Below are 135,084 nucleotides of genomic sequence, written 5' to 3' on the forward strand. Positions count from 1 at the left end.
GTAGCAAGGCAGCCTGGTGTCTGTAGCATGGTGACGCTAGCATGGTGTATGTAGCACGGTGATGGTAGCACGGCAGCCTGGTGTCTGTAGCATGGTGACGCCTGCATGGTGTACGTAGCACGATGATGGTAGCATGGCAGCCTGGTGTCTGTGGCATGGTGACGCCTGCATGGTGTACGTAGCACGGTGATGGTAGCACGGCAGCCTGGTGTCTGTAGCATGGTGACGCTAGCATGGTGTACGTAGCACGGCAGCCTGGTGTCTGTAGCATGGTGACGCTAGCATGGTGTACGTAGCACGGTGATGGTAGCACGGTAGCCTGGTGACGCTAGCATGGTGTATGTAGCACGCTGATGGTAGCACGGCAGCCTGGTGGCTGTAGAAGGGTGTCTGTAGTACGGTGACGGTAGCACTGTGACGTAGCAATGGTGTCATTGGAGAACTGACCCTACTCCCCCGGCAGAATAATATAGCAGCCTAAAACCTTGGGGCTGAGACAGGGGGGTCCAGTGACACTGTGGCCCAATATGAGGGTAACCCCGGACAGGGCCCAACAAGCAGGAAGTCAATCCACCCACATTGCCAAGCACCAACCAATGGGACACCAAACATCCGCAACCACCCTGAAAGAGCGTCGAGTATCATCCACAGGGGTCATGCATACAAACGCACATCTCTCTACACCATGAAGTCCTGTACTGTTACCTTTCTTGCTTCAGACACGGGGGGGGGGGGGGGCACTGCTTCTCCTCAGACTGCAACCAGCTGTGGATGAGGTGTGGACGACTCCACTCGTCATTGTGCAGATTAGAGGCGTGGACGACTCCAATCGCTATCGTCCGCTGGCCTGCTCCACATCAGGTGACTGGCTTGCAGCTGGCGCGTTGCTCTTCACTGTGGCGGCCCTTGCCTTTTGGGGGCCCCCTAGCGGTCAGGGGGCCTTAAGCGACCGCTTATGTCCCTTATGCCTACATCCAGCCCTGGCCCTACATGTATGTGATGTCAGTTGTAGCAGCGAGACACAATAACCGTTACGTTACCCAACCCAATACCTGAGGGATTTTCCCTTTTGCCAGCGTGGCACAGCGGCACTCTGAGTGGCTACGCGGCCGTCCAACTAGGAGGGTACATTTGCATCCAGCTCCCCCTCTTCTGCAGGGTTGGTGCTGATGGCCGGCAATGTTCATTACGATGCATGGATTTACCTCAGACGCATTGGATTCCGTCGGACACAGTGATTTACTGGGACAAGTTTTCACGGATACATAGGCATTTCAACGAGACACCAATCTCTCAGACACACACAACTCTCAGGTAAGCCTGCATATATCCCTGAACAGACAGAGCTGAGACAGACGGGGTCGTCTTGATCTCGCAAGGCTCTTTTGCCCTCATTGTCTTCAAAGGAGACACCTGAACACAAAGAGAGTGGTGTCAGTCATCAGTTCTCCTGGCATTGGATGTCCTTGGCCTCGGCTCTCTCCCTTTCTCCCACTACCCACCCCCCACCACCCCCCCCCCCCCCCCGCATACGAGAAAGAGCGTGCTGACAAGACCACATTTACATTCAACCCAAGTTCTCTCATCCCCGCGGTTTTTACACCAAAGACTCTTCTACATAAATCACCCAACATCGCCATTAACACACTCCTACCTGGATCACTGTTCCCTGCCAAAAGATTGTCTTAATGTGATCCTATTTCAATACTGCCTTCCTCTGTCTTGCTGGGGAGGCATGTATGAATGGTTGAGAGTGGTGTGTGCGTTCGTGTGTGTGTGTGTCGATTGCTGTTCGTTCGCTTAACGTAGCATGTATGTCGTACGCCCGTATGCATCAGCTGAATGTGCGAGTGAGTGCGCGCCGGGACGTCAGGGAGTAGGGAGACTTCCTCTTTTTTTTTTTCCCATGCTGCACCAGGGCGATAGCTCGCGCACCAGCCAGCCAACAGCAGCTCAGCTCAGGGGGAACCTGAGACTTAATAAGTTGGAGTGACTTCAAGGAGAAAGCCATGTATTATTCATTGGCACACATCTCCTGAATTCACTCAAATCAAATTCGCCTGCCTTTGTTTGAGAGATCAAGCCTGTGGTTTGACACATATAGAATTGATTGAATTTATTTGATGGAGGGAAGGGAGTAAAGGGAAACCTGCGTTGTGTGAATATATGGAGGGAGAGGAGGAGTTGGTGAGCTGAGGGATAATTTATGAACCAACTGAAAAGGCTGTCTGCCTCTCTCTCCTCTCCTCTCCTCTCTAAACCCAATACTACACCGCTCCTCTCTAAACCCAATACTACACCGCTCCTCTCTAAACCCAATACTACACCGCTCCTCTCTAAACCCAATACTACACCTCTCCTCTCTAAACCCAATACTACACCGCTCCTCTCTAAACCCAATACTACACCGCTCCTCTCTAAACCCAATACTACACCTCTCCTCTCTAAACCCATTACTACACCTCTCCTCTCTAAACCCATTACTACACCTCTCCTCTCTAAACCCATTACTACACCGCTCCTCTCTAAACCCATTAGTACACCTCTCCTCTCTAAACCCATTACTACACCTCTCCTCTCTAAACCCATTACTACACCGCTCCTCTCTAAACCCATTAGTACACCTCTCCTCTCTAAACCCATTACTACACCTCTCCTCTCTAAACCCATTACTACACCGCTCCTCTCTAAACCCATTAGTACACCGCTCCTCTCTAAACCCATTACTACACCTCTCCTCTCTAAACCCATTACTACACCTCTCCTCTCTAAACCCATTACTACACCGCTCCTCTCTAAACCCATTACTACACCGCTCCTCTCTAAACCCATTACTACACCGCTCCTCTCTAAACCCATTAGTACACCTCTCCTCTCTAAACCCATTACTACACCTCTCCTCTCTATATATCACTATTCCACCTTTCCTCTCTGTTCATTACTCCACCTCTTCTCTTTCTTCACTAGGCTACGTCTTCCATCACAGCCTCATAGGTGTCACCGCCGTAACCACGTCATGTGTCATCACCATAACATTACATTATCCAGGAAGGAGGAAAGAAGGAGGAAAGCGGCAAAACATTTCAGACTTCACCAGGTTCACCTTAAAAAATTATTCCAAGAAAATAAATAAAGAAACAGCAGCACTGGGGAAAAAGTTTTGCTGAAAGTTTAAAGAGAAAGTTTTGCTCATTAAACTCATTGGAGCTACAGTCAGTCAGGGAGGTGTCACGTCCATTTAACCCCGCCACGCGTCACTCCAAGAAGGCAAAGGGGAGAGCGCTAGCTCCCTAGCCTTGGCTGGTTCTCTCATACAGCACCATTTCCCCCTAGTGCCTCCCCAAACTGAAGGCTAATGATGATGACATCAAGGTAATAGTGCATGTAATGAACTCTCAGTGTATGAAAATACCCCTGTTTCCTCTCGCTGATGTTATTTGTTTTGGCAGGCGGAAGGCTTGTGGTGGGACTGTGTTGCCTGCTAGTGAAATACCACTCTAACTCAACGAGATAGAGTTCTCTACATTCGTCAGGCGCTCATTGTGATGAAGACACACTGTTTTTACTGGGGAAACGGTCAACGATCAAGGACCAGGGCTGTCTGGTTAAGCATGTCAGCCATCTTGGCCGTCAGACCTTGAAGACAGACAACTGTCGGTCGTCAACCTGTCACTCAGCTCATTACGAGGACCATCATTCAGCGGCCTGTCATTTCAGAGCATGGAGACGGGTAAAATGTCATTCAGAAGCACTGTCAGTCAAAACGCTGTCATTCAACCGCCATTCAGGAGGCGGCTGGGTTAAGACAGTCCTGCTGCTGAAGAGTCGAGGCGACGGAGGCTAAACCCGGAGCCGACTGAGGCTGCATTTAAATCAGCGTGACCCGTGAGGTTCTAGCGTGACTCTCCCTCCAGGCCCGACGAGGGATAACCGATGAGTGGAGTGAACTCTCCAACCGATCGATGGCTCCAATCAATCAAATCTAGTACCAGCAACAGTAAACCAGCGATATCGCAGACCTAGATGTCAGACACCCACACAACCAGCGGCTCAATCTAACCAAAGCAGGTCTTCGGTAATAATGAGAAAACTATGTACACTACTACAACAAACACCCCCCCCCCCCCCCCACATAAAAATTAAATAAAAAAACAACAACATTGCTGTGGCTGATTAATGCACGCCGGGTGTGTTACCCCCCCCCCAGCTGTGATGGAAACAGGACTTTGATTTAATATCCTAGGCAGTCCTCAAGTAGCCAACTCTCCACCAATCAGTGTCCGACTGCATTTCCGCGGCATGAAGCCAGACCAGTCATGAAGACAACAGCCGTACAGCTGGGGCGAATCTCTGTTTGCACCAGGTCAGCCCCTGCCAAGGCTGAGTTGGTCTGGTCACGCGCGGGTAAAAGCATCGCCGCTAATCGGCCTTGGCTGATCCTGACTATTTGCAATGGGCTTGCCAGAGGAGGGAAAGCCACTTGGAAAAGGCCCCCCCCCCCGTCGTCTCGTCCCGACATGTGTTTAGTGGCTGAGTACCACTGTGGGCTTCCCTTGTAGGTAATCAATTTCCAGCCTCATCCTTTTACAACCCCCCCCCCCCGGCACGTGAGCAGTAGAGTCACAGAGAGGGGGAGAGAGACGAGGGAGGGGGGGAACAGAGAAAAGAGAGAGAGAAGAGGGAGGGAAGAACAGAGAAGTGAGAGTCCACCAGTGTCAGGGTGCATTAACCACATTAAGAAACCCATTATAATGAGAGACACACACACACACACACACGTCATCTACCCTAGATGCATTTAGGTCCACTATTCATTACCCTTTACAGGGAATGTGACACTGTGAAAGCCTACCGTTTCTACATCACCTCTACGCTCATAGATGCTCTCCTCCTGGGGGGGCATTGGGGCAACATATTGCAACTAATTAGTGTGCTTCTCAGGGCCATTAATATCCTAAACAGGTCCGTAACCCACTGGCCCCGAGAGAACAGAGTGAGTTAATAGTGCTGTGTGGGTTAGAGTCAACCCGTCCTTCTCTTTCACGCAGCCAAGAATGGTTGAGCTCAAGCTAGTGTTGACTCACGGAATTGTGTATTTTACAGAGTGCCATTTGCTTTCTAAGCTGTAACAATTGCATACTTATCCTTTATTGTTCATATTTTGAGTTTGTTTGGGATTTAAGATGTTATGTGTTGTTAGTATAATTAATGTCAGGTGAATGACTTCTGAAATAACGCAGTAAAATAAAGCACAACCGATGTCGTATTTGCAAATGCTAGCACTCCTACAAACAGCAGTGAAGGGCGGTTGGCTATTTGGCTATGAAAAATAGAATATATTCACCCCAAATTAAATAAGATGTCCTTTACTATGTATAGAAGAGGCATGAATCAGCTTATTTTCTAGCCCACATATGTTCGTACTGAGGATATCAGTCTCATGCATTTACTGTAACTAGAACTACAGCCGCAAAAACATGATGGACTACATTAGGGAGTGTCGCCTATTACACATGACTTGTCTTATACACTACTGCCACCCAGTGGTCGCCTTTTAAACTGCGCCGTGAGTGGGCCGTGCCAACGGTGTTTGTGTGGATAGGAGGTAGTCTGCAGTGGCAGACAACACATTCATCACGAAGCCAGACGTCCCCAGTCCCATTCCTGCTGTGTGTGGAATTGATGAACCATCAGCGAAATGTTATTCACATTCACTTCATATTGATAAAGCAATCATGCACGCTTTCTTCTGTGTCTCACAGTTCCGTCATTCTCAAGACAAATGGCGGTGTCAAATAATATTTTACCCTCTGCTGTTTAGACTCCCCAGGGAAGAAATTGTAGAAACCAAAAGAGAATAAGAATCGTTTTTTAAACCTGCCATTTTAGACTGTATGTGTGACGTGTTGTATAACGGGTATAAGTAAATAACTGAAGTCCGACTGGTATGCCTCCATTTTTTTATTAATTTGTCTACGGTATACAAATATTCACACAACAAATGTTCAAAAATCCCCTAACATCTCGTAAACATTCATATTTCTGCTCAACAACTTTGGCCCCCCCCCCCCCCCCCCCCCCCCCCACGCCGCGTGTTGTAACTGCACGCGCACGGTGCCCCGCTTTAGGAACGCCGCCACCTACAACCTTTTCCGCGTCACTGCATTCGTGTCACTGGCCGAGTTACGGGGAGCGGCGAAACGGTAATGGCGGCTTGTCCGGGATGAAGGGATGAGAGCAGTATATCACAGTGAAGAAGAGGTGGGGGAAGCGTATCACAGTAAGAACAGAGAGAGCCCTTGAAACAGAGCACCCAGTCTATAACGCCCAGGAGGTGGGCAAACGAAAGGAGAGGACGGGAAGGTTCTTGATCGTGGAAGGAGAGGGTGTCTTTAGTGTACGGGAATAAGGGTAGGAAATGGGTTCACGGTGAAACGATGGAGGTACGGATGTAGGAAAACAAATGTTTCATTTGTCGACATCTTGTCATATCTGGAGGTTTGTGATTTCACAAGTGCATACTGTAAAACAGCACCCGCTAACATTCCTCTTCGTCTTAGCTTCTGTCCTGCAATGTACGCCGCTAGTGACCAGTCCATTTCATAGCATATAAATTAACGATGGAGAAGAACATCGTGACGAGTAAATGTGAACTGAAAGGTCCAGGGAAAGCGTAGGTAAAGTGACAGTTAACTTAAGGGTACTGGTAATATCTGCATATATATTTTTTATCTTTGTCTTTAGTAAAAACCACAATTAATCCTTGTGAACCCCGCTATCAGAAATCACATTTCTATTTTTAAAACGTCTATAAGAACATAATGTAATAACATTATACAATGGCTCTCAAGTGTTGACCCTCCTTGTAATATTCCACATTTAATTGTTTTACAACTTGACATCCAAATGGATATAATCAGGAGTTTCTGACACCAATCAACACAAAGAAATCCAATAATGGCAAAGTGAAAAATAAAAGTTTCAAATCATTCTAAATGAATAACGTTCTAAATGAATTACTGTTATGTCCATTATTAAGAAATTGAGAGAATTTGGCACAACTGTGAATCTGCCTGGAACAAGCCACCCTCAAAAACAGTGTTTGGGCAAGACTGTCACTAGTCAGGATGGCCACCAAGAGCCCTATGACAAATCTAAAGGAGTTATTCTTCCGCTGAGCTCGGAGATGCTGCATACTGCTACAACAGACAGGGTGCCTGACAAAAAATAAAATCCAATATACATCCACTTTTAGAGTTTTCCAGAAGGCATGTGGCGAAAGATTCTACGGTCTGATGAGACCAACACTGAGCACTAACCACTGTGTTTGGCCCAAGTCCGCAAAGAAGAAAATGGCAAAAATGTCTGTGTCCAGATGGGCAAAGCTGGTAGAGGCTCGTCCAAATAAACTCACTGCTGCCACCAAACGTGTCCCTAACAAATACCAACTAAAAGGGGTGAATACTTATGCAATTTAGTATTTGCCGTCTTATACATGTAATTAATTTAGAACAACTTTTCACACTGACATTATAGAGATTTATTTTGTGTTGATCAGTGGCAAAAACGTTGAGCTTGAATCCATTTTAATTTCATGGCGCCACACATTAAAATGTGGAAAAGTACAGGGGGGGGGGGGGGGGGGGGGGGGTGAACACTTTGGAGAGCCACTGTATCCATAGTGACATGGGATACGCATCGAGTGGTTTTAGCTGCAATAAGCTACCAGTTGTTGCATCTCCAATGCCTCTCCGGTCATTGTTCATCTACACATCGATATTTACTCCGCAAGCTGCGGTGGTCCTTTCCCAGAAAACAGGAAAGCAGTAGTGCAACAAACTTCAGCAGGATTTTTTTTATTTCTCAAAGGAAATTTGTCAAGTACATAAGCCTCTGTACGACATGTGACGTGACATCGAGCTAGCAAGCCCACGATTTAAGCCCGTGATTTAAACCCCCTTCAGTCCCCCGGCTAGAACACAAGTGATGTTCCTTTTTGGGTTCCTTGACTCAAAAAGAGTAACAGAACACTGAGTGAGCAGCCCCATGCTGTTCACAGTTGCAACAGCAGCTGGCATGACCCTTGACCTTTCTGTGACCTTTGAAGGCTTAACTGTGAGGCTGTGAGTGAGCAAAAGAAAAAGGCGTTGAGAAATAAGGCTACCGACCTGGGAGAGGTCATCGTGGAGGCGCCCAGACAGAGCTACATTCCATCTTTGGGAAAACACCAAAAGGAAAAATATGAACGAAGGAGCAATGGAAATGTGTTAGCTTCAATTGAACACGGCCCTTTTTCATTAAGGCTAAAACCACTTTCTTGTGATCCCTTTTTCCTTTTCGTTCCCCTACACCTCTCACATCTCTCAGGCTACTTTTTCTTCTTGAACAGGCTCTTGATCTTTGACGACGACCTCTTGACCCTGTCCCCGTTGTCACAGGAGTCCTGGGAGGAGGTGCTCTGTAGCTTCTGCTCCTTTGGCCCCGCCCCCTTGCCGTCATTGTTCAGCGAGGTGAGGGAGGGGTGGCGGCCCTCCGCCGCACCGCCCGCCCCCGTCATGCCCGCGGGCAGCTGGCCCATGCTGTAGGACTTCTCCAGGACGCCGTTGTACAGCGCCTTGCCGCCCGAGCCGAGGGTGAAGGTCACGCTTTGGGACTCGGGCAGGGATCCGCGGGTGAGGTCGGGGGAGTCCTTCCGTTTGTGCGAGCGGGTGTGCGTGTGTTGCTCCAGGGCCGGGGAGGGGCTGGCCGAGGGGGGGGGCGGAGGGGGACCCGGCTCCTCCTTGGGGAGGGGGCGAGTCCCGGACGTAGGGCTGGGGCTCCTGCTGGCTCAGCAGCATCAGCTCCTCGCGGGAGATCTTGCGGTACGGGGTCTCCTGGCCCGGCGTGCAGGGGTTGGCGTAGGACTGTTTCCTCCCTATGGACGAGTTGAGAGAGTCCGTGTCCGAACTGGTGTCCTGGTTGTCTCGTTCTTTATCTCTGAGGGGGGAGGGGGGGGGGGGGACAGCACAACGGTCAGTTGTTAGTCAAAGTCTCTGGGTCTAAATGCACTTTAACTGCTCCGCTCTGAAACCGGTCACGTACCCCTTCCTCTCCATCATGAAGATCTGCTCCTCCTCCGCCTCGGGGTGGTACGACAGGGCTGAACTGGCCATGGAGAGGAGGTCCGGGTCCGAAGACATCATGGAAGACTGCTGGGTGCTGTACAGGCTCCGGCGGGACCGACACAGGCTGCTGTTCCGCGTCAGGGGGGGCCTCATCATGGAGGCAGCTGGGAAAAGCCCAGAGAGAGGGAGGGAGTTGGGAGGGAGGTGTAAAGTTACGCCGCCGCAAAATCTAATGTTAATAACCATGCAACCCTCTGACTGAACACAACCTGCTTCGGTCAAAGGACCAAAACGTTCCAGGTCCTCCTTTAAAGGAGAGTGACCCCGCAGGCTGGCACCTAAAGCACAGGCTCACCGACCCCGACAATTGTGACCGGGAGTGTTTTCGTCCCTCCACGATCCGACCCCTCGCACGCTTACAGCTGAACTGCGGGATAATGGGAGGTGCGTCCTCGTCCAGGTCGTCTACGCCGCCGGCGATGGGGTAGGGCGGCACGGAGACGCGCGGCATCACCACCCAGCTGTGGTCCGAGTACAGGGCGGCGGTCAGGCTCGGCAGGCCGGAGTTGTGGACGACCGGGAAGCCGCACAGCTTCTCGATCTGCTGCCAGCGGTGGAGCCGTTCCCTCAGGCAGGCCGTGACCTCTGACAGGGACTTTCTGGAGCAAACAATCCGATGGTTTGGGTTTTTAATGAACAGAAAGAGCGAGCCCGACGACAGAGGCACACTTGCAAGGGGACAACTCCTTAGGAGAGAACTACAGAGGGAGCATGTTTAGGGGGCAGGCCTATCGTCTTCTGGCAATACCGTGTTGAACCCACACGTGACTCTGTGCTCATTTTAGGTACCGTGGATACCATGCACAGACCGCAGAATACAGAAATACAGTACTAGCAGCTAATAGGAGGACTTTGAAATATGTGCTGTTTCTCCTTGCCTCGATGAATGGTCAAAAGCTGTTAAAGCTCTGCCGTAAATCCCCAGCCCAGTGACAAACTAAGGTACAATTCAAAACAGTGTGTGTGTGTGTGTTCACCTACTTGGCCTCTAGGATCTTATGGTCCACTTCGTCCAGCGATGAACTGTGAGCGACATGAAGCGTACCGAACACAGAACTCCTCTTCTTTTTTATTTTATCTGCCTGGAACCAAGACATACACGCCGTTTGACTTCTCAGTGTCAACAGCACATCACTGATTGCATGTCTTCCATACTCTGCTTCATTGTTTTAGTACATCTTTTTGGGGGGGAATTGTTAAGACGTGCTGAAATAGCAATTGGTTTTAATCCATTCTGCAGTGATGTATTAGACCAGTTGACCACCCAGGGCTTGAATATGGGCTTTCTACAATGTTCATCAGTGAGTAGTCTGTCCCATCTTGTTTTAAAATATATATATATATATATATATATTTGTGCTGCTCATAAACACACTTCACCAAGCTACTTCTCGCAAGACCACAGATCCGTTGGCCGCAGCCGAAACAGAATGCTAGTCAGGGGCAGTGTTGAGTGCTTGAGGTCAGCCAACAGGTCAGATCGCCTTTTAATGACAGCCATAGATCGCTGTGTTTCAGGGTTTGTGTCATTACAGCCCCAGAGGTCATTTAGTTCTGGAATTGCCTGATGAGTCACACTTGCTGCAAGTTAGAAAGGCTTAAAAAAAGCCCAATGCAATTAAAAAGTAATTTAGTTGTGTCATTAAAAAGCAAATTAGGGGGAAAAAAAGCTTTAATTGCGTATGTGTGTCCGTGTTTGTATTCAGACACATCTCCCGTTAAACATTGGTAAAATGCTTATTTTCCCAGTTGCATCTCACATCAAGCAACTCAACCTATTCACAGAAATAATTCAACACCAGAGCCAATGACGCTTCACCTAAATCGGGTTACATCCTCAGAAACCCTCCAAAATCTGCTCATACGTGGCAATGGCTGCGTACCTCTTCCTTAGCAACAGTCAGCTGCAGCTCTGCACTCTGTTTCTTGATGTTGTAGTATTGGACCTCCACCTCGTGGGTGAGTTGTAGCCACATCTGTAGAGCCTCCGGCAATGACCACTCCGTCTGCATTTCCTTCTCCGCCCGCTTCAGGGCCATGCGCACCTGAGGACCGAGGATACAGGGGTCAGGACCAGGGATACGGGGGTGAGGATGAGGGGTCAGGACCGGGGATACGGGGGTGAGGATAAGGGGTCAGGACCGGGGATACAGGACCAGGGATACGGGGGTCAGGACCGGGGATACAGGACTGAGGATACGGGGGTCAGGACTGGGAATACAGGACTGAGGATACGGGGGTCAGGACTGGGAATACAGGACTGAGGATACGGGGGTCAGGACCAGGGATACGGGGGTGAGGATGAGGGGTCAGGACCGGGGATACAGGACCAGGGATACAGGGGTCAGGACCGGGGATACAGGACTGAGGATACGGGGGTCAGGACTGGGAATACAGGACTGAGGATACGGGGGTCAGGACCGGGAATACAGGACTGAGGATACAGGGGTCAGGACCAGGGATACGGGGGTGAGGATGAGGGGTCAGGACCGGGGATACAGGACTGAGGATACGGGGGTCAGGACTGGGAATACAGGACTGAGGATACGGGGGTCAGGACCGGGAATACAGGACTGAGGATACGGGGTCAGGACTGGGAATACAGGACTGAGGATACGGGGGTCAGGACCGGGAATACAAGACTGAGGATACGGGGTCAGGACCAGGGATACGGGGGTCAGGACTGGGAATACAGGACTGAGGATACGGGGTCAGGACCAGGGATACGGGGGTCAAGACTGGGAATACAGGACCGGGGAATACAGGACCGGGGATATGGGCAGTACACAGCCAATATTACATTATATATTGGGAATACTTCATTATATATTGGGAATACTGGATTATACTGTTCTGGAGAATAGTACAGTATATAGGTTGGAATACTAGTATGCTGTAGTATAAAAAGGAAAATACTGCATTAGACTTGGAAATACTGGATTATATAATATATACTGGAGAATATTGCAGTATATTTCCTGTGAAATACTGCAGTATGGGCTGATAAATGGTATTCTGTGCGGTGGGAAATCCTCATTGTCTGATGACAAATGCTCCACAATTCTCATTGCCATGGTTGAACACTGTGAGCAATAACTCTGTTCAACGTGGTCTGGAAACATAATGACTCCTGCCAGGTGTGTATACTGGAGATGACAGGTATTCGTCTGACTGCCACGGCAGAATGCATGTGTGTGGTTTGAATGCACACTATCTTCGTTCTACACTGCATTCCTCTCCACTGTGAATGGGGAACGCAGTGTCCTACATGCGCCACCAGGGGTCGGTGTTTCCAGGCATACAGGAGACAGCTGGAAGGTCCCACACTGGCCCCCTTAGGCCCGGCAACCCTATGCTCTTGTGGCAACCTGAGAGCATTTTATTGGTCCAAGTAATATGGTGAATGTCGCAGTTAGCCTATCAGAGTGCCAGGTGGGGCTGTTTGCTCGCACCTGTCAAACCCTCTTAGGTCGGGTGATGTGCCTAACAGGTGTGGGTTTCAGGGGTCGATTTGCGGCGCCCCTTTGTGGTTTCTACCTGGACCAGCTCCTCCTCCGCATATTTGAGGCGGCTGAGCTCGCATTCGGCCCCTTGGCGCAGCTCTCTTAGGCGGTACGCTTCCTTCTTGGCTCCGTTTATCTCGTCCCTCATCTTCTGCTCCAGGTTCTGCTTCTCCACCGCCACCGTGCGGTTCTCCTCCTGGGCCTTCTCAAGACTACAGGGCGTGACCAAGAGAGAAGAGGGGGGGGAGAGAGAGAGAGAGTGACGGGCCGTGGTCAGGTAGAGAAGGAGCAGTACACTAGGGTTTGTTTAACCCGGGAGGGGAGGGGGGGGGGGGGGCACCAAGCTCGTCGGGTCTGTAAATAATCAATAGAACACCTGTTGCTAATCACCTGTAAGAACAATAGTGTGTCATTTAAAAGCCATCTCCAAACCAAACTGTAAGCCAAACTGTACAAATCTGCAGCGACCGTACCGTTCCTGGAGCTCCGTGAGGCTCTGCTCGGCGCTCTGTAGGCTCTCCAGATCCTTCATCATCTGACCCATGTGCACCTTGGAAGACTTGTTCTGGACGTAGGCAAACCAGCAGCCCCCCAGTCCAACCAGGATGGACACCATCAACACAAAGTCCTTCAGCCAGTTGTGTTGCAGACCTGGGGAAACGGGAGGCCAACGTTTATGGACCGGTTCAATCATTCCTGGATGTTTGATGAAAACCACTGGCAGCAGTTGTTGCCTTCACACACACACACACACACACACACACACACACAGACAGACACAGACACAGACACACACACTTACTTAATGGGGGACCAAAGAGCACAGCATCTAGTGCTTTCAGGTTTATTTTCTGCTTGTGTCGCTGGTCTAATATCTTCAGCTGACCAGACATGAAGGACGGTTCGTTCGCCGCTAACCTGAAAAGGAGAGATAACAGTTAATACGTTGTGTTCTTCACATATTAGCATGAAAACCCAGAAAGTGTGGGGACTTGTTGATCCAACTCCCCATGCATGTGTGTGTGTGTGTGTGTGTGTGTTTGTGTCAGGACATTAACTCTGACTCATGCCACCACCACAACCACCATCTTAAACTGGATAAGACAACATGGCAGCCAATGACACCCGACCTACTGCTGTGACATCATCTTCTGAGTCAGCACTGTTGAGGATGGGTTGTAACAGAACCACCCACCCAAACCCCACCCCCCCCAGCCGCCAATTTATTCTACTCATGTACTCATTCCATACACGCACGTCCAGCTAGCAGTGCGTCTCACTCCCAGTCACTTTAATATCACCCCTATAACTCTCGGGCTCATGTCACGGAGACAGCCTCACCCAGGCCATATTTAAAGGTGAAACCTTCATATAGCCTAACACTGATTCTAATTTCATGGGTCGTGATATAACCTGGGGCGAATGTAAGCGAGCAGGCCGCTCTACTGTGGCTGTCTGTCGACAGGGGAGTATCGTGTGTTTCTCCTCGGCATCATTTGGTGGATTGGTTCCCGTTTTGAGGTCCACTACCTAACGTATCCAGCAGGAGGCAGCATTGGTCTGGTGAACAAGCCCACCGCCGCGTCTCGACGTGGAGTTCAGAAGAACCCTGAAGAACCCGTTTTGAAACCCAATTAGAATTCCAACTGATGAAAAGACGTGCCACCGACGCGGGCCAAATCGTCTCTGTCCGCGCGTAACACAGGGCTGTTCTGTTCAGCGGTCTAACGGCTGTTCCTGGGCTCTTGAGAGGCGGTGTGTTGTAATGTGCTCACCGAGGCGGTGTGTTGTAATGTGCTCACCGAGGCGGTGTGTTGTAATGTGCTCACCGAGGCGGTGTGTTGTAATGTGCTCACCGAGGCAGTGTGTTGTAATGTGCTCACCGAGGCAGTGTGTTGTAATGTGCTCACCGAGGCAGTGTGTTGTAATGTGCTCACCGAGGCAGTGTGTTGTAATGTGCTCACCGAGGCAGTGTGTTGTAATGTGCTCACCGAGGCAGTGTGTTGTAATGTGCTCACCGAGGCAGTGTGTTGTAATGTGCTCACAGAGGCAGTGTGTTGTAATGTGCTCACAGAGGCAGTGTGTTGTAATGTGCTCACAGAGGCAGTGTGTTGTAATGTGCTCACCGAGGCAGCGTGTTGCCGTTGATCCGGAAGTCTCTGAAGTTCCTCTCGTACTGAGGCAGCTCCACCGATTCCTTCAGCCACCGGACGGTGTCATCTGTCGTCCAGTTATGAACTACACAGAGGGAAAGAGAAAATTCATATTTGAACATATTTATTCTATCCGCCTTTTTAGCCCTTCCCCCTTCCTTCTGAGGCTTTCCAGCCCCCCCGCCCCACCTCCCTCTATCCCTTTTCCATCCCTCTTTTCCTCCATCCCTCAGTCTCTCCCGCCGTCCTGCTCTGTACCTTCTGAGGCCTTCCATCCTTTCCACAGCTCCTCCACAGTGATGTGTTGGTCTTCTCTATGTAGGTTACTGTGTTTGTTGGTTTGCTGCTGCTTCATATCTTCTCGAATAAACTGCAGAAAGAAAACATACATATATTATTGGTTACCATGTGCATCCATGTCAGCATTGTACTGTCAGAGACTGCAGTCGGACCGCCACTGTTTAGTTCAAATAGATGAACAAGATAAATACAGGTACAGAGTTATCACATTGTAGAGAAACAGGAGTAGCACCAAATCCAGTCTCAGCCCCCAGGGCAAGCTACAGAAACACAAAACACTTTTCTTCCTTTTTAGGCACTTTTGTTGTGTGTGTGTGTGTGTGTGTGTGTGTGTGTGTGTGTGTGTGTGTGTGTGTGTGTGTGTGTATGTGTGATAGAGAGAGTTAGAGAGAGAGAGAAAGAACACAAACAGACCTCACAGGGCCCCAGGACAGCAAAACAATTAGAACCAACCAAATCATTAGAAAACAAAAATAGAACTATTTGTATGGAAGGCAAAGAATGATCCAAAAAAAAAAGGAAAATTGTTCACAGTGGCAGAATACCTGATTCAGCCTCCCTCTGGTACTATAAAAACCACACCACCCTAACCGTTCTAACATCACAGAACCATACCCTAACCGTTCTAACATCACAGAACCATACCCTAACCGTTCTATAACATCATAGTGTGGTATGGTTGTGTGATGTTAGGGTGGTATGGTTCTAACTGTTAACATCACAGAACCATACCACCCTAACATCACAGAACCATACCCTAACCGTTCTATAACATCACAGAACCATACCCTAACCGTTCTATGACATCACAGAACCATACCCTAACCGTTCTATAACATCACACAACCATTCCACCCTAAGCATTCTAACATCACAGAACCATACCACCCTAACTGTTCTAACATTACAGAACCATACCACCCTAACTGTTCTAACATCACAAAACCATACCACCCTAACTGTTCTAACATCACAAAACCATACCACCCTAACATTACAGAACCATACCAACCTAACATCACAGAACCATACCACCCTAACATCACAGAACCATACCAACCTAACATCACAGAACCATACCACCCTAACATCACAGAACCATACCACCCTAACATCACAGAACCATACCACCCTAACTGTTGTAACAGCACAGAACCATACCACCCTAACTGTTGTAACAGTACAGAACCATACCACCCTAACAGTTGTAACATCACAGAACCATACCACCCTAACATCACAGAACCATACCACCCTAACATCACAGAACCATACCACCCTAACTGTTGTAACAGCACAGAACCATACCACCCTAACAGTTGTAACATCACAGAACCATACCACCCTAACATCACAGAACCATACCACCCTAACATCACAGAACCATACCACCCTAACATCACAGAACCATACCACCCTAACAGTTGTAACATCACAGAACCATACCACCCTATCGTCAATGTGGTTATGAAGCTAAGAGGCTATCGTCAATGTGGTTATGAAGCTAAGAGGCTATCGTCAATGTGGTTATGAAGCTAAGAGGCTATCGTCAATGTGGTTATAAAGCTAAGAGGCTATCGTCAATGTGGTTATGAAGCTAAGAGGCTATCGTCAATGTGGTTATAAAGGTAAGAGGCTATCGTCAATGTGGTTATAAAGGTAAGAGGCTATCGTCAATGTGGTTATAAAGCTAAGAGGCTATCGTCAATGTGGTTATAAAGCTAAGAGGCTATCGTCAATGTGTTTATAAAGCTAAGAGGCTATCGTCAATGTGTTTATAAAGCTAAGAGGCTATCGTCAATGTGTTTATAAAGCTAAGAGGCTATCGTCAATGTGTTTATAAAGCTAAGAGGCTATTGTCAATGTGGTTATAAAGCTAAGAGGCTATTGTCAATGTGGTTATAAAGCTAAGAGGCTATCGTCAATGTGGTTATAAAGCTAAGAGGCTATTGTCAATGTGTTTATAAAGCTAAGAGGCTATCATCAATGTGTTTATAAAGCTAAGAGGCTATCATCAATGTGTTTATAAAGCTAAGAGGCTATCGTCAATGTGGTTATAAAGCTAAGAGGCTATCGTCAATGTGGTTCTCTATGTGGGCACTGCAGCTTTCACTGTCAATGGTATTAACAGTTTTGTGCACAAACACACAGAAAAATGGGAGTAGTTTGAGTCAATTCAATGTTTGTTTGCTAACAAACACTCATAGTTGGTGAACACATACATTTTACAAGTGGACAAAAATTTGGAAACAAGCACAGCGACATGTTACATATGTTTTTTCTTTCCTATTGATCTTATCCCATTGCCATTTTTTTTAACAGGTCGTTTGGGAGCTGAGTCACCATGACATATAGCCAGGAAATTATCTCAAATGGACAACACACACACACACACAGAAAGAAACAGAAAGGGCTGGTTGTCTGAGGCAGATTCCAGATGGATGGAAGCCTCTTCCCATAAACCTCTCCTGGCCATTAAACACTTCCCAGTGTAGTTCATTGCTGACAGCTATGGAGTCTTCTCATGCAACCGTTTATTTTAGAAGCAACACTAGAAAGCAGGCTGAGTACCTTATCAGTTTTTCAGAAAGAAACTCTGACCAAAGCACATAGTCAAGGGTGAGAGTCAACACACGTGTTCATACTGTCCCCCACGGGAACCGAACCCACAACCCTGATGTAGCAGGTGCCACAATCTACAATCTGAAGTACACAGGACTTCCATCCAGGCGTTCAATACGATACACCGCAGCAATCCTCCGAAGGGCTTCCAATCTGATCTGAAGACAGTTTATCTTGGCACCATGTGCAACCACTTTTGGCTCCATCTAAACAGCTCCCTGGTCCCCCTGGTGACTCCAGAAACAAAATGGGCTACATCACAGCTGAACTGGGATGTGTCATCCCTCATGTGTTCAGAACTGTGGCTCTCTCCCTCTGTCCCTCTGACAGGATTGCAAATTCACATCTGCATTTGGCAGGGACTGACCGAGGCCACAGCGGCCGGCTGTAATCAGACGTCGACAAGGGGACAGCACAGGACCTAGCGCCTGAGGAAACCACCATCACATCTATTCTGGCCACCTCCCATTAAGCCTCTCTGATTATACCACAATCCTACTCTTGATCAAGTCATTCACAATTGTAATTGAAGCCCACATTTCACCCTATTACAACTAGGGGGACTAAACAGAGGTTAGGAGGATATGATTCTTAATTAAGAATTAGGATATTGTTCGAAGCCCCCCCCCCAACCCCCCAAAAAAAAGAAAATCTGTTCAGCTAATGTACCTATCTAGCCATCACCAGTAAATTGACTGATATCTTCAAAAGAAAGTGATAACACAGACACACACAAGCATGCATTGCACACACACACACACACACACACACCATACTGACAATTTAAAACCCAGGAACACACACACACAAGAAAAAATGTGCAGTGGTCTGAAAGAAGACACCCGGACCGTGGGCTCTGATTCCAAGTGATGGGGGTAAATGTTTGGACTGTGTACGCATTGCACAGCGCCTCTCTCACCCCACCTCACACTGGGACAGTGGAACGCTGTAAACCTTCTGGAACATTCCAAGGCTTTCACTTATCTATAGATAGGGCGTCCACTCCCCTCAAGACATGTTTATATAAAGACACACATATATATACACACACACACACACCTGTGTTTTATTAGAAAGTAATCAAGTGTGGTAATCGAGTACTGCAACTCTCTCATTTGCGCACACACATACACACACACACCATTTGTGACGTGGATTCTGTTCATGATGTCTCGAAGACATGGAACCTAACCCTACAGTGTCTTGTTGGCAGACAGGAGACCCAGAACCAGGGAGGGCTGCCCAGCTGCCATCGCAGACGACTGAGACCGGAGCGTTTCCTCAGCAACGGGCCCCAGAACGCCCCTGGCTATTCATATTCGGGGCTATTTCATTACACTCTTAAAACGTTGGGCTGTATCTACGACCCACCTGACGGGTTGTCGTCTTAGATACCGCCGGGCTGATGATGCTGGGTTATTGACGTGAGACCCAATGGGTCAGATCAGGGAATGGCTTCCGTTTATTTGGCCACCCGAGAGAGTAGACATAACGCTGGTTAATCAGTTCACTTGTATTGTTATCACATGTTTGGGCACTGATATTGTTGGAGCGTTGCCAAAGCTTAGTCTATGTGGTCCCCAAGTAAGTAGGGCTGTCAAACTATTTTAAACCACTATCTTGTTTAATCTTTATGCTATTTTGTTATCAAATTTGGCCCTAAATTAAGATTATTCCCTCAACAAAACAGTGCACTGAGTAACAGCCACACTTGGACTGCTCGAGATACGAACACAAAATGATTGTCTTGCCGACCGACAAACAGCAGCATTGGTGGCGGACAGAAATGTATGGGGGGAGGGGCTACAGCACACCTACTTCCCACAGCGATGGGTGAAAAGGAGAACCACTGTCTTCCAAGGCTGAGAGAGTGATCTCTGTGTAAAATACAACAGGTGTAGTGGGGAACCAGTGTGTAGTACCCATGGTGAAGGGAGAGACTGCTGTTATATAAAGGGGCTGTCAGAGGTTGTGACAAAGGGGCTGGGTGTGTTAGGGTATGCGTGCATGTGTGTGTGTGTGTGTGTGTGTGTGCGTGCGTGCAAAGGTCTGAAAATCTACCCACGGATTCTAGGCTTGTGACTACATTTCGGCAACTTGCCAAGCTGTCCTTCCCTTAATAAATTATACCCATGTGTGTGTGTGCACGCGCTCACGCTGGAGGTTGTAGCCTCATCCAGGGACATTTCAGCCTATTTGAAGGGCTGCAGTGTGGAGTCCCCCTTCTGGGCTTTTTAATAAAAAATGCTGTAATCTGTAAGTCTCACACAGGCCTTCCCGGCGTGGCCCACGGACAGCAGCCAGACGTCAGGGTGTGGAGTGGAGAGAGCAGAAACCAGGGCTACTGTTAAAGGCACAATCAACCAGTTACACACCGCTCATTCAGAAAGCACAGTTACACTGACGCATTATAAAAGTACATACGTTTGTAAGGAAATGCCTAAAAGAAGTCTGTTAATTCAATACTTATTTTTTCTAACTGAGGCTCAAGTACCAACAACTAAACTCTAGAATCACTGGTGAAATAGGTTCTGGGTCTAAAGGTGTGAAGAAAAAAAGATCTGAACCAGAAGACAAAGAGCTCCATCCTCTGTCTTGGCCAATCATGTACAAATCAATGGGCCACAAGTTCCCACCCCATCCTGAATGCTAAAGATAGAGAAACCTGTGAAAACCGTGGTTTGTACGAAGCGCCAGAACTCATTTAGCATTTCCGCTGTTTCACGATACGCCTACGCTACCATCAACATTTATTCAGTGTGTCCATGACATCAAGGTTAAAAGCTGCACTGTACATAACCCACCTCACTCTCACCACGGCTGTCACAGTCACTGTACACCTCCCTTATCCCTCTGATAAAACAAGACCGTGTGGCATCGTTAAATAGCAGAAACAGTCATAGAAATCTTCATTAGGAAAAAGACCATACTGCTCAGAGCTACACAAGAACAACCCCTGGACCATCATCACAGGTTGTGATTTGGGTGAAATGCGTGCGGGTGCGTGTGAAGGAGGAGAAGCATGGAAGCAGTCTTGCTTTCACTAACAGCTCCAGCCCAGGACACTGCACTGAAGCACCAATGTTAGTGACCCCAAGAAATAAAGGAATGTTCTACATCCAAGTCTAAATACTTCTCTCTCTCTCTCTCTCTCTCTGTCAAAGTCTCTGACTACCCAGCGGGCCGGCGTGTCTTTTCAATCAGGGGATTTGATTAATTTAGCCCTGGCACACAGACAGACGCATTTCACACCAGCCAAAAGGTGACTGCATTTGTTTTGGAAGCGTCTCAGGTCGTGAGCTAGGGACCTGTAGAAAGCCCGAAGGGGAAGGTTAAACACAAGTGACATATTTAGGACTAATGGAAGACACTGTATTCACATGCCAAAGCCATTGGTTTATTTATTTTAGTTTTTGAAGAATGCTATATCTGCCTAGCAGTGACAACTAGCCTGGAAATGCTAAACATTTTATGGAAAAGGCTGGAGATGAATGTTTCCAGATGTTTCGAGACATTCAAGGTGGATATGGTTACAGAAATTAGCCCCTGTTGACAAATGTGTACCAGAAGTAGCTTCAAAGGAGGATCCCTTCCAGCTAGGTGAGAGAACTATTCTTAGGATGAGGTCAAGTGTATTTGGCTAGCAAAACAGGTTCCACGGGTCATAATTGTAGTTGGAGGGGTGACAGGGGGTTGAGGATGAACCTGAAGTGACCTCGTTGCGTAAACTCTCATCACTTCAGCTGTCCTGCTTCCCTCACCCGTCACGGTCAACCCCGTCACGGTCAACCCCGTCACCTCATCACCGCCAGGAAGATAGACAGAGGTTACGGTCATGAGCAGTTACAGTCAAGCTCAAAAAAACATGGTCGTCAAGCTCAAATTGCGGGCATACACAGATCTCGGGGCCGTGAAGACGTTCGGGACTTGAGGGGTGCGGTTCAGGGTCATCAAAAAAAATATACACAAGAAATAGCATTTGACTGACTGTATTATTTTGGAGAAACTCAATTGATTACGAGTTTGGGCCAGAAAACTAAGATGCTTACTACCAGATGTTCTGTTCTCACATTTGTAAATAATTGGTGCTATGAAGCCCACAATATAGTGGACTAAGTGTTATACTAGATGGTGATAGGCCGAGAAATCAGCCAATTAAAACCAGCAATTGTTTAATCAAATCTCTCATCAGAAATATCTAATCAAAATCCGAACCTCAGTAATATTAGTCACCTGACAAATCTCACAATAGGGCAATTAACTTCAGCACTTCACTCAATTAAAAAGGCAGTTTGTACTCTTTACACAGCATGCTGAAAGAATAGACTATCAACTACAGTTAAGCCCAAAAGTATTCATACCCATGCCAAGTTTTGAGCTATAGTGAATAGGTTTCTTCTGGCTGGAAATGACACAAACAAGTGACAAAACACGGCAAGACATTGTGCTGGAGATACAAATGAATAAACGTAACATTATTATTTTTTATTTTTCTTAAATAAAATAAAAATACCCCATGAAATTGTTGCACATTTTTGAGAAAAAGCAAGTTTCTGTATCATTTACAATGGTCTTGTAATTTCCACCATGAGAGAGCATTCTAATCACCTATGAATTGAGAACAGTTCAACAGCAGTAGTTCTCTTATCAGTTACTAGTCAACTGCAAGTCATGGCTAAAAACAGAAATAGTTACGTTATTCATTTGTGTCTCCAGCACAATGTCTTACCATGTTTTGTCACTTGTTCATTTCCAGCCAAAATTCACTATAGCTCAAAATTTGGCATGGGTATGAATACTTTTTGCCTTAACTGTATGTGCTTTATTTGGTAAATCTAGTACGTTGAGGTTCCCCTGGGCACAGATCTACGATCAGCTTCTTTTCCAGTAACCCAAACCATAACTATCCGAAATCGTTAAACTGACCTGAGCATATTGCCAAGGCTGGACACATTGGAGTAATACAGCAGACATTAATCCATAGCAAACTGTGGAAATCAGACCCCAACACCCTGGTGCTGCTTCATAAACTGAGCGTCTACAACCAGACCCCCCACCAACACATTGACTAAAACATCCTTCTTCTAACCTAGTGCCCTCCACCATCCTGTGTAGCTCCCCCCAAGCCTCTCAAAACGACTTATTTCCAACAAATACACACACCGCCTTGCCAATAACCCTTTTTCTTCGTCTAACTGCTAATCTGTGAAGTGAAATCGTTCCTTGAGAAAAGCTTAACCAAGCCCCTTGTATCACTATTACATTGTTATTACCATGAAAGGGTCTTACAGGGTGAATGACAACAGCCCTTTTAAGGTATTTTTTCTGAGTGGATCCAGGCAGAACGGGAGAGACATCGCCTCCTCGCATTTTGAGGAGAGAGAAGCTCCTGGATCCTCCTGGTGACTCCGGGTGACTCCGGGCGCCAGAAACAACATGGGTTTCATCCCAGCTCAACTTCGCCTTTGATCTGTCATCCCTCCTAGCGTGCGCAAACACACACAGACATATACGCGCGCAAATACACACTGATACCATGCTCTGTTTCTCACTCACTCACACACCTTCTCGATGGGAGGGCAGCTACAATTCTTCAGCCCTTTGGGGGCCTTAAAAGGTCTGACTCTTCTTAATGCCCGCTGGGCCAAAACCTTGGGTCAGATTCTGTGTATGTGCGTTTGCCGGTCATACCTACAAAAGGCTAACATCTCTCACTGACAGTGCAATCATTTATTCTTTACTGAATGGGAGAACTACTGGTCTAGCCTGTTCCCATTCTCCCTCACCTTCGCTCTACTAGCTTCCGCCTGAGCTGATAATGTCCTGCAAATACTTCAATGTGTGTTTATGGCCTTGTTTATGAGGCCGTTTTAAGGCTCTGAAGACCAGTTCATGTTGGTGCTAAGCCACAAAGCAATCACACTTTAACAAAGCATTCTCAAAAGAAAACCGTCCAAAAAACTGAAATAACTTGGTCGAATCTCTACTGTGTTCGGTTATCTTGGAAACACCACCGGTCAACAGAAATTATTTTCCGGCCACTCACCTCCACGCTCTCGTTGACCTCAATGCCCCCATCGTTGTCGTCGTCTAGTTGTTTGTGGATGACGCGAAGGGCCTCAAGGCTGAACCGGTCGGCGTCGCCCATGCATGGCGGCATCACCGTCAGACAGGGATCTGAGAGAAGAGAGTTCAAAGGGGAAATATTCAATGTCAAACATTGGTTAATGGTCACAGATGTCAGGTCAAGTGTTTTAATCTATTAACACATTTGCGAGCAGCCAAATCATGCTGCAGGGATCCTGAAAGAACGAAATAATATCCCCCTAGTATAAAAAGCATTAATAAGTAGTATTACACATCATCAACATCATGAAAAATAATGACAAACAATGTACATCCAGACACAATTGATACTTTACATTTAATTGATTTGTGATACGAAAATAAAGTACATGAATATTGCTTTGCCACAAGAACCATCTGAGATATGACAATTTTCTAAATAAATTCGACAAAGATTCTTTTGAACCCTGAACATTCAATGGCTGGGAGCACAGACACTAATTTAAATTCACCACAGTAAAATAATTGCATCCTGTAAAAAAAAAAAAGATGCCTAGGACACCATCATCCAACAGTGTTTCTAGAAACCTCCGGCTGCCTGGTGTGTTGTATCAATTTACCCCACGACCCAAGAGAGCAGACTTTTCATTTGTTGTCCTGAGAATCCCCAAGGAAATGAGTCCATCAGTACTGCCTTTCAAAAGGACATTGTGAGCTGGGCCAAGCTGTCTGTAGGAGCACAGCACTTGGTAAACTCCAGCGGAGAAGACACACACGCACACACACACGCACGCACGCACACACCTATTCGAGATCCGGGGAACTCACTCCAAAACTCCAGCATTTATTTTGGAAAAAAACAGATTTGGACATTACAGAAATCAGGAGGGCTAAGCCGGAAAACTAATTTCGGGGGAAACGACCCTAATGTTGCTACCCTAAATGTGTAGACAGAGCTCGGTGGTTACTGTCAACCTATACTGTGTCCACAAACCCCGGCCTCAGTATTGACAGGACACATAAGCACCAATGCAAAGACACGCAGGCATGTAGGATTGCGATTTAAAGCAGTCCCCCACTGACCAAACCCCCGTGGAAAGTGTCAAACAGTAACTATGGACAGTGTTTAAAAAAAAAAAGTTGGATGAACATGAAACGATTACGTCCGTCATGCTATGCAGCCGAGATGCCAATAACAGCGACTGTTTGTACAGACTCGCACAAACACTGGGCCCATCCCATTGTCAGTTAGCGGTCTGTTTCTTACACACACTATTTTCTTTTTAACAACCCGATTAGTTACATACTGCTTAGGTGAAACAGTTACACTATTGACTGAACAGGCAGGGTCATTTGATTGTTTACTGAAAGGATATTTTCTCAGTAAACACAGCCTCCCCCACACCCATTTGTAGCCTCCTACAACTACTGCTGCTGACTAGCGCGGCCCCAGGCCAGCTATAGCAAACATTTAGGACATCTTGTCACTGAATTACAACACTTCATCGGCCACACCACATTTCCAGTATAGATTCTCATGGCCAGACTTTTCACAGAGGCAACACCCCTCTACAGGGCTACAGTACGCTAGATGCTATATGCTCCTTGATCCTAAGTAAGCTAGTGATTCAAATGGCCAGATCGTTATCAAGGAGTGGTGTCGGGCGTGGGGCCAGGTTGTCAGTGGAATGAGGTAAACTGTTAGCAGACAGCACGTTGATGTCGGATACAGTGGTGCCATGTCCCGGATCGTAAGCAGGTCTCAGCTCGATAGCCCAGGGCAGCTCACTGTGTAGTGGGTTTAGAAGGGGTGAGCGTAACAGAGTTAAGGACGTGCTGTAAGCTCACTCCACAGCCATCTTGATATGTCTCTACAGTTTTTGGTTTGTTTAGCGCTAATGGTTGGAATGTCAAAGAGGGCAGTCAGGTGCATTGGGAAGCAGAGGACAACGGGTTCAGACCTGATTCAGGGGGCAATAGTTTAGTGGATGAAGTTAAACTGTTTGCGGTCAGCTTGAGTGCAACATGAACTTTGGCAATCAATAAAACCTCCTTCCCTTTTTGGGAAAGTAATCAACTTGTGTAGATTGCATAAAACAATCAAAAGACACAGTAAAGCACCTTTCTGTCTGTGTCTGGATTATCAGACACAGCTCAGCAGGCAGAGCTATAATATGGACATCACTACAGATGATGGCCCATGATATAGGTTTAACTAGTTTGATCAAAGCTAAGCAATGCTTTCCAAAGTAGCAGATCAAATGCAAAAAATATTTAGGTCAAATTACAAATGGTTTTAACTTTGTACTGATAGGTATTATGGCCTTGAACCCAATTACTAACATGTTGACAACACTACGATGATTTACTATGGCAAATTCATGGTATTTTAAAATATGGGGACACTACAGGCAAATAACCATTACCACGCTTAGCATGCAGTTAGCATGTTTGCTAATGCTAATAAAATGTATTTACTTGTGAACACTTCATCCTGCTCACCTATTGAGTTCCGTATGTAAATCAACTAAATATACGTGAGCAAGTTTAAAGAAAGGGGTTTACATCTCGGTTGTTGATCCTTGTGGGCTGTATGTGTAGGAAACTGGTTCATGACTGCACCGCAGGTATTCTGTTAACTGTAATGTTCTGACGTTTATTGTATTTGTGACATTTGGCCTAATACGCAGCGTACTAAAGGACCAGCCAGTAGCAACCCTTAGAAAATGATGTTACCGTACTAAAGTCTTCCACTCCTTAAACATGTTTTTTATTGCAATCAAAGTACAAATGAATATATTGCAATGTATACCGATACCATCTGAAAATGTCAAGTACACCAGGAAATTATTTTCAGGCCATATCGCCTTGCCCTGGACTCAATGTTTGTTTAAACAATCTCTATTTGCGGAGTGTGCATCCTAACCTCACAGCAATTTACATGCCGTAGTTCCGCATTTAAAGTGCCATCTTTATGGCTACCTGGTGATCTTAAGGACAACTTCCAGCTAGGAGCATTCCCTACAGTACCAGTATGACAGCAATCATTGGTCCCTTCTCATGTCCTACTGCTTCACCACATCACCCAACAGCACTTCCATTTCCACAAAGACACGCCACGCTGTCAATCAGAGGGAACAGATGTGGGGGGATAAAGCTCATTTTTTCGAAAACCGCACAAAGCCTTTTTCAATACTACTGTTTTGTTTTAGTTAAGGGAAATCAGCTTCAAAAGCTTTAAAAAAAATAAAAAAGAACAAGGGACCACTCAAACTGACACCTCACTGGGTTTTCAGAAAAACAACAGAAAAAATCACATCCAACCCCCCTTATTTGGTGTGAGTATGTTTCTTGCATGCATGCAAGCTTGCTTGCTTTGCTTGCCTGTTTTCCTACTACAATCGAGACATGTGACAGGAAGTGAAGTGACCCAGAGTGACACTGTTCCGGGACACACGCGTTAAGTAAAAACACCCTTCAGAATACTACCGAAAGGGGCTCACATCACAGCACTGTGAGCTAAAAATAAATCTTGGAAAACAGTTGTCAGGATGTGGCTTATGTTGTAAAACCTCAACAATGACAGAGGTCCCCCATTCACATTGTCTGTACACAGATGCACGCGCACACACACACACACACACACACACACACACACACACACACACACACGCGGAATCCCTCTGAAGTCCTGTCCCTTTGTTGCAACAAAAGATCTGCTGTTAATATGCAAGTATGCAAAGAAATAATTGGAAGTAATTGGAAGTAAAATGTCCTATCTGCACTTCTGGCTACATATGAAAACATCTGAATAAATTAAGTCCTGCAGAGTAAATATATAAATCTAGTATTAGTTGCAATATGGGTGAAACATAGTGAAATTTGAATGTGAGTTACTGGGTTTATGAGGAAACACTGTAAACTTCCTGTGTGTTGGGGGGGATCGCGTGATGACATCTTCTCTGACTTCACAGGAAAAACAATAAGCTTGGCGCTCACCAAGACAGCCACAGCGCATTGTGGTTGAGTGGGCGAAAATAATAACCCCCAAAAAAACACAGGAAGGAAGAAAGACGATTATTTAGAGATGGAAACTTCGGTCTGATTTCAGGAGAGATCTGTTTAGTTGCTTTTGCTGTCCCAGGTATTGCAGTGTTCTTTTGAAACATATCCACAACGTTCTGCCTGTCTAGACCACTATAAGAATTTATACAGTATTAAAAAGCACATTCCAATTCCCCTCCCCTTTTTCACTGCACCTAAAAGGTCCAACACAGAGGGTACAAATGTACAGGACATCCAAAAACAATACACTAACATAAATAAATGACTGTGTTACGTGAAAGAAATGCGAAGAGGAACACCAATGTGAAATGACCATCAAGGCTGTGAAGCAACGCTCTGGGGACTCCCCGGTCACTTCGGCCTCTGAACTCCTGCAGGCCGCTCAGGAGTTGGGCAAAGCTTACGAAGGTCGTTGGGACACTGAAAGCGTCACACGCGCTGACCCATGGGACTTTGACTGAAAGAGCAGTGTGGGCTGGGGGGGGGGGTGGGGGGGGTGGGGGGGGGGTGGAACAGAATAGCCTCTCGCGGAAGCCCCTCGAGAACCGCTCGCCACGATGTTCTTGAACCGTCCCGATGCAAATGACTTCCAGTGGACGCCTCCCCCCCTAATGTTGTACTTCCGACCAAATTAAGAGGAACACGGAGAGAACACGACTGCTCCGGAACCCTGGGAACGTTCTCCTATGGGGCCTCAGTGGAAGCCTCCACAGACACGTCACGCGGCAGCCTTGCTGACCCGCTGAGAGGGAGCACACGGTCTGGACATACACGCTAGCGCCCCGACCCCCGACCCCCCGCCCCATTCTCTCTTCAACCTCTGGTGCGTAAAGTAGGGCTAAATGTCCGAGAGGGAGAGGATGACAGACAACTTACCAGACTGGAGTGTTCCGACGGGAGTTGGGAGGGGGCTGAATTCCGTGAGGCACACACACATACACACACACACACACACACACACACACACTGCCCGGCACAAGAACATGTGGTCTCTAGCACTCATACAGAACTCACGACCCCGGGGGGGCACTACATGGGGTCTATATGGCCAGGGGAACTACAGCCGTGCGTGGTTGTGCGTGCCAAGACTCGGTGTGGATTATCAAGAGAGGATACGTCGAGGGAGGGGATCAAAACGCCATGTGCCCCGAAACGTGAAAATAACCTTGCATGCACGCATGGGAGACAGGCCTTCTGTTATTTGAGAGACACGATAAGGCTTATTTGGTCTTGTGGGAGTGTCTTTAGAAAAGCACTAAAATGAGTCAATAGAACAAACACACACAGGCAAAAGCTGGCCACACATAAAAACAGAGAGCCTATGGCACACAAGCGTCCTTCCACAAACCACGGCCAACTTTAAACCTTTTACCGAAGAATCCAATTGGAGTCAGTTTCACACGGCAATGTAACGGCACCAATGGATGCCCGCATAGACTTCCCTGTTTGTCTGCTGACACAGCGCTTGTAATTCCTCTACCTGCAATCTCAGGTTTAGCAAACTTCTGGAGAGATGGAGCTCTGGATCTAAATCAAACAGATGCTCAGGACGATAACAGTGTGGGAACGCACTGACACAAGAGGCCTGACGGCGACTCAGGACAAACTAGTTCTCTGTCAACCATAACCATATGGCAGAATCATAAGTCAACCAGAGAGGCCAGACACTAAAGACAAGCAAATAAAGATTCTCAAGGGTCTACTATTTCAGTTCCTCAGCACAGCTATTAAGATGCAAATATCATTAGCCAGCTAGCTTCAATCCCCTGGGCAGGCCAGAGTTACCAAGAAAGGGGGGGGGGGGGGGGGGGGGGATGTAGAATGAACAAATGCATTCCAGTCACTTCCAATTTGTCTTAAAATCCAGCTGAAAACTCACCACTAGTCTTCCCCTCAGCACTTCTGTTTACAAACCGGAAGAGTTCACGTTTTTGTTGGACATTTCCAAATAAATGTTGGGCCGATCTGCCTCCAAAACATTCGCAAGCAAATGAAACACCTTTGCTTTCAAGATGTTTATGTTCTTTCGTGTTCACTTCCTAATTTCTTAAGGGAGAGAGGACTGAAATGACTGAAATGTTGTCTCTTAACGTGTTCTGATGACTTGAACACTATAATTACTTTTAAGCGGCCTCGATACAACGAACTGGAATAACCTGTGTTGGGGTTAACATACAAGCTAAGCTAAGTGAGTTTTTAAGTTTTTGGAATGAGAGTAAAGGGGAAAACCATCCTTTTGGATCTAACCCCAACCCAGCGCCCCCCCCCCCCCTCCATCGCTATACCAGAACCAATAGAGTCCCGCTAATCCGATGCTTAGATGGGCAAAAACAAAAGAGCGAGACAGAGGATGGAATTAAGCAAAACGCAACGAGGCAGCGCACGGGGGGGGCCTCCCGTTATCCCAAAACTTCCAGAAAAGGAGACACTTCTCGCGGCCCGGCGTCTGAGGAATGCTTGCATCAACGACGGAACAGGAGATGTGATGTGTGCGGCTGACCTGCCGGCAGAAAAGACGAGACAAAGGAGAGGGAAAAGAGAAAGGGGGGGGGGGAACTCTACATTCTAATTAGCTCCATGAACCTCTTCCAGAAATGCCTGGTTAAAAGGTGACCGGTCAGAGGTCATCTCCCTGCCAGGAGTTACAGGTAAACCTTTGATCCTACAGATTAGTCGAGGAAGATACACAGTCAGACAGAGAGCGAGAGAAAGAGAAAAACTTAAAGAGAGAAAGAACGAACGATTGCTACTTTGCCTTCTAAGGACCATAGGACATAAACCATGAGATAATCATCATCATCTAATACATGATAAATGTACATCTAACAAATGATAATATAGTATATATAGTACACCATATGTAGATCTCAACTGTTTGCGGAAGTGCCTTTCACAAGAACTAACACAAATAAGTGTAATGGAGTGAGATGAATGACTAACGTTCAGGCTACACTACATTCAAGCTAAAAGTACACTCACCGGGGGTGTGGTCGCCCATCGAGGTACACAGATTCCACACAGTACACAGTGGACTCACAATGAGCGCTGGCCCTAACGGATCCTCACGTTTCATCACCCAGGTTGGGAACATGAATACCTCTCTTGGGGACCCCATAATGTCTCAACTTCGCCTGCAGCTCACCTGAATCCAGCAACAAAGGGCTTCATAATTAGTCGACGAGTGGATTCGGGTGTGCCCGCGCTGGCATATATCTAACACACGGAACGTTTGGATTCGCCAGGAGAGGTTTGAGAACCACACCCGTGGACAACCCTCTCTCTCTTTCACTATTCTGTGAAACATGATTACTCAATGATACCCCTGTGTAAAACACAATGGCATGTGTTTGCCAATCCTAACAGGCCCAATGGCTCAACCACACACATCTAATACAACTTAAAATATATTACTACAACACCTGCATGTTATAATATTCTTTATAATGGTATGTTGTAATGACAAAAAGATATCCAAAGATGTTTGTCGACACCTAAATGTCTCCTGTTCCCATCACAAGCTTGTTCCAGGAGGGAACTGAAAATGAGCATGGCACACCTCCACAGTGACCTCTAAAAGGGAAAACAATGAGAAAAAAAAATAAAGAACAAACAGTTCTGAAAAAGTAATTAACCAATGATGAAGGGTTCCACAAACTGTCCAGTAACCCCCCACCCCCCCTGCCCCGGTAGCCAAAACAAACCAGTATATAATTACGGTGAAAAGCCATTCAATAACCAATACTATAATTACATGTGTTCCTGAAATACTGACTGGTTATCTTGCCCTGTCATCAGCATTAGGCTGAACGGCAGCAGGGTTAATTGTTCCAGTGTTGTTTCAGCTCTTCCCTGGATTTACGATGGAAACATGCAGGATTCCGCGTCCGGAAAAAAAGAGCAGAGCATTCCGGCCACATCAGCCAGGAGGAGAACGGAACGGGACAAAGGATTTTGTGAACCCGTTCGCCGCATTTCCATCAGACAGGATGAATATCCTGCACAGATACTGACTTGAGATGCTGTTCCACCCCTATAGGCGGCGCGGGCTGGGGCGTCCTGAGGCCTGGCCGCCCGGGACCATAGCCCCGGATCTTTTATGAAGCCCCGAATGTCTTGTGATCCTAGCAACACCCTCTGGTTGCCAAAGTGCACCGAAATGACAAACAGTTTAATGATTTCCCACCCTTTTTCCCCCCAGAGAATTGAAAATCGGAGGACTCCCGGCATTCTGCGGCTGAAGCGTGAAGGCCTCGGCTACATGCCCCTTATCCACCAGGGGAGCCGGGTCGAGGACAGACAGAGACGTCTCCCGCAACACAGGCGGAAGCCAAGACAATACACACAGAGTTACAATTACATGCCACTTTGGCTTTAGCGTCCCGCACTTCTGAAGGTTATCAGGCCTGTATCTGTGCATGACTGAAACGGACAGCAGGAGGGCAGCAGCTCGCAAGTGAAATTGAGCTCTAACAAATGAGGTGCGGACGGAAGAACTTAACCTCTGTAATGTACATAGGCCTTACGTGACCCGGTTCCCTTTCGAAAGAGACAGAAAACGCCAAAGGAAGGTCATTCTTTCTCCTTCGATGTGTAATCCAAGCCTCAGTCCATTTTGGATTTTGATCAAGGGGGCGGTTAAGTGGCTCTTGAACGCACCTGTTTGGCCCGGACACACAGGGCTGTTAGTCGCCCCGAATTGGATTACCACCCTTGTCCCCGATGGCCGCCCACTTTACCCAGAATGCCCAGTGTTGAAATGCAATTGAGTGACCTTCCAGTTGCTTTAGAACTGGTCAATTTGCTCCTACCTCTTACATGACAACACAGGAGAGGTTAACAAGGCAAGACACAATGGTTGGCGTTAGTCAACGTGTGTGTCAAGTCTTTTGTCAGGTCATTAAACCTTAATGTTAATCCTCCTACTTCAGCCTGCCAGGTGGCACAGCACACAAAGTGGCAACTGAACAACTTCTGGTGTTTCTCATATAAACACTTCTAAGTTTTACAGTGAGCAATTTAAATGCCTGAGTTTGTCTGCAGGTCTCCAGCTTGACACCGTGGCCAGGTTAAACCGGTACAGAAAACCTCCAACCGAATGCCTCAAATGTACTGCCTGACGTTTGGGTATTCTGTTGAGCCCCTCCCTGCAGGTGAACTAATTGCTTATAATTGATCCAGGCCACGCCCCTTCCTAATACACTGGGTCCGACACCTGTTGTCACTCTCCAATCAGGCTTTTTCTTGGGTCCACCCCGGCTGATTTTAACACAGTACTTCCATCTTGAGTTCAGTGAACAGCATCTTTCTTTCGCCACGTTATTCTCATCCTCGGGTTAGCATCAACACCACGAAATTGTCTTCATTCACTTCCTGGAACGTCATGTGTTCTTGACAACGGGGACTTGGACAACATGGAACACAGAAACCAAAAGGCTACAGTATAAATGACTGCAAGCATTCCATGCAATCACAGGTAAATATTATGACAGTGTGTGTGTGTGTTTTTATCAAGTTAATACTTCAAGAGTTAAAAGGCTTTACGGGTGCTGGCGTGAAACTAGAAGTTGCTCTCAGATTTGAACCGGAGAACTCTATTCCTACAACCGAAGGCGAAGGAGTTAGCGTATATTGGTCATTTGATGTGAGTTCAATCGGTTCTCCGTTTTTTCCACAATTGTTTTCTTTTTTAAATGTCAGTGAGGGGTTCCTGGCTTTGTCCATTGACCTTCCCTCTGATCGTTATCACAGTGTTCAGTCAGTGCTCCTTAAATGAACCAAACCAGCACACCACAATAAAAGCTGAGACAGATTCTTAAGCGAATGTGTTACATGCCCGGGGGGATTGATTCGTTTACATAAAACTGCTTTCTACATTTGTGTCGAAAGAACGGGCGTGGTTGACGTTGAGTGAATGTGTTGATGGTTTATTTTGGACCAATTCACTCAGAAGTGTCAAACAATCTCGTCTAGCTACCGTCTCGTAACTCAAATGCATTAACCGCGGACGATCTGCTAAACTACAAAGACGGCATGGAGGGCAAGGACAAGTAGCAAAACACGCCTCCGGTCTCCCTCCTCCTCACCGTATTGATGCATGTGTCTGCGTGTGGAGCTGAGCTGCCCTAGAGAAGACGTGGCCGAGAGAGCATTCCGGAGAAATCCACACCGTCCCCAAACGCCCTCCCCACAACCCCTAAACGCTGATCCCCGCCACGTCGTCTGCCCCCCCCCTGCCAAGGGAAAGTCCCTGAAATCAGAGGGCACCATTAACGCCATCCAAAAGAAAAAAAGAATCCACCTCACTGCCGCCCGTGAGCACGGCTTGTACCGGCAGCTCTTCTCCTGTCACCAGAACCACCGCTCCCTAGGGACATCCATAACCCTATCCATTTGACTGCATTTGCATGGGGAGCTGGTGGAAGTCAAAACATTTTGCCCTTGTAGGGTTCCTTTAATAGAACATCACGAGAGCGGCGTTTGTGCAGGTGGTTATGGGTAGCCTGTCAGGTCTGTTTTGGCAGTGGCTTCCTGCCCCTTGCGTGTATTAGCCCCACAGCCGAACGGAGACTGGAAGGACAAATCTCACCGCATCATGGTACCTGCAAAAACACACAACTGCTGCACTATAAATGCACTCACAGCGTCCAGATATAATGATCCGCTAAAAGTGCCGTCTGTGTCGTCTGTCTTTATGTTGCCCAGGCAAGTTATTTTGTATTGTGCTTCACATTATTAGGCCTAATAAAACCCTTACACCACGTACAGGTCAGAGTGTAAATTTACTTCTGTCTCTAAAAATACAAATGTCACCGGAGCTGCTCAACCAGGTTAGTCTCATCGAGACGCACAGTAAAGGGGCCCGGCCCACGGCCGGCGTTGGACGGGCCCGGTACGTCTGCAATGGATCAGTGACTCAGCTGGAGGTCCGGGAGCTAATAGGAGAAGGACGGGTCACCGTGAGCCCCTTGTCCAGCAGCCGACCGGATCCACGGCAGCGCCGAGTTAACTGGAGAATTAAGAGGCCGACAGTCCACTCCTTATTTTAGTACCTCCATGATCTATCGCGTGCGTGTGCGTTAATGCGTTTTGTCAATCGGCGCGTGTCCTTCAGGGACCCCGGGCTGGATCATAAAAGCAAAGGAGTCTGTCGGACGCCGACTCGGGGATCAACGCCCGCGGCGAACGGGGAGATCGAAAGCCCTGTGGGTCGGGGCTGGGGGCTGAGATGCCGCTCTCCTCTCTTCTGACCGCTGCTAATAGGCCGCTCACAGCAGGAAGTAGAGAACAGCTGGTGACCTACATCCACTGTGTGTGTGTGTGTGTGTGGGGGGGGGGGGGGGGGTTTGTCTGGTGTTTTGTGCTTGCCACTGTACAGTCAGGAGTTACAAATCAGCGTTCACTCCCTATCTATGGCCCTTCCATATGGACAGTCAGAAAACCACAGGACAGATGAACAGAGGCGGTGTGAAAAACCAAACTGACTCAGTGGCATGACATGGGCCATTTTCACAAGAGAAATAACTCCACGGCACATCTCCTGAGCTGAAGCCATGACAATAAATGGAATGTGTAAAACACCTAAGGGGTGAAAGGAGAAGGTCTATTGCCATTTTCAGTGATATTCTCTATCAGACAAACACCCCTTATCTCTTGAGGCAAAGCTGCTTAATAATTATGCTGAAAAATGACACGTAGGTTGCATGATAGAAACATGTCCAAGCACATTCTTACGTATCATTTAAACCCTTTCGTCCAAGTAAAAAGACCCAGAGGAGGGGCCAAAGTAAGCCATTAAAGTCCAATTATTTATCTGGCTGGCGAGCAAGGCTGAAAGCCGAGTAGGCCCTGTGGCTGTGACGAGGAGCCCAGCTATGAGGAACACTACGCTGGCGGGTCATCCAACATCAGAGGTCCGACCCACTTAGATGGACCAGGGAAAGGAAAAACGCCAGGCTGCTCTCATCGGAAAACATTAGCAGTCTTTATTAATACGCCGTAGTTCCATTCAGACTGGAGACTGAGTCTAATAGGGGACCACCCGCTAACCCAAAGCTCCTGATGGAGACACGAAGCAGCTGTCAGAGGGCAGCGTAGCAGACAGTATGGCGGCGTGGTGTCAAACGTCTGGCCTACGCCACTGTCCCGCCAACCTTACCTCAGGACTCTGTGGACAGGACAGGTATGGGGTTACAACATGTAATTCTTTAGTTTAGCAGATGCCCCTAACCAAAGTCCCCGTAATAAGTGCAGTCAGTATGGAAAGTGAGACATGGGGTTCGATTCACTAGTTTGAGAGGGTGTCTCTGGGGAAACGGGAGTTCTTTAGCAGGATTTTGGAAGGATTTGATGCCAAATGTTCTAAGTCAGTTTGAAGTTCGTTTTCTTTTGGATGGATCAGTTGAGAACCACATTCTGTGTTGCCCCAGATAAAAGCTCTTAAAACAAATCTTTGAATATGTTGTTGACATGTTGAATCATGTCACAGCCTACACAAAAAAAAATGCCCTACAACGTGTCCTGAAATTCCGCTCGAGCCCAGTAAATGCCAGGTTTTCCTCAAACGTACTGTGTAGATTTTGGTTGATGCTGTACGCAAAAAAAAGTATCGTGTCCCAAAAACGCCCCGAAATGCAAATGCTGAGTTCCCAGTCCTTCAGCTATACAGTACTTGAAATTAGAGCCAACAAGCACCTTGGGGAGTATAAATGTTTACCTTTTAAAACAAACTATCTTGTGCCGAACACTCATTTCAGACATACAACAGTATGCATGCTTTTTTGGATGTTGGGCACTTAACTAAAATACATAGTAACAGAGAGAGTGGGGCTTCTCCAAACGCTCAGGCTTTTAGTGGACCGTGTTGTGGGACCATAAAGAGGCATTTCAGCCCTCATCGAAAATCAACAAAAATCCATCTTTAAGTAACTCAGGAAAGCCGTTTTAGGAGTCCAATATACGTAGCAGGAAGACAAAGGAACAGTTCCCATCCCCGGTACAGTCAACGCCCAGACACATCAAATCAGAACTTGTGTTTCTCTTTCGGAGACAGAAAGAAGGGCTTTGTTTGGACAAACGCTAAACAAGATAAATACACAACAGCGTAGAAACGCGAGGAAGGCCACGTTCACACTGTCACTCAAGCAGGCCCCCGCCACAAACCGCCCAGAGATTCACAATACGCCCCGCTCCCTTCCTTAGCCAAATATTAGGTGAAACACTGTACTTCTGGTTCCCAATCACGCTTTCAAACATGGATGAAGTATATACTTTGGCATCTTTGTGGCAGTTGCATCCATGTAAACATTTGCTGAGTTACACCGTTTCAGGTATAACAAGCTATTACAATTAGTGAGTTGTTTGACTTCTGACATCGGAAATAGATCCTACAACAGGGATACACAAATAGAATCGGTTGTGTTATTTATTATCAGAGTGGACAGCCAGAACAAATGTATAATGATAAGTAATTTTTTGGGTTCAACCAGAACCAACAAAAACCATGACAAGATCAAGTTAACCGAATGTCAGCCCTGTGACAACAACCCCTTTCCATCTTCCTCCTTTCCCCTGAAGGGAGTCTACATCAGAACAGTCCCTGGACCCAGAGTAGTTGTGTGGATGGGTTTCAGAGCTCAGTTGTGACGCCTGCACCACCACCACCAGACCCCCACCAGCCCAGAGAGCTTTCCCTTACAGCCACGACCAGATAGTCATCTGCTGGACAACAGGAAATGCCTTCATTATTAAGTTTGTGGCCAGAGGCCTTTTCAGACCAAGGACATGCTCTCACACAGTAGCAGACAGACACGCACAAACACGCCGACATTGCCACATGTGCACACACCTGAAAACCTGAATATGGTGTTTTTACTCATTAACGCGCGTGCACACACACACACACACAAACATAAAAAGATGGTACAAAGGAGGAGAGACATCCATCACACTACGCGGGTTCCAACCAGAAGGAAAAGAGCCATTACACTCTGCAGTTTCAAACGGAAGGAGAAGAACCAGGAGGAGGAGACAGCCATCACACACCGGGGTTTCAACCAGAAGGAGAAAAACTAAGAGGAGACAGCCATCACATCACAGTTGGTGTTACAGAAAAGTGCAAGCATGCTTTTCATGTTTTTAATCAATTTAGATCTCTGTTTCTAAGCGCCTGGTTTTGTCATTGTGAACGGACAGGCAAAAGTGCCGTCTAAATTAACTATTTATTGCTCTCACAAATAGCTTTAACAGATGTTACGGAAGACAGATGTGTCAAAAACTTTTCAACATGCACATTGCACTGCCTTGTTTCTCATTCAAAACTATTCTTAACCACCAATATTTCAACCGTGACACGTAGCTCAGCGGAAACAAGTGATCATTTATGATCTCTTTTCATCGTTCACCATAACCGACTAAAAGCCAAAAGGGCTAAATCAAAAAAATAAAAAAACAGCGGACGACAGGAACATTTATTGTACATCCGGACACAGCCCAGGTCTCCTCCCATACGTCAGTAAATACCCAGCTGAGCACACAGTCTCTGTATGTACTTATGAGCAATGCAAGTCACCCCAGGTTAGTTCACGAAGGCCTTGTCCTCTGGAGAAGGAGAACTCACTCTTGAGAAGACGCAGGCTTGTAAAGGACCACCACCGAATGTTCAATCAAACGAGATCTGGGAGTGATGAAGACCCGCCAGAGCAACGTTTGTGTCGTAGGATCTAATCATCCAAGAACCACACTATTAATGAGATTTTAATAAGCGTTCACCACCCCCACCCCCTTTAATGGCAGGGTAGGCTAAGCACGGGACTAATAGTAGATGTAGGTTCTAGATCGTGGAATAGTAGATGTCGGTTTTATATGTAGCAGTAGATGTAGCTTTTAGATGCAGGAGTAGTACATGTAGCTTTTAGATGTAGTAGTAAATGTAGCTTTTAGATGTAGTAGTAAATGTAGGATTACTAGAGGCAGGTTTTAGACGTAGCGTTTATCTGCAGGAGTAGTAGATGTAGGATTAGTAGAGGCAGGTTTTAGATGCAGGACTAGTAGATGTAGGATTAGTAGAGGCAGGTTTTAGATGCAGGACTAGTAGATGTAGGATTAGTAGAGGCAGGTTTTAGATGTAGGTTTTATATGCAGGACTAGTAGATGTAGGATTACTAGAGGCAGGTTTTAGATGTAGGTTTTATATGCAGGACTAGTAGATGTAGGATTACTAGAGGCAGGTTTTAGATGTAGGTTTTATATGCAGGAGTAGTAGATGTAGGATTAGTAAAGGCAGATTTTAGATGTAGGTTTTATATGCAGGATTAGTAGTTGTAGGATTACTAGAGGCAGGTTTTAGATGTAGGTTTTATATGCAGGACTAGTAGATGTAGGATTACTAGAGGCAGGTTTTAGATGTAGGTTTTATATGCAGGATTAGTAGTTGTAGGATTAGTAGAGGCAGGTTTTAGATGTAGGTTTTATATGCAGGATTAGTAGTTGTAGGATTAGTAGAGGCAGGTTTTAGATGTAGGTTTTTATATAGTACCTATGAGCTCTCTCGGTTTATTTGCCACACAATGAAAGAAAACAACCGTTGAGTGGGACTGAACTGAGCCCTATTTCTGTGTTTTAGGTCTGTTTCATTTCCCTGCTTATTCCAACCTGCAATATTTCACAGGGGCCTGAACACTTTTAACCAAATATTTACTTTGATTTTTGGGGAGCTGAAGGACAATCCGCTGTACTTTCAGTAGGACCTGACAACCTTCTTTCTATTCTGTGGAAAATATAATCTGAATGCTTCAAGGACAATGTATTTATTCTGGTATTGTTGTTTTGTTTTTGTTTTTGCGATTGTAAAAACACCTGGTCTCATCCTAGGTTTCCCCGTTGATTCTGTTATGAGTATCCTTAATTCATTTGAGTGTCTTCTTCCACAGTTAACTCTTACAATTAAATAAAAAGGCTACGTTCATATAAAGCCGTTATTACATCTTCCTTGTCATTTCTGGAGTCGACGGGGCCCTCCATCACTCACGCAGGTTTCTGAATCTAGAGGGCCATGTCAACCTCGGGAGCAAGGCCTTTCATCATGCTGTCGTGTCTGCCCTGAACCTCTAGGCCATGGTTCCCTAATCCTTCTCAGCCGGAGAACCACACTAGAACTGTACCTTCCTCCTCCAAAAAAAAAAAACTAAAACTAAGAAGAAACAGTGCTATTAAACATTTGGCTTTGTTTCATACCCCCAACACTGCTCTGATGATTAGCTGACAAGGTAAATAATGTGTGCTTGTTATGGGCTTAAACACAAATGTGTACCGTGAAGCGGTTACGGAAAACACTGCCCCTAAACTGAAACCTGAATATTCACATTGGGACCACAAGAGACCCAACTGGCAGTACTATATTGTAATAATATTATAGTCCTCTAGAATCTTTGTCTCACCGGTCAGATGAAACTGGGATGAAGTCAGCGGATTGACTGACACATATGAAAATCCGAAGCTAATACAAATTAGCATCAGATTCGCAGTGGAGAAAAACGTTGCTCATTACATAACACCATTAACTAGTTCCCACTCGGATAAACCACATGTTGTTCATTGTATCAGGTCTTCATTTTAGCTTACCTACTTAATCTGCCTTTCCATCCTGTAATAGTGGGGCTTAAGAGAAGACTTCAACAAATCTATAGCCAGATCATAGAGGCTCATTTGAGATGGCCCAGTACCATTAACACGCTTGGTTCAGGTGCCGACTTAGAAGAGCCCCCGCGTAATGGCAGGGTGGGCTAAACTTTAGACTCGGAGCAGCACGACTCTGTGGGCAGAACATGGTTCTTGCAACGACAGCATTGCGGGTTCGATTCCCGGGGCAGCCCTCACACAAAACGTGGACATGCCAGAGATTCCGGAGAAAAGCATCTGCTAAACATATGTCCATTCATCAGAGCCACAGCACAGGAGTCAGCCTGTGTAATAAATAAGTGTTTCATTTATTTATCTTTCTGACTCCTACGTCTGGAAACCCTCTGCGGACAGTGCAAGACACCGACTGTCCTTTCTACTGTCTCCGCATAGTTTTTTTTTTTTAAGCAAACAAACCTGAGGGAACTCAGGTTTTAGCTTGAAAGGTCACTCGCTCTGCAACATCAAAGCTGACCGTCTGACATTACATCTCAGTCCATTGAAATCTCTCCCAGGAAAGCGAATCTGAGATTTCAGCGAAAAAACGCACCTCAAAAACTCTGTTTATTTTTTCAGTTCAAGACAGAAGTGGGTTTTAGGATGATACATGTGAGACGGCATTCCGTTGTGTAACGCCAGAACGCGTTGAGCCTTGAGGGAACCGACCATGAAGACGTGTGGGAAAACGGTTATTCGGTTTCAGTGTCAACGGTCTCAAATGACACCTTTTGCCACATTCAGTCGTTCACTAGCTACACGGGACTCAACACTACAGTACTCGGTAACAGTGGGTAGAACGGAGCTCCCGAAAGCTGATCTCCACACCGTTGTCTTGGAAAATAAAGCCAAAGAACAGTCCGAGGCGTCAACGCTCCTGGAACAAAATCTTGCTGGAGACAATGTAGCATTGACAGGCCTACCAAGGACCCGCGGTCATCCGCGTCTAGCCTGCCGCGTATTTCCGTTGAAAACCAGTAGGCCTGAATGTCTGTTTACACACCAGTTTATACACGTCATACGCCGAGGAGTTCAACCCAACAAGTGCAGCGACAGGGTAGGTGACAAGACACTAACGTAGAATCTTGAGGAGACCGCGTGATCCAAATGGCTACAAATGAGCTTCTTATGTCCATTTATGTATGCGTGCTGCATAATGACATTAGGCTTCATTGGTGCTGTCAAGTCAACTGTTGTGGCCACTGAAGAACTGAGCCTGTGCTCTGAAGGCTTCGCCCGAGGAGCAAAATTTAAGTCATAAGGTCACTGGCATGAGGCAATATTTGACTGTGCAAATAAGACCACAACAGCCGGGGGGGGAAATGATTCTCCGAAACGCAGCGGGGTGTAAATCAACCAGGCGCACGTAACAGGACAGCACACTTCTTTCCGACCCAGGAATGAAGGAAACGAGGCCCAGTGGTGAGATTGAGAGATCCTTGCACAGCCTTAAACGTTTAATGTATTGCACGTTCATACACACCCAGGGCCCCTCTGCTGGTCAGGGCCCCTGCTGGTCAGGGCCCCGCAACCACACTACAGACATCGGCAAACAACAATTCTCAGAGACAAGGGACAACACCGGGAACGTTGTTGTTGGTTTGCCATATGACTCTCAGATCAGGAGACGGCTAGCCTCGACTGAGACCTGTCGCCGCAGGCCGGTGTTGGCCCAAGATCAGTTTTGCCCTTTGGATCTGTGCTTTCCAGCTCCAGTCCGACGTCGTCCAGTCGCGTCCTCATATACAGGCAACTGTTATTGCAACAAGTGGAGTCCTGGGCGACAGGGTTCAAGAAACCCTGGTTGAAATAATAATAATTGTGCTTGCCACGGTCATCAGCACTCCTTCCAGGACACACCTGATGCCGTCGCCTCAGTTTCTACAGGCATGGCAACATTGCAGTTATGAGTCACTAGGGTTGCCCAGGTTCTGGTGGGCTAACCTGAGGAGTCACCCTGCGACTGTGAGTCATGAGGCCGACGTTTCCCTGGTATTCTCCAATCTCCATTAGAGAAAGATTACAGTCATGATCAATTGTTTTGGAACCGAGTTGATGTATGTGACTCATCTGATTAGTCTGCCTGCAGTATATTGCTGGGGCAGGCTCTGTGAACAAGCACATGGACATAGCCAATAACAATAGCTTGGTAACCCCCCCCCACACACCCCCACCACCCTCCCGCCCCTTCACCCTAATCACAACATCAGTCCGTCAACAATAGCAGTAAAATACACTTGAACCACGAGCCTTACAATCACATCCTCTCCAATAATTTGACCGTGACGGTGTGAAGTGTAAGGTTACACAATTACAGTAAGGGATTTTCTCCCGTCCGCCAGGCCTTCCCTACGGAGACATCAAGCATTCCAGTCATGCCGGAATTCCTCGGCAAAACACACGAAAAAAAGGTAACTGCCGACGTAGGCACGACTGCCGCTTCGTATCACTTTCCCAGAAGAACTGTGCGTGGCATTCCTCCGGCATTAACTGAGAAGGCGAAGCGGTAAACATTCGTGAATGATAGACAAATGGGAATCTCGAATAAGCACGCTTACCTGTAGCTACAATTGCGGCATCAGATGCACGGGTCGACAGATCGTTTGAATAGCTGCTTTCCAATCCCAGTACTGCAGAGATGACGAGTCCACGTAGCAATAGAAGCACGGCTTGGTAGAAGAAACTCATCGTGAGGGAAGCCACTAATTATTTTCCGCGTGACGAGAGAATAAATCAGACAATAATGGCTATCCCGAAATAGAAGGCTTTATCCGAGGTATCCGCCGGGCGCCAAGACTACGTTGAGAATTGCGTTTTGGGCAGAAATATTCGAATGTGTTGAGTCACAAGAATGGAACGTCAGAGACACAACAATTATTAGATAAAAATGCACCAACTTTAAAACCCGCAGTGTTTAGATAAATATCACGTCATATAAATAGAATACATTATCCAATGGGTATATGGGTGTAATAAAGATAATGAATAGGCTAGACCTGTCTAAAAAAAAAATATCTAATTCAAGTGTTCGAAACGTGAAATTTGGATAGGCCTACAGGACTTAAAAACTCCATCCGAAAATGATACTCCAGTGCGTGGCATTGCAAGAAGTAGCTCAAGCTAGACGTCAAGCGATTTCCTTCAAACGCTAGCCAGGCTTTGGATTTCAGACCTTATAAAACGACTGAAATGTTGGTTAAATTAGATAAACCGGTAGCATAGCATACTTCGTTAAAGTGAACTTTAAATGAAAAAAGTGCAAATCGCTAGAAGTATGGAATCTTCCTTGTGAACAAAAAAACACGACCAAATGAATACACTTATAGCCCTCTGCCAGGAAAACAAGCTGTTAATCCAACGCGGTTTAAAGTGCAATGTAGAAGATATTCATCACTGAATAAATACAAAAGTCTCTGTACTTCCACATACAGTATGCACACATTGGGCTTTCTTTCAGCATATTGAACACGCAGTCAGAGGTCCGCCTCCTCAAATTAAAGTAGCAAATCCACTCAGCAAAAAAAAGGAATTCATCTCATTTATGTCTCTATTCTTTCAAGTTCCTCTACCGCGTCAGCTCGACAGACGTCCACTACCACGTTCGCCTACTTTTATATAGGCTATTGAAAAGTTAATGTCAGGTTTTCATATCCTTGTTTGACAGCTTCTGAGAGCCTCCTTCCCTCGGCGTCTCAACTGCTTGCCGGCAGATGTAGAACTAAAACCATGGGGCGGAAGTCGGTATGCAAATCACTTGACATCAGCAAATGTATTTTCTGTCTCCCGCGTGGGGGGACGTCTGCGGGAAGGTGATACATTGTAACAACTTGTTTGTTTGGCGGGAGGTAGAGTGTGGCAGTAACACTGAAACGTGTAAACTGAAAAGTGTGCATCAAGCAGACACAGGAAAATGTGCTTTAACAATTAAACTTCCCTGTCGAATTGTTGAGCCTTAATCCGAAGCAAAGGAATTCTCCTCAGAAACTTCGAGGGTGTTTTTAGTCTCCACGGTGTGACGCGGATGCTTTTCGCTCTATTGTTCTCCACTTCCCCCTTGCTCTACACCTCCAGAATCATTCAAGTTTTCTTCCGTGCGGAGTCTTGCTATTGGTCAGCCTTTCCCAACATGGCAGAACGTGATTGGACGATCCAGTCAGTCCTGTGTCACTTTCGAACGTGCGTTGCGCGGGGAAATCAATGGGCAGCATTTCTCAGGCTGCTGGACATCAAAATGTTTGAAGAATGTAGATGTGCCGCTGCTGTAAAACAACCCATCTACTTGTTTATTTACGATAAAATGGCAGGGTAGCCCGTGGTACCTGGGTTGGGCTATTTATTTATTTTAATGTTTATTTCACGTTCTGCCATGTTGGGCCAATAATTGACAACTCGCTGGTTCTGATCCCAGAGCCAACGAGGTGAAAAGCCACGCCGTTGTGTCCCTGAGCAACACAGTTAACCGTAACAGTTGACAGGTTCTTGTCGTAAATAATAATGTGTTCTTGGCATTCTTACCTGGTAAAACAACGGTCAAAAAAACGGTATTCATCATGGAACATGTTAGCTACATATCCTAGGCTAATCTTATTTGTCCACTTATCCCCATTGAGTTGTTGCTGTTTATTTATTTGTAATCACCACTACACATGTCTGCGTATAGGCTTCTGTAATTCGGAATAATTGCACATTGAATCCTAATTACATGTTACGGTTTAAAACAAAAAAGTTAAGCCAGGTAATTTTCTTTATAAAACGCAAGGACCCATGTGGTACACGGACAATCAAAGGAATACATTTTGGGCCAGTAGGCTGATACAGTATCAGTACAATTACAATAAACTGTGCTCGCCAATGTTATATTAACACTTAGCGTGCCAGAGAGTGAGACCGACAACCTGATGAGTGTGGTCCATACGAAATCTTTCAACAACAGGCACATCGCCCCTGCCGCACTCCGTTCAGCCACAAGTGGCGCTGTTGCGGGACGCCAACGCTGGCGGCGCATGGAGGGTAATGGAGACGGGGGTCGCAGGATCGTCTGTGCGAGTGAGGCTGGATAAACAGGTGCCCGGTGTAGCAGACATGACCAAGCTGCAGGGACCATTATGACAGAGAACGTTGAGAGAATGAAAGGAGATAATAAAGAAAGAAAAAGAGTGAGAAAGCGAAGGCAGCAACCAACTAACGTTGGGGGTAACGTTGCTACCTGTCAATTACTGATTACGCTTGCATGCCCCCCTGTACTCAATTCTCTGGTGAGCTGCCAAAATACAGCGTTCCACGTCTAAATACCTGCCCCATCCAATAAGACTGACATTTAATTATGTTGCACGACGGCGCATGCATGATGAAACCGCGACTGCGGAAGGCTGTCGAACAAAGACTTGTTTGTCCAGGTTTTAGGGTCTACTACAGAGGTGAAGTTAGAATTAAAGACACAAACCACTGGATATAGGTTGCCATACAGGATTTTCATTTAATAAGCATTGGAAAATCAACTTAAGCCATGCTATGTTATGACTGATGAATGTCCCTTTAATCAAGTAATTGACATTGAAAGAAAAGTGAAAATGAACTTAAATAATATAACAATCTAGGACGATACATTTGACAATTCACTTTTTTTTTAACAAAATGGGTAAAGGGATCAACATTAAGACAAGACAAATACAAATAGTACAGTAATGCAGTAATTCAATAAATCCATCAAAATTAAAAATATGTACTGTATCTACTACTGAGATAAGTGTTTACGGTGTAGCAATGCATATATTATGACATCATATCTTACTATTATATATTGCATGTTATAAACTAAAATTAGTATGATAAATTAACACTAAGAGTTATTAATTAACTGAGTTAATTGTTGTGAGGAAAACGCACACAGCAGCTTCAGATCTGCTCCTTACATAGGATGATTACTGCAAGGAGTGCTTTATTAAAACATTCATTTTAAGACCAGATTGAAACACTTCATACTTTAGATATCGTCACGGATCACCCTTTGCACTGCCCCCCCCCCCCATAAAAAAATAATAAACACCCAACACAATACTGTTTCATGCAACTCATCTCTGGATACCAAGCATTGGGGTGTGTGTCATCTTAGTTGGCCCAGCCTCCTGTACATGGGTTTGCTTATCTTATCTGAGGGCTATAACCTACATTTCTAATAATGTGACACATGGTGATACGTATTTCTGTGAGTGCATGCAAAGTAACCTGAGGCTTTGACCCAGTGGAGTATGGCGGCATGAATATACAAGGTTTTAGGCCTCGAAAAGGCTCCCTTTTTTCACAGTCTCGTCGGCATCTCTGACTGACAGATGATCGCTGACGTTGGCATGGAAACAGCTTGGTGGCCAAGGCAATTTTTCACATCTCCTCCGGTGCGCAAAAAACCCCCACAGAGGTCCTCAGATGACAGTGGCGAACAGAAAGATCTGGATGAGGGGCATGACCTTCAGGGTCGAAAGGTCAGCGAGGACGGCCTGCGGTCACGTAGGTCGTGGAAGAGAACGCAATAGTCAGCGGCCATTTTGTCAAAACAAGGACACACTCCAAAGTAGAATTGGTCCCAAATCTCTTTAGAACTGCAGGTTGCAGGCAATATGCCCCCCACCCTCCCGCCCCCCACCAAAGCCCTCTGGGATGTGGGGTTGCATTTAGGGTCCTATCATGTTTACAGCAAGAGTCTAATATTTCAGTTCCTCTGCTCAAGCTCTAAAAATAAGGAGCCGTGTTTTGATACCTTCTCGAGTGGCCAGGGCGGTAAATGAGCAAGCAAATACTGTGGGCTCGCACCTTAGCATCAAGTCAACCTGACGCTCGTGTGTCACACTAAGGATTAACCCCCCCCCCCACACACACACCTCCACCCCCCAGGGAGGGGAAGGGGGGGGGGGTCAGTCCGCTGCTCTGGGAAGACAGAACAGGGGCTGGGACACAAGGCCGGGACTCTCATGTCAAAGGCATTTGGGTTAATTGCATTGAGAGGAGAAATGACTGGCATGCAGAGTGTGGTTCATGGTCCGTACAGATCATGATTTTATTATTCAGAAGCAGAGATTGTGCAGAGGCCCCTTGGGGGGCCCAGAGGGAGAACAGAGCCAAAATGTAACGCAACACTTTTTTGCTCTATTTCGTACGAGTTTCGAATCAAACAAGTGCAGATTCTCAGCTTTTATTTTTGAGTACTAGTGTACATAAACTAAATAATATGAACACTTTTGTCATTTCTGGTGGAACCAGTATGACAACAAATACCCTCAACTAAAATCTATAGTTTAACCTCATCCAAAATGTAGGAGTATGGAGCAAATAGAAGAAAATAAAGAAACAAATGTATTTATTTCTTTACATTTGAATATTGATTGACCATTGACCATTTATGGAGCACAATTTAGCCTTCCTTTTACTTCAGACAGAGCACATCTGTTTAACTCGTCATCTGCAACAAAAGTAGTCTATTCAGTATTCAATTATTACACTGATAACTATTGCCGTATGAATAAAGGGGATTCAGCTCCTTGGTTTTGACTACTTTCATGTGTTTGTCGTTATATCGTACACTGCTGTCAACCTTATAGTGTATTACTGAAATTATTTTGTTGCAGGTTAAGAAAAAGGTGTAGCCATGACCTGGGTTTCAGAGATTCCTGTATGTTGAACATTTCTATCTGTGCGCTCAATAATCCAAATTTGAGTACAGCGCTCCTAATGATGATTGACAGCCATTCAAACACGAATGCATCTACAATGCAAGCTACTTGAGAAATTACCGGACAGAAATTTTTTTGAAATAAAATAAGGCAAGCCCCTAGAATGTGTCGCTCACCCCATGTGGCAAAACTCTGACATGAATGCTAAATACATTAATACGCTTAATTCATTCCAATTGCAAAAACAAAAATAAATGTTACCACAACCAATCAATCAAATTTATTTATAAAGCCCTTTTTACAGCAGCAGTTGTCACAAAGTGCTTTTACAGAAACACCCGGCCTTAAACACCAAGGAGCCAACAACAGTAGTGTTGAATTTCAGTGGCTAGGAAAGAAGGCTAACATTTTGGAAGAAACCTAGAGAGGACCCAGGCTCAGAGGGGTGACCAGTCCTCTACTGGCTGTGCCAGGTGAGATATTAAGAGTCCAATTGGATTAATTTATAAATGCATGTGGGCTAAATCCAGAGTCTATTTAAATTTAGACTATATCAGAAGTATGACCAGATGGACAAGGACAGGGACAGCAACGGCCCCCCAAACCAGGTACTCCGCAGGTGTGGACCAGGACCTCATGTCCTCCTAAAGTTTAAAACAGATTACCTGTCTGTATCTACCCTCCACCTCTTTTCCTTTCTCTCATGTGCAAACACACACACACACACACTCGCACCCGCGATCTGTGTGTACAGCACAATAATAATGACCCTTGCACATTTCGGGGCTTGTGGCAGGGTGTCGGGGCGCAGGGGGGTTTGAAATGACCAGCCAGCGTTTTTAGGGAATGTGCACGCAGACGAGTGGATTACAGGTGCTGGCCCGGACCCATGGGCTATTTCAGTCACCCCCAGCCAGAAAGGAGAGTAGTGTGTGTGTGCACGTGCGCGTGCGAGAGACGCCTGCGTGCAGTCCTGTGGGGGGGGGGGGGCGGTGAAGGGACAAGGCTCAGACCTGACAGTGACAGGGCCCCCCCCGGCCCGGCTCACTGAAAACCACACTCACCTCAGCTGAGGCCAGCGACGTCACCTCCATCAGGTTCTCCGCCCGGAAGGCAAAGACTGCCGCCGCCAGTACTGGGGGAACAGACAGTACTCTGGATTCACTAAAACATCAATGCAGCCATATGGTAACACCAGCGAGTACAAACGACGCGGCCGATTACGGCAACGCCGGCTGAATCAGTCTGCTTTTGTGTCGTCAGCGTGGCGCGTCGTACCTGCGACGATCTCCAGCGAATCGTAGCCCAGGACACGGTCCCACAGCAGAAGGAGCTGGTCAGTGGAGAGGTAGCCGGAGAACGCCCTCACCATCCACTTGAAGGCAACACGCAACCTGAGGGCGCGTTCACAAATGCACTTTGGACATGTGATCGAGTTCATTCACTACCTGTAGGACGTCTGAATTAATTTCAGGAATAACGTAATTTGACACGGTGGGGCGCCTCATGCTTTCGTGCATCTAATTATGAATCCAAAAGTGCAGCATATTTGCACATTTTCCTTTTATGTCTGAATAAAATAAATAAAATCCCACATATTTGTATGCATTCATATAGTGTTGATACTATGCATATTTCTGTGAATTCTAACTTTGATTCACGCGAAAGAAGCTTTTCAGTGTAACTCACTTGGATTACATTTGCTTTGTCATTCTTACGGGCAGTGGAAAAATATTTGCTGCTTCTCAGAATTTTGCATATTCCGGCCTTTGATGTTACCAGATATCCGAATAAAATCTACTTTCACATAACGGTAACATGACTGAACATAATAAAATAAAAGGTATTTATTTAATAACTAGTATTTAATAACTATTTAATGGTCCTGTGTGAAGAAGCAATTGCCCCATTGCTACCAATTACTGGTCTTGACACTTCCAGACAGTTACATTTGCACTGCAACTTTTCTCGATATTAAAATTCAAATTATTCCCCAGGCGGTGGCAGTTTTAGTATGCATTTAAATTAAATCCCAAAAACCCCAGGTAATACATTTACATAAGCGCACAGCTTCATTAACTCACACACACTCACCTTACCAAGGCCGCTGGTAGAGAACTTTACCACTGCATCACGAGTTACTGCACAGCCTGTTAGTCACATTTTATGGCATTATCGGAATAACCACAGTGTCCCAGTTCAAAGACAGCGAGACTGTGTGTTCACGCCTCCAGTCCTGGGAAGGGACATTCCCACAAAGTACAGGAGAGCCTGTTTGCCTCTTGGCACCTCCAAGTTCAAAATGTCGGTAAAATGGGACCCGAGGTCATAAACGAGGTCGTATATATTTTACTGTCACGTCAGGATCTGTTCAATGGCGCATAAAGACCAGAATATATTGATGTGAGTTTAAGTTGGGCGGAGTGCTTATCAGGTGGACGCGTTCGCGTTGTGCGGTCGTAACACTTGCATTTACTCCTGTTGATTAGATTACAGAGTTGTGTCATTCCGTTATCTCAAGCAAAGCGGTATATGAAGTTAATGTATATCAGGGGGAAACTTTACGTTTCTCCATTTATGACAGATCTTTGTCACGTACTGACAAATCGTGAAGCCCTGAATCGTAAAGTCTCATTCAGTACTGGACTGTAGAGTATATTTAGTGTTGGTAGATCCCTGGAGTTGACTGAACACACATTCTAAGGTTTGAGGTCTCACGGTGTAATCACGGTGTAATCACAGTGTAATCACAGTGTAATCACGGTGTAATCACAGTGTAATCACAGTGTAATCACAGTGTAATCACAGTGTAATCACAGTGTAATCACAGTGTAATCACAGTGTAATCACAGTGTAACCTCCGATCGAAACCAGATTATGTTAGAAAGTTAGACTGGTGTAGGAGCGGGTCAAGAATGTGGCTTCTTAATAACATCACTAAATGACCCTTTAGATGTGCTACACACACATAAACTAGACTAATCCCCTGTCTGAGATTGACTGGCTAATCCCCGGTCTAAGTTGTCAGACCCCCCCCACCCCCCACCCCCCCCAAAACATGTTGTAGTGGCAGGATGATAAACACAGTTCATTCAACGTGATAACTGTAAACTGGCTACACATGCTCATGTCTAGCCTGTGGGTGAGGAAGACAGCCCAGTGTCTCTGAGACTGGGCGACCCTTCTATGTGCTTGCATTCCCACCAATCACTCTGGTTTCATTCCAGCAAGCTTGTATTATTCAGTCGATATTTTGAGTCCTGTTATTACGCCCTGCTGTCGAGCTGTGTGGCGTGGAGCATCTCGTATTACTGAGCACAACCACATGACCTGAAGACGCTCTTCTTTCCTAAAATATGAAGTCATGTGCTTGCAGTATTTGGCCACTAGATGGAGGAATTGTTTGAAATACTTCAGTGTAACAGATGTGGTTTCGGGTCTTGTGGTGTGTGTGGGTGTGTGTGTACTCACGGCTGCGCTCCTATTTCTCTGAGATGATAGAAGAGTTGGGGGAGATGGGTCTGTAGCAGCCTCTCAAACTGAAGGCACAGTGACACTATTCCCTGGGGAGTCATACAACTCATATGAAGACACGCTCACATAGCGCGCACACACACACACAGACACACACACACACACACACAGTCCACACACGCTCACACAGACCACACACGCTCACACACGCTCACACAACACATGCAGAGACCCATTGCAGATGCACTTTTACACTGAACAGTTTCTCTCAGATGCTGTGCACACGTTTCTGTGTCTGTCTCGGATAGTGAGCGTTTCTCCTCCCGCCTTGACAATCCACCGCCACGACAGGTGTGGTGTATCAACGACCTGATTGGACCAGACAGTAGCGTGATATCAGGTTATGAGGGAGCGTGAGACCAGCAGGCCGACACAGCAAGGATGTCCAGCAGAGCCGTTGCCGGGGAAACGGAACGTCAATTTCTCAACCGTTCTTCGCCTCCAATGTCGGTTTTGGGGAATCCGGCGGTACGTCGAACCGTCCGCGCAACCCGCAGACCAGGTGTAACCACGCCAGCGCGGGACCTAAGCCCCGTCACCTCATGCTTCAGCATGATAACGAGGAGCCTCATCATCGTGTTGCAAGGATCTGAAGACAGTCCCTGGAGGATTGAAATGCCCCAGTTCTTCCAACGTCGTGGTTGTATTTTTCGTTTCAGTGCATTACCACAAAACACACAAACGCATTTACGTGGAAATGAACAACGTGAACAGAGCAGACATCTCTCTCACTTACGGAGGCAGATGAGGAGATTGAGTGCAGCCGGAAGAAGTAGCGGACGTACATCTCCCGGAACACCGCGTACAGCTTGGATGGCTCGTTGTACAGGAAGCACAGAGGAGCCACTTGGAAGACACAGACACACAGAGACCCATTAGCACCGCGTCCACACACAACGTCTCCCATCCCGCACTGGTGTGTGAGTGTGTGTGTGTGCTTGTTTCTAATCCGGGTTATGCCGGCATCGTGACATGGAATGTAGAAAACGAACTTACCGTACATCGAGAAACCGTGGAACGGGATGACACCTGATCATGGAGAATGACAAGAGTCAGTCAGTGGTTGAACACAAGCGACTGTGGCTGTGAGGGGTACAATGACCGGGGTATAGTGAGGGGTACAGTGAATAGGGTATAGTGAGGGGTTCTGTGACCGGGGTACAGTGACCGGGGTATAGTGAGGGGTTCTGTGACCGGGGTATAGTGAGGGGTACTGTGACCGGGGTATGGTGAGGGTACAGTGACCGGGGTATAGTGAGGGGTACTGTGACCGGGGTATAGTGAGGGGTTCTGTGACCGGGGTATAGTGAGGGGTACTGTGACCGGGGTATAGTGAGGGGTACTGTGCCTGGGGTATAGTGAGGGGTACTGTGACCGGGGTATAGTGAGGGGTACTGTGACCGGGGTATAGTGAGGGGTTCTGTGACCGGGGTATAGTGAGGGGTACTGTGCCCGGGGTATAGTGAGGGGTACTGTGCCCGGGGTATAGTGAGGGGTACTGTGCCCGGGGTATAGTGAGGGGTACTGTGCCCGGGGTATAGTGAGGGGTACTGTGCCCGGGGTATAGTGAGGGGTTCTGTGACCGGGGTATAGTGAGGGGTACAGTGAATAGGGTATAGTGAGGGGTTCTGTGACCGGGGTACAGTGACCGGGGTATAGTGAGGGGTACTGTGACCGGGGTATAGTGAGGGGTTCAGTGACCGGGGTATAGTGAGGGGTACTGTGCCCGGGGTATAGTGAGGGGTACTGTGCCTGGGGTATAGTGAGGGGTACTGTGCCCGGGGTATAGTGAGGGGTACAGTGACCGGGGTATAGTGTGGGGTACAGTGACCGGGGTATAGTGAGGGGTTCAGTGACCGGGGTATAGTGAGGGGTACTGTGCCTGGGATATAGTGAGGGGTACTGTGCCCGGGTATAGTGAGGGGTACAGTGACCGGGGTATAGTGAGGGGTACTGTGACCGGGGTATAGTGAGGGGTTCAGTGACCGGGGTATAGTGAGGGGTACTGTGCCCGGGGTATAGTGAGGGGTACTGTGCCCGGGGTATAGTGAGGGGTACTGTGCCCGGGGTATAGTGAGGGGTACAGTGACCGGGGTATGGTGAGGGGTACTGTGACCGGGGTATAGTGAGGGGTACTGTGACCGGGGTATAGTGAGAGGTACTGTGACCGGGGTATAGTGAGGGGTACTGTGACTGGGGTATAGTGAGGGGTACTGTGCCCGGGGTATAGTGAGGGGTACAGTGACCGGGGTATAGTGAGGAGTACTGTGCCCGGGGTATAGTGAGGGGTACTGTGACTGGGGTATAGTGAGGGGTACAGTGAATAGGGTATAGTGAGGGGTACAGTGACCGGGGTATAGTGAGGGGTACTGTGACCGGGGTATAGTGAGGGGTACTGTGACCGGGGTATAGATGGGGGGTACAATGACTGAGGTATCGTGTGCGACGGCTGCGGTCTCACCGTTCGGAGGGTACACCACAGCAAACTCCTCCTCCCCCACCCGGCCTGCAAGAGAACAGCCGTGAGGGCGAGACCATGTGCAGGTTTTAAAGGACGCATGAGATGCCGTCCCGTTAGTTCAGGTTATACGCATCCCGTTCCAAGGCAGCGAGACTCACCTTGAATGTAGGATTTAGGGGGAGTGGCACTGTTGTAGCTGAAGTGATCCAAGACCGCAGTGTCTCGAGAGAAACACAGCAACACCTATGAAAACGCACACCCACACAAATGCCCCCAACACACACGCAATATATGAGAAACCCACAAAAAGTATGTCAGCAAGCCCAATAACTTGTTATTGTCCCTACGCTACCATGAAGACGGACCATCTAAGAATACACATTAATATGTTACTTGGTCAGTGTCAAATTACTCTTTGCTTGAGTTGGTTCAATTAAGCTCATGAAGAAAGCCTATTAAAAACCATTTGTCTTGCCTCGTTACAGCATCCCAGGATATACTTAGGCCAAATCCCTCGGAAACTAACTGAAACTCAAGAGGCAGCCGAGTCGTTCAGTCGACAACATGAGAGGGTTTTTAAGATGGTAATCTCATCTCCTCCGACTGGGAATACATTTCAATTACCCTGAGCCACTATTCTTTCATTACGTTCAGGAAATTATATGGCAACTCAATCAAATTAATTATATTTTAATCAACCGATTTTGCCCACAGTCGAGGTCGTTAAGAATTATAGCAGATGGGGACTGAGATCAATCCCATTCCAGTTGCAGTCAGCTGAAGTCAGACATGGAAATGTCCCCATAGGGGCGCGTTCCCACTGTCAATGGGACAAGACATGGAAGTTGGCCGAGTCTGATTTCACCGTGTCTCTCGGAGTGCAACATTTACTTGTCACGGTGCAGACCTGAAGTGCACTGTATGTTGCCGGAATTCTTCAACTGCCGAGCGATTTTCCCAGAGCAGCCGATATTCACGAGGCGAAGGTGCCCAGCTGATAGGTCAAGTAGCAGATACCGCTCAGTAAACACTCCCGGGGGTCGGCGAAATTGTCTCCCCGCCTTTCCCGATTGAACGACGGCAGAAATCAAACACGCTCCGCAGAAAAATAAAGCGCTTCCAGGAAACAGACGGGAGACATTCGCCTGTCGCTACAGCGCCGTCTGATCCAACCGCGGGTGACACAATTAAACAAGGTGAAACAACCTCAGGCAATCTGAATAAGCACACTGGTGCTGCGGTGGACAGAGGCATTCAAAACCATGGAAGACATTAGACAGGGGACCCTTTAGATTTGTTTAAAATACAACTGGGGATCCTAAAGTGTACCCATAAAATGAGTCATCAGAACACTTAGCCTGTGTCTAAGAATACCAGTGTCTATCCCCGTGAAAGTGGATGTGTGTCGGGGTGGAAGTAGTTTAGTCTAGTATTGTACAACGTGGTCTCCATGTTATTTATACCGCTGTAATAATCTCCAGTCCGTTTACACGGACCGACTTAACACAACCTACACAGATGACTCTCAGTCCAAAGTGCTGCACACACACTGGGCCTAACACACAAGGTATGGTATGAGGCTGTCATGACCGCTAGTTTTCACCCCCTGTCCCACACAAATGACACTGTAATGGACAGGGTCACCGTGCTGTGTGTGTGTGTGTGTGTGGGATCCTGGGGAAGATATACGTCACCTGATACAGATAGTCCTCAAATACAAAGTAGTAGTCATCATTGCTAGCAGTCAGTTTCACGTCCTGCAAAAATAAAATATAAAATAATTATATATACAGTGGGGAGAACAAGTATTTGATACACTGCCGATTTTGCAGGTTTTCACACTTACAAAGCATGTAGAAATCTGTAATTTGTATCATAGGTACTCTTCAACTGTGAGTGATGGAATCTAAAACAAAAATCCAGAAAATCACTATGTATGATTTTTAAATAATTAATTTGACATAAGTTTTTGATACATCAGAAAAGAAGAGCTTAATATTTGGTACAGAAACCTTTGTTTGCAATTACAGAGATCATACGTTTCCTGTAGTTCTTGACCAGGTTTGCACACACTGCAGCAGGGATTTTGGCCCACTCCTCCATACAGACCTTCTCAAGATCCTTCAGGTTGTCGCTGGGCAATACAGACTTTCAGCTCCCTCCAAAGATTTTCTATTGGGTTCAGGTCTGGAGACTGGAGACAGGTCTGGAGGTCCACTCCAGGACCTTGAGATGCTTCTTACGGAACCACTCCTTAGTTGCCCTGGCTGTGTGTTTCGGGTCGTTGTCATGCTGGAAGACCCAGCCACGACCCATCTTCAATGCTCTTATTGAGGGAATCTAGGTGTTTGGCCAAGATCTCGCGATACATGGCCCCATCCATCCTCCCCTCAATACGGTGCAGTCGTCCTGTCCCCTTTGCATAAAAGCATCCCCAAAGAATGATGTTTCCGCCTCCATGCTTCACGGTTGGGAATGTGTTCTTGGGGTTGTACTCATCCTTCTTCTTCCTAAACACGGCAAGTGGAGTTTAAACCAAAAAGCTCTATTTTTGTCTCATCAGACCACATGACCTTCTCCCATTCCTCCTCTGGATCATCCAGATGGTTATTGGCAAACTTCAGACGGGCCTGGACATGCGCTGGCTTGAGCAAGGGGACCTTGCTTGCGCTGCAGGATTTTAATCCATGACGGTGTAGTGTGTTACTAATGGTTTTCTTTGAGACTGTGGTCCCAGCTCTCTTCAGGTCATTGACCAGGTCCTGTTCCGGGCTGATCCCTCACCTTCCTCATGATCATTGATGCCCCACGAGGTGAGATCTTGCATGGAGCCCCAAACCGAGGGAGATTGACTGTCATCTTGAACTTCTTCCATTTTCTAATAATTGCGCCAACAGTTGTTGCCTTCTCACCAAGCTGCTTGCCTATTGTCCTGTAGCCCATCCCAGCCTTGTGCATGTCTACAATTTTATCCCTGATGTCCTTACAAAGCTCTCTGGTCTTGGCCATTGTGGAGAGGTTGGAGTCTGTTTGATTGAGTGTGTGGACAGGTGTCTTTTATACAGGTAACGAGTTCAAACAGGTGCAGTTAATACAGGTAATGAGTGGAGAACAGGAGGGCTTCTTAAAGAAAAACTAACAGGTCTGTGAGACCCGGAATTCTTACTGGTTGGTAGGTGATCAAATACTTATGTCATGCAATAAAATGCAAATGTATTATTTAAAAATCATACAATGTGATTTTCTGGATTTCTGTTTTAGATTCCGTCTCTCACAGTTGAAGTGTACCTATGATAAATATTACAGACCTCTACATGCTTTGTAAGTAGAACAACCTGCAAAATCAGCAGTGTATCAAATACTTGTTCTCCCCACTGTAAGTGTAGTCACTCTAATATATATATATATATATATAAAATTCCTTCAGTGTAGTCACTGTAATATAAATATAAAAATACCGGACTACAGTGAAGGAAATCAATAATAAATACCGGACTACAGTGAAGGAAATCAATAATAAATACCGGACTGCAGTGAGGGAAATCAATAATAAATACCGGACTGCAGTGAAGGAAATCAATAATAAATACCGGACTACACTGAAAGAAATCAATAAAAAATACAGCTATGAGAAATAAACATCAGATCAGTCACTACTTGTCCACAAATAACATAAAAAAAAATAAACAGAACCAAGTGCTCAAGGAGAACCACTGTGTGTCTTTGGGATGAGGTGCCGGGTGTGTCGGGACGCTGGTGCTGGCAGAACTTGTCCTACCTTATAGATGAGCTTGTCCACCAGCAGATCATGGTGGATGACCCCAGCCTTCAGCTGGTTATAATGCAGGACATCCTGTCCAAGAAGGAAGAAATGCTGTCAGTCACAGGCAAAAAAACATGAGAACTGAAGCGTAAGACCACGGTGGTGTATATGTCACCCTTGGCTTCGTGCAGCACTGGAACCGGTCATCTCCTGCTGCATTATGGGTTTGAATAAGACCCACAGGCTCTTTCAGCAAAAAAAAGCTCTCCCCTATATTTTCAACTGATTCTATCAATAAAGCATGAACACGCTTGATATTTCATTTATTTAAGTATAAATAAATATTACGGAGGCTCCAAGCATCCTACAAACATTCATTACACCAGCCAGATATCAGGATTCATTCGGTGTCTGCACCTAATAAAGTACATTTATTCTGTATTTATTCTCATATAATATGATAATTAGTTAATTCCTTGTTTGCCCTCAGATGATATAATAGCCAATTCATTCTTTGTTCTCCCTCACATAATACAATAATCAATTAATTTGTTGTTTGCCCTCAGCTAATACGAAAATCAATTAATTATGTTTGTCATCATATAATACCATTATGAATTTAAACTGCAGGGCTATTATCTTGTCCTAAAATCACCTTGTGTGTTTTGTCAATTGTATGTTCTCAGTGACTTGACAGTGAACTAGTTCGACAAGGGTTAGGGTTAGCGCAACAGGATTAGCGTAACACTTGACAACAGGTAATTAACGTCAGACATGTCTCCGGTCCGACAGAAACCATGATAGAAGAGCAAGAGGGACAGGACACAGAGAGGAAAAGATAAATAAAACGTCAACTCTTGAAAGCCTTTTAGGACTCTGAGAATGGAATAATGGAGGAGAAGAAAGGAGAGAAGGGCTCTGGATGCTTAAGAGAACGAGAATCCAAAACATTTCCAACAACAGGATTTAAAATTCTCCTCATATTATCTGAGACATGAACCTTTTCTTTTGGAAAATACATTTCAGTTTATAATAATCTGGCAGCAGAGGGTAATTCTTGTTACGCTTTTGACAAGCACTCTTGACAAGGCAAATATATCCAAAACAAATATTTCCAGAATTTGACTTTTAACCTTTAGCGTTTGCCCTCATATAATACCATAATGAATTTAAACTGCAGGGCTATTATCTTGTCCTTAAATCACCTTGTGTATTTTGTCAAATGTATGTTCTCAGTGACTTGACAGTGAAATAGTTCGACAAGGGTTAGGGTTAGCGTAACAGGAAGTACTTTGACACTTGACAACAGGTAATTAACGTCAGACATGTCTCCGGTCTGACAGAAACCATGATAGAAGAGCAAGAGGGACAGGACACAGAGAGGAAAAGATAAATAAAACGTCAACTCTTGAAAGCCTTTTAGGACTCTGAGAATGGGATAATGGAGGAGAAGAAAGGAGAGAAGGGCTCTGGATGCTTAAGAGAACGAGAATCCAAAACGTTTCCAACAACAGGATTTTAAATTCTCCTCATATTATCTGAGACATGAACCTTTTCTTTTGGGAAATACATTTCAGTTTATAATAATCTGGCAGCAGAGGGTAATTCTTGTCCGCTTGTGACAAGCATTCTTGACAAGGCCAATATATCCAAAACAAATATTTCCAGAATTTGCCTTTTAACCTTTGTCTTTCCCTCCCAACTGCTAACCCAAGGGACAGTGCACATAACGGCAGCTTCTGTGACTGAAGAGGCTATGGCCTTCATAGCGGCTGAAGAATGGCAGCTCACCACCTTCATCCATCGCACCACGGGAAGCCCTGTCACCTTGGCCAAGGGCCCTGAAGGGGGCCCCTCCATTAGCCTGTCTGTGCTGGAGAGGCCTTCCCGATATAAATGAGTATAGCATCGGGAATGCGTATGCTGACAACAACTGCGAACGGGTGTTGACAGTGAAGGACTATCTAGAATACAGTGGGCGTGTTCTGTTTAGGAGCACAGCGGCGATTGGTCGACGCGTCCTGGGGGGTTGTCCTCGAACACATCTTGGTTACGCTGCTCTCCGGTACCACAGACCTGTCATACGACTCTCCCACATCATCCAGACTAGATGCAAAAACCCGGGGTACGGCCTGAGAAGCACGTTCCCCCTTCACGAGTCTAAATCCGCTCGTCCCTGCTGCGAAGGTGACACTCTCCAGACCCCCCCCCCCCCCGCCCCAAGGATCATTCTTCCCACGGCGGGGTGGCGGGGGAGGGCGGTGGTGTTGAATTGGCCTGCGGCTAGGCCGGGGGGGGGGGGGGGGGGGGGGTGTCTCTCTGGTACAAAAACACGGAGGGGCACCGACGTTTGCCACAGAGAGCCGGCCCCGCTTGTCTGAGCCAGCTTTGCTAAATCACACGCGTCTGATTGCGTTGGCGGTCGCGGCGCCCCGGGACGAGTCATGCCAGGACATGGGTAAACACGGACCCAGCTAATTTATAGCGCAGGGATAGCATCCAAATATAGGAGCCGGCTTCGGGAGCCCGACCCACGGCATTCAGACCTGCAGCACTGAGAAGAGGTGCAGTATGGGAACTCCTTAAGAACCCTGTCTAATGTCTGTGGAGAAGCAACCGACAGACATATGTGGATAACGAAATGGGATCCAGCGAAGTGACGTGCTCTACAAAGCCGTACGGGGACATACTTTCCCCAGAATGTTTACATTTAATCGAGTTAGCGAACGCATTACATCCACAGCCAATGAAAGGCATCCAAAGGTTGTCATGCGTGCATAATGAGTGTCATTTGTACTGTCCAAATGTCACTTAAGGAGTGAGTCAGAGGGAGTCTTTCCTAGTCACCGGGTTTCAAAGCGATTTCTCGTTCTTTGGGGTTTCCGGCTGGGTGAGAGCCACGTGACAATGTCTGATGTAAGGAGGGTCTAGGTAGCATGAATTGGATTGATTGTGATCACGTCAATCATTAACACTGAACAGGGTTCAGGGAATATTCCCGGAGGAAGGGAGTGACTTCCCGTCAGGGAAAACGCGGCCTTGGGAAATGCACCATCTGTGTTTAGTTGGCATGTTAACAACAAACCCTGGCGGACAGAGAGAAAAACACGGCTGGAGGTTCAAAATAACTGTCTTTAACATTGACATAATGGTGCTCTACAAAACAGTGTGTGTGTGTGTGCGTGAGTTACCTCAGGCGAGTTGGTGGAGTTGAGGATGAGAGACCAGAGGTCGGCTCGTAGGCCAGTGGGACAGCCTTGTCTGCTGTACTGCTGGGCAGCCGCACTGTCCTGCTCACTTAACACTGGAAGGACAGAGGACGTCAACACACTAACACAACATTAATATGGGAGAACACACACAGAGAGGACATCATTACCAACACACTAACACAACATTAATATGGGAGAACACACACAGAGGACATCATTACCAACATACCAACACAACATTAAAATGGGAGAACAAACACAGAGGACATCATTATCAACACACCAACATAACATTAAAATGGGAGAACACACACATAGGACATCATTACCAACACACTAACACGACATTAAAATGGGAGAACACACACAGAGAGGACATCATTATCAACACAACATTAAAATGGGAGAAAACACAGAGGACATCATTATCAACACACCAACACAACATTAAAATGGGAGAACAAACACAGAGAGGACATCATTATCAACACACCAACACAACGTTAAAATGGGAGAACACACACAGAGAGGACATAATTATCAACACACCAACACAACGTTAAAATGGGAGAAAACACAGAGGACATCATTATCAACACACCAACACAACATTAAAATGGGAGAACAAACACAGAGAGGACATCATTATCAACACACCAACACAACGTTAAAATGGGAGAACACACACATAGGACATCATTACCAACACACTAACACAACATTAAAAGGGGAGAACACACACAGAGAGGACATCATTATCAACACACCAACACAACATTTAAATGGGAGAAAACACAGAGGACATCATTATCAACACACCAACACAACATTAAAATGGGAGAACACACACAGAGGACGTTGACACACCAACACAAAATCTAAACGGGAGAACACACATGGCGCCGGACTTCAGTGACTCCAGGTGTCAGAGAGCCAATAACACACTCCAATATAAACACTGTGCCCTCTTGTTCCTCCTTGGTTAGCCCTTGAGAGCGTTCTGGGATCTTCTGACTGGGGCTGGAGTCCCCTTGGCCATATGGGGTTTAAAACACATTCCTTTTCCGAGTCATGCAGTGGAGACCGCCGGGGTTCAGGCTTGTATACAGTACGGATCGCTGACGTTTACATTAGGCTGAGTGGGCGGGGCAGAGTGCAAAAGTGCAACGCTGTCCCATATGTGTAAGCCACTTGAGAGGGTGAAAGAGGGGATTATTTATGACAGCAGCTAACTTCACAGCTTTCTGATGAGAGGGGTGAAGGAGAGGTGTGTGTACATGATAATGTGTGTGTGTGTGTGTGTGTGTGTGTATGTGTGTGCCTACAGTACAATCTCCAAATTAACTAGTTTTATGTCAAAAAAGACATATTCCAGAACGGGCTGGCTACGTTGCAATATAAGACAAAAGAGAGATAAGTACTCTGAAATAAATGGTATCCTAATCTCTGTTCATACTGTTTCCATCCATCTTACCTTTCTTTCCAATACGAATATGCTCACTTTCAAACAAATCTGCCCAACGATAGAAAAGACAGAGACAACAAAATAATATCAGTCATCAGTTTCCAGAACTGACTATTGTATACATATGATTTATAAACTCTGGGTTCTTTAAAAAAAGTATATCTATGTCTTCCTTAGATACACAGATATTGCTTGAGAGATGCCAGACAGACGATTGGCATGAGAAACATTAACACAAACCGATATGAAACAGACAGATAAGATATTAACACAAAACAAGCTGGTCTTTGTTTATCCTGCTTCATTTCTATATTTGCCGGGTAAAATAAATGTTTTCTGGCGATTTTGACATATTTACTGTAGTCCATAGATACTTTACACCAGACATGGAATATGTAAATGATCCAAAGTTCTGCACCTGTGCGACAAAAGTAGTTGACAAAAGAGAGTTTTCGCCGGGACACAAAGCTAGCTCAGTGCACATTAGCAGACTTTCACCTGGGGGAACGTGTGTCAGATCATCAATCCCTAGCTGCCCCGAGGTCAGGCACAGCTCCGAATAGGCTTCTCTCTGAGGGGACAACACACAGAAACAAACCCTGTGGAATCACCACCGAACACGGAGCGTCCGGGACTTGGCATGAGCAGGTCTTTGAAGTCATAAACCCCACCGTTCCACACACCACCCACACAGAAACATTTTAAAACAACCCACAGACACTAGCTACTATTTCCTTAAATGATTTACCACATCTCATAGGTCACGCTATTGTGTTTGGATATGTTTCATGTCAAGTGTTTCTCCGACTACCCATGGAACCACACACACGGTGTTCCCATTACCATCTGAGGTATGTCTCTGACTTGGAGTGGAACCTGGACGAGACCCCAGTAACTCTTCGAACTAGCCTCCTCACTGCTGTCGTGGTTCGGGTTCCGCAGGCTAATCAGCACCTGGGAGTGATGGGAAATGTAGTCATTTGAGTATAACGTCAACACATATCGATGGCATATTGATCGCTTAGTCCAGAGATTAAGTCCACTTGCCTCTAGAAAGTCTTTAGGAGCATATACAGGTCTGAAACGACTTAGATCTGTACAAAAAAAGTGAGAGGCGTTACATTTAATTTTCTTGCTAACAATAACATGTACATTACAAATGTGGTATGGTCAAAGGAGAAAACTAACATCTTCGTTGAAGAGACGATTCCCAGCACAGTTAAAGTTAACATATTGTGTTAAAGTGTCTTGTGTTGCAGTTAGTATCATTCATTGAAGAATCTAAATGATCAGTGATGAAAAATAACTAATAAAACAACACTTAACAACCCAACATAGAGAAACAATAAGAAGAAACACAAATGTAGACACACGCACTCTCTCAAGTACTCTATACCCACACACCTTCAAGTCTTTTGTGGCTTTGTTCCTATTTCAAGTGTGTGTAAACGTTGGTGTCTATAGACGTAGGCATTCTATGTGTATAATGTCTATGTGTAAACGCTTTTGAAATGTATGTAAAGCGTTATGTTCCTTTGCTTTGTATTTTTTATATTTATCAGACCCCAAGAGAACCATCAGTCACCATGGCGTCAGCTGACGGGAATCCTGATACAATCTCAATATGATTCTGCTTGGTCAGTGCAGAACGAAGAGGAGTGCCTCTTGCTATCGGAGCGAAACGAGGCCCGAGAGTCTGGTTATCCTCCGGGTTCACAAGGCCTGCTGTTTATGTCAAGGCCCGGCACACACTTGTAAATGTTATCATACCCCCGTCTAGCAGATAGTCAAGAGACGGCTCTGTTACACCAAGTACTGAGCACAGGATGAGATAGCCTAGTGAAATGCCCCTTACGAGAGGCATGACGCACAAAACACACACACACACACACACACACATTTGATTACAATGGCAAGAGATGCATCCTCCTGCGGTATTAAAATAAACCCAGTTGATCCCCACTTATAAACAGTGTCATCGGCATCGACAGTCTGTGTTTAGGCAGAGACCTGGTTCGTCAGTTCCCATCTCGTTCCACTTGTTGGTCAACTCCTTCTGCTCTATCGCTGGTCTCTGGAAACGGCAAAATGGCAAAAGAAGACGTGAACCTTTGTCGCCGGGCCGAGGGTGCCGAGGTCACCGAGACCGAACGAAATGGAGACCGACCCGCAGGTTCCCGTGACAAAATGTCAGATGACCTCATCTTACCAAGTGGAGAATTTTTATATATACATTTAATGACATATAATAATATACAGTGTTTACCTTTCGAGCCAGAGGCACACCCAACTCCGTGCACATGCTGTTCAGGCTCTTAAGGATCCGCTTTTCCCAGCTTGCCTACGGGGGACGACAGATAATCATAGATAAACACATGAACAAACACAGTTTAAAGAGATAACAAAGAAAAGTAGGGAACATCTACTGGGTTCACGTCGACTAGGGGACGAGGCAAAATGGAAAGAACCACAGATGAAGACCCAGAGAACACGACGAGGAGTGACTGAGGAGAAAAACAGAGCATGACGGAGAGAGGAGGAGAAGGAGTGACGGAGAGAGGAGGAGAAGGAGTGACTGAGAGAGGAGGAGAAGGAGCAGGAGTGACGGAGAGAGGAGGAGAAGGAGTGACGGAGAGATGAGGAGAAGGATTGACTGAGAGAGAAAAAGATTGGCGGAGAGATGAAGAAAAGAAGAGACAGACAGAGGAAAACCAGTGATTAAGAGAGGAAAAGAGACCCACCTGGGCCTTCCGCATGTAAGCCAGCGGCTCCTTGGTGTGTTCTGGGGGAGTTGCAGGATGGCAGGGGGGCGGTTGACTAGAAAAAGGAGGTTGTGAGAGAAAGGGGTTGAGAAAGAGGGAGAAATAGAAAGACAAGGGTTGAGGAAGCGTTAGCTAGACAGTGACAGGAGCTGTTTCAGCTTTGAATACAGAAAGAGCTGACCATGACAAATGCAACAGCCTTGGGCCCCTGTGAGACATAGTTGGAGACCAAAGCAGAAGTTAAGAGAAAATAGACCTTCTTCAAATAAATTAATGACATTCGACCCAAAATGTATCTAATGACCCTGGAAAAGAAGAACATTTAACCAAGAAACTCCATAGGCTATCGCTCTGTCTTCAGTTTAAGAAGAAGGTCTGGATTTATCCTCCGGATCCACCTCATGTCTCCTGTTTATATCCACTTATCATCCAGCCTGACCAAATGCCTGTCTGTCTGCCGGGAGTCTTTGGGACCAAAACAGAATCGGGGACCATTTCAGAGAGCCCTTGAACTTGTCTTCTGTTATAAAACACTCATGCTCATGTAAACATGACACCTTAACGAGGACATGCATGGTTGTCTCATGTTGAAGGGAAGGCATCAGTCAACCTTTTATGTCGCAGCCAAACCGGTCGTTCTCAAGTTCAGGCAAGAGCAGAATTTGCACTGGATTCAGGCAAGGCAGAGATTTTTTTTTTACAGGGTTAAAACTGTAAATGTCTTAAACACCGTAAACATTTTGTTACTTTGAAGTCATCAGAATTTGTTTTCATCTCACAAAACAAAATCACCACAATACTCTCAGTGATTTCGGTTGAACTGGGCTACATTTATTCACATGGAATAACATCTCAAAAAGAATCGGAAGGTGTTGTCTGTTCTGGAATTAAAATGCAGCAATGCCCTAAACATGCATTCATCAATTCACAAATGATACACGAAACATGAAAAACAGACATAACAGAAGGATAAAGCCATGAGAGCTGATGGCATTTGGATTCTAGTTGGAGAATTGGTGACAGCTTTAGGTCTGGTCTGGTCTGGTATCTGGTTCCTGGCCAATACAAAAGTGATGTATACATTTTACTTGAGTCGGTCTGTTTTAAATGAAAGTTGGCTGAACATTTTAAATGATTCCCTATCATAACTTAACTTGTGTATCCCGCCCACCCCCACTACCCAAATTTAAAACAAAAAAAGAAATTAACTTTAATTTCTCTGGCACTGACAAACTAATGGCTTTGATGAAGGAAAGTTAGCAGATTATGATTGTCAAATGTTGTTTTTCCAAGACACCTTAAGAAGAATGCACTTATTTTAAGGGCATCTGATAATGACTAAAACGTAAAACAACAAATAACAAATTAAACAGAACCAAACTTCAGCAAGGGAACGTTATGGGGGTGCCTGTACTTTATTTCTATCTGCTCTCTCTCTCTCTCTGCGCCTCTGTTTAAGTGCATGCATTTGGACTTACTTTAAACTCCTAATACATTTAAATAAAAATATTTATCACTTACACGTGTAACTCTCTGTACACCGCATTCTGAAGTTTTTTCTCCCAACCTGCAAAACAAAATAATGCTAATAAGCATAGCGAGTAGCTAATAAGCAATTAATTTGCAAAATGGCATTCATGATATTGAAAGTACAGATCTGGCAATCATTGCCTTAAAAAAGAATATTTTGTGTTTCACGCGCTTACCTGAAGCTTTGAGAAAATGTCGAACATCATCTTTAAGAGATTCTAATTTTATCTCGGGTCTATGCAAACACTCCTAAAGAACAAGAAAAACAGTTAATAAAACTCGCTATGTAGACATCAAGGAATTTCAACCAGATAGTACATGTAAAATAAACATCATAGCTGTATTAGGCAAAATATATGAATTGCCTCGGTAGCTGTCAAATGTCACAGCAGACAGGAAAGACACGAATCTGTGTTGCACACGCGTTTTAATTCTGCAGTACAGCTAACGTCATGGTGGCTACTCACTTTGGCCTGTCTCTCTATTTGAGAGTGCAAATTAGTTCCTTTCAGTCGCTGGACAATTTGCGCAATTGTCAGTGATAACTCCGTACCCTCATCCATCATTTTCAAACCTCGTTTTGGTGTAACTACGATAGTGCAATTAGATTTTCAGAATCCATTGGGCATCCAGTGATGCAGTCTCTGCAGTGGTTACTTAGCAACTACGGACTATTCCTGTCGAGGAAACAAAGATACGCGACATTAGTTCCTAGCCCAGGGATAGCTAATAAACATAAACGGTAGACATCTCTAGATTATAGGTTTATGTAGGTTGATGCATTGCACGAGACAACATAAAAAGTGTCAACATTGAAATTTGAGTAAGCCAGGATTAAAATAGCAATGAAGTCCTTCTCGTTGCCTGGGACTCTCATATTACTTCATCATACACAGAAAATAAATATTTTTGTTAGTGAATGCCAATATAATTTAACTAAAGTATTGTGTCATTTATTTAACCAGGGAGCCCACGTTAACATTTTGTATACATTTTTTCTCAATTAAGCGCTGGTCAGAAGGGAACATACAAAAGGAACACAATACAAAACATAACATAAAAGCTAAAATGGAGAGTTAAAAATCAGGTTTAAAAATCACTGCATTAATATCATGGTCTACTGTACTAAAGCAATAGTGGAAAAACAGAAAAAATATGTTTAGAATTGAGTGCCTCCGAGATGTCACTAGTAACTTTATTGCTCTCCTATACTTCTTTCTGACAGCAGATTGAAACTTGCTCAGGGCGTTATTGGTGTTCAAAAGCTCATTCAGTTGCTCACTAACAAGTGTTTCAAGGACTTTGGCAAGGAAAGATCGTTTGGAAATGGGATTGTAGTTGTTTAGACTACATGGGTCCGTCCCATTTAACAGTGGCAGAACCAAAACATACTTTCATGCTTCTATAAAAGAGCTCAGCAATAATGTCAGCAAACAAGTTTCAGAAGGTTCAGATCCAGTTCATGCTCAGCTGAATTTTCACTAAGACCTTTTCATTCCAAAATACACTTCGGTTGGCGCCATGCAATTACAGTGTGCATGATAACCCAACCAACCCCACCAAAAAGCATGACCCTGTCCAGTCCCTGTCTGCCCCGTATTGAAAACCTATTTTCTCGTTTGAACAACTAAAATAGCACTTTCCTCGCAAAAGCTCACTCGCACGGTAATGGGCTTGACTTAACGCCATAGCAGGTTCTGGAGGACATGTGTCCCCAATGCACATTAAGTTATTCCTCTCCTTATCATGTTGATCATCTCACAGTCAGGAATAGCTGCACACGCGGGTGGGAGAAAAGAGGGCGTTACTAGGACAACAACAACTAAGCTTGCACGTATCCATCCCGTCACAACATGTTGCCAGATCCCGACTGAAACGAATATGTCCAAAAGGCCTTTCCTGGGTGCCAAGAAGCAAAAAGCAAGCCACTGACTCGCTATTGGAAGTATTGGCTTGACAACCACAATGGAGATTTTGAAATTGAACGTCACATATTTTATTTGAATCTAGAATAGTTTTTTTTTTTCTAAATCTATTCCCGGGCCATAAATCGGTTGTAGTACAAACCTGTATAGGTCCATAATAATTTCAACAAACTTGTGATGCAGTTAAAGTCCGTTTAAGAATGGGCTGAAGGCTGAAGAATGGGCTGAAACCTATACAGGTTAGAATACGCCTGCATGGGACAATAGTTCTGCTTTAATCTGTCGATTTCACTTGCTTATTTTGTATTGTCCATTAGTGTGACAATATCCGGTGTAGTGCCGTCAATAAATTAATAGTAAAATAAAAAAATATTCCTGAATAATTGCTAAGCATTTGGCAGGTAACACAATGTACAAGTGTGCTTTTAAGGTTTAGCGAAATTAACATGAATCTTACCCTAAATGTAATGGTAAGACATGGTTATCTTTAATGGTCAAGGAAATTATGTTATTAAATTAAAATCCCGGAAAAGATTGATGAACTAAAGACAACTAAAAACGAACAAAAATCCTTATCTTGTGTAGTTGGGATTCATTGTTTCTTTACGTGTTTTTAATTTATTACACTAGCTACAACTTCAAATAGGCACTAATGCATGAATTTGTTTGTTAAATTAGATATCAGTTGAAAATGCTAATGTGGACATACAACAGTCAAATGTTAAAGCAACTCTTTTATATGTTTACATAAACCTTTTAAAAATATATATTTGTGTTGAAGAAATGCTTTACTCTTTAGTTCTTAGTAAATGCCAACGACCATGTAGCACTAGGAAGACCCAGGATCGAAAGGAGCCCGTATCTATCCTGGCCATCCGTTATCAGGACGCATAATCATATCATAGGTCATTTATCATTTTATTATCCGTCCTCTAGTTTCATTCTTTAACCGAAGGCTGATTTAAACAGACCGAGAGGCGGTGGGAGAGGCGGGGTCTCTTGGAGGATCAGTCCTTTACCCGCAGTTACAGTTGACATACTCAGCATTGCGTGTAAGAGATGCTCGGCTTGATGTCAATCATTTTTGCCCACTGACTCCGTTACCTGTGAATTCCGTTAAAAGCTGGACAGAAAATAATTTTAGTCATGCAAACTGTTTGCGTGTTGTATTTTCAGTTTCTGGATTATTTAAGACTTTCCCCCCTGGACAATATGACACTTGGGAATTGTGATTTGCCGACATTATAGTTTGGAGTATTTGTAGGTTGCGAAGGATGGATGCGGGTTCCTAGCCTATATATTGACATTTTGTGAATAAAAAAGAACAGGAAAAATGGAGACATTTACAATTCATGAAATGCTCATAAACTCGACAAATCTTTATAAGATTTTATGCGGCTTTGGAATCAAGAATGTCTCAGAATGCGACGAGGAAAGCGAGACCCCCACGGAACCGAAAGGTACCCATTTAACTATTCTATTAACAATTAATAACCAATAATTTGGAGGGAATTGAACCACAAGAACATTTCTAAAATGTCTCGATTCATAGATAGCCTGTTTTTATTTTGAGGTCATAACAATCCCCTGTCACTTGGACAACTTGGGAAACGTTTTATTTTTGCTCGTTTTGGCTTAAACAATACATATTTGTAACTGTTATTATATGTAATTGTGCATGAAGAGCGACCATTTGGACACCTCCAAGCCCCGGGCCAGTGCGCTTTAAGCGCGGTTGAACGAGCATGTGTTCTTTCGGCTCCTCTGCTTGGATGGAGTGCCGGAGGAGGAATGAATAACTCTGACACATAAACACACACTCACACCCACACACACAGTAACAGGTCGACATAGCTGTCTTTTTGCTTAGATCAAAATAGTCAGTTATATTGACGAAAATCTCAGAATTCTCATAATAGAAATATATCTTGGTGTACTGTACATGTCACAATAATCATAGGAGAGAACAAGCCCCACGTTTGCACATTAATTTTCACTTGAGCATCCAACTAGAACTAACTTGCTGTAATGCTATAGGCTAAAACAGCCCAGGATCACTAATGAAGAAAAAAAGAAGTGTAAATAGGTTGATGATTATATTTGTCCAATTAAACAAATTAAGTTGTATTACATACACGTGTGAAATGAAAGTGTGTTTGCATATCCAACTCTCCCAGAGGCGGGCTCGGAGAGTTTTGTGGATCGGGGAATTAATTTAGTAATCTTTCAGTTACTAGGCTAGGCCTCCTGCCTTTTACAATCGAATTAAGATACACAGTGTACATTTATTTATGATAATGACGGCAATTACAATATTAATATTAGCATATGGATAAAGATGGCTACTCTTATTATTGTAAAGCCATAAGGACAAACGAACACACGGACCATTTCACACGCACTCCTCTTTCCACAGATTTGAACCAGACGGTTCGCATTGTCCTCTACAGCCTCATATTCTTGGTCAGCGTGTTGGGCAACAGCCTGATCATCGGCGTGCTGGTGAGGAACCGCCGCATGCGCACCGTCACGAACCTGTTCCTGCTGTCCCTGGCGGCCAGCGACTTGATGCTCTGCCTCTTCTGCATGCCTTTCACCCTCATCCCCAACCTCATGAGAGACTTCGTGTTTGGGTCTGGCATCTGCAAAGTGGCAATGTACTTCATGGGTGAGTCCGGTGGACAGTGTTGTCACTTTCTGACACCGGGATCCCGTGTTCACAGCAGGGTCTCCGATTAGGATACGAGTTACAGCCTAGGGTCAGTTAACTAGTTCCAAGCTACTGATTCCTGTTGCAGTAGAACATTTACGTTTTTTTGTCCACTTTTTGACCGCTTAATTATGGTATTAGTTACTATAGGAACTTGTTGACCACTACACCATAGATACGACTGTATGTGGATTAGCATAAACCGAATTTATGTTCTATTAATACCTGAAGAAAACGTTCTACTCTGTTGTTTGTTAGTAGCCTAGACAACAGTGGCACTTGGAGGGTGGGGGTAGGGGGTTGCAAAGGGGTGATGTCAACACCCAATATTAAAAACAAGTCAACTTGAGAAGAACAAAAATGCAGGGATCCGTTGTATTGACCCTGACCCCACGAAGAAAGGAAAACAAACCTAAGCCCTAGGTTGATAGCAGGAGGTCACTGCCTTACGGATCGGCTGGTTCTTGTATCCGCGTATTGAGCTCATGGCCATATTAGTAAAGATTATCTCATCTGTCATGACGCGTCACGTGTTTAGAACCCGGGACCCCGACGGTAATGTGCAGGCATTTATAGGTGTGATTGTTATTATAACGCTGGGAGTTTGTCAACGTCCGCCAGATAACTTGATCGTTCATCATCCGCAAGTGCTGGAACTCATCTCCTGTCTCCACAGGCCCGTGTGGAACACAGAGACTTGCTGTGAAAGTGCCAGGCCAACCATTAGCATTACAATTGACAGCATTACAATTGACAGCAGTGTTAAAATGTCCACCTGCTGCTACAGCATCTTACTATTGTATATGGTTTACCTAGTGTAAAAAAAAATACCACCCTGATTGTTTAAGAATAACTTGAATAATAATGATCAACTTGACTATACATGTAACATTTAAATTGCAAGTGTACAACCCTGTAATATATTTGAATTGCAAATGGGCCACACAGGAACATATTCAGCCATACAAAATAACCGTGGCGAATGCTTGTATATCGAATAGATTTGTCTGCTACTAATGTCCAAATCTACAGCCACCCATGTGGGACAACCTGCTGGCCCCAATAACCACCACGATGTCCCCCAGGTGTCTCGGTGAGCGTGTCAACCTTCAACCTGGTGGCCATTTCTCTGGAGCGCTACAGCGCCATCTGCAACCCACTGACCTCGCGTACATGGCAGACCAAGTCCCACGCCGCCAAGGTCATCTCCGCCACCTGGCTGGCGAGCTTCCTGCTCATGCTTCCCTACCCGATCTCCAGCACCCTCGTGCCCTTCACCCGCATCAACAACAGCACTGGCAACATGTGCCGCCTGGTCTGGCCCGGCGACATCATCCAGCAGTCTTGGTGAGAGCCGAGAGACTTCCGGTTTCGGGGCGGGGGAATGGGTTTTCACCCCGGTCAGGTGAAAGTGCCTATATCCGGCAATACATTAGTCTGTTTGTTTATAGATACTTAACAATGATTCATTAGGTCAGCGCAGCGACCAGAGTGCTGTGTTTGGTAAAAGTTGAATGACTTTGACGCAGCGAATGCATGGAAACCTGCCCTGAAACCTGTGGTTGATTGCGTTCCAACAATCTTGTGACCCAGTGGGCCTGTTGTTATACCCAGGTACGTGTCCTTGCTGCTGTTGCTCTTCCTGGTCCCAGGGATTGTCATGATGACAGCCTATGGGCTCATCTCCCTGGAGCTCTACCGGGGCATCAAGTTTGAGATGACCACCAGGAAGGCCAGCAGAGGTATGTTTAAAACATGACGAATTTCTGACCATTGCTGAAGCACATTTCACTGTGGTTGGTCATTGTCAGCTTTTTTTCATCACATGTAATGGATATAGAGAAATGTATTCTTTAAAAAAAAGAAATCTACACCGTATACATAATAACACATGATGTGTGTTGGTATCTGCTGTTGTGAACTGTCCCAGAGAGGGTGTGCAGCTCCGGCAGCGTCAAGCCCAGCGACAGCAACGGCTGCTCCTTCCAGCCCGGCAGGGAGAAGGGCGAGCTCTCCCGCCTCCAAAGCCTGCCGCCGGCCCCCGGCGCCGGCGCGACCGTCAACACCCGGGACAGCGCGCGCGGGCCGGCCAACCGGTCCAAGCTGAACCGCGTGTCCAGCAACAGCTCCGCCTCCAACCTGATGGCCAAGAAGCGCGTGATCCGCATGCTCCTCCTCATCGTCGGCCTGTTCTTCCTCTGCTGGACGCCGGTGTTCGCCGTTAACGCCTGGCGGGCGTTCGACCGCCGCTCCGCCGACAGGCTACTCTCCGGAGCGCCGATCTCCTTCATCCACCTGTTGTCTTACACCTCGGCCTGCGTCAACCCGATTATATACTGCTTCATGAATAAGCGTTTCCGCCAAGGGATCTTGACCACCTTCGCGTGCCGCAGCTGGCCCGGGACTGGGGTGTCGGGGAGGGAGGCCGGGAGCAGAAAGGGGACAGGCAGGAGTGGAGGAAGAGGACGGCTGAGGAGCGGAGAGGAGAACGGGCATACGCCGCCGAGTGGCAACAGCACACGTTTCACGTACAGTAGCATCCGCGGCTCCGCTCAAGCCTAGCCCGTCACGGCAGCCTCGTCCAGTCTCAACTAACTGTTCGCCCAAGGCCGGGTGGCTCGTCCAAAGTGTCTGCCCCCCCCCACTGTTTTTAATGAGCTTTCAGTCTCCCTTCGGGGCCTTGCCTGCTTTCCTCCTTTTAAGTCCCTGTGCCGGTGAGAATGGACATGTGAGGAGAGGATCTGGAGCCAACAAACGACTTGATGGGTTGGTTGGACCTCATGAAATCAGGAGGTGAAGTGATGGACCAGACTACGGCTTTTAAGACAGAACTATAAAGAAAGACTGGTGGCCCCAGACACAGAGCTCAATGACGCACTGTACCTGACGAGATATGCTGCTTTGACAGGGGCAACTAAATAACGTACATTATGGGCCAGTTTTGCAGACACAGATTTAGCCTTGGTCCTGCAGGAAAAAAAACTATTTAGATGGAGATTCTACATCGATATTGATTTGTTTTGTGCTAGACTTGGCTTAATCTGTTTCTAGGAAACCGACCCATTAGGTGAAAGAGACGCTTTTAGACCCCCATATAGACAGACCTTCACATGAAACTCCCGTGATGGGTACAATCATCCCAGTCTCCCTTCATTTAAGACTTCCAACTCCCCTGAATCAAAACATAGACAGTCAGCCCTGGGACCAACAGAGAGACGTTCAGCCCTGGGACAAACAGAGCGACATTCAGCCCTGGGACAAACAGAGAGACAGTCGGCCCTTTGACAAAGCCAGCCTTAGTCTTGGTTTGACATTGACCAGACAGTACCAGAGAACCGGCAAGCAGTTGCTGCGGAGCCACGTACGATGTCAGCGTGTCTGAGGCGTGCAGTGCCCTGGACAACCTGCTGCTCCTCTACATTACATAATCTCCCCTTTGTTTTGGACAAATTATCATCTGCAACTTGAAACAGCAAACTGCCACACACAAATACATTTATAACTTCCCGTAAGTCGGGGACTTCCTTTTACAGGCATTGTGACAGGAATATTCCCAACTGTGTATTAGTAGGTACCATCCCAGGCTGTTGTGCATTCTTTAAATGTCCTAGCCTTGCAGCATAGCGTGATGCTTCTTGAATAGGGCCGCCCAACATTGTTCCTGGAGATCTACTGTCCTGCAACCGCTCTCTTCAACCCCATTCATAAATACCCTGGTTTAGCTTTTCATCCATCTGATTATTAGAATCAGGCGTGCTAAATTAGAGTTGGTGGAAACCTACAGGACAGTAGATTTCCAGCAACAGGGTTGGGCACCCCTGCCAGTCCAGAACACACTGAGTGCATAGAAAGTTGTGTCGAGCCGTCCTTGACCCCGGTCAGGGAGTTCACCCAGTTGTACCTCACGTACCACCACATAATAGCAGCGTCAAGACTCTTATCGTGGCGTGGGATTCTGTCCACCTGTCTGTCGCTTAACTTCAAAAAGGACATTTCCTGGCACTAGCCCGTTACTCGTTGTTGACTTGGTATGTTCAACATACTGCAGTGCAAATGTAGAAAATCATTTTTTCCTCTCCAGTCATTTTCTTGTAGTATCGTGTCATTGGTAACTGTATGCTAAACTGTGGTTTCTGTGTTGCTCTCCCAGGGAGATTATGTGAAGTGCACGGACTGCGTAAATATATAAGGAAGTGGAATTATTAAAAGGTGTAAGTGTTACAGTGAGAACGTCTGAAGGTGTTTGTGTTTTGCTGCGGTTCCTCTGTTCGCCGGTGTCTGGTGGGCCCTTTCAACTGAGCTGGGAGACAAGAAAAAAGTGCAGACGGATTGCCTTTACAGTGGGGTCTGGTTCTTTGAGACAAAGCTTTTGAGAAGCATAAACACTCACCTCTGAACTGGATCAGAGGCACATGTTTTACAAACAAATGCAGAGTAGTGTTCCATCACACAAACGTTTTGCCGCTTCAAGTCAGCCCTCTGTGATAATATGACCATTTTAGAGCATACTTAAGGTCCTTTAAATGCTCCAATGTTATATAAATAGCAAACAATTTCACAAACAAATTTTTTGACACCTTTATTTCTTTATTTTTTTATGCCAACATCGCACATTTTTTTTATTCCTTTAATGACATATGGAATTGAGCATAAACTGGAAGTGCAATATGTACAAAAACCAAACTATTATGTTATCAAAAAACTGTCCCCTTGTTTCACGTTATTGCTAAAATGTTACAAACTGCACAGAGTTCTACCATCAGCAACCCCTTGAGCACTGAATATACTACCACACCGACTGACATCTGTTTACCATTACTAGAACATTACACGAGAGAGACAGAGAGTGTTAAAAGACATAAGGAGAAAATAGTATGAATATGAGGAAGAAAGTAGCATGGTAAAAAGGTACGAAATTGGAGCGCAGCTAAGCCAAGCATAGAGCTAATCGTATAAAGGGATGAGAAGGAAAGACGAAACGTACGTACACAGACACACACACACACAAAGAGAGCGAGATAGAGCGAGAGAAGCACTAGCACTCCATAGTGCAGTTGGCCAATAGTCTTGGGGATGTAAGGCTGAGTGCGACAGAGAAAGGCTCCTACGACACACCTTTTCATTTATTTAAAGCTGCCTCTTGCTCCGTCCTGTTTCGTGTAGCAGTGCATGAGAAATCTACTTTATAAAAAGACATTTGGCATATTCGATTAAAGGATACATTGTTCAGAGCTCATTTACAACAAAAAACAACAACAGCTGCTTTTGGAAGAACAAAACGAACAGTTTTGACAAAATGAAAAGGGTTTGTAAGTACGTGCTGTAGACAGTATTCGCAGAAAAGCGTCACGCCAAGTTTAAGGGGGTATTTATCTCGGTCGGCTTTTGTCACCGTGTTTATACACTTTGCTCAGGTTACAAAACATGCATGTTACAACGCTTCACCCCAGAAACTAAAAGAGCCGGGTTCCCTTAGTAGAGTGACAGGTGGGGCAGAGAAGCACTCGCGCGCTTCTTAAAGTAGTTACTCTGGACCTCCTGGTCCTCCTCCTAACCGCCGTGCCTCCATTGTTCAACAGATTACATGTAAATAGTTACAATAATCAATGGGACGTGCTTGAGTAAGCACAAGCTCCTTTCATATTTTTAAAGACATGCAGGTTACAACCGAGTCCGGTCCTATAGGCACCAGACGTACGAATGCCTTCAGAAACGAAACGAATCAAAGCGTAAAACCCGATTCCGAAAAACGGAATGAGGACGCCTCGGACGTTAGAAAGGCTTTCCCCAACTCACCTCGAACGGGCTGAAACAGACATGATGAAAACACTGAGCAAAACCGAACCGGGGACCACACCTCATTATCACCAGACTACAGTGCCGTAACGGAGTTGAAAAGGCCAGTAACTTTTCTCTTTGTTGTGTGGAAAAGAATGAAAAGAACAATTAAGGTCATAAGTGACGAAGCTCATGTTGGTTTGATGCCACAGCCTATTTGGTAGCACCCAGTACTTAATTAAAAACATACAAACACCGGTTGCAGGAAGGACAGCAACCGGCTAGTTTGAAAATCGATGCCCAGGCCAAAGTAGGCCACAAGGCCAATAATGCACTTATTTCTTTGACATAAAAATAAGACGAGGGGAAGCGTTACGCCAATAATTAAAACAAATATATATAAACAATATTACACCGTTTACTAGCATCAGTGGCTAAATAAACGCGGGGGCAAACAAACAACACTGGAGGGGAAACAGCATCCCTTTAGAGTGAATAGAGAACTTTCGGGTTCATTATTGTTAAAGGGAGACATTACTTAAATAGATACGTGATGACATTAGGGCCAGAAATGCTTCTTCGTTCAGCAAACATTCAAGTTGCAGCATCATAGTTCTTCCTGGAAGTGTTTACAGTTCTACTGTAGTACTATGATCAAAGTATTGCCTTTTTTTTTTCTTCCTTTTTGTTCATCCACATTAATTTCCAACAATGAGATAGGAAAACAGAGGGGGGGGGGGGGGGGGGGGGGGGCAAAATAAAGATAATCAATTGTTTTACATTTGGATTAAGTGGGAAGACTCCATGGAACTCAACCAATCTTCAAAGTCCATCTTTACAAGAGCATTGATTGTTTTGAACATGAATGGTACGCACACACAGACACACACACACACACACACTTTGAAACGGAACGTGTCTCACCCACTGACCAACTGTGTCTGACTGCCCAGAGGAGGAAAACACGCACGCACACAAGCTGGTGAACTAGTGGTCAGGCGGACAAAGCCTAAGAGACACGACGACATGGCCTGTACAATATTGCTTTTTGTTAGTTTTTGTCTTCCAAATACACATATTGAATAATGCATCCTGTACATACACATCTACAAGGCCTATTGACTGCTAACCAGGAACACGGGGGGGGGGGGGGGCTACTATCCCCACATTGAGTTTTACAATGTACACATAGCGGCGTTGTAGGGTTAAAAAAAAAAAAAGATTCACATGACGTTAGTTAACAGGCTTACGGGAGGCCGAGAACAGGAGCTCACAAGACAATGGGTCCAATCCGAAGTGGAGAAAACAGGCCTTAGTGAAGATGAAGTAGACATTTGATATAAGTGGTGTTCCTGTACACTCAACAGTGACTGTTATTTAAAGACAAAAAAAAAGGCAGATCAATCCTCCCCATTAATCCAACAACAAGACTTCTTCTAATGAGCTATTAGACAGACTTAGATTTATGTTTTGCCAAACACAAGTTATGGTTGTTGGAAAGGTCATGATACACATTTAAGTTAAGGCCACATCGAATTGGAAGTGTCTGTCTTTTTCATAAAAAAAAAAAAGGCATTTTTAAATGCCCCCGGATAAACCGTACCAGTCAAACATTTGGGTGTGTCAAAAATGTTGACTGGTACTGTATATACAGGAAGACACCAGGGCCTGGTAACACAGTTCAGTTATGTGTATGAAAATGACAAACTAGTTTTTAACTTGTAGTGGAAGCCTAGTTTCTCTTCTTAGTTTTAAACGAATGGAAGATTTCCGCAGACCTCGCCACAACTCTGCGTGATGTACAGATGTCGTTCTCCTCAGAAGAACCCTGGCAGGCTGCACACAGAGTATTAAAGGCAAGGCAGAGGCGTTGCTTAAAGCTTTTCTTTTTAAAGACTTCATAAAAACCAATGAGAATACAAAACCTAGATCCGCTGAGGTCCCTCCCCAACCCAAACCAACAAACTTGTTAAAAAAAAAGAAAGAAAAGAAAACAATAACGAAAATAATGTATTAAAAAAAATGCTCCGCCAAAAAGACCCCCAAAAAGAAGGCATTTCACGGAGACAAAGTAGCTATAATACACAAGCACGGTCAAGGTGTGGACCCCAAAAAAGGTCCCGAGCTCGGAGAAAGAGAATAGAAACTATTTGGTAACAAAAGTGTACTATATGTATATAATACAAAAACAAGGTATAAAGAAAATGTACCTTTACTAAAGCTTATACAAGATCCTTGGTCCATAAAAACAATGTTATCAGCGTCACGTTTAACACGTCCCACAGCGTCTCCACTCATCCTTCCAACAGCGAATCCTCTCACCCCTTGTACATGAACACATCGAGAAACTAACTCAGCATAAAAAAAAAAGGAGGAAGAAAAGAAGAAAGCGCAAAAAATATACCTTTTTCTGTTAAATGTACTATACACGGGGCGGAAGGATCGTCATGGTCTAGGTTTCCTGGCGGCCATGGTCGGCGCTCTGGGCCAATAGGATCTCCAGAACCGGGGACAGGCGGCAAAGTCCTTTAAGAAACCACATGAGGGAAGTAACAAGGAGTTCACAGGAGTTCCTCCATTGAATTTTTTTCCCCCCGTTGGTTGACAACCTCCGACGTTGGTCCTTCCTTCGAATTCCGACTTTCCATTTTCGGCCTCGTCGTTTGTATCCAAAAATCAATATGCAGCACTTTCAGAGAGTCAGTTTACCTCGTAGTCTTTTTCTTTGTATTTATTTTTTTACCTCACGGTACGTTTTGCTCTCGATGCATATTGTGTGTATAAGCGCGCACGTGTGTGTGTGTGTGTATGTGTGTGTGTGTGTTAGGACACCAAGGCCGCGGGCACGGAAGAGGACGTTACTCCCGCGTTGGACGTGCTGTTGGTGCCGTAGCTGTTTCCGGCGTCGCCGCTCGCCGCCAGGATCCGGTCGTTGCCTGCGCGCAGGATGGCACCGGCGGCGTTGCAGTGCGGCCGCGGCCCGGGCTCCGGCGTGTAGGTGAAGGTGAGCGTTGTGGAGTAGATGATGCCGTCGTTTCGCACCAGAGTCACCGGAACCTGGACGGGCTGGCGCACCCAGCGCCAGCCCTCGCGGAAGGCGGAGATGTCCGGGACCACGCAGAGCATGCTCTCGGCACACCTGCGGTTAGAGAGATGGAGAGAGACGGGGGGGGGGGGTGAGATGGAAGGTTGCCACACAGGTTTGCCGTGGAGATTCGTCGTCTGTTTGTCACGGAATCCCCACGGGGGACAGTAAAACGAAACGTGGCTTATTGATCAAGAAGAAACGTTTCACCTTGAACATCGTTTGGCATATCTTAAAAAAAGACGAGAATGACTACAGGCGTAAAATGTAATTCCGTCTCGTTCAGAAAGGATAAACAAGCCCGGAACATTCCGCTTGGATCACAGCACGCCAAAGTAAGCTGTGTTGTCCCGCCAGGCTGTTGGAGTGGAAGAGTTACGACATTTAATGATTAATGAGGTCGGACTGAATCAGGGCGCTGTCTTCCCCTTGTACGGCAACCAACATGGCATGGATAGAACTCAGAAGGGATTTGTTTGCAGCGGTTTTTGTTTGACCAAATTCATTTCGCTGGGTTAAAACTCCTGTCCCGAGACGGCCCCGTCTCCCGCCTGTTGTATAACGGCCGCACGGGTTTAGGGGCGAGAGGCGGGAAGCCAGTCCACCCCGGTGATGTCACGGGTCAGAGGTGACCGGAGCCGTACCTGTACATGGTCTCGGCCTCGACCTCTCCGAACCAGACCCGGAGGTTCGGCGTGAAGTTCTGCCCTGTCAGCTCCAGCATTGCCACGTCTCCGCCGCCATTTAGCTGCACCAACAAACAAACAAACAAACAAACAGGACCAGTGTAAATGTTTATGTGTCCCTGGCAGGGGAAGACGAGGAGGGGGGCCTGGATACTAAAGGGCGTGTGTGTGTCTAACCTGTAAGCTCTCGACCACAGGCACCGGGGTGACGGGAGAGTGAATGGGGCCCATGCCCTCGTAGAAGGTGTACTCAGCCTTGTCCGTGCTGATGATGGTCCAAGACGCCCCGTCATTTATCATCTCCTTGTTGGGTTCCTTAGGGCACGGGGTGGCCTGGACACACACACACACACAGACAGACACACAGACACGTTAAAGTGAGCTGGCAGTGCTTAATGATACTTCAGATAACAGATGGATTAAAATAGATGGTTGTTCAGATAATAAATGAATACAAATGTGTTTGTGAGCGTAGACGCGTCCTGTTTTAAATGAAATTTCTATGGTGATCTGTGATTTGGAGATAACAGCTCGGCAAGGGGTCTATTACGTTCTTCTAACCTATTTAGTGGATAAAGATCCACCTAACCCATCATCCCCCTACGTGGCAAGAAAAAACCCTGGCAAAACAAACAGTACAATCATGAGCACTGACCAAACGTTCCCAAGCGGGATCTGATAAAACATGCCTGCACACCGGATCTTACCGTCGTTACCGTTTTAGGATCACCGGGCACGACCATTACCTGTGTCTCTGTAGGTCCGTCTCATTTGTTAGTGACAGCACGGGGTTAATGGAGGTCACAAGGTCAGTGGGAGGCCGCCCGTTGCTCACCTGGAACTGTATAATCCTCTCCTGGGAAAGGCACAGGTACATTCGCTCTGTGTCCTTCAGGAAGAAGGCACACTTGTGGAGCTGGGAGACTGGGTCGTCTGCGTCCAACAGAGCAGTCTGCTTGTCCACCTTACGGATGATCTGCACCAAACACACGCAGGCCATGGTGTTGGTTTGGCGAAGGAGGCATTACAATGAAAACATTATTATTATTCAAAAAAACATTTCTTATATGTCGGAAATAAAGAGGTAGATATTGGGAGAGATTCCCAATGTACACAGAGAGTCCAGAGATGGAATCACACTACACAGAGAGTCCAGAGATGGAATCACACTACACAGAGTCCAGAGATGGAATCACACTACACAGAGTCCAGAGATGGAATCACACTACACAGAGTCCAGAGATGGAATCACACTGCACAGAGAGTCCAGAGATGGAATCACACTGCACAGAGGGTCCAGAGATGGAATCACACTGCACAGAGGGTCCAGAGATGGAATCACACTGCACAGAGAGTCCAGAGATGGAATCACACTGCACAGAGTGTCCAGAGATGGAATCACACTGCACAGAGTGTCCAGAGATGGAATCACACTACACAGAGTGTCCAGAAACAGAATGCATTGTGGACGTATTAAACAAACACAGGATGGGATGAGTGAAGTGTGAGTCGTACCAGTCGTGGCAGGGCCATGCCGGTGACAGAGCACACCAGCTTGACCGTCTGTCCGTAGTGGATGTATCCGTCCCTCACAGTGAACTCCTCTCCTTCTGACTCCTCGTCGTCCACTGGGGACACAGAGACACACGGCATTGACCTTTACGTCAGGCCAGGCCCGCCGCCCGCGGAGACACAGCTGTTCACCGTGGACACGGGTCACCGTTAAACCAAGAATGTCGCTGTTTGGTAAGAAAACAAAACCGTGGCAGCCGTTCCACCGTGGGAATTCCTGTGGCGTTGTTGAGTGAGGGGCGTGTGTGTCTGACAGGGTGTGTGTGTGTGCGTGCGTGTCAACGTGACTCACGCAGATGGATGTAGAAGGCGCCCCACTGCTGTGAGCTGGCGTGGAAGTTCCCCCCCTCCACGTGTAGGTAGCGCGTGCTGACCGTCTGGGACCGTAACCGGTTGAACAGGGCCACTTTGGTGCCCGATGCAATACACACTGCAGTGAAACAGACACACAGGGAGAGAGATAAAGAGACCGGACCAAACGCAGTGACGCCTGCGCCTTTAGCTGACAAGTTTATCATGACATATGGTGAACTTTGGAAAGCAGATATTTCCATTTGATTCCCTTATTTCAATACATGCTGGAAGGTTGTAGGAACCCCGTGATTATCTCTCCCTTCTGATTCACGGTAGGCGGACTAAGGCTTAGATAACATTTCATTGAAAGGTTCTGGGGGGGGGGGCTTTTCATTTGCCAGAAGATAATTTATAATGTGAGCTTGCAACACCATATTCTTTGCTGTTCCATATTTGTCTGTGTCCTCTTAGTTAATGACCCCAGGGGATAGGAAATCTGTCACAGCATCTTTCAGACAAATTGCTTTAATTACGAAAAAATGAATATAAACAGCCTTCATTCTCTGTAGTAAAGGCCAGCAAACCCAATTTTTTTGTAGTCAGCTGCATTTAGAATTATTGATCAGTAACCGGGCAGATTATAACATGTTTCTTCCCACACACTGATCAGAGGAGTGGCGCGCCCCCAGTCTGCAGAAACACAGGTGCCAACATTGTGTAATAGCACATCCAGGAGGACAACCAGGACAGGACATCCAAGATATTTTACAGTAGGCACAGGGCCGGGTTCACGACACAGACATGAACAGATTGTTGAGCTGTAGCGCCCTCTAGCTACAGGACTTTGCCATTCACAAAGCAGTTAATACACTTCAACAGAGGTCAGATTTCATTAGAACAATTATTTTGTTCCTTCCATTACCCACTTTTTTCCCTTTATTTTCTTGCTCCCTTCTCTTCATTCTGCTGTACTATACAGGGAAATCTTTAATTCAAAACAAAACTACCAACACTAATCTTTTAGACTGTTAGATCTTTTTACGGAGCCTTCAGCTAAACGTAAGATCGACGATTAGCTGAAGGCAGGAAGATGCATCTGAGCAGGTCCATATAAGTAACGTTTGTGTGTGTGTGTGTGTGTGCGTTGCATGTCACTCACGGTCTGCATTCTTCAAGGACTGTTTCTTTTTGGAGGGCTTGGAGATGACTTTGATCCTCTTGCTGAGGAAGACGCCGATGTCCGCGCTGTTGCCATAGAACATCTTGACGGACAGCATGAAGTGCTTCCTCTTGTCAGAGTCGGAGATGTACAAGGTTTTGGCCGTGCAATAGTTCTGCAGGAGGGGCGGAGAGGGGCAGAAGTGGTGGGCAGTGTGAGAACCACTACGCCTGTGAGAGGGTGAAGGGCAACGAGGGACGGCGGAGCGTCTTACCTTCCCCTCCAGGTTGAGTTGCTGCATCTCCTGGTCAGAGTTTCCTATCCCTATGAAGGCACAGGGCTGGGCCTCCTGCTCCGAGCAGCCGTCTCTCTCCATCTGCTCCTTCTTTTTCTTCCAGCCCGAGCCCATCAGGTACACACAGGGTGGAGGACAGAAGAACCTACACACACACACACGCACACACGCACACACGCACACACGCACACACGCACACACGCACACACGCACACTTAGCAACATAGCCTTCCACAGACATATCCGAACCCACTGAGGTGACTGTAGCCTGGACCAGAGGTGGGCAAACGGGAAGTCTGTTTTACCTCACACAACCAGGAAGACCAGGTGTGTTGAACTTCTTCAGTCACTTAACGATTCAATAAGGCTAGAATCATCAGTCATTCAGCCAGCCAGCCAGTCACAGGCCAGGGCCTCGCACGCACAAAATGTGTGCACATGTTACCGATTCTAAATGGCATGCTGTTATTCATTGCCTACAGGATTTCGTCATTAAACAAACAGCATGTTTTACATTTTGCCACTAGGTGGCGGTGTGAGACAATACACATCAGTTGTTACGGGGAATGACGCTTTAACGAGTACATCAGGGAACACTGACTGAAGCCAGGTGAAATATTACGGTTTGATTTATAATCAACGCTGCGAAGGGCTCTGAGTACCTAGAAAAGCACAATGTAACTTTAAATTATTATTATAAACAATTAAAAGTCAGTGGGGGGGGGGCTGGTGGGTAGTTCAGCCAGTATCCCAGGCTATCAGCAGGTCGAGAGAAAGACTCAGACGCCAAAACAACACATTTATTACTGAACTATAATATCATGTTGCTTTGGGAGGAAATATCTATACTTCCCCAACGCGTTTTTTCGAAAGAAATCCCCCACACTTACGCTATATTTGTGTTACTGTGTGGAAAAGGAGAACATGGTCATATTGAGAGTGACACGTCAAAGGATCTCTGTTCCGGCCTGGTCTGACAAGAAGGAAAGTGACACATAACACAAGTCTGTGAGTAGATCTACTTTCACCTCCAAATCTGGAGAGACAAGAAGCTTTGTGAGGAAAACCCCAAAGATAATAATCACACACACACACACACACACACACAATGATGAGCTTGGTTGTGTATCAACACAGAGAGGCACATACAAGCTTTCACACAGTAAACACACACAGAGACAATCTGTCAGGACCAACGCGGGTCAACGAAGCTCTTCCTCATAGAGACAGAGGGGGATAACCGAAACACACAGTTTATTCAGACCTAACAAATGACTGTGCGCGAGCGCGTGCTGACAGTTTGACCTGTACCAGAGAATGGACATGAACGTAGTGGATGACGGCAATGGTCAGTGAATAATCAGTACTTTTATTATTGTTATAATCTTTTGACCGTTTTACCGGACTAAAACATTTCAGTTGGTGGTCTGATGTGCCAATCGCTAGGCAACCAACCACCTCCAAACTGGCGTGTGAGAAATGTTCACTATCGTTTGGGCAATGTTACGACATCGGTGTCGGTGGACTGATGAACAATGTCACCATGTTTGAAACGGTGCCTCAATATATTCATCACATTCAATAAACCAGACGTCTCTGATGCAGGGGTTGCCTTACAAAGAACTATACATTTCATACAAAGGCGACAAAAACTAAAGTAAAACTGTTTTTGTTAAAGCGATATCACAAAAAAGCACACAAGAGCCCTAACCCCAACACCCTAGCCCCTAGAGCTCTAACCCCTACAGCCCTAACCCCCTACACCCTAGCCCCTAGAGCCCTAACCCCCTACACCCTAGCCCCTAGAGCCCTAACCCCCTAGCCCCTAGAGCCCTAACCCACTACACCCTAGCCACTAGAGCCCTAACCCCCTACACCCTAGCCCCTAGAGCCCTAACCCCCTACACCCTAACCCCCTACACCCTAGAGCCCTAACCCCAAACACCCTAGCCCCTAGAGCCCTAACCCCCTACACCCTAGCCCCTAGAGCCCTAACCCCCTACACCCTAACCCCCTACACCCTAGCCCCTAGAGCCCTAACACCCTAACCCCTAGAGCCCTAACCCCAAACACCCTAGCCCCTAGAGCCCTAACCCCTTACACCCTAACCCCCTAGAGCCCTAACCCCTTACACCCTAGCCCCTAGAGCCCTAACCCCTTACACCCTAACCCCCTAACACCTTACACCCTAGGCCCTAGAGCCCTAACCCCCTACACCCTAACCCCCTAGAGCCCAAACCCCCTACACCCTAGCCCCTAGAGCCCTAACCCCTACACCCTAGCCCCTAGAGCCCTAAGAAGCACCTAGGTCTCACACACACACCGCAGAATGCAGCTTTTCAGCCCCCCCCCCCCCAACCCATTAAGTTCAAACTGTTAACCCTTGAAAACCCCTTCAGTTTATAAACCGGGCCGGGCTCTTAGATCCATGAACACAGGTCAGCTAGGAGAGCCCAGAGTCCAAACTAAACATGGAGAAGCTGAGTTTAGCAGTTATGATGTACACAGCCGGAATAAACTACCAGAAGATCTTAGACGTGCCCCAAATGTATACATTTTTAAATCCAGGTTAAAAACACTTCTCTTTTCAATTGCCTATGACTGAGCACTTAAACTTAACCACACTGTTTAGCCTAATAGCTTCCTATGTTTTTATGCCATTTTTAATCTTCGTCATCTCATCTCTCATCTTCATCCGCTTATCCGGTATCGGGTTGCGGGGGCAGCAGCTCCAGCAGGGGACCCCAAACTTCTCTTTCCCAAGCCACATTTGCCAGCTCTGACTGGGGGATCCCGAGGCGTTCCCAGGCCAGTATCGAAATCTTCTCTCTCCACCTAGTCCTGGGCCTACCCGAGGTCTCCTCCCAGCTGGACGTGCCTGGAACACCTCCCTAGGGAGACGTCCTGGGGGCATCCTTACCAGATGCCCGAATCACCTCAACTGGCTCCTTTGGACACAAAGGAGCAGCGGCTCTACTCCGAGTTCCTCACGGATGGCTGAGCTTCTCACCCTATCCCTAAGGGAGAAATCAGCCACCCTTCTGAGAAAACCCATTTCAGACGCTTGCACTCGCGATCTAGTTCTTCCGGTCATGACCCAGCCTTCATGACCATAGGTGAGAGTAGGAACGAAAATTGGCCGGTACATCGAGAGCTTTGCCTTCCGGCTCAGCTCGCTTTTCATCAACGGTGCGGTAAAGCGAATGCAATTAAATATTTTTAATCTTGATGTTTTCTTATTGTATTTTGTATTATTATGATGTATTAATTTGCTCTGATGTTTTCATTTGAGTATTTGTTTTTATGTTATTGTACTTTCGTATATTTTTCTTAGTAAAGCACATTGAATTGATGTATGAACTGTGCTATAGGAATAAACTTGCTTGCTCCAGCAGGTCTCTATAGAGACGTGGAAAACATAGGAAATAACTACAACAGATCAAACCTTTCTCCAAAATGACTTACTGCATGCATTTCACTTATGGGTGCCGACTGGGAATCGAACCCCACAACCCTGGTGTTGCAAACACCATGTTCTACCAGCTGAGACGACAGGACGATGAGAAGGAAGAGGCATGTACAGGACAAGTGGCAGTCACCTTTTTTCATTGCCATATGATTTCTGTGCAACCTTCGCGTGCAGGATGAGAACGGTTTGGTCTCCTCGCTCCTTCAGGTAATTCCGCATTGCTTCTCTGCGAGAGAAAAAGAGGGATGAGGGGAGGGAGAACGGAAGAGGGATTCGTTATTCATTTGTGGAATGAGACAGGTGACACAAAGCAACAAAGTCCAAGTGGATCCGACCGAAAAAAAGGAAGCCAAAACAACTGCGTTTTTACATCTGACCCGGAGAAAAAGGCAGCAACCTGAGAAGGGACAGGAAATACAGACACGTTCCCGTTTTATTAGACAATTATCTTGTGTGTTTAGAGTTGCGTGGCTCACACGCGCACACACTGTCTCTCTCCGTCAGCCAAAAGCATGCATGTTCTCTCGGGTTTTGGGCAGGGGGTGCGAAGAGCCGAACCCCCTAATGAACAACACACAGGGACCGAGGAAACAGAAAGAACTGGAATAATAAAAACCCCAAAAGGGCCCTAAAGTCACCACGGAAGAATCCACATGTAGTGTCAAAATCTCTGCTCCAATGACTTCAGTCAATTAAGCAAAGAGCGCTTGGTCGTCACGTCAACTCCATAATTGCTATTACCTACCACCACGCGTCACCAGCGAAAATGGCCGTTAGCAAACACACTGTTCGGGTGGCATCGTGAGTCTTTTTGTTTTGTCACGTCTACACGCGTGTTCTGAAAACATGCTGGTGCTTTTGCCTCCCGAGAACAGCAAGCACCGCTGCATCAGGTGAGCGAGAGCCGTTGGCGCTCTGCTCTGCCGCCGGTGAAAAACCTGGGCAGGTGTCAGGTGGCAGCGAGCTGACGGAGGGAGAGCTTCGGCCGTCGGCTACGAGGCTCTGAGCAGACACCATTTATTATAAACGCGTACCATGCAAAGGAACGCATGCCGTAGAACAACTTAGAAACATTGTATATTTATTGTTTTAAATGTGAAGCTAAATCATTGTATTCTAGATAGGAATTTTTATAATATATAGAAATCATGTACATAACTCCTTATTTCAACAACAAAAAATAGATTAATGTAAAATCATTTTTGAGTGGCAAATATGAACACACACACACACAAGTACTCTGAACTTGAACTCTGAACTTAAATCTAGGCGCACATCAAATGTTTTATATGTTTAATTCAATGAAACCTACTCTGCAATGTCGAAAAAAGCCTTTTCAATGTTAAAACAAGTCTGAATATTTATTTTGAAAACATATAGACTGTATGTAAAGACAGGTTGACCACACACACACACACACACACACACACACACACACACACACACACACACACACACACACTTCTCCAATCTGTTCCACTCTGTCACGCAAATGCTGGCTTCATGGGTTAGACAGGGCTTTGTTATGGAAAGCATGTGGCCCCCTCAGACAGAGAAAGGTCGGGACACACACACACACACACACACACACACACACACACACACACACACACACACACACACACACACACACACACACAACTACACTCCATTAACTCTTCCTGGAAAGACGTGGGCTAGGTTAAAACGAGAGACGCAGACCAAGAGAAATGGATAAATTACCAAGAGAAATAGAGAGCAGAAAAAGACAGAGGGATGAAGACAGAGATAGACAGAGAGAGAGATCTGTAACGGCATCTGGGCTACATTGGTAGGGCATCTGGGCTACATTGGTAGGGCATCTGGGCTACATTGGTAGGGCATCTGGGCTACATTGGTAGGGCATCTGGGCTACATTGGTAGGGCATCTGGGCTACATTGGTAGGGCATCTGGGCTACATTGGTAGGGCATCTGGGCTACATTGGTAGGGCATCTCGGCTACATTGGTAGGGCATCTCGGCTACTTCAATATTTATAGGGCCTCTTTGCACTCTGGACTTTGAAAAATGTCTCATTCATGTCAATGGACCATTACAGCTTTATATGAAAAAAAATACACATATGACCAAACATTATTCCTTGTAAGATTACATATCTCTCCTATTTGTAATGATGCCTTGTAAACTACAAACCATTAAAACTAGAAATCTGTAATACAATTAAACAAAAACTAATTGACTCTATTAACCTAACCCTAATTCACAAAAGTGGAAAGGACAAAAACATACCTTCATTGCTGTTAGAACCATGTCTTATCATTCCAATAGGGCCATTATCATAAATAACCCTGACAAAAAAAAACTGTCAATACTGCACAAACAACATTTGGCAACATTTGGAAGTAATGGCAAAAGAAGCTTACCTTTAACCTGTTCAATACCCAAGATAATGTAACAAATCTACAAATTCGTTATATGGGAGCATAAAATCCAGCAACATCACACTAATATCTATAGGTTGGAACCAGATCAGATAATATTACAGAGGAATAGTCAGAGATCCTGAAGATTAAGCCGCAAAGCATTCAATTCATCCTTATGGAACGACCCCTGACCTCTGTGTAAAATATGAAAGCTTGGGAGTTGAAACTATTGTTTAGAATATGTCACCTGGAAACTAGTCTTGAAGGAGTAGCTGAAGTAGCTTGTCTGTATCTTTATCTAAGGCCAAGATATGGCCAAAAATTCCTATGAAACAGTCGTTCCTAAAGGATGAATTGAATGCTTTGCGGGTTAATTTTCAGGATCAATAACTAAAGAATTCCACAGAAGAGTTGTCTGATCTGGTTCCAACCTACAGATAACAGTGTGGGGTTGCTAGATTTAATCCTCCCAAAATGTTACCTATTGTTATTTTGGTATGGTTGCATGTTTAGTGCCGTCACAAAAGGTCAACAGTGTATGGAGATTTTCATAAGAATTCTATAGATTTCTGGCCTTATCTTGGGTTTGGAAAAAGATACCGGCAAGCTACTTCAGCTACTCCTTCAAGACTAGTTTCCAGGTGACATATTCTAAACAATAGTTTCAACTCCCAAGCTTTCATATTTTACACAGAGGTCAGGGGTCATTCCATAAGGATGAACTGAATGCTTTGCGGGTTACTTTACAGGATCAATAACTAAGCATCAGGTCATGAACATTTCTTATCCACCTTTGCAAATTGTCTTCGAACATCAGATGGATGTACAAACATGCAATCTACCGAGATTATTTCCCCCCGTCTGAGACAAAAAGAAATGACCATGGAGAGAATGAGAGAGAACAATCTTATTACTAGCTACCTAGTTATGATCCCTCTCTTTTTTTAGGTATTGCTATAAGATAGGGCCTCTAGGCTACCTGTCTCCAGTGTATTCGTAATTAAATTTAACATTTTACAGGTTATAACAAACATTTCTGTTTGTAGCATTGAAAATGGAAGAGGACAGTGATAACCGTGTTAATTTATGTAAAAAATATAAATATTTATTTTTTATTGTAGGTAACCTAGAGGCCCTACAATACTTCTAAAGAGAGACAGAGAGAGAGAGAGAGACGGGAGAGGATAGAGAGTGATGGAGGAGAGAGCGACTGAGGTTCAGAGAGAACACAGTCCGATGGTGATTCCAATGATTGGTATTTTACAGATCTAAATGGAGACCATTCTGTAATTTTTAAAATCATCTGACTCCATGGTGATGTCCTCCACTCTACAAATTGATCTGGCGTGGGTCTGGGCATCAGGCTGGCCCTAACACTAACACACACACACTTCCTGACCCCTGACCTGCCCCCAGAGCCTTGACTTCTTACCCGGTTGATCTGCGCACCGCACAGTGAGGTCATGCTCACAAGGTGCGCGTGTCATAGGACACCCCTGACACTACCGCTGACCTGCCTGCCGAGAGATGAGTGGGGCGTGGAGGGGAGATGTGGGATCAACATGGCCCTGGGACCTGCTCTGTGCCTGGGTAAAACCCCCGGAGAAGCAGGGATAAATCCATACTACAACCATGCTGTTATTCATAACCTATACATAATACAACCTCTATAGATGTTATTCATAACCTATACATAATACAACCTCTATAGATGTTATTCATAACCTATACATAATACAACCTCTATAGATGTTATTCATAACCTATACATAATACAACCTTTATAGATGTTATTCATAACCTATACATAATACAACCTCTATAGATGTTATTCATAACCTATACATAATATAACCTCTATAGATGTTATTCATAACCTATACATAATACAACCTCTATAGATGTTATTCATAACCTATACATAATACAACCTCTATAGATGTTATTCATAACCTATACATAATATAACCTCTATAGATGTTATTCATAACCTATACATAATACAACCTCTATAGATGTTATTCATAACCTATACATAATACAACCTCTATAGATGTTATTCATAACCTATACATAATACAACCTTGATAGATGTTATTCATAACCTATACATAATATAACTCTATAGATGTTATTCATAACCTACACAACATCTAAGACGTTATAACATATAACATCTAGAAGTTCTAAATTTCACCATTTTGAAGTTGGAATGTCTAATAGTGAAACAACCACATCCACTTGCAATATAACAGGAACAAAGAACTTAACGGCCAAGCTGAATTCCACATGCAACTGAAGAGCAGTTTACCACCCTGGACAACGCAGCTCACCTCCGCTTAACAAAAACCCTAACAACAACCATAAGTTAGAGCGCTTTCCCCTAGCGCCGGTTCCATCATTGAGGATTGTCCCTTTGTGCAAAGGTCACGGAAAACGTGGTGGCCACCCTGTCAATATGGTGGCCACCCTGTCAATATGGTGGCCACCCTGTCAATATGGTGGCCACCCTGTCAATATGGTGGCCCCCTGTGGGGCGCATGTGACCGGGGATGGAAATACTATCTGGTGTGGGATCAGAGCTAACACGGAGGAAAGAGAGGAAGTAAAGGGGGAGAGAGGGAAAGGGAGGACGGGAGAAAAAGACAGTGGGAGGGAGGGAGACTGACCATTTACCACTCCCACATCTCTCACTCCAAATTAGAATGGGGCCCATTTTCCAATAACCCCGCCCCCAACACGCGCGCACGCGCAGACATTAACACAGAGGTCTCAAACCGGTTCCACGGAGGGCCATGTGTCTGCAGGTTTTTGGGTTTTCCTTTAAATTGGTTCCCAGTTCAGACCTAAAGAACCAGGTGGCGGTAGAAACGAACCAATTGGTGACCTAATTAGTCAGTTAAGTACAAGGTGAGAGCGAAAAACCTGCAGACACTCGGCCCTCTGTGGAACCGGTTTGAGACCTCTGCTTTGTGTTCCCCAGCACTGGGTTATTATTTTCTTTGAACAGCCTCTCAGGGTATCTTCATTTCAAAGAGCCTTCACTTGGAAGTAGCATCGGTCAAAAACCAATGAAATGTTTAAATGTGTTTCAAGCCGGGCTCCGTGCGGTCGGCCCTGTAGTTAGACAGCTGCCCCAGGGTTCAAAATCTTCTTGATTCTGATAGGCTCCAAAATTCACAGAAGCGGTCCTGGATGAGGAGTTGGTTGAGATGTGGTTGTGGTCATAGGGCATTTTGTGCATAGTGTGTGTGTGTCGGATTTGAGGGCAGAACCATTAATCTCTCACCCCACTGCAGGGGGGCCAGGCGCACAGTTTCAGTATATTTTCCTTTGTTGGAAAGCTGCTCACTTCTCTTCTATTCCCCCAACCCCCCCCCCCCCCCCCCCCAACCAACCGTGGGTCATTTCTCCTGAAGAGAAGTTGTCCGTCTTGACGGCAGAGAAGCTGAAGGGGGGGAGGGGGGGGGGTGTGTGACAGATGTGGCCATTTCACAGCCCCCACCAGCATCTACCACAGTAAACACAACCCAATACTGCAACACACACGAAAGCCTGCCCTGAGACGGCACCCAGCCATCATTGACAGGCGGGACGATACAGTGACTCAGAAGTGACAAGGTTTATGGGTAGGCATGGATGATCGCACAAGGGGCACGTTCAAAGGGGGCAGGGCAAAAAATTATTCCCTAATGAAACACTAAGGGAATCAGGACAGTGTGTCTCAATTTCCCCTTCTCCTCACAAGGCTGTAGAAAATGCAAACAACACTTACATTTTTGTTACAAACAAAGATATATAGATATATATTATATACATACATACATACACACAAAAATGCATAGGTAGGAAACACACCCATTAAGAAAATCAATCACAGCTCCAAGTGAAAAGATCAAGTACCAGACATCTGAACTGCCTTACAGGCACCAATCCTTCGAACTTAAGTTTGCACTGCAAGACATCCCATTAGCGTGGGACACGATGGTCCAAAGAGTTTTAATCAAACTCTGCATAAACCCGTGGTACCTTTACTACTAGCAAGCCTTAACAGCTGACAATTTCTGTTCCCCTAACACATTTTTGAGGGGAGATAGGGTTAGGAGCTTCCTTCAAGACAGCCCTATACACAAACATCGACCGGGTGTCAGGCTCTTCCAGGGTCCCAGCCAATTAGCTTCGAAGAGACAATGACGTGTACAAAAGTCTGCACCAATCCGGTCCAACGATCCAGAGGTTTAAATCCTGATGTGGAAGCAGGGGTGTCGTGACGCCACCAGAGGGTTCCCAGGGGCTCAGCACCTCGGACAGCAACACCACCCACACCCCCCCCCATCACACCCCCACCGCCTGTCTCCCCCAATGCCCGTCAGGCTCTCCACTCCAGTCCCCCTTCCAGCACTGAACGCTTCACTGGACTGTTCGGTTTTCGTCCCGGCGTTTTATTTGATTACTGGTCTGTTTCAGTTGCGTTATGCGTTTTCCCTTGTTTTGGTGGTTAATAAATTGCCCTCAGGCTGCGAAATACATTTCCGCCTTACGTGTCCTTGCTATTCTCCTATTCACCATGTATAGCACATCCCCATAATCCAATATAAATGTGGCCAGCACAACTTCAATTCTATGCTGAGACGACAGACATGACTCGGTTCTATATATAAAAAAAAGAAATCTAACTGTGTTTTAAAAGAGAGCTTGTCATCTAACCAGGTAAATGTCCATAGCCAGACCTAATAAGCTCAATGTCTATAGCAAGATTGAGCGATCAGTTGTATAAAAAGCATAAAGTACACACCAGGTGATTTACCATCCAGAGTTATAGCAATATCATTAACAACTAATGTTGTTGCTGCAATAGAACAATGCCCAGTTCAAAGTTATTGGAAAAAGCAATTTTCCAATAAGACAGAGTGAAATTGTATGCTTACCAAAGATTCACAGACTTTAGAAAGGCTAGACAGTTCAGATATAGGGCGATAATTGTCTATTCAGTGTTTCCCAATCCCGGACCTCATGACCCAAGGAAGTGCGCGTTTTTGTTTTTGCCCTAGCACTCACACACCTGTGTCAAATGAAAGGCTTGATGATAGGTTGATCACATCAGTCAAGTATGTGAGTGGTGGGGCAACATTTGAATCAGGTGTGCGAGTGCTAGGACAAAAACGTGCACCCCTTTGGGTCCCCAGGACCAGGATTGGGAAACACTGGTCTAGTTCATTAGGTTTCCCACCATTATGTAGTGATAGGGATGTCACTAGGCCTATTTTAGAGGGGCTTTAACATCCGCTGTGACTCTAAAAATACATGATGAAAACGTGTTTTGGGGAGTATGCCCAGACCCCCAAAAACGAGGCTCAGCCCCCCCACATCCATTAATTTCTAGCGACGTTGTGCGGTGACAACATATGGGCGTTTTTCCAAACTTTCTCTCTTTCTCTCTAAAACTAGGAATGACCCCAGTAAGCTTGAACATGTCTTGGAGCTCAGTGAAAGGAGCACCACTGGCCAGAAGACATGCATCATGTTTATCAGCCCCTTGATCTACTAATGACGGAAGCTAGCAAAGTATCTTCAACTTATTTTGCCGTGAACAGGTTCTGTGAAATTATTTTCTCTATTTTCATTTATTCTTCTTTCATCTGGGGTAGGCAAAGATGTTTTATCATAAAGACAACCTGCTACAATGAAGTGGTGACTGAAGGAATCAACAATATCATGTTCATCAGTAATAAATTCAGATTCCAAAACAATCTGCTGTGGTAGAGAGGCACTGTTTTTCAGGATTTTTTTACAGTTTTGGCACTCATGTGTATTTGCAAAATAGTCTGTTTTTCACTTTTCAGACAGGCTTTATAAATACACGTTTAATTGTTTAAAAGTATTCCAGTCCAAACATGTTCTAGCCTTCAGTTGCCCAGTCGAGGTATAAATCTCCAAGGATGATCACTTCAAATACTATAAATGAGGCCAACAAGACAGCTATGATGACAGTTGTTTCCCAAGTTAAAGGTTAAGGCTAGCAATTCAAATTCTTCAGGAATGAAGACAGAGAGACTAACAAGGTTATATTAAACAATGTTTATAAAAACAGCAACACTTCCACCCACCCCCCATCTGCTCTGAAATCTTTGAAACGATCTCGCGCAACATCGGCGCCAGTTGTTTTCTTTGATAACGTAGTATCGGATAAGATAGAGACATCTGGGTTGGACTGAGCTGCCAAAATGAAATCCTACTTTCACAAACCTTTCACACGACTTGAGGTGTGAGATGCCAAGCCCCTCGCGATCTTTCGAAAAACACGTGGGTTGTCAGTATGGTGACAGGACAGGCATGGGGGCGAGGCTTATGACCCCGCAGTGGCTTCTCAGAAAGCGTGAGTAAGGGGGAGATCAGGGCGAACCGGGGACACCTTGGGAAGTGATTACTCGTCTGCTGGCCCCTGTAAAACGGGGGTGCTGTCAGTGTGCTGGAGAGGCTTCTGAAATGGAGGTGCAAGGCACGCGGTGACGCCGCCGGTTTGTCCCCCTGAACCGGAGATGCCGTGGCCGTGGTTTTTCGTTTGGCCTTTAGGTGAGCCGTCCCGTTCGAGGGAAGGGTTTTTTGATTTTGGAATGTTTGAGGGTTGCTGGGAACACAAACAACCCGAGAGAACTGCGATTTGACTCTGGAAACGCCCCTTTTTCCGCCGCCACGCTTCGTTTTGAAGGGCCGTGCTTAGGTCCTTTCACAACATATACAGGATTTCTAGAAACGGGTTTCTAAGTCATTTCAGGGTATTGCAAGACAATGGCTGGTAAATACAGATTATTTAGCCCACCAGGTTTAAAGCCAATCTCAGAGAAACACAAGAAGGATTAGGAAATATACGATTATACGAAAGGAGTTTGATGTGCAAACCTTATGTATAGTCACATCCACTTGATTAGGCTCCTAGGTGTTTCGGGGTGAAGGGTGTCATATCTATAAAGTCTTTTGCTTCCAAAAGGTGTCAAAATTGTCTACAAACGTTACCACCATGGATTTGTGGTAATCGTGTAGACACTTGCAAAAAGCCAGGAGCTGGCAGAAGAGTTCAATGCCAAGATCTGTGGATGGCAGAGGACAGGAAATAAGAGCAGGTTCCTTTGAGGCTAACAGCGAATAAATCAGCAACCAAAAATCCAGTTTCAAATGTTCGAAGCTGTGGTTCATGTCATTTGATCCCAAGTGGACAACAATCAAATCCATTTCCATGGGTTTGATCTGGGTGTGTGGAGACAGTGAAGTACTATCCTTTACCACAGCCAGAGGGTAAAACAGGAGTTATGTCACAGGAAACACGATATACCGCACCATCAAGCTTCCTGGAATGGATCTCCCGTTTCCATTCCTGTGGTCTTGCCGTAGCTCTATCCCAGACCTGCAAGCGGTTGGACGGAGTGAGCCAGCAGCCCCCGACACTGGCCCCAGTCCACTCACAGGCCGAGAAGGGCTCTCTCCATAGGCCCCAGAAACAACCGCTTGACGTCCGAGAACCATTCGCCATTGACCCAGCGAGACGACCAGGGGCCTCATCCAGCCGTCAGGGTTCAAAATGAAAACACTCCAGTTGCCGGTTTCCCCGAGTGGCATACACAGAGATCGCTGTAGTTTGATTAGAGTAGGCACTTCATTCCTAAAGTAATCCGTTAGGAAACAATCTCTCCAGAGAAATTCACAACGGCCATCGTTTTCCTGTAGCAGCGCAAGTTGTATACTTCTGCAGCACTCGAAGCGCCGCCCCTCTTGTCCAGCCATAGAAGCGGCTGTAAATACCATGCTAAAGTCAAAACAACACACTCGTAGATTCCAGGATAGTAAAAAGACGATTGGTCCCAACCCATCGGTTAACCATGCCGCAGGCAGGCGGTGCCTCTTAAAAATAACCATTAGAAACTGCAAATAAGACGAATAAAATGTAAAGCTAAAGAGAAAATTAAGAGAAAGAGTGAACGAGCAAAAACGCCTGTTTCAGCGGACTCTGGATGAAGATGGAAGTGACATGGTCTGTCATGGGACAGAAAATCTAACTCTCTGAGCCCTTTCTAAACGGCATGAAATATGACTGACTGAAATGCTATATTTGGGACATAGGCCCTCTGCTCATGTACCTACATACTCCAGTAAAATACAGTCTGCAAAGCAACATTATAGACCTTAACAATTAAAAAAGAAAATATGGTCAGATACAGGGTTACCCCTCCAGCCATACCGTCTCTCCAGCGATCTACTGTGTTCTATACCAGACAGTCTCTCCAGCAATCTACTGTGTTCTTTACCAGACAGTCTCTCCATCAATCTACTGTGTTCAATACCAGACAGTCTCTCCATCAATCTACTGTGTTCAATACCAGACAGTCTCTCCATCAATCTACTGTGTTCAATACCAGACAGTCTCTCCAGCAATCTGCTGTTCTATACCAGCAATCTACAGTGTCCTGTACCAGACAGTCTCTACAGTAGCCTACAGTGTCCTGTACCAGACAGTCTCTCCAGTAGCCTACAGTGTCCTGTACCAGACAGTCTCTCCAGTAGCCTACAGTGTCCTGTACCAGACAGTCTCTCCAATAGCCTATTGTGTCCTGTACCAGACAGTCTCTCAGCTAAAACAGCCTGGCGGACAGTGGAGCCCCTGAAGGGCTTTTAGGTTGTGTCTTCATTACAGAGCATCGGTAACAAGTAAAGGGTGTAAAAAAAAAATTCTGGCTGCTTATGAGGACAGTGAAAGTTGAAGGACTGGCAGCCAGTGAACGGAGATGGGACGAAATCAGCAGGTAGGGGTCACTACGCATGCGTGTTCCAGAGATGTGCAATCCCTAATTTTCCCCTGGGAGCGGCATACATACACACAAACCCAAGGTAACCCAAAGGCTCAATGATCCCGGTTTGGTCATGTTTGGGAAAACACAGACTGGAAAGCCACAGACTGGAAAGCCACAGACTGGAAAGCCACAGACTGGAAAGCCACAGACTGGAAAGCCACAGACTGGAAAGCCACAGACTGGAAAGCCACAGACTGGAAAGCCACAGACTGGAAAGCGGTCATGGTCAGGTACTCCTTTCTCCTGACTGCCAAAGGGCCTTGATTTTTCCAGCAGCCTCATTTACATCACCAAGGAAGGAACCGTAAACCTCCACCTCTCCATAGCGCAAACCTCCACCTCTCCATAGCGCAAACCTCCACCTCTCCATAGCGTAAACCTCCACCTCTCCATAGCGTAAACCTCCACCTCTCCATAGCGTAAACCTCCACCTCTCCATAGCGTAAACCTCCACCTCTCCATAGCGTAAACCTCCACCTCTTTATAAAACACACACACAAATTACAAACATGAAAGATCTCATCCCTAACCACAACCCTAACCCCTTACTATGACAGGACCAATAAAACTAGAAGCAGTCCCATGCAGTCAATCACATAACCAGGTTAAAATGAGGCGGATATCTGTTATTAACCGTGACACATTGTATAAATGACTTGTATGTGTGGAGAGATGAAAAGGGGGTGAGTTGTGTGAGTTTGCTCACCTTGTTAGACGCTGTGGTTGAGGCCTCTCCCCAAACTTCCTGCAAAGAGAGAACAGAGAGAACACGAGGCCAGTTATCAACTATTACATACACACACACACACACACCTCAGATTAGAAGCAAGTAATCACACCTGCATCATCACACACACACACAGTTAGATTCAGGTAGCGGCCTTGGCAGTGTGGCCATGTGACGCAGTGTTCAAACACAGGCAAGTGGTGTGAAGGGACATGTATAACCACAAAGAGACAGACAGAGTGACAGAGAGAGTGAGAGAGTGAGAGACAGAGAGAGTGAGAGACAGAGAGAGTGAGAGAGTGAGAGACAGAGAGAGTGAGAGAGTGAGAGACAGAGAGAGTGAGAGACAGAGAGAGTGAGAGAGTGAGAGACAGAGAGAGTGAGAGAGTGAGAGACAGAGAGAGTGAGAGACAGAGAGAGTGAGAGACAGAGAGAGTGAGAGACAGAGAGAGTGAGAGACAGAGAGAGTGAGAGACAGAGAGAGTGAGAGACAGAGAGAGTGAGAGACAGAGAGAGAGTGAGAGAGTGAGAGACAGAGAGAGTGAGAGACAGAGAGAGAGTGAGAGAGTGAGAGACAGAGAGAGTGAGAGACAGAGAGAGTGAGAGACAGAGAGAGTGAGAGAGTGAGAGAGTGAGAGAGTGACAGAGAGAGTGACAGAGTGACAGAGAGAGTGACAGAGTGACAGACAGAGTGACAGAGTGACAGACAGAGTGACAGACAGAGTGACAGACAGAGTGACAGACAGAGTGACAGACAGAGTGACAGACAGACAGAGACAAACCCAGGTGATCTCTGAAATCCACCATATAGCTTTGCAGCTAGAGAAAGGTTTTCGGCGTACAGAAACCAACAGTGATATCGTGACACTTCATCCCTATTCATCTCAGGCCTATTCATTTCAGCAAACATAGGCCGCAAAGCAGTCTCAGAAAAACGTCCTCATGCAAATGACTTTAATGCACGCCAAGTCATACTCCTCAAGCGAATGACTTTCACCCCAGTGTCATAGCAGGGATATACAAAACTGATATCTGTTTGCTTTACATCAGTGACACCATAGAAATAAAACAGGCCCCTATTCTTGTCAGACATTGTTTTTCTTATTTTTACCACAGCACTGGAGAAAATGGCGGTGCTAGCAGAAGTGTTAGCACCGCGACAAACCCCGAGGAGAGGCTGCTCCCCAGAGCTAACACACCACGCCGACAGACGGACAACCTTGAAGCGCGGAGAAGCTTGCACACACACGCACACACACACACACACACACACACACACACACACACACACACAGAGGCCCACGGGGCGTTGTGATGGGAGCAGCGAGGAGGCTAAAATAGAAAAATCAATGGTATCGGAGCTCCACTTTCTTTCCTCATCCATCCACCCATCTTCCCTGTAATGCAGAGCCCTGCACAGGGACAGCGCTTCGCTGTTTAACACACACACAGCTGTGCGTGTGTTTGTCCGCTTCTATGGGTGACACATTTTATTTTGACATACAGAGAAGTCATCTGGGATACAATATTGCTCGCAACCAACACACACACGCACACAGGTGTCAGTTTTGGGACCTGGTTGGGTGATATCACAGGTTGTGTTATCTGAGCATGTAGCAACACCAATAACAGTCTATTATGACTGTTACATTCACAAATAGAGAGAAGGGGGGGGGGGCAGAGAGACGGACAGAGGGGGCAGAGAGAGAGGGGGAGTGAGAGACGGACAGAGAGACGGAGAGAGATGGAGAGATGGAGGGAGAGAGAGAGACGATGATATTATATTCTTGTTTGTTATCGTTCCGGATTATACAATCAAATGTATTAATTTGTATTGGTATTATTCAGCTATGATTCTATTATTCGTATTTCTGCTATTACATATTATTGTTAGTATATGTTCTTATCTCACAAAAATGTATTTGTCCTAAAATAAACTATGTATATTGTGTACATTGATGCTTTGGAAATACTTCCACAATGTTTTTCCTCCCAATAAAGCAATTTAATTGAGAGACAGAGACACAGAGGTGGGGAAAAAGCAGGTGAAGACAGAGAGAAGAGACAGAGGGAGAGATGAAGAAAGCAGGGAGAGCGAGAAGAGAGAAAACGTGAGGGAGTGAAACGGACGGAGAGAATGACAAGAGACCGAGATGGAGAAGAGTGTGGAAGTGGAATAATTACAGTGGAAGCAGATCAATGAGGTTCCCACAGAGAAACGCTGATGCCCCACTGGGTAATGGATTCAAGGCAACCTTCTACTCCTGCTCCTCTCTTCTCCTCATTTACTCCTCTCTCCTCACCCCATTCAATCCTCCTCACTCTTACTCCTCTACACTTTTACTCTTACTCCCCTCCATCTACTCCCCCTCTTTTTGCTCCTAATTGGCCTCACTCCTCCTCTTCGTTCTCCTACCACCAACGGGTAACAACAAAAGGGTTTGTGTGAATCGACGGTGTACACATCGCTATAGCAACAATAACACGAAACTGGCATGTGGTTAATCGTGGATGGCTTGTTCCAGCTAGTTGTAACCTGTTATTATGAATACCTTGCTCTGCTTTGCTGTGTTTTGACTCATGTCAACGCAAAAACAAATGCTAAAAATGATAAGCAAGCTGACTGATAGCTGTAACAAACAATAACCTAAAGTAAACCTATCACCATGTGAGCTGAAAGCAAACAATTAAAGTGTGGTTAAAGTAGATAATGTCTTTAGTATCCCTTTGTATTCATACATATCAACATTTAGAAATATACATCTAAATATCACCGTAGGCGCTGGTCCAAATATCACCGTAGGCGCTGGTCCAAATATCACCGTAGGCGCTGGTCCAAATATCACCGTAGGCGCTGGTCCAAATATCACCGTAGGCGCTGGTCCAAATATCACCGTAGGCGCTGGTCCAAATATCACTGTAGCCCCTGGTCCAAATATCACCGTAGGCGCTTGTCTAAATATCACCGTAGCCCCTGGTCTAAATATCACCATCAAGCTCTGGCCAGCTACCAGTGAAAGGGCATGCACTAACAGCCTTGTGAGAAATCAAAAAATAATAGAATCCTACTCCAGAAATACTCTCAAAAACCACAAAAACAAGACACTTAGGCTATTAAAAATGGTGTAAGAGGGGAATTTTAAACATGAAGCAGATTGACAGAGATTTTCAGCTTTCTTTTTTTCCTTTGAGACAAAGTGGCTTACAGATGGTGTCTCTGGCCAACCCAGTTGAGTGGTATGTGTGAAAACTGAGTTCCACGAAAACCCACTGGCGTTTCCTCACACCTCTGTGCGGACGGCAAACACTAGCAACAATCAGCACCAGAGCCTGCAAAAGCACACAGTTAGAGAAAAACAGGAAATCTTTATTTGCTTGATTGCTTATAAAAGCGCAATCTTGACATATGCCTGGTGACCTTAGCAATCTAAGCATAAAAGAGAAGAGGGCTAGACAAAAAGGGGAACATGCAGTCATTTAATCTGCAAAATGAGGGGTCCAAAACCAATCTAAATGTCCAAAACCAATCTAGGCCAGTGAAGAAGACACCATTCCATCTTACTGTTCTCTCCTGACACACTGGGGCTAATAAAATATTGCTGCTGGTTGAGAGGAAGTTTTCTGTCTGACTGTCTTGTTCGGCATCTCGTCTGTCTATGGATGTAGTCTGTGTCTCGTCACTCAATCCGTCTCTCACTCTCATCAGTCTGCCCGTGTTTCTCGTCCGTCCGTGTCTCTTGTCCGTCCGTCCATCCCTCTCGTCCGTCCGTCCCTCTCGTCCGTCCCTCTCGTCCGTCCGTGTCCGTCCGTCCCTCTCGTCCGTCCGTCCATCCGTCCGTGTCCGTCCGTCCGTGTCTCCCGTCCGTCCGTCCGTGTCTCTCGTCCGTCCGTCCGTCCGTCCCCCTCGTCCGTCCGTCCGTCCGTCCGTGTCCCTCGTCCGTCCGTCCGTCCGTCCGTGTCCCTCGTCCGTCCATCCGTCCGTCCGTCCGTCCGTGTCCCTCGTCCGTCCATCCGTCCGTCCGTCCGTGTCCCTCGTCCGTCCATCCGTCCGTGTCCCTCGTCCGTCCGTGTCCCTCGTCCGTCCGTCCGTCCGTGTCCCTCGTCCGTCCGTCCGTCCGTGTCCCTCGTCCGTCCGTCCGTCCGTGTCTCTCGTCCGTCCGTCCGTCCGTGTCTGTCTGTATGGCTTTCTTGGTTGCCTGTCAGTCTCCATTTCTTATTCATCTGTCCCCCTCTTGTCTATCAGACAATTTCTAGTCTGCCTATCTTTCTAATGTGTCCTGTCAGTCTTTGCTGGTCTGTCCTGTCAGTCTTTGCTGGTCTGTCCTGTCAGTCAATGCTGGTCTGTCCAATCATCTCTCTGCCTGTCAGTCTAAGGGCTTGTTTACATTGCGAGAGAGAGGGAATAAAACAAGATAGATGATGGTAGTTTGCAAAATAATTTGTGAATTCACGTACCACGCAGGATTCAGTTCTAGAGACTTAGAACAGTTGCAAAACTCCAGGGTGGCTTGTGTGGCGAATATTACCTTGCTATCAATATCTGCAAGGTTACACAGCAAAAAAAATCTAGAGTCAAGTCTTCTTCGATATGTCTCAGAAAAGTGAACATCATTTAAACAAGCTCCCTCTCGCTCTCTCTCTCAGCCCTGTCAGTATCTCCGTCTGGCTGTCTGCCTTCAGCCAGATGGGTCCACTTGCTGGCTTCAGCGGCCCAACAGTACCCTGGGATTAAAAATAGTCAGCTGTCAATCAAAACGCTTGGTGACCCGCAGAGTGTCAGCTACTGAACGTCGAGGCACAATGTCTTCTTCTGTCTGGACAAGGGCAGCCAAACAGGCAGCTTGAGGAGGACAAAATATCTTTGGTCCGTTGGTGACATTTGACCCTATATAGAGGGGGGGGGGGGGGGCAGCTGGAGGAACAGGAAGCTCTGTTCTAACTGTTCAATCAGTTTCTCTCGATCCGCTGAGCTATCCCTCTATTGGCTTCCTTCCTCCCTCATGCTCTTCCCTCGGTCTTTTCCTCTTCATGATCACCACAACCGGTTTATTCAGCTTCAAGTGTTGATGTTCTGTAGTTCATACTCCACCTAACACAGAGCTGCTACATTGCACTGACAAGCAGTACAATGAGTGTGGAAAGCGCTTTCTGGAGACAGAATGCAACATCCCATAGAATGACCAAAGGATTCTGACTAGAATACAAAATAAATAGAACCGTTTTGAATAGGACTGTTGGCATGCAGCTGGCTCCGCTACCATAGGCTGGTGCCCCTGGGAATATTTCTGTTGGTAGTTTAAAACAGCTAGTCAAGTAAAGAAGTAGATAGTTCCATATGAAAACCTAGCTAGGCCTTGATAATAAGAGGAAGTTCTAGCTCTCTTTTCCAACAGGAAGTGAAAGTGAAGTCACCAACTCTTTGTGGGCCAAAACACCCACCTGGACATAGCAAGTATATGAAAACGATAATGATCAGAGCGATGCATTCATCTAATGGAAAGTTACAGCAGTTTGAGATCACTGAAGCAACCAACTGCCCCGTTAAGAAACCTGCATGCAAATCTGTGATTTTTATAGGATTCCCAACTGGCCGTCGCATTTGACAGTATCAGCTTCAAGCCTGCAATAAGCGGTCAACACTGAACCTTCTTCAGCTTATCATCCAATCTTGACTTCAGCCTTCTGCCAGACCGTCTACGCAGTGTGGTGGGTTACCGAGGAGATTAGACAGCGAATCGACTGTACGTAAAGGAGGTCAATAGGTCACAGATGTCAGTGTGTCAACTGTTCCGGCTGTACTTCCCCCACAACTCCAAAAGTGCATGACCTCAAGCAGACATGCAAGAGCACACCAACACGCATGCAGACACAACACATACATGTACAGTGACACTCAAGGTCAACAATGGGTTTTGTTCGAGAACTTCCCCCTGATTTTAAAGGCTGAACAGGGAGCAGACAGACAATGACTAAAGAAATGCGGTCCTCATTAAAAACAAACATCTCTCTCTTTCACGCCCGCACGCACGCACGCACGCAACACAGAATGGGGAGCGTTAAAAAGCTGTGTCAGAGAAGCGCACGGCATGGAGTCGTGAATCACGCCGGCCACTTCAGAACAACACTTTCCCCAGATGACTGGAGACCAAGTGAAGCCGGAGCTCCACCAGGCTTCTAGCAGAGACTGTTTGACTACGGTATATTCTAGGTTTCTGTGAGATACAACCGTGCCGCACATAAGAATAAAAATGGTGTGACGGTAATTGAATGACATTTGACGGTAGTGTGACGGTAGTGTGACGGTAATGAAAGCAGCCGGGATTCTCTCCCAGAAACATGTCCCAGGTCTGTATCCAGCACAACTAGAAAACTACTGCGGTTGTGTCATTAATAAAAAAAATTATAAGAATACATGACCGCCAGAACCACCGATTATTAACAATAAGTGAACGGATTGGTTAATCTTTCTGAGATTTAAATCTTTCTGATTTTAACCAGGCTGGTTAAAATCTGGATAATTACAATTAAATACGGGGACCAAAGGATGCATCCACCCCCCCTCTCCACCCTCCACAGAATACACCCACCCCCCTCTCCACAGAATACACCCACCCCCCTCTCCACCCTCCACAGAATACACCCACCCCCCTCTCCACAGAATACACCCACCCCCCTCTCCACCCTCCACAGAATACACCCACCCCCCTCTCCACAGAATACACCCAACCCGTTCTCCACCCTCCACAGAATACAGCCACCCCGTTCTCCACCCTCCACAGAATACACCCACCCCCCTCTCCACAGAATACACCCACCCCGTTCTCCACCCTCCACAGAATACACCCACCCCCTCTCCACAGAATACACCCAACCTGTTCTCCACCCTCCACAGAATACACCCACCCCGTTCTCCACCCTCCACAGAATACAGCCACCCCGTTCTCCACCCTCCACAGAATACAGCCACCCCGTTCTCCACCCTCCACAGAATACACCCAACCCGTTCTCCACCCTCCACAGAATACACCCAACCCGTTCTCCACCCTCCACAGAATACAGCCACCCCGTTCTCCACCCTCCACAGAATACAGCCACCCGTTCTCCACCCTCCACAGAATACACCCACCCCTGTTCTCCACCCTCCACAGAATACACCCCCCCCGTTCTCCACCCTCCACAGAATACAGCCACCCCGTTCTCCACCCTCCACAGAATACAGCCACCCCGTTCTCCACCCTCCACAGAATACAGCCACCCCGTTCTCCACCCTCCACAGAATACAGCCACCCCGTTCTCCACCCTCCACAGAATACACCCACCCCGTTCTCCACCCTCCACAGAATACAGCCACCCCGTTCTCCACCCTCCACAGAATACACCCACCCCGTTCTCCACCCTCCACAGAATACACCCACCCCTGTTCTCCACCCTCCACAGAATACACCCACCCCTGTTCTCCACCCTCCACAGAATACACCCACCCCTGTTCTCCACCCTCCACAGAATACCCCCGTCCCCCTCCCTCCACAGAATACGCCCACCCCGTTCTCCTCCCTCCACAGAATACGCCCACCCCGTTCTCCACCCTCCACAGAATACAGCCACCCCGTTCTCCACCCTCCACAGAATACAGCCACCCCGTTCTCCACCCTCCACAGAATACACCCACCCCGTTCTCCACCCTCCACAGAATACAGCCACCCCGTTCTCCACCCTCCACAGAATACACCCACCCCTGTTCTCCACCCTCCACAGAATACACCCACCCCTGTTCTCCACCCTCCACAGAATACACCCACCCCTGTTCTCCACCCTCCACAGAATACACCCACCCCTGTTCTCCACCCTCCACAGAATACACCCACCCCTGTTCTCCACCCTCCACAGAATACACCCACCCCTGTTCTCCACCCTCCACAGAATACCCCCGTCCCCCTCCCTCCACAGAATACGCCCACCCCGTTCTCCTCCCTCCACAGAATACGCCCACCCCGTTCTCCACCCTCCACAGAATACACCCATCCCCGTTCTCCACCCTCCACAGAATACACCCAACCTGTTCTCCACCCTCCACAGAATACAGCCACCCCGTTCTCCACCCTCCACAGAATACACCCACCCCGTTCTCCACCCTCCACAGCTAATCAAAGTGCATCCTAATCGTTAAAAACAGCCAGAGCCACGGCTTCTCACCTCTGATCTCTTGCCACCAATGTCCCGTCTCTCAGACACCATGACCTCAACTCCACCACACCCCATGCCCCACCCACCCCACGGACCACTAACCCCGTCATAAGCCAGGGGGCTTGGGGTCATGATAGGCGTTGGTCTGTATCCCCCTGCACTACACCTCTGACGACAGACAAGGGTTAGAGGTCAAGTCTGTCAGCCAGCCGGGGGGTGGGAGGGGACTGGCCACCAGTCTGGCAATTGAATCACCAGTTTGATTTATGTTAGATAAAATCCCCAAAAAGCAAGAGGGTTTCCACCATTTTGTGGCAGCGATGAGATCAGGACATCAAAGCTAAATGTCGCAGCAATGAGCTCTGCCTTGTTTCACTTCGCTAATATCCAGGGGAAACTTTGGTATTTCATAGCGATGGGGGATAAGAAGCGACCTATTGGTGGTAGGTGACTAAGGTGACATAATCCCTAAAGGTCATTGGAAACTAAAACCTTCATCCACAGCCACGACCCAAAGGCAATATGTTGCCATTTTCAGACAGGCACTGTTTTTATGGTGTTAAGCTGGTTGTTAAGCGATGAGAATGAGTGTGCAAACCCAGCCCCGGCACCCATAACAGGGTGTGTTTGGCTGCTCTAACGAAAACTGAAAAAAACACTGCAGCTACAGGTTAAAAAGAGCCTAAACCAAACAACCAAACCATCTATTCATTCACACCCACACAGACACCCCACACACCCACCCACATGCTTGTTTTTCTGTCATCGTTGGAACCCAAAAACTCACTCTTCACGTTTCCTAGACTAACGCTATAAGCTAACCACACGCATTAATGCCCAAACCCAAAGTAACCTCAATGTTTAATTAAAGGGGTATTTCACCATAACTACTTCATGTAATGATTTATTTATGACACGTGTTTCAAGATCTTCAAAACAATCTAGAACGAGAAAATTTGAATTCAGCAGTATAATTTACTTCTGCTGTATTGGTCTGTTCACAAAATACAGTAAGTTCCAGAATTCTTGGTGAGCAGATACCGTATCCCTAAAAAAATAGCAATAGGAGAATAAAATAATAGTTTATAGAAGATGAAAAAGACACTTTAAACAATAGCTATTTTAGAAACACCAAAGTAGATCGTGTTAAAGTGGTGTTCTATGCCTGTCTGTAGTAATTTCAGGCAAACGCAGAAAAGCGCTTTGGAGTTTTGCTTGCTTGTTGCCAGTGAAGCACCTACAACTAAAAAAGATTTAACCTATAAACAGCACTAACACATTTATCCCTCTTACACCATAGCAACAACAATAACATTAACACAGAAATAGAAATAACTTTTTACCAATCACAATTTCCTGTTGACATGGGATTTCATCATCATAGTCTGCTCAGCAGAAAAGATATGCCATTGTATTGAAGGCCCAGATGTTTTTGACATGCTAAGTGGGCTATGCCGTTGAGGTTATTCTGCGACGGTCTGCAAAAACACAAACATGAACAACAGTGCTGCGCCTAGTGACAGTTTTGATAATCAATTATTCTATGCATAAAATGCTGAATTATTTGAATAACATCCCCATGTAAGTTCACTTCCAAAAATTTAACATTCATAATGACAAGCCCCCTTGTGTTGTGTAACATTAGTTAGCTAGCCGGGTAGCAGAACCCCATCAGTCTACTTGGGGGGAAGTTTAGAAAACCTGCCAAGGGGGGGGGGGGGGGGTTGGGGCAAAGCAGGAAGTATCCTCTCCTGCACAGACAAACACACGCACCCAGTTTCCTACTTTGGACCTCCCCGCACAGACAAACAATACCAAAACCACAGACTGGCTTGACCGTTCAAGCATTAAGGTCAAGGGTCAAAGTTCAACCCCCAAGATAAACCGGAACCCATATCAGCCACAGTGGCTTCTGTGCGGCTGGAAATAAAATCAAAAGATTTCTGATTAACACATAACTCAGTGCATGACTGACAGCTGGCTGAACAAGAAGGCCCCTCAGAAAACCTTCGGATTGCACACGCACGCAATGCACGCGCGTGCGTGCGTGCCAGGGGTGTCTGGATGAAGCAGAGATATGAATGCACGGCATCTATCCCCTAAAGAGCAGCTGCCGCTAAGCTAGGAGGCTAACCCGAACCCCAAGGCAGAGACGACTAATTAACCCCGCCCACTGCCAAGAACCCACATAACAGTGTGGGAAGCCTTGCCCTCTCCGCGGCCCCAGGGTGTGGGTGTGGCCTGGAGAAGTGGTGCAGCACAGAACCAGAAAGGAGGGGGGTTGAAGCAGGTGTCTGATTTCAACCCCTCAGGGCTGATAGGAGATATCACAGGTCTCTCTCCCTCTCAATTTCTCCCTCGCTCTACTCCACTGATTTTCACTCTCTCTCTCTCTCCTCTCTCTCTCTCTCTCTCTCTCTCTCTCTCCAGTTACCTTTGTGTGTCCCGTTCCATCTCATTTTCTCAGCCTCCCTCGCCCTGCAATTAGCCCCTCTCTCAGCCCTTCCTCATGCCCGCGCGCATAGGCCGGGGTGAAAATTCGCAGCTTGACGCGTCACTCCGCTGAGGGGAAGAAGGCATAGGGGGCCAGGAAACCATAAGTTGTACCATGAGGTTATTTTATCATTCATGTAGATTGTAGCTCGTGATAACAAGGCCTCTTGAACCACAAGCATTTAGAGGGAGGGATGGAAAAATGCCTGTATGTGTACACACGTGTGTATTGCAGAAATACCCAACACACTGAAATACACACACCTACCCTATATTCAACAACAGTGAGTCATTGACAGCAGACCATAATATACATTAACTCATCTTTCTAAGGTTTAGTAATTGATAAAACATTCAGTGTGGGTGTGTCACCCAACAGTAGTCCCGGGAAAATGACCAAAACGGCAAGCACACCGCAAACCTTATGCCTGAGCTTACATTAAGACCACGTATGGCTTTTGTATCTGAATCTACTGGAAATCAGGATGAACAAATGAAAAAAGGAGAGGTAGACTAAAGAGGATTAAGAATGAATAAAAAGACATCGGGTGCTTGCTTTGTGAGTACAGAACCAGACATAAACATTGTTGGCTGTGTTGTCGAGAGAAAGCACACTGCTCAGTTCATCGATTTATAGTTTAATAATTGGTAGCGAAGTGAGGGAAGTGTGATTGATTTTCAGGCTTGCCTGGACACGAGTTAAACTGTGACCAGATGGCTGGTGGCTGCCCTGGGATGCCCTTTCAGGCAAAGCAGAATGTGCTGGGGTGGGGCAGTAGTGGGGAGTTCTGGCCTGGCAAAGCCGGGCCACTCAAGGCTAGGCACCCACACAGAACCAGCTCGCTCCTCGACATGGGAGAGTTTAATGACAGGGAGGGAGCCTGGAGAAAAGTCTAAATCACTCACTGGCCGCACTCTATTTGAAAAGTAGACAGTAGAAGCTAAGCACTCGCCCTAGTCACTTTCCCCTCAGGGAATCTCTAGCGAGATGCATGCCACTTTGACTGCCATCTTCAGTGCCAGGCTAAATGTACAAAAGCTGCACGACTTGAACCTCATTGGTCAGACTCCTCGAAAGACGCGCAGAAATTTAGCAAACTACGTAGCGAGTTAGCCAAGTCCAATCATGACTCCCTTGTCAAGTTAGCGAACTACATAGCGAGTTAACCAAGTCCAATCATTACTCCCTTGTCAAGTTAGCGAACTACATAGCGAGTTAGCCAAGTCCAATCATGACTCCTTTGTCAAGTTAGCAAACTACGTAGCGAGTTAGCCAAGTCCAATCATGACTCCCTTGTCAAGTTAGCAAACTACGTAGCGAGTTAGCCAAGTCCAATCATGACTCCCTTGTCAAGTTAGCGAACTACGTAGCGAGTTAGCCAAGTCCAATCATGACTCCCTTGTCAAGTTAGCGAACTACATAGCGAGTTAGCCAAGTCCAATCATGACTCCCTTGTCAAGTTAGCGAACTACATAGCGAGTTAGCCAAGTCCAATCATGACTCCTTTGTCAAGTTAGCAAACTACGTAGCGAGTTAGCCAAGTCCAATCATGACTCCCTTGTCAAGTTAGCAAACTACGTAGCGAGTTAGCCAAGTCCAATCATGACTCCCTTGTCAAGTTAGCGAACTACGTAGCGAGTTAGCCAAGTCCAATCATGACTCCCTTGTCAAGTTAGCGAACTACGTAGCGAGTTAGCCAAGTCCAATCATGACTCCTTTGTCAAGTTAGCAAACTACGTAGCGAGTTAGCCAAGTCCAATCATGACTCCCTTGTCAAGTTAGCAAACTACGTAGCGAGTTAGCCAAGTCCAATCATGACTCCCTTGTCAAGTTAGCGAACTACGTAGCGAGTTAGCCAAGTCCAATCATGACTCCCTTGTCAAGTTAGCGAACTACGTAGCGAGTTAGCCAAGTCCAATCATGACTCCCTTGTCAAGTTAGCGAAATACATAGCGAGTTAGCCAAGTCCAATCATGACTCCCTTGTCAAGTGCACCTGCAAGTACACTCAGATGTGACATTGTAAAATGTCATTCAATGGCTAGGGGTGTGGTGTTTTGGACTCTTACTGTCCTGGACTCTTACTGTCCAACATAAAACAACAACACAGTGCATTTCTGTCCTTGTTGGGACCAGAAAACTAAAATAAATCCTTGAACCCTAACCTGAACCTCGTAACAAGACTAACCCCAGGCCTAAACTTAACGCCAAGGTGCAGACCGGCAAAATGTCATGACGAGCAATGGTTTAACATACTGGAGAAGACGTCAGGATCTCACAAGTATAGTAGTATATGCTCACGAATACTCACACATTCTCAACAAAAAAAAAAAACACGGTTACAAAAGTAGCACAATGAGGTATAAACAGGCAAAAACAACTGGGATGTGAGTGAGTGAGAGAGTGAGAGAGTGAGAGAGTGAGAGAGTGAGAGAGAGAGAGAGAACCACAGAAAACCACAGAAATGGAGACCAGTTAAATCCATGCAGCAGGTCTGAGCAGTCCTGTGTGTGGATATTTTAGCAGCCTTGAAGGGAACCATCACCCTAAGCAGAGGAGGTGTGTGTGTGTGTGTGTGAATCTCTGCGTCTGTTTCTCCAAGTCTGTGTGTGTTTTCTGAAAATGGACCTGGAGACACTCTCCGTCACGCTTGAGCTGCAAACACAGCCTTCTGCTCGCCACGCCACGGCGCTTCCAACTCCACTGGGGTCTCCGAATTGCAATGTTTTGATTCCTCTCCTTTTTATATTTGGTCTTTTTATCATACATTTCCTACTGGCAGATAACCTCTCAGACACAGTGGGCTGGAGCCTTGCGGTCTGCGGTTATTGAGTAGGGATGCACGCACAACCATTGTGATCACAGCAAAAGTGGCAAGCCCTCTGAGGAATCACCAATCACATTTTTATCCCAAATAGCGGCAGTGATTGCCTCCGGCCAAATCATGGCGTGGACTTTGGGAGTTCTTAATCAGGCGCAGAGGAAAACGGACGGTGTTTTTCCATACGTTTTCTGTCCCATATGGACAGCTGCCAGTGAGCGCCAGTGATGTGGCCTGCACGTTTGTGTTCAGACCAAGTGTGACTCATGAGCGGATTCCTCTCTGACGTTAAATTGTGTCAGCGCCGGAAAAAACACAGAAATTCTAAGAATCGAGAGTCTCACCAAACTGGGCCATGGCCGTAGGTTTTGGTTAGAAAAGAGCACCAGAAGGAAGGGTTGCACGGTATAATCAGGAGAGACAAAAAAAAACAACAACTGTACTACGTTATTAATTAAATTAGCAAAATCATTACACCTTCACTTCATCTGACTCACCTTCCATCTGACAGTCGGCCACTAGTTATTTGACCAATTCATCTGAGTCACTTTTATACAAGGAGCAAAGCGAAATAGTTTGTCCATTTCGATTGGAACACTCAAGAGCAAGAGTGAAATGTGCCGACTGACTGCCCCCCGCCCCCAGACAAACCACGCCCCCCGCTCTAGCGTCGCGGAGGGCTGCCTGCGGTCGATCCATCCGTTGGAGGCCTGAAACGCACCGGATCCCTGTCGAGGCGGAACACGTTGCATGAAAATGCTAAACGCACAGAAACGAGGCCTGCGCTGGCGAACGCAACGCACAGGAACCCCCGCAAACTCTCGGAAGGGCCGCGTCCTCCTCAGCCCCTGTCCCCGACACGATTTGGGCCTCGCTTGAAGTGAGGGTTGCGTGGCTGCAGCGCTCTGGGGTGGGTGGGGGGGTGGGGGCTGTCATGGAGACTGAGAGAAGACGTAGAGAGAGTGTGGGGGGGGGGGGGGGGGGGGGCATTCACGGAGAAAACAGTTGATGTCCTGCTTCATCCTTCCCAGTAACCTTTGCTCTGTCTTTCTATCAGCATCCATCTCCCACTCATCCCTGCTACCTCTGGTGAGTCACGACAGTGGAGAAAAGGGACTGGGGGGGAGGTCAGAGTTTAGAGAACAAACAGCCCCCCCCCCTCCACCCCCCATCTTCGCCAAAGCCCTCTGGAATTTGCTGCAGTTGTGTTTCAGATAGCAGGGCAGAAGGGAATTAGATAGGGTTTCAATTAAGTAGGTCAACGGTCATCTGGGGCCTTCCGTGTTGTGCAATCGCCAAAAGATGACATCATGACCCCTCCGCCCAAGCTCACGGAGAAACGTGAACGCGCAACCGGACCGGTTCAAAGCAAACAGCATGAGCACGTAAAGAGCAGCCCTCTGGTCAATAATCCACTCCACACCAACCACCACACTACGGACGACCTTCCGCTTTGTGAGAGATGGAGTAGAGAGAAAATAGAATTCCGGGCAGCGTCTTGGCAGAGAGAGGCGACGGACTGGGGGTGGGGGGGGGGCAAGTGAGAACAGAGAGAGAGAGAGAGAGAGAGAGAGAGAGAACGAGAGAGAGAGAACAGAGAGAACAGAGAGAGAGAAGTCATTATGAGAAACCCCAGCAACCTTTGGCCCTTATGTTGCGTACGGGCCTCAACGTGTTGCTAGCGCCTCGTGTCTGAGTGCTCGGCACGACGTCTGGTTTCTGTGTTGTTGTCGTGTTAACGTTGGGAGGAAAAAGCATAGTTTCCTGCAACCCTGTTCCTCTTTTTCGAGTGTCACTCTTTCCTCTCTGTCTGGACTGATGTGGTGTGCTGCGGTGCTGTCGACATGGCAGCCAAGGGGAAGGCCCGGACTTCTAAAGCCAGACAGAGCAAGGCACGCGTTGGGAGTCCACGTTTCCTTGGTGACACCTACCTGCCTGCCTTTACTGAGATCCCTGCGTTTCTCCTCACTGCTGCCTCGGCTTCGCGTCCTGTCTCTCTGTGGCTCACCTCTCCCTCCACCCTCCTCTCAGGAGAGGGAGGTAGCACACCTCCTCCCCTCCGAGGGCGCAATCGTCACCTGAACAGGCACAGTGGAAGTGGAGCGCCTGGGGCCTCATAATGGAAGTGTGTGTGTGTGTGTGTGTGTGTGTGTGTGTGTGTGTGTGTGTGTGTGTGTGTGTGTGTGCGCGTGTCTCCCTTTACCACACTCAACAGTGACACAAGCTAATACTAGCCTCTCTGGCAGTGAAGGTTGATGGGAAGGATTAGTGAGAGCTGGTAACAGGCTAACTAGGTGGTTGGAGTGGGTTATCAATCTTCTTGTAACCAAGGTTACCTGAAAGATTGTGAGTTAATGTTTCTTCAGTATATAAATTGTTTACTGATTTCTCGCGGTCAGTTTGAGGTGAAAATGCATAGCAGAGACGTCAGACCACCACAGTACAGTCAGATTCAAGCTAGGGAGAGGCAGCAGAAGACATTCTCCCCACACGCTGGTGGCTTCATCACCACGACAACCTCCTGCCCTTTAAGGTGCATCAAAAAGTGTTTGTCTCATCTGTGATATTTTGGCTTTGACTTGGCTCAAACGATTTTGGGGAATTTAGCGATATATACATAGTAACAAGTAACATGGTATATTTATTCTTTAAGTGTAAATAATTGTGTAATATGCTAATTTGTTATTTGGGTTTGATGCTGTAATTGGTGTGTGGCTGATATATTTTTATATACCTGCCACAGTGGCTGGAGAACCAAAAAGCAGCCAATATTTTTTATTTATTTTCTATTCCCATCCACAACATATTTATGATAATAAACACCACAATATGTTACCTAGATTTGTCCAAAAAAATTCCAACAATACGCTAGAAACCACACTTGTCACACTAACAAAAAATGCATCCCTCAAGATTTTTCTTCAATTATCGTCACAGTAAAAAAATAAAAAAAGCTCAAGTGTCTTCCTCACCCCACCGCCGCTAACAGCCCCACAGGAAACCCTGCAGCATGGTACCTGCTTGCACATCGAAAAGGGTCTCTAAAACGGTTGAATGGCGGTGTATGCCAGGAGGTTTCTTGCCAATTGCCATGTCTTGTTCACCAGAAGGGCAGAAATGGCAGTTCGGGGGGTGTGGGTTGTGTTGGGGCATTTCCTCACTTGAACTTGTGGCCTGGTAAGGGGAACGGCCATCCAAAATGCCTCCGGTCTGGATTGGAAAACACCATTCTGAGAAAAGCCAGACTCTGGACTAACTGAAATGTCTGGTGGCCAGTCAACCGTCAATCGCCTTCTAAAATATATTGAGTTTCGAACATAAGACATTCAAAGCTACAACAAAAAGGGGTTCCCAGGGTCAAAAGCCTCGGAGAACAAAGGACTTATTTTCTGAACAAGTTTTTCTGCTAAGTTGTATTTCCAGTTTGAAGCATACAGGTTCACACCTAATAAAACAGCAGTTGACCTAACCACCCCCCCCCCCCCAATTAAAATAACATTTGTCCAGAAACAATCCGCTCTTCGCACCCTGTGGAGTGCCTACATAAATCAGCACACAGTCAATATCCGTCAGTGTATCAAACTCTTCCTTGCCCAGTGTCTTTTTGCGGTAATTGATTGCAAAACGTGACACGATCCTGGGCAGGGTGGAGAGGTTAACAGAAACCAAACGAGAAACACAGACAGAGGATCACTTCGTGTTTTTCTGAATCAAACATCCTGAAGTGTGACTGGCAACGGGGACAGAAACCGCTGACGCCCGTAGAAACATGGCCGATCTCCCTTGGAGACGCTGTAACCGCTACCAACGGCAACGGAATGAGGCGGAAGAGCGAGGAAGCACTTAGGCCCCGCCCAGCTTTCTGTCCTCATACAGTAGATTAGAGACACGGAGGCCAGAAACAACAAAACAGAGAACTTGGCCTTCCTTACACCATGATGCAAGGGTGTTTTCAAGACCACACTGGGTTATTTTGCATCCAGAATTCTTTATGTTTCATCCCACTTAAAACAATAACACTTTTTGAGCCCCGGAGATAAAGTCTGGGCTTATTCCAAGCTCATGGGTTTGGAGAGGATAGAGGCTCTTTCGTACAAAGATTTCAGACCTTCCCTAGGGACAGCTGAAGGAGTAACGTAGACCTCAAGACCCACAGGCTTTCTGAAAAAAAAGGAACCAAACCTCCACTCCTAATAACAACAAAAGGTTAATCAAACACATGACCAATAAAGAAACCAACAGAGAAAGAAACGGAGGGGGTGAGGTATGACATATTCGTGTCTCGGTCTTATTCACGTCTGACAGACACCCCTTCCTCACGTGATGGAGGACCGAGCTGGGCAAGTGCCAAGCCAAATTACTCAGAAATGTGCCTTTTCATCCCCATGATTTTCCACAGAGAGCAAGAGGGCAGGAGAGGGAGCGAACAAAAGAAAGTAAGAAAAAAGAGCAAGGACAGTCTGAGACCAACATGGTTGATTCCTGGTAGCCAGATGGCTCCGGGGAGAAGTCAAGCTAAAGCCCCACTTAAAAATAAAATAAATCTAAAATATAACAATAACTTTGACAGAGTGAAAATTAACAGTGAGGCACACCGTGTCCATCTTCAGCAACATGCCCTCCCGACTTTAAAAAGGCACGCCCCAGCACCTACTGGATTAGGGCACTTCTCTCGAGTATGTACAGCTCTCAGGTGCAGGGGACACGCAGATCAGGTGTTTCCTGGCGTCTCCACCCTCCCTCATTAACCAATCTGTCGATGCGTCCGCTCGGGTGGAGGCTGTGAGGGGGACTTAAAAATCGGCAAACCCTTTTAACTCCACCCCAGCCCTCCACCACCAAAAAGGTCACAGCTTCCACATCTGCCCCTCTGTCTCTGAGGCTCTTCTTTCATAATGGGTGAACGGGGAAGAGGAGAGGACCCTGGGGACTGCTTCCTTTACACACACACACACACACACCTCAACTCCTGTATCCCGAGAACTTACACACTCGCCAAATGCTCGTTGTGCAAAGTGACTGCGCGTACAGATAAACACAACACACTCCCTAACCACTCACACACACAACCTACACACACACACACACCCTGTCCCTCAGAGGCAGGCTTATTGGTGTCATTACACAGGCAAAAAGAGGCCGCGTTTTGACTCAACCAAGGGGTTAAAAGTGGGAGGACGTGAAAGAAAGTTAAATCAAACCGTGTTCCCCCAGGGGCCAGGCAGAGGCTGCATTGTGTTGAAATATGTGATTCATGCTTCTATCATTCCAGGTGATGCCCACAACGCCTCTTCTACTGAAGAGTATTGTTCTTTGGCTGGGGCTTCAAGGCTCACTGGTATCACTGGGGGGGGGGGGGGGGGGGGGGGGCAGGAAAGATTACACAGCAACAGTATCTTATTCCTGTTTTTCTAACAGCGGTGCGTTCTCATTTGAAGGCGGAGTCTGCAGCTAACAGCGCTTCAAAGTCGTACGGTTCATGGCAATAAATAGCCTATCAATTTTCACGGGTTAACATTATGACTAAAAAAATACTACGCATATTATGTTGCTCCACATGAACATTTCAAGCTGAACCGTAAATATTTTTACCTTATTTGTGATTAGGTTATCATCATTCAGATTTGCTTTCCTAATTTTTTCCCTAAAAATTCATTAACTAACCCTAACAGCTTCACCGGGTGGATTTGACCATTTCAATTAATTTTGGTGGAAGTTCGAATGAAAGGCACAAAATCGTTGAATAGGAAAATACCAAGTTAAAGCACATGATGTAATTCATAGGTTCATGCAATGAATTGATGAACTACTCAAAGCATACAGACATATCAACGTTTAAACAATAACAGATACTGCTAAGAACCATTGTAAGTTATTAAAGAAAACAAAATGTGTATGCAATGTTTTGGCCGCAATTTTAGAAAAAAAACCCCCATTTATTATGGTCCTTCTCCTTGTAATTATCCCTAAAGCACTCTACTGAACATGACCGGTTCAGACTGTCATTTCGTCGGCACTAATGCCGAGCTACAACCACATCTCTCCACCCAGCCAACTCTCTGCGAGGGGACCACTACTGCCAGACATGACCCTGAGTGGGCCTGTGGGGGCACACTGAGCTCCATCTCGCTCTCTCTCTCTCTCTCGCTCTCTCTCTCTCACTCACTCTCTTCTCGCTTGCTCTGTCTGTCTGTTGTCTCTCCCAAGCCCAGAGCATCAAATCCAGGTCATCCCAGACAGTGCTAACCCAACACCAATAAAGACACGTATGGCACTCTAATTTTTCTGTTAAACCCCTCTGTCCCTCCACCCCCTAACTCTGTATCACCCGCTCCACTGTCCCCACTCCCCTCTACGTGCAGGAAAAAATTCAAACCAACGCTCTAGTAGATATCATCCAGACAGGTGGCCAGCAACCCAGACCCAACCCGCCTGCCCTCTCCCTCCCTCCCTATCCAAACAGAAATCAGCTCAGGTCTACCGGAAAGCCCCAAATGAACACGCATTGCCGCCCCGCCCTCCCCCCCCCCACCCCCCCCCCCCACCCGCCGCCCCCCCACCCTTTACACACACTCCCCACCTCCAAAAAGCCCAGCTAATGTCTGTCACCCACTGAGCTGTCTGGGGGGGATTACGGACTCCACAGTACAAAAAAATATATACATGTACGGTGTTTGGCTAATGTGCAGGCCAACCACCAGAATTACAGAACCGTTTTGACAGCCGGGAAGAAATAAAGACCAGATAGACATGTACTGCAGACGCTATTAATCCATAATAAATATTAGCAACATTAATACTATAGTGCATCACATGGCCAATGGGAACTTGGATAATATGTCCACACAGAACTCGATATTAGGTATAATGACAATACTATTTCCCTGTTAATTATACAGTCTGGTGACAGATAGGCAAAATAAAGCCCCTTTCATTTATCTAAAACGAATTACCACGACGTATTATCTAGCAATTTCATAATTAGCTGCAATAAAAGAAACTGGGCTAACTCCACGGAATTTCAAAAATATGAAAAGTCTGGAAGAATAACTGGTTTCGTAGACCAGCATAAACATGGGGTATTTAGACTGATTAGTTAGATAACTGCCTCTTTTAAGGATTGACTTTCAGAAATGTGAGTAGGCTTAAACAACTTTAGCTATACTCGTTCATCGAATCCCTCGGTGTTATTAATCAGTGAACCGACGTTGGACAGGGGCGTCAAATTTCATTGCTTTCTTGGTGAGCTTTGCATTCCAGTAGCTAGCGCTGGCTTTCTGACATTTACCGATTCACAGAAAAAATTAAATGACAGGTGTACAGCTAAATATAATTTAATAATCGTCAATGCAATTATGTGACTTGACTTGGGTTAGTTTCTACGGGGTTAACGTCTTGTCTTTAGCTACTTGCACTCGGCATAAACAAAACAATGTGACTACATCGCGCACAGAGAAGCAATTGCATTGGGAAGCACGGGGCTGTTTTGTAAACACTACGTTATCTTCGAGCAGATTTACGCATGCCAATACATAGATTACTCACTCAACTGCAAGTGTATTTACCAACAATCGATAGAAAAATAGCCAGAAACCTAGCTAGCTCGTCAGCTTACAACACAGACAGACGAGAATGAACGCAATCAAGATTCAGACAGAAAACGATTCCTTGTTTGACAAAGCCACAACGTGTTTCAGCCACAGCGGAACCGTACATTAAATTGCAACATGGATACAAGGTGAATACAATCCTATCGTGGGATATACTGTTGAATAATATTATCTGAGTATAGACTAAGACGGCCGTTTATTTTCTCCAACCCACACTGATTGTACTCGTGTCGTTGTCTGGTGCTGAAAAAGGACCCCTGATTGCTAGTAGTAGCAGCGAGCTAGCTCGAGCTCCACAGCACTGCACGGCGGTGCAGCAACAGTCAGTACAGTGAAGTAGTCAAAGGAAAACACACAATACATATAGACAAAGAAAATAATTTCACCGACTGAATAGAAAGGGTCACAGACACCTACACGTCCTCGGCCATCTAGGCTTGGACGGAAGCACCCGATTCTCTTTCAAAAAAACTTAGCTAAATTCACTTTAACTCCAGCACAACCACCAGCCCTGAATCTCAGACTTACCCTGTCACAACAGGCGCCATCTTCCACAAACTCTCACCAAAACTCCAAAACTCGCGATAGCCTTTCTCCCCAGACCAACAATCCGCCGAGACAACAGAAGCAGACTGTGGATGAAGGGACCAGGGAGAAGGAAAGAAAGGGGGCGGGAGAGGAGTACAGAAAGGAGGGGGAGGCAGCGGGTCGCTAAAGAGAGTGAGAAAAGGGCAGACGCCACAAAAACAGGCGTGGGAAACTTCAAACATCACGCGAGACTAGGGAAACTCTCACCATAGACAAGCATTGAGGGATCGTCGTATTATCGCGAGATGAACGTGGAGTGGAGTTGTTGCTTATTTTATGGTGCAGAAATAGTATTCCCACGTGTTGACCGGGTAATAAATTACAGCACCGAACCGAACGTATTTTGGCACGGAATTTCGCATAATGTTGTTAGGAAGTCTGTTTTTTCCCAGGCCCACACAAGATTGCTTTGTGTTTTGGAACGTCCGAAACATTTATTTTACGATTTCAGACTAAGCCCTCATGCATATGCCTACATCATTATTTCTAAGCACTAGGCTGGGTATGTTTCTATATGTCACTATAATAGACATCTTAAGATCCCAGATCACGATCAAATGACAGTGTAATCCATTAGTTATTTAAATCAAACGTGTTAACTAACTGGTTGGTGTACTCCCTGATGAAACAGACCGTGTTTTCCCTTGACAAAAGAGTAGATTTTCAATCACTCTCTGAAATGAGACCGGGATAGTGAGGGCTTCGGCTGCTCCGCCCACTCTGTCTCAATTTAGGTTAAAAGGCTTTGTTTGCATTGGAAAGATTTGTTTACATTAACAAGGCCAGTGGAAAATAAGAACGATACATGAAAATAAATAACAAAAGCAGAAGGGGGAAAAAAAGCTAAAATCTGTTAACATTACAAACACAAATGTTTAAGCGGCATTTCAGATGTTACTATCAGCTTTGTATAGTTGTAACTATGTGCAAATAGTTCAAGTTTGACAAGGAAAAATAAATCAAAAGATGAATATTGGTTATGTTTACAATGTTGTTTGTGCTCTGCTGGTTGCCCCATTTCCATAGAAACGTGTCACAGATCTTGCTACTGATTGGCTGTTGCATTGACAGATATGGTGAAGTACCAATGTTTGATTTGTTTTCAAATTAATTGTGGGATGGTATGATTAAAGTGTATTACGCTGGAACCACTGATGCTGTACTTTAGGAGGCTCAATATTATTAAAGTAATAGGCTATTTAAGTACATTTTAATTAGTGATCAGGATACTCCAGTGTGTTAAAATGGACCCACTTGTTTCCTACTTTGGTATACAACTTATGATACCTGATTTGAAATAGAATTTTAGTACAATTAAGATATACTCTGTATCCATTTCAAATGTCAAGCACATGAGGAATATTTTCCATTGGATTAAATGGCGAGGTTACTGTTCTTTATTTGAGCCATTCAATCTGGAACATAGGGTTCTAATGTCCATAAGCATCCCTAAAACACTTTACAAGGTTGTTGCAGAGTTGTCCAAAAATGTGCAGATCAAAGAGGAAAGCAGGCAGTGACCACCTTCCTATAGAGCTCTCTGCCGTTTCTCTTTCACAGAGATCATTTGAATGTCTTTGTGGTTTCATCCTTTGCCCGGTGAAGTCTATTTGTACCATCGCCAGACTTCAAAGGCTGTAGGAGGGCTGACAGCATCCTGTCCTGCCCACTCTGTGTGGGTGTGAGTGTGTGAATATATTAACGTTTTGTCTTTTGATTAATGTTGTTTACAGGCTTTTGACTAAAACCTGAAACAGCATTAGAAACACAGTCTGGCAACGTGACTGGTGTCAGACGCCTTGACACGCTGATTAAATAACTCAGACTTAGACATTGATCTCAACCTGCCCAGCAGGAATGTAACCCCAAACACCTTACTACGACGTTGCTTAAGAATCCATATATCTTCCTCTTCCTCCTCTTCTTCGTTTTGTACCAGATGCTATCTATTCCAGCGCATACCATATAAATCCACAAGTTTCATATCCTTCGGCATAACTCACTTTTATTGACCTTTCGCTGGTCTGCCAAAGACAGAGATAGAGGGAAGGGGATTGGGTGAGAAACGACGAGATAAAGAAAGCGGGCGAGTCTGGGAGAGAAGGAAAGAGAGGGGGAGTCAATAAGAGAAAAAGAGAGCATGAAAGATCAGGAGTTAGGGAGTTTGAAGGGGAAATAGATAAGGAGAGCAACAGACAGAGCGAGAAAGAGTGATTGAGAGGGACAGGGGGAATTATAGCAGGGGAATATTTTGTATAAGAGTGCAACTGGCTTGACGCCTACACTGTGAAGACACAGAGGCGAGGTCCACATCCCTCCCGATCCGTTTTTCCGTACTTTATTTTAATGGTCAGCGGAGGTCCTCCAGCTAGTCCCAACGTTGAATGTAGGAAGCGTAAAATTTCCCAAAATGTTTTACAGCTGAACACATTAAAAAAGACAACACAAGTTCACAAGTTTAACTACTTTTCAGGGAGAGAGACCGACAGAGAGATGGAATAAATCTTTTGAGGTTCTTGTTATTTAATGTTTTTCAAATTTAACTGCTAAATTTGACCAATAATCTCTCTCTATTGTAAAACTCATAAGATATTTTTATAAGGACCCTTTCAGATATGATTTAACGTTTCCTTTTAGGCCCCAACTTGTAATTCTTTTTCAGCTGCATTTTGGCATCTGTATCACGATTCCAAGGGCTTTGGAAAATGAATCTGCAAGCTCACGACCAAAACTATGTTGTGAAAAATGTATACAGTTATTAAAAGCTAACAGCAAAGCCACGGATTTGACTCAAATTAAGCTACGTCCATCATTCAGTAGACTCTATTCCTACTCAATCTCTCTCCATGCCCCTCTATACCTCTAATAAGGTATAAAACAATTATATTTAAATGGACAGGGACCCTCTCTAGAGGTCAATAAAACGAACAAAAGCTGCCAATTCAAGCAATCATGACTAAGCCACAAGTGCTCATCTATAAATCCACCCACTTGACAGCATGAGCATATGGCCAGGAGACAGTTTGGTCTTCATCTGTTAAACTCTTTTTTAATTCCGGACCAGAATTGACTGTTCATTTGTGATCTCAACAAGATGGCCTGGAACTACTGTGTGGTCACCAAATTAAATATGCTTATACTGTATGTTTGTCCCACTGATGGACAGTTCTGGACAGGCTGACAGGAGTCCTGAGGGGAATGTGAAACTGTTAGTGACTAGTGAAATTATCTGAAAAGTGGTAGAATCGATTAGAGGAAAAATGTGTTTCCTTTAGTACTCCGAGGACCAGTTTTCATCTTAATGGGTTTAGGATAAATCATCCTCGGAGGATATTTTATTAGTGGTGAGATGTTTTGGAAAACGGAATGAGTGGAGAAAAGCAAGGTGATGCAACAAGTAATGAAATTGGACTTCTTCCCTCAGCAGGTCCTAAGTGCTAATCAGGAATGTGTTATGTTGAAACCTCCTGAAAGACAAAGAGAATCATGGACAAAGAGGAAAACATTTCAGACTTTCAGACAGATTTCCAGATTGATGCACCAAATGTGTAGGTGTCCGATAAAGTTCAAGATGGATGCAAATTCACAGACCTGTAGGTGTCGCACAGACTGACTTGCAGACACCAAGAGGCAGGGAAACCATATTCGCCCTCAAACACAGGCTGACCTCTAACCTTTTCCCTGTACCAATAAACCTATTTCAAGCCTCTGCCTCTGTCATGTTGGAATCAGATAACATCAGATTCTCTTTATGAATCAAAGCCACGGCGCATCACAAGACAAGAGTCACACTTTTTCTCTGAGTGGCCAACGGGTGAATGCGAGGAGGTTCAGGCCATGAGGGATTGGGAGAAGGCTCCCTTCAAAGGCCCGACAGCTTGACAAATGGACGGGACATGGAGAGCGATGTCGACGGGACATGGATTCCAGGGGGAGAGGCTGATTCTGGGGCTTCAAACGGCCTAGTAGCCCCCCTTCTCTCTCTTTTTGCCCTGCCCTCAAAGCTCTCTTATCAGACGACTCAGTGAGCAGTCCCAAGCCTGGATCAGAGCTTTTCTGTTTCCAGTGCCAAAAAGACGGGGTGATACATTTCTAAATAGTTCTAGGGGAATTATGACTGTGCCTGTAAAAGCAAATTTATAGGAGCATATTTTTATTTTTTTTACAATCTTTTGATAAAAAGATCTAGTTAAAAAATCTGCTTTGTGGGTGATGTTGGCATTTTTTTCCCCTTGACAAAAGGTTCATATTCAGTTAACTCTGTTATGTTATACATACAATTACAATGTTTAATTCTTACATAAATAGCTTTATATTGTTACATATGTAAAAGTGATTGTAGAAATGCATTTCTATCGGTCACAATGTAAAAATGTATTGCCTTAGTTATGGCTTTAAATTAAGTTTTATTGCTTGATAGTGAATCTAAAACTTGATAAGAAATCAAGTACAGTAATTATACTGTACCAATTTATGTCAAATGTAATAGTTGCGGTATTTCTTATTCACACAGGCCGTGAATAAAATACAATTCATTTTCACTAAAACATTAAAAGAAAATCTTAATGTCTTTCTTTTACCAACCCTAGATGTCAAACCTGATACCACAAATATTTTCTAATCAGCCTAGAGGGGTAGTGGAGATGTGGATGGCAGATTGGATTCTCATTTCTAATGAGGGAAACAGTTTAATAAAAAGTACATGAGTGTGGTCTGGTCTCTCTGGTTCAGTGTGTGTTCTGACTACGCAGTACCTTTCAGAGTGCAGTCTTTGCCTTGGGCCGCTGCTTCGTCTGATTAAAAAAACAGTTCAGTTGATCATGAGTTCTGAAATATGTATTATTCATTATATTACTAAAACAAGAGACAAACCCTTGGAATATGTCAAATCTGCAGTTGATCATGAGATCGGAAATACATTATATTATTAATTATATTACCAAAACAAGAGAAAGAGTGTTTAATCCTTTAGAAGAGACAACAAATTACACTAAAAAAGTTCTTATGCTGTAACAAATTCAAACTATTACCAGTAATAATGAAGGAGCTTTAATCCATTTTGGTTCCATTTATAAAAACTAGAACTAGGGTCTACTCACCTGAGTGGCATTCTCATGGTAAACCGGTCAATGGCTGTGACCAAGGCAAGTCTATGCACCTTTGGTGTGGATAAAATATTTTGGAATAGACTATTTGGTTTTTTGGGCAGGAGATTGTGTCAAGTTTGTTTTCCCCTCCAGGACAAATTGACCTCTGCGTTCCAGACTGACATTTTTCTCTGCTTTAAGACTGAAGGAAACTGGAAGGAACACAGTGATCGTGGGACTAAAATATTCTACGTATACAGAACATATTATCATTAAAAAAATAATTGGGGGCGGGTGGGGGGGGATTTGTAACAAACACCCAAATGTTTTAGGTTTTTGTTACATACCCTTGTTCAGCAATGTCCAAAGTTTTTGTTTTTTCCATAAGATGACTTGTGCATATGGTACAAATCAAAATGTAAGGGAGAAAAAGGGCAACGTCTTCTTAGTTCAACACTAATCTCTGACTTGATCTCATGCAGTAGGTGCACACACATTGGCTTTGAAAGGACTGGCAGTAGGTTGCATTATGATTATTACAGACACTATTGCTGTTAAATATGCATTCTGCCATCTTCGGCCACCAGTTGGAAAGGTGGCACCGTTGAGCTAGAATTTGTCCCAGAAAATTGTCCACGATTGTCATTTATGTGCTACTCTGAGTCCCATGTCATGAAAAACCACTCGCTTTCAAAGGTACCAGACTGCATCTTCTGGTACCTTTGTAGCTAGTCATGTACCACACATCAGCGTGTATGGAAATCCTAAGTCAACACATAGTTCCACACGGTTTCTGTGTAAACCTTTTGCACATTCCTTTAATCTTTTTGACTATTGAAACTATATGAAATACTTTTTGATTATTGGCAGCCGCTGTTTCTATAAACCTCAATACAAATGATTTTGTTTGTTGTCAGGATGTGGTGGAAATATTATCTCTCGAATCTTGAGACACAGTAGTGTGGTCAATACGGACCTGGTCCAATGTTTTGGGAGGTTTTCATTGTAGCAAGAACTTGCAGGATCCTTGCTGAAATCTAAACCAGAGATGAGAACAAGGAGGATAAAGCCAAAAAATGTCACAACAATGCAAGTCTCCAACAAAAGCAAATCCCTCTACTTTGTGTTCATTTTTATGCATTTTCATATTTAACAAGCAAGGCTGAAACGGGTTTGTTTTGGGTTATGGCCCTTATTCTGCAATAAACAAGTGTCGCGGAGTCCTCACAGTCCCATTGGTTACAAAATGTCAGTGCAACCCATGGATAGAAACCATGTCATTAAAATCTAAATCAGTTTGTTAAAAACAAAATAAAATTCACCAAAAACCACGTGATGTTATATATGTCTTCCAAATGCTGATACTGTGATACGATACTGGCATTACAGTCTTACTTGATGTAAACATTTATGTACAGTATGTACGACATATTGTTTGCATAATACAGGATTACTTGTTGCTAATGCTAAATGCTATTATTGTTTATATGACACAGCTTTCCTTGTTGCTAATGCTAAATGCTATTATTGTTTTACATAATATATATATTGTAGAAAGAATCATGACAAAAATACAGGTACAGTTCACAAACAAACCAAATCCAAGAAATGTTCATTACGGAATAACAATCAACTTTCTGTGAATTGATGTTTCTTTTTAAACTAGTGTTTTTTTTGTTTTATATTATATGTATAAATTGTCCTTAATCACAATCCACTCCATCTCTGCTGGAGTTTCTTTCTTGAGCCATCTTAATTTTATTTTTTTGCTGCAATTTAAAGTATTTGTAATAAGTAACATTCCTTCCTATCTAGCGCAATGTCTGACAGGGATCCAAGAACAGCTAACATGCACTCTCAGGGCAATTGGAAACCAAATACCTTGCATCAGTTTTAGTAAAAATATTCAGAATATATTCTGAGTTCTGAAAAAATGGCTGACTATTTTCCAATTAAATTTCCTCCATGAATTTGAATTGGCAGAGAAAGGATTTGAACTATTCCCACCTCGGTCTAATAATAAAGTATTGTCTTAATGAAGCCCTGTCTACTTGAGTTGTTGGATTTCTCAGTGTTTTGTTATTCTTGGACTTAAATGTTGTTCTATGGCCAAGTAGGTCCTCTGTAACCTCTTTCACTTTGGTGTATAAACAGAAAGCTTTTTTCTAGATTCCTGGAGATCGGACTGTTGTGTTGTTTCCAGAATACCCTTTGTAAATAGTTGATGTATATATTAGAGTTTAAAAAAAATTCCAGTTTCTAAAACTGGTGTCTTGTGTGAAGTGGCTTCAAAAAATTCATATATGTTCTGTGTATGTTAATACTAAGATACTTGTAGGAGGGTTGAAAGAAAGTTATTCTTCCTTTCATGCTTTACATGTGGTTCCTGCCCATTTTCCACATGGCTCTGTTGATTTATTTTCCTCTGTGAAATGGATTATAAATAGGGACCAAATTACAGTCTGACTTTTCTATTTCTAACCATCTTGTACCAGTTCAATCGAGAAAGAGCTAACTGAATGACCAGCAGGCATACTGAATGAGCGCAATAAGAAAATGTATTAAATCATATTGGGGGATAGCCTCATCTTGGAGGAATGATTCTGGGAGCCAGATGATGTGAAGGCAGGTATCCAACCCTGTGTGTGTGTGTGTGTGTTTGTGTGTGTGTGTGTGGGGGAAGGGGGAAGGGGGGATGGTACTCATATGGATACAGAAAGAAGTTTCATTATGACCTTAAACTAACGAGAATGTCGGACAGAGAGTGCATTGAATAACCACAAGAGTCCACCTAGGCAACAGGTTAATCAGCGGGTGTGAAGAATGCACAAAACAGTGTGTTGTGGTGGGTCAGCTAAGATCTGCCCTCCCTGACTCTCTTCTGCAAGCTGAATATCAGGAAAATCGGGTGGAAGAAACGGGGTAAAGATAAAATGAGCCTGTATCAAATGACGGTATTGAAACAATGTGCTTTGGGACCTTGGGGTAGAGGGTCTGCAGAAGAGGGTCAGAGTGTGCTTTGTCACAATCACTCCAAGCAGACTCGGCACAGTCGATGTTGAGATGTGTGTCCTCCGAAGAGTATCTGATGCCGTTCTTGTTCTTAGCATGCTTCTCACTCAACCTGGAAGTCTAAATCATAATCCTTATGTGACTGAGGGTCACAGTCAATCAAGCAATAAAGGAATAGTTAGAGCAAGAAGTAAGTCAACTCCATTCAATTACTGTCAGGGGGTGGTAACTCTATTCGATTACTGGCAGGGGGTGGTAACTCTATTCGATTACTGGCAGGGGGTGGTAACTCTATTCGATTACTGGCAGGGGGTGGTAACTCTATTCGATTACTGGCAGGGGGTGGTAACTCTATTCGATTACTGCCCCCTGACACTGCTGGTCATTTGCACTGCCGCCTTTGAACCCTTAGGTTAATCAGCAAACACAATTTAAACCCTGGTCTTGCAGTGATGAGGCTTACTGCAGAGTAGTGTGACATTGTTAAGATACAAGTTTCCTTGTTGCTAATGCTAAGTGCTATTGTTGTTTACATGATAAAAGTTTCCTTGTTGCTAATGCTAAATGCTGTTTTAGTGGAGAAAAAGTTTGTTTGGTCAGATTTACTTTGTCTCAACTGCAGCATTTTTGACTGGTGTGGGGGGGAGCCTCAGCCAAATGAACTTATCAAACCCTGTCCCTTGATTTCTTACGACTACATCTCTGCTACAAAAGCATATGAACACACTGACAACGACAGATGAAGACACACACACACACACACAAACATGGACACAATCAACACTGAGATACCAAACAAAGACACATACAGTGCACTCCCTAAACACACACACAGAACACACAGATAGACACACACACACACACACACACAAAACACCCAGATAAATAGACACATACACACAAAGAGAACACACAGACAAATAAAAACACATACACCCACACACACACACATACAGTCTTACTGTGAGCCTGCCAAGTGAGCTGCACTAAGGCCCTGACACCCTGGCTTTCCATCTCTTGGGCTGTCAGCCGGGGGCCTCTGAGAGACAGGAAGAGCCTTGGTGATTGGAGTAGGGGGCCTGTTGAGGGGGTCCGACATCCCTCTGACCCCCTGTCCCATTCCTGGCAGGCGTCCTGCGGATTCTGAAGGGGCCTCGGAAATGTTTGTTGGAGCATCCACGCCCAAGACTAGATAGCAAAGAAGAGACTGTGACACGATAGATTGAAAGAGAGAATGACAAGCGTTTTTTTCTTTTTACTGTCAGGGCGAGACAGGAAAATGTGGAGGAAGAAATGTATGCAAGCAAGTAAGTTCATTTATAAAGCCCAATTCATACACAGAAGCAATTCAATGTGCTTTACAGACAAAAAAGAAAAAGATAAAAATGATATAGAATAAAAACAGTGTGCAGTTACTACTGTAAGATGCTCTGGGTAAAAGTTTCTACATGAGGAGCGACTGACTAACTGAGAGACCAAGTGGGTGCGTGAGTGGATGAGTGGGTGAGTAAATTAGTGAATAAGTGCGGGCGCCAGAGGGCCAGGAGGAAATGGTACAGCAGGCTATTCAGTGGGAGAGCTTTTGAAACACAGGTGCCTTATTTGTCTGCCAATAATGCCCTTCTGAATGAGCAAACCTGTGAATGACTGTCTTTTTGAGCTATTGGAAGCAAGATGAATGAGCACGGGAGTGAATGAATGAGTGGATGAGAAAGAGAGGGAGAGGGGGAGATAGACTAGAGGGAGAGGGGGAGATAGACTAGAGGGAAAGTGGAAGAGGGAGGGAGGGAGGGAGCGAAGGAGTGTTTGTAAAAACAGAGAAGTTGGTAATGATGGAGTACTCCAAGGACTGGCCCAAGGAAACTTTAGGATGAGAGGGGGAGTGGGGGGAAAGGGGGACAAGAGAGAGGGAAAGCAATAGGTAGGGAGGTATCTGAGAGGGGTAAATAGATAGGAGGAGAGAGGAAGATCAAAGGAGACAGAGAAATACGTTGGTGATCAGAGGGCCAGTAAGATGGATGGCAGGAATAGGGAAACAAAATGAGTGAGGGGTGGAGTAACGAGAGAGACAGAGAGAGAGAGAAGGGTTGAGTTGAGGGGACAGAGGGAGAGAAGGGTGTAGTTGAGGGGACAGAGGGAGAGAAGGGTGTAGTTGAGGGGACAGAAGAAGAGAAGGGTGTAGTTGAGGGGACAGAGGGAGAGAAGGGTGTAGCTGAGGGGACAGAATGAGAGAAGGGTGTAATTGAGGGGACAGAATGAGAGAAGGGTTGAGGGGACAGAGCGAGAGAAGGGTGTAGTTGAGGGGACAGAGGGAGAGAAGGGTGTAGTTGAGGGGACAGAGGGAGAGAAGGGTGTAGTTGAGGGGACAGAGGGAGAGAAGGGTTGAGGGGACAGAGGGAGAGAAGGGTGTAGCTGAGGGGACAGAATGAGAGAAGGGTGTAATTGAGGGGACAGAATGAGAGAAGGGTTGAGGGGACAGAGCGAGAGAAGGGTGTAGTTGAGGGGACAGAGGGAGAGAAGGGTGTAGTTGAGGGGACAGAGGGAGTGAGCACAGGGAGTTTTAGGCAGCACTTCTCAGACAATGTGACATGGCACACGCTATTAATTCTGGCTCGGCAGATCCCCTGCCTAGCCATCTGCTCAGGGTCACGCCGTTTGTTGGGGTCGGCGTTGCAGAGCTCCCCCCTCCCACCGCCTCCCCCCTGTCCTCCACCCTTTTTTAACCCCCGCCTGGCAGACACCCAACCACCCCTGCACACAGTCTCCGCGAACAATGCAGACGACCTGCTCCTGTGGCGAGGCCCGGGTCCACATAGAACAATAGTCTGTCAGGTGACAAGGGCCTCCAGAGTTAATATACATTACAAAAGAAGGGCTTTTTGTGTTGCGTTGGGCTTTACTCGGCAGCGGCCTGTCACTGTTCAAGTTGAGCTTGGCGTTCATTTGTGTGTTAGTTGGTTGGGGCGTTTGTTTTGTTTCGTCGGGCCCCCCTCTCTTCCTCTAAGCGTGGCAGGGTGGTGCTATTTGAGTGCTTTTTTTGTGAAAAGAAAAAAAAGGAAGAAAAAGGAGGAGGGAGAGATCTCTTTCTCTGTCTCAATCCATAAATTATGGTACACTTCCCCCCGTTTCAAAACGATGAATGCATGGCCAGAGATTTAAATATATAATGCTAAAGACAACTTTAATTAATGGCGCAAAGATTTAAATATTTGACCTCAAAAACACACAAGCCCCTTTTTAAGTAAGAAGTTGCGTGAGGACAGCTTACAGCTGAAGATCTGGGATGTTTAATCCTAGTCTGCAGGGAGAGACTGAAGGTTTGGCTTAAAGCCTTGGCTGGAACAAAAAGATCAGACGTCTTTGCGAGGTATCAACTTATGCCCAGGGGGATTGTGGGTTTCCTCTTTTCCTCTCCTTCCTTATTTCAAACCATCCTTCTCCCTCTATCTTTTGTAAAAAAAAAATAAGGGACAAAGAAAGTGTGTGTGTTTGTGTGTGTGTGTGTTGTGTGTGTGTTCATGCGTGTAGATATACATGGGCAATGTTTCTACAACCCTGTTTCCAAAAAACTGTAAAATGGAAATAGAAACAGAATAAAATAATGTGCAAATAATTTAAAACCCTATATTCAATAGAAAATAGTATGACGAGAGCATATCAAATGTTGAAACTGAGACATTTTATTGTTTCTTGAAAAATATATGCTCACTTTGAATTTGATGCCAGCAACACGTTTCAAAAAAGGTTGGGACAGGGTCAACAAAAGACTGGAAAGGTGGTGTAATTCAAAAAAAGAACCTGTTGGAATATCACACAACTAATTAGGTCAATTGGCAACAGGTCAGTAACATGATTGGGTATTAAAAGATCATTCCAGATCGAGAGGATGGGTCTTTCAGAAGTGAGGATGGGGAGGGGTTCACCACTTTGTGAAAGACTGCGTGGACAAATAGTGCAACAGTGTAAGAATAACATTTCTCCATGTAAAATTGCAAAGAGTTTGGGGATCTGATCATTTACGGTACATCATATCATTAAAAGATTCAGAGAATCTGGAGAAATAGCTGCATGCAAGGGACAAGGCCGAAAACCAATATTGGATGGCCGTGATCTTTGGGCCCACTGCATTGAAAACAGACATGGTTCTGTAGTGGAAAACACTGCATGGACTCAGGAATACTTCGTATAACCCTACACAGAACACAGTACTGCATCCATAAATGCAAGTTGAATCTCTACCATGCAAAGAAGAAACCATATATAAACAAGATCCAGAACCGCCATCACCTTCTCTGGGCCTGAGCTCATTTAAGATGGACAGTGGCGAAGTGGAAAACTGTCCCGTGGTCTGACAAATAAATATTTTAAATTATTTTTGGGAATCATGAAAGCAGCGTTCTCTGGACTGAAGGAGAGAGGGACTATACGGCTTGTTATCAGTGCACAGTTCAAAAGCCAAAATCCGTTATGGTATGGGGGTGCATTAGTGCACATGGCATGGGTCAATTGCATCTGTATGGCATCATTAATGCTGAACAATATATTCAGGTTTTATAGCAACATATGTTGCCATTCAGACAACGTCTTTTTCAGGGAAAGCCTAGTTTATTTCAGCAAGACAACGCCAAATCACATTCTTCACATACTGTATTACAGCAGCATGGCTCTGAAGTAAAAGAGTCCAGGTGTTGAACTGGCTTGCCTGCAGTCCAGACCTGTCCCCTACTTAAAACATAAGGCGCATTATGAAACAAAATATACGAGAGAAAAAACACAGAACTGTTGAGCAGCTGCAATCCTACACCAAGCAAAACATTTCACTTTAAAAACTCTTCAGTTCCCAAACACTTACAGAGTATTGTTAAAAGAATAGGTGATGCAACACAGTGGTAAACATGTCCCAACTCTTTTGAAAGGCATCAAGATGTATTTTGCCAAAAACAGTAACATTTCTCAGTTTCAACATTTGATATGTTTTCTTTGTGCATTTTCAGTTGAATATAGGGATGAAAAATGTGCATATGATTGCATTCTGCTTTTACACAGCGCCCCAAGTTTTATGGCAATGGGGTTGTATTAGATTTACATATTTTTTCTGTCTCGCACATGTTCCAGTGTATTTCATGACTGGAATCTTTTGAGATCCGTCTGTAGTTTGTTGACATGCAATGTTTATTTGTTTATGTGACGATGCGTGTTGATAAGCTGGGATTTAAACCCTAGTTTAATCCTCATAATCTGCTCTTCATCACGTCTGGATGGGAAAAACAAACAACTCGGGTGGCCCTTCCAACCCCCCCGCCAATCCCCTCATCCTCACAGACCCGCCCCCCAGACAAAGACTCCTGAGATCCTTCTGACCACCGTCATAATATCTGAAGAAGTCTCTCCCGTTGTGCAAAGACCAC

General features: G+C 45.7%; 4 protein-coding genes across 9 annotated transcripts; 1 reads left to right on the plus strand and 3 right to left on the minus strand.

Moving 5' to 3' along the window:
- Nucleotides 1-7,641: 7,641 nt before the first annotated feature.
- Nucleotides 7,642-44,596, minus strand: stim2b (stromal interaction molecule 2b). 2 transcript variants are annotated; one of them, XM_029117376.2, is made up of 12 exons: nucleotides 43,104-44,596; nucleotides 23,789-23,919; nucleotides 15,079-15,190; nucleotides 14,794-14,905; nucleotides 13,470-13,585; nucleotides 13,141-13,318; nucleotides 12,702-12,879; nucleotides 11,048-11,209; nucleotides 10,146-10,246; nucleotides 9,525-9,763; nucleotides 9,082-9,268; nucleotides 7,642-8,976 (listed from the first exon to the last, which is right to left on the minus strand). In XM_029117376.2, the coding sequence occupies exons 1-12, from the start codon at nucleotides 43,231-43,233 to the stop codon at nucleotides 8,496-8,498; spliced, it is 2,127 nt and encodes a 708-aa protein (XP_028973209.2). In that variant the 5' UTR covers nucleotides 43,234-44,596; the 3' UTR covers nucleotides 7,642-8,495. The 2 variants fall into 2 exon arrangements, with proteins under 2 accessions (XP_028973209.2, XP_012995940.3); XM_013140486.4 differs by lacking the exon at nucleotides 43,104-44,596 and adding an exon at nucleotides 30,853-31,041.
- Nucleotides 44,597-45,995: 1,399 nt separating this feature from the next.
- Nucleotides 45,996-67,613, minus strand: tbc1d19 (TBC1 domain family, member 19). 2 transcript variants are annotated; one of them, XM_020043589.2, is made up of 21 exons: nucleotides 67,404-67,613; nucleotides 67,113-67,185; nucleotides 66,928-66,973; nucleotides 65,386-65,461; nucleotides 64,911-64,985; nucleotides 64,655-64,718; nucleotides 63,692-63,738; nucleotides 63,488-63,598; nucleotides 63,143-63,215; nucleotides 62,654-62,692; nucleotides 61,159-61,271; nucleotides 57,983-58,057; nucleotides 55,899-55,961; nucleotides 54,363-54,447; nucleotides 54,205-54,249; nucleotides 52,740-52,772; nucleotides 52,480-52,589; nucleotides 51,681-51,772; nucleotides 49,488-49,603; nucleotides 49,274-49,344; nucleotides 45,996-47,039 (listed from the first exon to the last, which is right to left on the minus strand). In XM_020043589.2, exons 1-21 carry the CDS (start codon nucleotides 67,500-67,502, stop codon nucleotides 46,965-46,967), a joined length of 1,581 nt encoding a protein of 526 aa, XP_019899148.1. In that variant the 5' UTR covers nucleotides 67,503-67,613; the 3' UTR covers nucleotides 45,996-46,964. The 2 variants fall into 2 exon arrangements, with proteins under 2 accessions (XP_019899148.1, XP_019899149.2); XM_020043590.2 differs by lacking the exons at nucleotides 45,996-47,039; nucleotides 49,274-49,344; nucleotides 49,488-49,603 and having other exon boundaries at nucleotides 51,675-52,345.
- Nucleotides 67,614-70,194: 2,581 nt separating this feature from the next.
- Nucleotides 70,195-75,798, plus strand: cckar (cholecystokinin A receptor). The gene is made up of 5 exons (XM_010887990.5): nucleotides 70,195-70,321; nucleotides 71,278-71,529; nucleotides 72,657-72,918; nucleotides 73,186-73,313; nucleotides 73,502-75,798. The coding sequence occupies exons 1-5, from the start codon at nucleotides 70,195-70,197 to the stop codon at nucleotides 74,131-74,133; spliced, it is 1,401 nt and encodes a 466-aa protein (XP_010886292.2). The 3' UTR covers nucleotides 74,134-75,798.
- A 3,882-nt stretch (nucleotides 75,799-79,680) lies between these two features.
- On the minus strand, nucleotides 79,681-121,672 carry rbpjb (recombination signal binding protein for immunoglobulin kappa J region b). Of its 4 annotated transcripts, none has more exons than XM_029117389.2 (11): nucleotides 121,518-121,672; nucleotides 99,861-99,899; nucleotides 88,040-88,135; nucleotides 84,420-84,585; nucleotides 84,146-84,320; nucleotides 82,985-83,125; nucleotides 82,636-82,748; nucleotides 81,956-82,096; nucleotides 81,298-81,453; nucleotides 81,079-81,182; nucleotides 79,681-80,488 (listed from the first exon to the last, which is right to left on the minus strand). In XM_029117389.2, exons 1-11 carry the CDS (start codon nucleotides 121,535-121,537, stop codon nucleotides 80,173-80,175), a joined length of 1,467 nt encoding a protein of 488 aa, XP_028973222.1. In that variant the 5' UTR covers nucleotides 121,538-121,672; the 3' UTR covers nucleotides 79,681-80,172. The 4 variants fall into 4 exon arrangements, with proteins under 4 accessions (XP_028973222.1, XP_034146483.1, XP_028973223.1 ...); XM_034290592.1 differs by lacking the exon at nucleotides 121,518-121,672 and adding an exon at nucleotides 102,656-103,019; XM_029117390.2 differs by lacking the exon at nucleotides 121,518-121,672 and adding an exon at nucleotides 102,643-103,019.
- Between the last annotated feature and the right edge of the window lie 13,412 nt (nucleotides 121,673-135,084).

The sequence above is a fragment of the Esox lucius genome, chromosome 24 (genome assembly GCF_011004845.1).
Source record: "Esox lucius isolate fEsoLuc1 chromosome 24, fEsoLuc1.pri, whole genome shotgun sequence".
NCBI classification, from domain to species: Eukaryota; Metazoa; Chordata; class Actinopteri; order Esociformes; family Esocidae; genus Esox; species Esox lucius.

What these genes read in the sequence shown, in the direction of transcription:
- stim2b (XM_013140486.4), bottom strand. Translation starts at nt 30,988, where the DNA reads ATGGGGTCCCCAAGAGAGGTATTCATGTTCCCAACCTGGGTGATGAAA. An exon ending in AGGTCAACGAGAGCGTGGAG is followed by an intron (nt 15,191 to 23,788) that starts GTGAGTGGCCGG and finishes TTCTTTCTGCAG; the next exon opens with TTTATTCGAGAAGATATGAA. An exon ending in AGGATGGAAGGCCTCAGAAG is followed by an intron (nt 14,906 to 15,078) that starts GTACAGAGCAGG and finishes CCCTCTGTGTAG; the next exon opens with TTCATAACTGGACGACAGAT.
- tbc1d19 (XM_020043589.2), bottom strand. Translation starts at nt 67,502, where the DNA reads ATGATGGATGAGGGTACGGAGTTATCACTGACAATTGCGCAAATTGTC. An exon ending in TCTGACACACGTTCCCCCAG is followed by an intron (nt 62,693 to 63,142) that starts GTGAAAGTCTGC and finishes ATCGTTGGGCAG; the next exon opens with ATTTGTTTGAAAGTGAGCAT. An exon ending in TGTGGTGTACCCTCCGAACG is followed by an intron (nt 52,773 to 54,204) that starts GTGAGACCGCAG and finishes CTCCATGATCAG; the next exon opens with GTGTCATCCCGTTCCACGGT.
- rbpjb (XM_029117389.2), bottom strand. Translation starts at nt 121,537, where the DNA reads ATGGCGCCTGTTGTGACAGG. An exon ending in GCATGGCCCTGCCACGACTG is followed by an intron (nt 82,097 to 82,635) that starts GTACGACTCACA and finishes TGTTTGGTGCAG; the next exon opens with ATCATCCGTAAGGTGGACAA. An exon ending in CTGTGGTCGAGAGCTTACAG is followed by an intron (nt 81,183 to 81,297) that starts GTTAGACACACA and finishes TTGTTGGTGCAG; the next exon opens with CTAAATGGCGGCGGAGACGT.
- cckar (XM_010887990.5), top strand. Translation starts at nt 70,195, where the DNA reads ATGGAGACATTTACAATTCATGAAATGCTCATAAACTCGACAAATCTT. An exon ending in GACCCCCACGGAACCGAAAG is followed by an intron (nt 70,322 to 71,277) that starts GTACCCATTTAA and finishes CTCTTTCCACAG; the next exon opens with ATTTGAACCAGACGGTTCGC. An exon ending in CACCAGGAAGGCCAGCAGAG is followed by an intron (nt 73,314 to 73,501) that starts GTATGTTTAAAA and finishes GAACTGTCCCAG; the next exon opens with AGAGGGTGTGCAGCTCCGGC.